The sequence below is a fragment of the Polypterus senegalus genome, chromosome 9 (assembly GCF_016835505.1).
Source record: "Polypterus senegalus isolate Bchr_013 chromosome 9, ASM1683550v1, whole genome shotgun sequence".
Taxonomy (NCBI): Eukaryota; Metazoa; Chordata; class Cladistia; order Polypteriformes; family Polypteridae; genus Polypterus; species Polypterus senegalus.
This window is the reverse complement of record NC_053162.1, coordinates 44662854-44807032: the sequence shown is the minus strand read 5'-3', so window position 1 is coordinate 44807032 and position 144179 is coordinate 44662854. Positions and strand designations below refer to the sequence as shown.

General features: G+C 39.5%; 1 protein-coding gene across 1 annotated transcript; it reads right to left on the bottom strand.

Annotated features, from left to right (window-relative positions):
• Positions 1–22849: 22849 nt before the first annotated feature.
• LOC120535298 (adhesion G-protein coupled receptor G2-like) lies at positions 22850–122364 on the bottom strand. The gene is made up of 15 exons (XM_039763047.1): positions 122302–122364; positions 120080–120215; positions 64876–65277; positions 64748–64786; positions 63655–63784; positions 58592–58739; positions 58216–58350; positions 56568–56684; positions 56254–56305; positions 54759–54856; positions 47732–47868; positions 36201–36472; positions 30987–31056; positions 28108–28394; positions 22850–24429 (listed from the first exon to the last, which is right to left on the bottom strand). The coding sequence occupies exons 2-15, from the start codon at positions 120132–120134 to the stop codon at positions 24320–24322; spliced, it is 2052 nt and encodes a 683-aa protein (XP_039618981.1). The 5' UTR covers positions 120135–120215; positions 122302–122364; the 3' UTR covers positions 22850–24319.
• Positions 122365–144179: the final 21815 nt, after the last annotated feature.

The window sequence follows — 144179 nt, the reverse complement described above, 5'->3', positions numbered from 1 at the left end:
TCAATAACCCAACCCAGAAAACATGCCAAGGAGACCAAAGTAGTAAAAAAAGTGTTGCATTTATTATACAATGAAGAGATAAACACAGAAAGCAACACAAATTACAAAATAAACACAGTAAGACAAATAACCTACAGCCCCTTGGCACCAATGTAAACAGTATTTTACACACCTGTCATACACGTGATATACCTTATGCAGTTACCCATCCTTTTTTTCCATCATTCAGTTAAAATATCACCTTTTCTCACTTTCCAACCTCCAGACACCTATTTAATGAGGCTACTCAGTCGCTGTTCTTTAACACCATAATTGTTGCAAGAACTGCATAAACACAACTGTTGAACATCAGAATTAGTTCTATTTCTTACATCTATTTCCAGGTAAACTCATTTGTGTTTTTTCTTAAATAAAATGAAGTAGTGTATTTTAGTGCATTATTATGTATCATTACCCTGGAGAGTGTTGAAGTATTTCATGTTGGTTGGACATGCAAATAAGAAGTTCACTGTACTTTGTGCTTATGTCACAGTACTATTACTACTACTGATTTTGGCAAGAACAGCTTTTAAACGTCAGCAGTCATCATTACATCTTGACTGAAGAGGGAGCCTGAGTTGCCTCGAAAGCTTGCATATTGTAATGTCTTTAGTTTAGCCAATTAAAGGTGTCATTTTGCTTGACTTCTTACTATATTCATAATGGCTAACACGGTACAACACCCTAGTACTACAAACTTCAGCAGAAACTCACATCCAGACATAACCTGGGAACTGGAAATTTTTGGGGTCCTGGAAGAAGTGAGGCTTTTCTCCTTGCACTCAACCTAGTGGTCCTTAGCAGCCCTATAGAATGCCACATACCCACTCAGTTGTAAAAGACCTGGGAACATTCAGTCACCTGCCCATTACAATGGGTAGCAGGAAAATATGGCACAGCATGTTGCTGTCTAGTTCCACTTGTTATATCTGAGGCCTCCTTTTTCATTAACTGAAGTTCCCATTGTCCTTCAATAAGTGAATCGTTTTCTACCTGATATTTTATTATGCTGATGCACAAAAGAGTATTTTGAGCACAATCTTTAATTGGGAAGTTCACTGCATAGTTGCTGTCTCGAACTGCCTGAAAGAATGTTGCAATCCCAGTTCTGACCAGGTCTCTCTCCACACTCCTGTACTACTTGTTATTCACTCAGTGTCTGTGGATAAGCACATTCAAACAAAAAACACTGAATACAGTCTGCCTTTTTACTCAGGCATTTGATACTTATTTGTAAAGCCATGGAACTCTTTTATAACTGTATACTGTAGGTGGAGTGTGTTCTGGATACTGTGTACTTTTCCTTTTTTGCAAATACAGAATTATTGTTTCCTTCTTTTTTCATCTGACTCTCCCTTCTTCTTGTCAGTTTAACTAATGTCTGATCTTTACTTTAAGCCTTGCAATAAAATTTATTTGCCAGAAATCAACAACTGAGTGCAGCATCTCTTCTCCACATGTATCTCAGTAACAAAAATACAGGGATTACAATTCAACATATCGCGATATATTGCAATGTTGTAAGCAAGGTAATATATTAAAAAAAAATTTAAATCCAATTTTAGGAAAATTATCATAGTATGAAGAACACACCACTATATGCATAAAAACATAAAAAACTTAAAAAGTTAAAAAAGTTAAGAGTTAAAAAAAAAACTTTACTTTTTTTTGCAGTCAGAACAATGGGATCTGCAACTGCATTTATCACAGTCCCTATAACTTCAGACATCATAGCAATACCTTTTGTGCAATCTGAGGAAAGGAATTAACATGTTCCTATATCACTAAAAAATCACTATACTTTTTGATCCTGCTTTAAAAGTTCACAGTATACCACACTCTGTTGCAAGCAGTTTAAAAGAAAATGCAAAACATCATAGCACTGTAATCTGAACAAAGGAATTAACATTTGTTTACAGTACATCAGTAAAAAAATAAAAGTGCTTGCAGGATTTGAGGCGGCATGGTGGTGCAGTGGTAGCGCTGCTGCCTCACAGTAAGGAGACCTGGGTTTGCTTCCTGGGTCCCCCCTGTGTGGAGTTTGCATATCTGTGTGGGGGTGCTCTGGTTTCCTTCCACAGTCCATAGACCTGCAGGTTAGGTACATTGGTTATCCTAAATTGTGCTGTGTGCCCTGTGGTGGACTGGTGCCCTGCCTGGGGATTTGTTCCTGCCTTGTTTTCTGTTGTGGTTGCTGAAAGTTGGGAATAGCAAAGAAAATAAAAAAAACTGTTTCTTTATTCTTGGTGAGTTAGAGAGACTGCAGCCCCCCATGCCTCTAAGAGACTGGAGCCAACCCACCAGCTCAGTGCCACTGGCTGGTCAGAACAGACATTTTGCTTAGGAGAAAAAATTCCTCTTTATATTACCTAGGTTATTCATTAGCCAAAGAGAAAAAAGTAATGACAGTTCATTTTGAGGTTATACATAAATTATAATAGCTTACTACTCCCTGAATTGGAATGTGTACATTGCATCTTTCAGATAAAGAGTTTATTAGAGCACTCACAGTTTTAAGAAATAGTCTCAAATAATTTTAAGCAGGAATTCAGAAACTGTCACATTGATTTATAATATCACAGGGAGATCTATTAGTATCAAGAGGTCAGCATTTTCTCATAAAATAATGCAAGCCAGTGTGACAGGTGTCTTGTCACACTTACAGGTAATCTAACTTAGACACCATTTAATTATCCGACTACGCCACCCAGGTTTATTAAGAGACTTGGAACTCCTGAAATTTACCAATAATAGCACACAGGTTTCTTTAAATTGGGCGGTGAGTATTACACTTGACAATAATAAGTACATTAAAAAGATAAATGAACATAAACAAAATCTAACAATATCAGGTTCGAAATTCCCTTTATCGAACGAAGGGAAGCACACAGTCCACACTCAAAAAGTCCGTTAAAAACAAGAATTGGAGGATACAACCTTTAGTGGTGCAGAGTCCAGTTTGCGCACTGTGTTACCCCAACACTTAGTCGTTCAACTGTCCACGGATGCACTCTTTTCACCGGACACTCATTTCCCAACAGAAGTTGTGTCAAATTGTTGAATCCCTGTCAGCGTCTCTTCGTTGTTCCCTTTTTTTCCACTCTGGGCTCCTTGTGTTGCTGTGACCTAGGCACGCCTTATTTCTCATCTGCCAGCTTTGCTTGGTCCTTTCATGCGGCTTCCCTCTCTCGCTGGACCCACAACCGGCGTCTTCCTTGTGGAGCTGTCTCTTCCTCCCTGGAAGTATTGCCGTCCTTGTGCCTCACGTCGTACCAGCCACGTACCCCAGTCTGCCAGTGAGCCCCTGTGCTCTTTGCGAGTCTTGGCAGCATTCACAGTGGACTGTTCCTCCCTTCCCTTCTCCTGCCCAGAAGCTTAAATCTCCTTCAGTCCCTGCCATTATCAGTTCTGGACAAACGGATTAAACAATGGCACATCTAAATTTCCTGGGTTTAACAATTAATGAAAATACAAGTTAACAAAAGATATTATTACCAATTATGAATAAGTACAGATATGCTGATTAGAAACCAATAGTGTCAGACATGTAATCTCCAAGTCAGGTAAATACACACATCCTCCAAGGAAGGAGCAGATCTGTTATCACAACTTGGTATTGTTTGTATACTCAACCAGCCAGACTTCAAAGTGGTGACTTCTTTGCCAGACAGCAATACCTACATCCTAAAGACAACCCTGACACAATCAGTAACTGGATTATCCAGGAAATCGAAAAACAAGGTCCCCTTCTGACACCAGTCTCATATTCTGCACATAAACTTAGTTCCTTTTCTACTTAAATGAAGATCAAATCATATAGAAGGAAAAAATCATATAACTCTCTGCAGCATGCAGCATGAATAATACGAAATACAGTCCTTGAGTTAAATACTTATAATCATTACAGTTAATAATGTTTTTTCTTCCTCAATTTCCCCCCTTTGCACATAAAATGTGCACATTAAATAATTAGACTTCTGCATCATCATAGTTGGGAAAGAGTCCGGGAAAGGGGTCGGGGATGGAAGAAAAGGTGTGTACTGGGAGTTAGGGTCTGCACTGACTGCATCCTGCATCCTCGGGTGACTCTTGTTCCTCCTTCTGTTATAGAAATAAAGAAGCTAGTGGTGAGGTGGGATCCCGGGCTGCTTTCTTTACCCACATGTCTGCTTGCGCATTTCCCGCACTCACTGAATTCGTTTTCCCCTTGTGAGCTTCACACTTCATTACCACAAGCGCAACTGTCAAATGAGATATTCTTGTCTGTACTAAAATGGGATGTACAGCATGTGGTACCTTAACAGTTAATAGACTCACGAGAACAACATCTGACCATGGTAATACGGCCTCTGTTGTTGCAGCAGCTGCTTTCAAACAGGCCAGGATTGTAGCGGCCACTGGATCCAGTTTTTTTTATTTATTTTTTTTAAATATGCAACCGGTCATTGTCTATTTCCTTGTTGTTGAGTTAATACTGCGGTCATACACCCCCCTTTCTCGTCCAAAAACAGAGTTAATTTGCAATTTTCTTAACAGATCTATCTGGGGTGGACCAAATATTAGGTCCCACATACTCCCAATCCACCCCTTCCTGACATGCTAATACCCATTGGCTCACATTATGCCACTGAAAGCGAGTGGATTTAGCAATGGGGATATGTGGGATAAGAACCACTCCAGAAGAAAAGCAGTTGCTGTGATAAGAGAAAGATACTGCTCCAGCCAATTCTGCTGGGATATACAGTGGACCCTTGACTTACGAACTCAATTTGTTCGCGAGGGCTGGTTGTAACTCAAGTTGGTTGTAAGTCAAGACTATTTTTCCCATAAGAAATAATGGAAATACCCATAATGCACTCTGAACCTCCCACAGCAACACTTACTTAACCTTTTCATAATAAAAAAGGGTTGTATAATGTGCATAATTTACCAAAACACCAATAATTTTTCTAATGTACTAACCAAAAAGTTATAAAAAGTGCCTAGCCTACCAGAAACAACAATTTCACACTGTACTAACCATTTAATTTGACATCTTTGGGCTGCAGGAAGGGATCAGTCACACAAACACCACTCTCATATTTCTGCACAATTTCCTTCTTCGTTTCAATTGTGATCGCTGTTTCTCAAGTTAATAATGACAGTAGTGAAGCATTCAGTTCAAAGCTGGTTGTGTTGTGAACTGCTGTAATAATACACTCCAAAGCAAGCCGGTGCTGACTCAGCCTGATGACATCATCATGTGCCACGCCCGCTCGCTAGCTAACATCCCTTAACAATCGCTTTCTTTACCTTCGTTACCGTCTCTTCCTTCCTTAGCAATTATGCATCTTGCTTGCCATGGTCTTAGTGAATTATATATGTATAGATAAATCACTGCACTGACCGAAATTACGTCCACAAACACATGTATCTGGGCTCCGACTTACGCTTACGAACGCCCTCGGCTGTTTGTTTACAATTGCACAAGCGGATACACATGACCGCATTCGGGTCGTAATGCAAGATGTTGGTTGTAAATCATAACAAAATTTTTGGTTGTAAATCAATTTGTTCGCATGTCAGGCCGGTCGTATATCAAGGGTCGACTGTAACAGTTTGTTATGCAAATAGTCTCTTTTTCTGACAGCAGCAACTAAAAGTCCAAGAGTCAGACTTCACCATAATACAGTCCAAAAATCATGCAATACAGTAAAAAGATTTTGAATACTTTAATCCAAGAGGAACCCAGGATAACAGAGATTTTTGCTGTTTTGAGAAAAACATGAACATTCAAGGCAGCATAACAGCATGTAATGGTGGTGGTCAGTGCAAGGGTGGTGTGTTGTTCTGATGTGACCTTCACTCCCTTTTCCGTAACTGAGATGCAAAGGCACAGGTGGGCCATCAAGCCTTGTCTAAACAAGTTCACTGGGCATTAGAGGGCTGATATATTTTGCATTTATTTGTGCTTGTAACTGTCCACTGAACATTAAACTGGCCACTATGAACCCCCTGCCATCCCAGAGTCTCATTCCATTGCCCTCTCACACCATTTCAGCTTGAAATTAGCTTTCTTCTAAGGACCTGAATCCATTCTGCAGCATTTGGCTTATTCATGTCATCTAACTGTTTCTCCGCCATCATGAACTGGGTCAGCAATTCCTGCAATATCTCTTTTAATTCGTGCAAGTCCCAGTTTCTTTGCACCATGAAGGTGGGACGGTTTTAATCTGAGTCCAGCTGTTGTACATTATATTACAGAATGGGCACTTGTATTAATGGTGCTTGAAATTCCATCCTTTCATATTCATGTTTTGACCCTGAGGTGTCAGAAACGGGGCTTATTAGGCATCCCTTTCCCCCTTCTTCATCCCGCTCTGGCTGAAACTGTTCATTTTTTAAAAATCATCGGGACCATCTTCTTCCTCTCCCTCATTAATTCCTCCAGCTGCCCCAAGGGGTGGTGATGGACTATTGTCCTCAAAGGGAGGGAAAACGCATGCTGACGCTAAATCAAGGTATAATCTGGTCTTCTTCTTTTTATTTATATTATTTTTATTTACTTATTCTTCTTTCTTTCATCCTTTTGCGATGGTTCTTGCATTATCAAGAACAACTTTTCTTTTTCTGCTATAAGCTTCATTTGGCTTTGCAGTCCCTCATTGCACTTCTGTATCACATTCAGGGCTCTATCTTTAATTATCAATTCCCATCTATCAAACATTTCCATTTCACTCTGTTTATTTGACCGTTTACATTATTTTTTAGACCAAACCCTGTTTTCTGTTCTATGTCACGTCTTGGATAACCGCTTTTTTTGTTTTTTCCTTGGTACGTTTTCCGAAAACAATCCTCTGAACAGAGGCTCCTCATTCACACCCTGTTTTTTCAATTTCTTTCTTTAGCAAATCCCTGACCGCGAGGTACTTTCTCTTTTTACTAAACTTCCACCTCTTTCTTTTAATTACGAGACTACTTAAGACCCCGTCTCAGTCCAAGAGGTGCTCTTATCGTTACGTCCCTAGTACCTCTCCCGGACGGTAAAGCAGTTGTGCTCACCGATCACCGATCATATTCCTGTCTGCAATTCGCACCTTCACTCGGGTTCTCCAACAGCAGGGGAAATGCTCGGGTGCTAAATAAACTGTGGAAGTAACACCCGAGGAAGACAGGAATAGTTCAATCAATTTGTCTTTATTCAGTCACAGATGAATACGTGGATTCATGTTTTTGTTTTCCCAAAGGAGTTTTAACCGGTTTACTATTAGTTTTCCCCATCACCAGTGAGTTTTCCGCACTCTTTTTGCTAAACCAGCCTCTCACTTGTCGCTTCACTCCTGCTCCCTCCTGTTCCCCGGTCCACCGGGACAATCAACCTGATTAGCAGACTGACAGTCCCACCTGAAGGCCGCTGGTTACCGCTGTTTAGGTGATCAGTTCCCTGAGTGACCCATTGAGTTCAGGATATAACCAGACTGTTAGAGCAAAGAGTCTTGCCCTCCCACAACAGTGCTTTTTCCCGATCAAGAAATGTTCGTTTATTTATCTGTTCTTCCTACTCCCTTCCTTTATTTTACTTTTAAGCCTCTAAGAGACTTCTTCTTCGTTTTCCTAGGGAGTGTACTAACTCACGTCCTTAAAATTTATAATCTTCACACTGTTTTATTTCCGAGAGCCTATCTATACATTCCGGTGCATTCACTGCCTGGTGTCTTTTCCCCGGTCTGACTCCCTCGGTCTACTCAGCAAGAATTTTTCCTCCCGTCTGGAAGTTCCCAGTTCACTCGACCTTCAGGAAAAAATCAGAGGAGGTCAAGGGCTCCCTATGCAGGATTCGCCCGAGGCAGGCCAGTCCTAACTTTTTCTGGGGCTGGTCCTTCCAAATCAGGGCGGATTCGGTCCTTTTACTGGTCCTCTGAATGATCCCACTCAAGGAGTCGCATGGCCATCTCTAATCCGGGTCAAGGCAGCAAAAAACTGTGATCGCTAAAAGTCGGGAACAGCAAAGAAATGGACACCAATATAAAATAGAAACTATTTCTTTATTCTTGGTGAGTTAGAGAGACTGTAGCCCCCCCATGCCTCTGAAGAGACTGGAGCCCCCCAGGCTCAGTGCCACTGGCTGGTCAGAACAGGCAATCTTGCTTAAAAGAAAAAAATCCTCTTTATATTACCTAGCTTATTCATTAGCCAAAGAGAAAAAACCATTACAGTTCATTTTGAGGTTATACACAAATTATAATATCTTACTACTCTCTGAATTGGAATGTGTACATTGCTTCTTTCAGATAAAAAGGTTATCAGAGCACTCACAGTTTTAAGGAATAGGCTCAAATAATTTTAAGTAGGAATTCAGAAACTGTTACATTGATTTATAATATCCCTGGGTGTTCTGTTAGTATCAAGAGTTCAGCATTTTCTCATAAAAGAATGCAAGCCAGTCTCATGTTCTGTGCATAAACTTAATTCCTTTTCTACCTAAAAAAAAATCATATAGCTCTCTGCAGCATGTTGAATTCAAAATACAATCCTTGAGTTAAATACTTATAATCATTACAGTTAATAATGTTTTTTCTTCCTCATTGTGCTGGCTGGGACTGGTCCAGCGGACCCCTGTGACCCTGTAGTTAGGATATAGCAGGTTGGACAATGACCGACTGACTGACTGCAGGATTCTTTAGGTAAACAAATTGAGTGAATAAAAAAATCATACAATATTACATATAAATTTAGACAGTATATACAGTGATCCCTCCTTTATCACCGGGGTTGCGTTCCAGAACCCCACGCAAAAGGTGAAAATCCACAAAGTAAAAACCATATATTCATATGGTTACTGTTAGATATTTTCAGCCCTTATAAACTCTCCCACACTCTTATAAACATTTCCCGCACAGTTATACAGTATAAACCCTTTGTATTCTCTTAGATATTAGGTAAGATTCGTTGAAATTATGTATGTAAACACACTGTTTATATACAGTAAAACCTAAATATTATTTTAAAGATATCGAGTGTCTCTGATATCACATATGTTACAGCCATTATGATAGACAGATCGTTTTGGAGCCATAACGAAGGGCTTGACTATGCACAAAGATAAACACAAAAGAGCACCAAAGTTAACTCTTTCCACAGCGAAACACGTTGATGCTGAATGAGAGAGATGAGACTTCCTTGTTAACGCAGAGCAATTGAATTCGGCGCTCCGTTGCTGAGCCAATCAGTACACAGGAACTTAACTGCATGCTCTGATTGGGTAGCTTCTCAGCCATCCGCCAATAGCGTCCCTTGTATGAAATCAACTGGGCAAACCAACTGAGGAAGCATGTACCAGAAGTAAAAAGACCCATTGTCCACAGAAACCCGCGAAGCATCAAAAAATCTGTGTTATATATTTAGATATGCTTACATATAAAAGCGCAATATAGTGAGGGATTACTGTACATTAAATTCTGCTTTAAAGGTTCACATTCTATTGTATGTATCCAACATCATAACACTATATTTTCTGAAATCTTTAAAAATTAACTACATCTGCCTATATCAGTGAAAATTAAAAGTGCTTGTAGGATTCCTAAAGAAAATACTACACAAATGTAAGAAAATATGTATATATTGATAATGAACATTTTCAGATATTAAAACTTGGATTGCACATGTTATTACAGTTTGTATGTATGTCAGTGCTTATTTTTTAATGTCAAGGTTTTTGTGGAGGAAGGTGAGCTGGTCAACATGCCCAGCTTTCAGAACACTTCTCTGTGGTAACAATCTCTTTCGGTGGAGCTGAGAGATTTCAGTACCTTAATTTTTACCTCCTCATACAACTTGGGCACAGTGATGTCAGCAATATGTTGTCGGGAGGGTATGTATGCCTTGAATCTTTGAATGTAAAGTAGTAATTAAAAATCAATACTATGTTTTTGAGAATCGATGCACTATCAAAAAACATAACATTGCAAAGCTGAAGTGTATCGATATTTTTTTACACCCCTAATAAAAAGTGATACTAGGAATGCCCTGATAGAGTTTACACTCTATTCCTGTTCTCTACTTGCCAACAAAATTGATAATTTTGGTGCTTTCGATGCACCAGTCAACTTGAAAGTGAAAGTGAAGCTTATTTTTTTTCAAAATAACTGTTTGCTTTACATGGGGAATTTTATCAAATTCAATTACATTTACTTTAATAGAACAAACTTCTCATTGACAAGCTCAATTTAATAACACTTTTTATTTTATTGTTATTTATTTCATTAGTTTAAATGTGCCTTTTTAATATACTTAAAAAGATGCAAATTTAAACTATTCTCTGTATTAGAGGTCTATAAGACTCTCAAATATGAGGCCAAAACCTTGAAGCCATCCAGTCAAATCCAAACATCCTCACTAAGCTGCAGCTCACCATTTAATGAAAGAAGACTTGCATGTAAATTTTGTTTAACATAAAAGTCTACTTCCAACTTTTTCAGTGTTGCCGGTATTTGAATAATGTGTACCTACACTCCTGCCCATCTCTTTAATTAACCGTTGTATATGTTATTCATACTATATTAGTTATGTGCTACTCCGTATAACAACATTTATTTCTACACAGGATGTACCTCAAAGTGCTTTTAAAGATGTGAAAGAAATGTTAAAAGAAAAGAAAAACATTAAAAACAGACAAGAATAAAAATAATTAAATAATATATAATAAGTAATTTAATATGCACTTACATGTAACAGATATATAATTGGAAGAAAAGAAGAGTCCTTATATACATTGTCAACGGCACCCGCGCACAGACAGGCAGACATCTTGTTTTTCACAACCACCACACGTTTATTTACACTATGTACAGTTCTTTGGTCACAAAGACCCCCAAATACTGGTCACAAAGACCCCCAAATAATGGTCACAAAGACCCAGTTCAGTGCACAAACCCCAAATCACACAAAGTCCTGGCCACAATGCCTTTCTTCGGGCCGCCTCCACTCTCCACTGCTTCGTCCTCCTTCCACCCGACTCCAGCCCCGAATGAATGGAGACGGCCCCTTTTATAGATGACCCGGATGAGCACCTGGTGTTCCCGGCATTCCTTCTCTGACCACGCCCCAGCGTGGCGGAAGTGTCGGCTGTCCTCCGGGCTGCTCTCCGGGCGGCGTTATAAATCTTCCCCCCAGCACTTCCTGGTGTGGCGGGAGTGTTGGGGAAACAAGTCCCCAAGGCATTGGGGCGCCTCCTGGCGGTGACCACGGGCTCCTACAGGGAAAGGCTTCCATGCCCTTGACCCGTGGTCCCCAAAGCAACCCGGAAGGCGAACCCCACGTGATCCAGGCAGGGCTCTGACCCTCTTCCGGTCCCTCCTGGCGTCCCGGCCGGGTCATGGCCCCTGGCATCCCTGACAGTGCCCCACAGCCAGCGAAGACCACTCGTGGGAAAGAGCGACCCGTCCCGCGAGGGCAGCAGAGTCCCGAAACGGGTCCTACCTGAGGATAGCCGGGGTCCGGCCCCGCACTCCTAGCAGGGACAGGGGCGGAGACACAATCTGAGCACCAACCCATGGTGCATCCCTGTACCTCGCACAGGTTGTGCTCCCCCCTTTTACCGGCACCCCGGGGCCTCCTCGATCGGCACCCCTCCGAGACCTCCGCGCCCCTTTGTTCCGAGCCACTCGTTCCCCCGTAGGCTCCTCCAGCTGTGAGCGCAGCTGCGCACCGGCAGAGAGATCATTCCGCTGACGGCCCGACATCAGAGGGCTGTTCCGCCACGAAGGGGTTCCTTCAGCCTGCCCGGGGTCCGTCCCTACAAAAGAGAACACAGGGCAGAACCGCTGCCAAAGCACCCAGCTCGTGCCATGCACGGGCAGCGTTCCCCTCCAATCACCCGCACTTGCCTGATCGGCACCCTCTCCGCGGCTTCCGTGTCCCTCTCGATGATGGAGTCGCCGGCACCGCCTGCTCTCTCTGCCTGCCTCAGGGATTCCCTCTGCGCCCCAGAGGGCAGCCAGCCATACGCTGCACCCAGCAACGCGTCTCACCATATTGGAGGAAGCAGCACCCAGCCGCTAATCCTCCCTTCACTTGGCGCCTTGACGGTACGCGACTTTGTATTAACAAACACAAGCCCCTTTCCCGTCTGCGTCCCTACAGTACAGCGCGAGGCCGCAGCCAACTCGGGGCGGAGGGCGCTAGGACCCGGGGCACTAAGCAGCCCGTGTCCATTCTGCGCCCTCTCGACTCCCCTCGCGCGATACAGCCATTAGCGCCGACTATTTGTCGGAGGGCTGCCTACTCAAACTGCTCATCGTTATCACAGCCATTTTCGGCAGACCCTCCCAGTTGCTGTACGGAGTCGGCTGTACTCACCAAATCCGCCGTACCTCTCCGGCTGGAGATTCCAGCGCCGCGCCGCCCGCTGTCAGTCGAAACTTCCGTAAGGTCGCGAGGGCCTTCTTCTCCAGATCCCGCACTGCAGCCCGGAGGGCACGTAGCAACTGTAACACACTCTGCTCTGCAGGCTGAAGGCACGCCCCCAGCTCCGTCAGAGCAGCCGGCAAGGACAGAAAGTCAACCGACGCGGAGCCTACCTGTACGCCAGCCTCCGACGCCGGCCACTTCCTGTGGGCCCTCTCCTCTGGCCCAATCGGGTCTCCCCGCCCGCGGATCTAACGTTCCTTGGTCCCGCTCTTCGGTCATTGGCGGGCACCCAAGACACACCGCCCAACCGCGTGCCTGTCAGGGGGAGGGACATCCGGTCCGCGGCCATCTTGCCTCCCTTTTCTCGGCGTCGATATGCCTGCCGGCAGCTCTGTTGTTGCCAGCACTCTTCGAGACGCAGCGTCTCCTTCTCCACAGCCTTCGCGGCTGCCGCCGTGCTGCCAGCGCCCTGCAGACCGGCATGCGCCCGCCACCGACGTGAATCCGGGAAGTCCCTGCCTGAGAAAGAAAACACGCCCGCCCTCCCGGCCGGGCTGCCACTAGGCAGGGGACTCACCTTCCCGGACCCGTCCAACCGAGGACACCTCCTCGGCGAGGCTTCTTCCGACGCCATGCCGTCTCGGCCTGCAGCAACGGCACGATCCCTGGAGACCGCTGCTCTCCTGCTAGGCATACCGCCCGCCCGTGTCAGGGAAGTATGTCCATCAAACGGACCCCTGGTGGTCCGTGGGGTTTCTTCTCTCCGCGGGGCTGTGTGCACGCAGCACCCGCGGAACGTGGGTGGTGTCCCCTGCTGCGCCCGGCCGTCCACAACAAATTTATTTGTTGCAGGTCTCCGCCTTGCAACAGGCGGAGCATCCTGCCGACTACGCCAGATGTCAACGGCACCCGCGCACAGACAGGCAGACATCTTGTTTTTCACAACCACCACACGTTTATTTACACTATGTACAGTTCTTTGGTCACAAAGACCCCCAAATACTGGTCACAAAGACCCCCAAATAATGGTCACAAAGACCCAGTTCAGTGCACAAACCCCAAATCACACAAAGTCCTGGCCACAATGCCTTTCTTCGGGCCGCCTCCACTCTCCACTGCTTCGTCCTCCTTCCACCCGACTCCAGCCCCGAATGAATGGAGACGGCCCCTTTTATAGATGACCCGGATGAGCACCTGGTGTTCCCGGCATTCCTTCTCTGACCACGCCCCAGCGTGGCGGAAGTGTCGGCTGTCCTCCCGGCTGCTCTCCGGGCGGCGTTATAAATCTTCCCCCCAGCACTTCCTGGTGTGGCGGGAGTGTTGGGGAAACAAGTCCCCAAGGCATTGGGGCACCTCCTGGTGGTGACCACGGGCTCCTACAGGGAAAGGCTTCCATGCCCTTGACCCGTGGTCCCCAAAGCAACCCGGAAGGCGAACCCCACGTGATCCAGGCAGGGCTCTGACCCTCTTCCGGTCCCTCCTGGCGTCCCGGCCGGGTCATGGCCCCTGGCATCCCTGACAACATATAGTAAAGTTTTTTTAAGTCTCTAAAGATGAGTCTGATGATAACGTCAGATGGAGAGAACAGAAAAAAAAAATTTTAAACACTTGAGAGATGAGAAGCTGGCATAAAGAAAAAATAATTAAAGCAGAAAAAATATTAAACCCTTCTGCGCTGTAACCATATTAATACTAGAATTACCAAAGCCTACAAAAAAAAACTTGTAGTCCCAGCCCACCTTAAATACCTTCGCACCTCTTTGTCAGCGTCTTTTGTCTTGTAAATGTGTCAATCAGCACAAGCAGCCTGCTATCCCATTCCCTCACCCACCACCACAGCTCAATTCACAAAGAAGGTTCTCAGTGCTTAGTGTTTTTCTTGAAGTGAAGTGATGGAGTTGTAGATGGTAAATAATATATCATTATTTGGAATACATACATTTCATGTGTGTTCTGTGTCTACAACAATTTATGTAAACACATGTTTTTCACGTTTTAGCAATAAATGACAAAATGTAGACATGAAATGTATAATGTGTGAAGCCTGAATTCCAAATATCAAATAAACACTTTCACAAAAGGCACAAGTGTAACAGCTTCCATTGTGCAGCAGTAAGAACTGCTAACTTGTAATAAAGAAGTCACCAAATCGATCCTGGCTACCTCCCAAATTTACTACTTTGAGTAGTGAGCTGCTCTTACTGTTAATATTATACAATAAAAACATGCATTTGATTTGCGTCTGTAACAGCCTGTGTAAATTTATAGTACTTGTAATTGCATTTTTTTTTTTTTTAACTTTTATTCTCTCAGTCACAATCACGGTACAAACCACCACCACCCCAGATCTGATGCTGTTAGTTTTTATTTGAAACTGGGAATAACTGTAGATGTGAGTGGTGTTTTGAGACAATGGAAAAGGAAAATCTCTGATCTGGAGGGATAAAAGCAGAAACACAAACACTGGTGAATCTGCCTTCTTCATATCTCACCATAACTTTAATTTTTTTTATTCAGTTTTATTGAGTACTTGCAAAATACCCGTGCTACGCAGCGGAGAAGTAGTGTGTTAAAGAAGTTATAAAAAAGAAAAGGAAACATTTTAAAAATAACATAACATGATTGTCAATGTAATTGTTTTGTGACTATTACAGTATGAGTGTTGCTGTCATGAAGGATTTGATTATCATTATTTCTTTCAATCAGGTTCATATTTGGAGGATGTGTTGTGTTCAAGTTATATTCCGTGTTTGTCAACCGTTGTAAAGATAACAGGTTTCATTCATCAAAGTGATCACTACCCAAATCGGTACTCGTGAATATAAGATGTTTAATAGGCATTCCCGGTATTAAGTTGTGGATTTGCCTGCGAATATTTAGCGGCAGCGTGTCTATGAACGTAATTTAAACTTAAGCTTTACACCTTGCTTTCCTATTGATATGTCAACAATGGCTTGTTCAGATTCAGAGGGTTGTTCCTTTCCGACTGCATCAATAAGCAGCTCGTCTTCCTCTTTATCTGAGACATCACACACTGCATGCATGCGTTTACCTTCCCCAGTCCTCCAAAGTCAGTTCATGTGAGCCGCTCAGAGTACACCTTCTCAATTGTTTAATGCGTTTTTAGAACAGGTTTCATTCATCGAAGTGATCACTACCCAAATAGGTACTCGTGAAGCTAAGATGTTTTAACAGGCATTCCCGGTATTAAGTTGTGGATTTACCAGCGAATATTTAGCGGCAGCGTGTCTATGAACATAATTTAAACTTAAGCTTTACACTTTGCTTTGCTATTGATATGTGTACAAAGGCATGTTCAGCGTCAGAGGGTTGTTCCTTTCCCACTGCATCAATAAGCAGCTCGTCTTCCTCTTTATCTGAGACATCACACACTGCATGCACGGGTTTACCTTTCCCAGTCCTGTAAAGTCAGTTCACGTGAGCCGCTCGGAGTACATGCATCGAAGGTTCTCAGCTGTGCTTGTGCTATCTTGTGCGATCTTGTGATGTCCACGGCTTTATTTAATGTTAGCTCAGACCCGGCATTTAAAAGTTTCTCTCTCACTTTTGCTGAGTTTGCGCCAAACACTATTCTATCTCTGACCATCTCATCTTCGTTTGCATAGGCACAGTCCTTCACCAGCAATTTTAAAACCATTACAGCAATTTTAACTCAGTTACAAAGTGATCAAAAGTCTCGTTTATACCCTGTGTCTTCTCATTAAACTTGTATCTCGCGAATATCGTATTCGTCATAGGCATGACAAATGCCAGCAACAGCGTGTCTATGAACTAAATTTAAACTTAAGGTTTACACCGCGCTTTGTTTCCGCAGAGGCTGCAATTATGAATAAGCTTGTAAAAGTCACTCGCATCATATTCTTTTGCTGCCTTCTCAATTGTGTAATGCGTTTTTTGTTCAGCGCTCTTTGGAGCTCTTGCTTGTTCTCTGCATACTGCGTTCACAGTCAGTTCACATGCATCGAAGGTTCTCACCTGTGCTTGTGCTATCTCATGCGATCTTGCGATGTCCACGGCTTTATTTAATGTTAGCTAAGACCCGGCACTTAATAGTTTCTCTCGCACTTTTGCTGAGTTTGTGCCAAACACTAGTCTATCTCTGACCATCTCATCTTTGTTTGCATAAGCACAGTCCTTCACCTGTGAATATTTTGCTGCTGACGGACGGCCTTATATGGACAGGCACTCAATTACGTGGGAGGCGTGACGACGAGGGACGCAACTCTGCCTCACACGGTGACCAAGCTGCAGGCTATGGCCATATATATGTACGTAAGTAGGTTCCAGTTATGACCATTACGTGTAGAATTTCAAAATGAAACCTGCCTAACTTTTGTAAGTAAGCTGTAAGGAATGAGCCTGCCAAATTTCAGCCTTCTGCCTACACGGGAAGTTTGAGAATTAGTGATGAGTCAGTCAGTCAGTCAGCCAGTGAGGGCTTTGCCTTTTATTAGTGTAGATTCCTGCTCATGCTGAATTAGAATGCACCTTATGGTCCATGATGTGAAAGCCGCGCTGACAAAGAAACAGAGACATAAGTGTATATGATATTTGGAATAATTCATTTTATGACCTGTATAGTACATTTCGGGAAACATTGTGGCACGGATGCAACATTATTCATATTATTTATATTCATTCGCATACCTTCTTGCACTTGTAATTATTGACCGTGTTTTTTCGATCTTGCCTAATCTCCACATTTTGATGCATGGTGGTGTTTCTTTTGTACTCCATGACATGCAAAGAAAAAAATAGTACAGAGAGGTCAGTTCCGCACTATATGCAATCATCAAATTCAAATGGTAACAGTTCCCACACACCCAAGGACCATCTCTCCTACATTTACGACATGTGTACCTCTTACAATGTACACACTTCTCTCTGTGCTGTGGTTCCTATTACATTGAAGGGACGCCTGATACTGACTGAGTTTGCTTTCCTGGGGGAAGCAGCAGTCTTGGAACAGAAGCTTGTCGATGTTGCATCCTCTTTTTTTTTTCCATTGACTTTTCTTGTAAGAAGCGACAACGAAGTTCCTCTGCAAGGTGAGCCAGGAACGCTCTTCTTTTCTTAGTGGACCCTATTCATGCCTTGAACAGTACATGTGTGTTGATGGCCGCCAGGTCAAGCATGTTGTAGCACACAGCAACCGGCCACCTGCGTGCTCCCGCTCGCACTGAATAAGTTCATGCCTTCTGGTCCATGATGTCAACACAGCACCGGGAAAAAAAAGAAAGAAACAAATACATGCGACATTTTGAAGACATCATTTTATGACCCGATTAGTACCAATCAGAAAACATCGTGTACTAATGCAATATTATTTGAAAACAGAGTCAGATCGGGTGCAAATTTATGCTGTTATGGTACTTGTAAAAGTTAGCTTTTTTCAGTTTTATTCTCTCAATCATGTTCACGTTCTTTCCTCACTTTTAGGCTATTTGAGTGCAGATGGAGGCCATTTTATGATTGACAAAATTTTGAAATTTGTAAAGTTGGTATAGTGAGTAGGGTACCTGCCCTTAAAGCAGTGGTAATGGGTTCAGCTCCCAGCCATGTAAATCCTGTTTCTGTTTATATTCATTATTGTCTATATTATCAGTGGATGGGGCCTAATCTATCAGCAGAAGCAGGTATGAGGTGTCAGTGTGAAAGTATCATTGTATTCCTTTGGAAACCAAGTAACTGGTAGATTTTTATTACTTGGATTTAAAATTGATTGGCTGTGGTCCTGGACTGTTCCCAAACTGCAAACTGTAAAATGGAATGTGTGCTCTCATTTGTGGTGTGCTTATATAGAAATTATATTAAATATATTTAATGGAGAAATAGTGAAAAACCATACATTGTCAAGTATTTTTAAAGTATTTTGACCATTAGGCTATGGCTACTGCTGCTTCAACCCCGCTATCACAACAGATTGTATCTTTGAAGTGTACAAGTATGGTATAAGGGGAAAAGGCACACAATGGATGAATTAGACACGCTTGTCAGATAGGGTTCAACCAATGAGTTTCCACATTGTTACTTCACGTGAGTAGTCAGCTTAATATAAAGGAAACTGAAGAGGCTTCAGTGACTACCTGCTACCCTATGAAGCTCCACGGAGACAAGTGGGGTGGGGTTCATACACCAAGCAAGAGGAAGGGCTCTTTAAAGGAGATAAACAGTGTGAAATGAGATTCAGGCAACACTAGTTGACCATGTCATCATTCATGACCTGAACATGAGAGAAGCAGGTCAATGTGTGTGGCCCCATGTGTCACATTTCACAGTGGCTGGTATAATGTAATGTTTTGAAAATTAAAACGGGTACAGTAACGGTAGAGCAAAACTTATGGTAAATGTAGATCGAGATATGGCACATTTCACAAGAAATACATTTAAGATGAGTAAATGTGTGTATTTTCAGAATTGCAAAAAGACCCTGAAAGAGGGAGTGGCAGCCTGCCTTTGCTCCTGACCAACAGATTGCAATAGTAAGTATGGTACTGGCCAACAATGCCACTGCACATTGAAATAGCAAAATGGATTGCAGTGTTTATCATTTATCCTATCAGTGTGTAGTTGACGTTTAGGACAAGCTATCTATGTGATGGTTTGCCTGTACAGTTCTGATGCAAAAATAACCTTTGTTTTAGAAGAAAATGGTTTTGAATGCAGTGTGTACTTGGTTGTCAGGTGTGTGACATGTTTTGGGTTGTGTGAGTGTTTGTGGCTATTGTGTATAGAGTTTGTATAAGATGAGCTGTAGTTTCAGAAAATATATGTAAAAAGTGAGAAAGAACTGTAAACGAATGTGAATGGAGCCACACTGCAGAATAATGCATAGAGCCACTGTACTGTATGTATTATTACACACATGCATTTCATCCTGGAAACTGTATCAATTCAAGTGCAAGTCTGAGCTTTTTAAATATTGAGAAAGCGTAATGACATGAATTTAATAGACTCTGTTTGGTGACTACTGTCTTCCATCTTCTATCGGCTCAGGAGGTTTCTAGTTTATAGAACTCTAGTGAGAGATGTTATAGAGAATGCGTTTGTTTAGCCTCTCACTTTGAATAGCAAGAGTTTAGATATAAATGTTGAATATTTAAGTCTTTAGTGAAATAATTAGAATCACTTTGTTGTTGACTCAAGTAAAGCATATGCAGCAAAGTGTGCATCATTGAAAACCTGACGAGCAGTAGTGACAACTATATGAAATATGGCAACTATATAAAATTGTTTTGTTTATTTGTCTTAGAGAAAATATTTAAGGTCATAAATGGGAATTGAACTCGGCCCTCTTGGTTGATGGGCATGTATACGATCTACTACACTACCTCCAAACCTGGTCAGTAGGTCTTTCTCAGTTGAAACTTTACACCATACTGTATGATTGGAACAAAGATCAAGAGACTGAGGTGGAAGATCAATGTAGAAGTGGGCCTCATGTGGAATAACTTCATAAACGGTGGTGTAGTGGTTAGGAAATCTGGCCATTAAATGAAAAGCAAAGGGTTCAATTCATGTCAAAGATAGTAAGGTTTTTTAAATATTTTTGAAATAATTTTCTTTATCTGTATTGTTTGCACCTATTGTACTAAAAAAGCAAGTGTAAGGTGGCAGAGGAAAACAATCTTTTTTGCACCCATCTTCTTTTTGAAGTGTAAGAGATGTTATTGAGACTAGCCTCTCACTTTGAATAGCAAGAGTTTAGATTTAAATGTTGAATATGTAAGTCTTAAGTTAAATAATCAGAATCACTTCTGAGTAAAGCATAGTGTCATCATTGAAAACCTGACAAGCAGCAGCATACAATAGTGACAAATATATAATTTTATTTTTCTTAGAGGAAACATCTACAGTAAGATCATAAATGGGAATTGAACTCAGGATTCTTGGCTGATGGGCATGTATGCGATCAACTATGCTACCACCAAATCTGGTCAGGAGGTCTTTTTTAGCTGATACTGCACATCATACTATATGATTTGAACAAGATCAAGGGATTGAGGTGGAAGATAAATGTAGAAGTGGACCTCATATGTGGAATAACTTTGCAAACTGTGGTATAATTTTATTTTGCCCAGTGTGTAACTCTGAAGAAACAGAAAGGCATGATATTTTTCCAAAGAAATAACAAGAAGTGGTGGTGTATTGGTTAGCATATCTGCCCTTAAAGGAGAAGTTGTGGGTTCGTTTCCTGGGCATGATGTATGTATATTCTATTTTGTTTCTGAAGTATCTATGAATTTCTATGGTAAATTTGTATTGTTCTTTGTTATCAGGAATTGCCTGTTACTCTGTTAGGGCAGCAGTAGCTCAGTTGGTAGAGCGGGTGGTCCAGCAATCGGAGGGTCGCAGGTTCCATCCTGGCTCCTGGCATGAGAATGCAGCTGTTGTGTCCTTGGGCAAGACACTTAACCTACCTTGCCTGCTGGTGGTGGTTGGAAGGATTGGTGGCGCCATTGTTCGGCAGCCTCACTTCTGTCAGTGTGCCCCAGGGCAGCTGTGGCTACATAGTAGCTTATCATCACCAGCGTGTGAATGACTGTTGTGTTGTAAAGTGCCTAGGGGGGTTCTTGAACTCTAGTTAGGCGCTATATCAAATACAGGCCATTTACCACTCTAGCGTGAGCATCTAAAAGGTGTTTGTTTGGAAAACATAGGAATGCCAAGAATCAAAGTAAAATATTGAGGTATATATTAACATTTGGAATGTAATCAGGTTTGGGTATGATCCTGGGTTATAAAAAAAGTGGAAATGTGTGAAATGGAATGTGTCCATTGATGTAGAGTGTACTTTTACTAAAATTTACAGTAAAGTACAGTGCGATCTGTAGAAAACCTGAAAAGTCAGTTGGGTTTGCAACACCAACACACATGGTGTAGAGGTAAGTGCAAGATGAGTCTCAATAAATCATGTTCTCACATTGTACAGGTTCAAATTCAGGAGGAGGAAGTTCCTGAAACATGGAAGAGAGGAGGACTTAGTTCCTGAGGAACAAGAAAGATGAGCAAGGAGGAGGTAACAATAATAAGAAGAAAGGAAAACAGCAAGAGTGGTGAGTGGTATGACCAAAAAGCCATTCCTCTGAGGTGCAAATAAAGCCAAGTGACCCACCTACACATGAAAACACAAGGACCAAGGTTAAAAAAATGGCTGCAGGTGCTGTGAATGGATTAGTCAAAATTTAAACTTTTGTACTATAACAGAAGTCAGTTTGTTTGCCAAAAGGCTGTAGAATGGTACATGGATGAACGTATGGTGGAGACTCCATGAGGGTTTCAAAATTGATGACCCCTTCACTACTGAGAAGTACAGGCAGGTTCTTATCCATCATGCAGAACCAATATAGAGGCATCAGATTGGTACCATCTTAAATATGTAGCATAGTAATGACCCCAAACATACAGCCAAAAATCATAAAAAAAAACATCCACAACAAAAAGAAGAACAAATGTTATGGCTCCCACGGAGCACTGATGTAAATGTCACTGAATCAGTTTGGAGTTACTTGTAGAGATGGTAGCCAAAGTCCACAGTGGAACTGTGCCAAGTTCTCCAAGATGCTTAGAACTGCATAAGTAGCATCAAGAGTGCATGCAAGTGTACCTACGAGATCAGTCTGTAATCAGTGATGAGGATAATACAAGACTAACCTACTACACTGACCTTCATGAGCAAAAATATGCAAACTGGGCATTACAGAGCTGGATCACAATGAGGCCCCTGTAGGACATACTGTATATAATGGCATTTGGGTAAAGGAAGCCACCTGTGTGTTTCTGTCTGTCTTGTTTCACTGTCGAATATTAATCAAGTGCTGTTTATCTCTCAGAATTTTATGAATATTTTTGCTGTAAATCTTTTCACCTAATGCCAGACGTATCTATGTGAAAGTCAATATGATATGAAACTGAGCAATTATTTGTAACTTCTTCATTTGAGTTTGCTATGACAAATACATTTGTTCAAACTATGCCTTACATAGTCGATGACTAGATTTGGGGAAAAAAAAAAATTAGATATTTCTCTTTGACCTCCATAACTTTCAAATCTTGGAACAAAGCTTTTATTACTGAAAATATGACAAAAGGAAAAGGGGTGTGGGTTTAAAAGAGAAATTTAGAAAGTCCAAAGCCAAAAATAAATGATTACATATGTTAAAGGTACTCAAGTTCTTACCTTTTTCAAAGAAAATGATGTTCAAGGACAAACATTGTAAAGTGCTTCTGCTTCACAGGCCACTAGTATTTCCTTCTTAAACAGCTCATTTAAATTCCAGCTGGGTGTATTAAGAACAAAGCCTTATTTTGTAATTCCTTTTGTGCTTCATATCTAGTCTTATATATTATCCAGGGATACAGGTCTCATTCTATAATGATATGTGACCGGGCATTAGCAAACTTAAAGTAAATTGTATAGGTTTGAAAATGCATTACAAAGTATACTGCATTTACTATGTTTTCTAAAGCCAAACAGCCCTCATTTAAAACATTATGCTGTAATTTTAAGTGTTAGTTAGAGGGATACTGATAGTTAAAATTTACTTAACTAATTTGCTTATATGGTAACTGATGAAAGCAAATTATAAAACAGCAGATAGAAAAACATTAATTACAAACCATCAGAGATCTCAGTGTTTTTGTCAAAGCCCAATCTTTAAATTTGTATAGATTGTTAGAAGAAAAACATAACACACAAATTCTTAATATTTGCAGATGGTACTTATTTAGGATGATTAAGAGATTTTGTAAAATCCCTACAGATACACATATCAAAGTTCATTGAATAATGTTAACTTTTTCATTTAATTGTATTGATAACTGCAGTGAGCTGTGCTGATCCATTACCTTAAAAGTATTACGTTGAATGTGCTTATATGACAGCAAAATAGTAATGCAGAAATGATCTTCTACGCAATGGAAACACTAAGCAGATATCTTGAATTAATGACTGCCTACACTACTTTCCAGTCCATGACTGGCAATCTTTCTTTGCTCTCACCACTTATGATTCTTTATCCATCACAAGATGTGTCTTCATGCACCTTTGATGAAAGTATTGCTTATATTTTTATTAGCCCAGTATATTGAAGGGGGAACAGGCACACTTTATTTGTTACTAAAAGATAACTCATTTCAGACTCATATTTTTTCCAACTTTGTTTATTCTGTTGCATTATAAATTTAATATCTAAGCACTATCAAAAGGTTTTAATTGCATACAGTAAATTAAATCGAAAGCTCAGAAATTGATAACACAGCACTGTGTAATCTACCACAATGTCTTTGTATAACAAGATGCTTAATTGGGATTAATATTTAGTGTAAAATATTTACAAGTTAATTTATATGACTGCAGTTTTCTCACTTCCCATTAGATTTTTCAGGCAAATGTCCTTATTTGGTATAGTTAACTATAAACCTTAACACACAATATAAACTATAACCTTAATAATATAAAGCACATTCACAACGACTGCAACTTCATAGTTTACATTTATAGCTTTATTATTTTAGCAAACAGTTAAGAATTGTGAAAATAATAAATGCTATTTTAACAAAACAGTAGGTTCCATAAAACCTTCCATTACATTTTATAACAGTAATTAATGGATAATAAAAGCTCCTGCTATGATTAAATTAAAAACAAAATATCATTGAAATCATTGAATTAAAAGTATCTTTTCATTTAAATTCTGCTAAGTAAAATTAAAACTAGTTAGGCTAGCTAAAAGCTTCTACTTTCTACACTTTCTCAGATATTTTAAGATCTTTGGTCATCCACTTTCTTTTTCACTTTCATTTCTTCTTATAAGTCACACCATTTGAATTTATTTTGTCCTTCCACTTTCAAGTTGTGCTGGTTTCAGAATTAGTTTTGCTCTTGAACTTCAGCAACTGCACTTTGTTCTTTTCTTTCTTCTAAGAAGAACTTGTTTCCCTTGTTTTTATGAATGCAAATCCAGATAAATAAGAAAAATCCTGAAAGAGCATCAGAGAAAAGGTAATAAAGATGTTGGACATAATCTATCACATTTGGAAATGTTTTGTATATATAGCATTTCACCTACTAGGATCCCAACAGGATCCCTCACATTTCTCATGGTGACTAAGTTGCTGCATTTCAGTGAGCCTGTCTGATTTATCTGGTCAAATAATTTTAAATTAATCAGATTTAATACAAAATATGACTTTTTATGATGTATATACAACCTATCACTGATATTTCAGCTAATTTAAAAGGAGTAAGAACCCTAACTCTTGACAGACACATTTATTTGAGGTAGAAACATTGCATTGTGCTTTTTAATACATACTGAAGCCAGGGATGGGAAACCTCAGGGATAGTGTTTTAAATTAATATACTTATATATCTAGCCTACTTGAAAAAAGTTTAAAGTTATTTTTTTTTCACAATGTCTGTTTTACCTGCACTATACATTAAATCAAGACATAAAGAGGAGACCTTGTCTTGCTATTAGCTTCTCAGTATTTACATTTACCCACCCTGTCAGGTGATCAACCAGGTTGAATAGGGACTGCATTGTATGTGGTGTGTAGGGAGTGCAAGGAGAGTTAGACATTTCAAGAAAGAGGTAGGGAAAGGTTGTGTAAAGAGCCAAATGGAAGAGTGAAGGATGAGGATGGAGTAATTAGGAGTGAATGGGTGGACAGCAAAGAAAGAAAAAACATCTGAAGCTGAAGGAAACAGGTCATCATAAAGTGCAACTAAGTCAATGATGTGGTGCATCTGAAAAACGAATGGTGCCATGCGGTACTTATTGGTGTGTTAAAGGCATCCATGTAGTGCATGTTGTCAAGTACACACACATGCGGATAACAAAAGAAAGCCTTGTGGCGATGGAATGTTAAGTATATCATTTACTTAGTGAATAAACTTACCTGATATCCTAGGAAGTCGGACTGTGAATTTGTGGCAAAGTCATTTCTGTTTCAAATTGTTTGGAAGGACTTACATTGCTGCAGACTGGAGTTACAGTATGTGTGGATAGAATGGATATCAGCTTATACTGGAGTAGCTGAAAAACTAATCCAAAGGCATTTGTTATTCTTCATTTATTTTATTTTATTTTTCTTGTAATATAAAAGTGAAGGAGTCAATTGCTGTTTTGTTTGTGTGGCCATAATGTACTCAAGCCGTGACACAGGCCTGTAACACTAATCATTTCATGTTAAAAAGTACACACACGCTGAGAGTTCATGCATTTTTTTGACAAGACTCATTATATTGTCGTGTATGTAAATATCTTTCTAAAGCCAAATTTTACTAAATCTTACGTATATATATCTCGATGCATGCTCAATAATCTAGGTAAGGAAATTCTAGAAAGTTGATTCTGTTCATCCGGATATAGTTTTTTTCTGATACGTTTAAACACTTATCCAAGTGAATTCCTCAGTCTCAGTTGACTATAGGTTTTTCCAACCTTATAAACAGCACCTTGGCCTAATGACTGAACTAGCACCATATATATATACATTGATCATGAATTAATTAAAACTAAATCATTTATGGTGCTCTTATATACAGTATATGTTTAGCTGATGGAATAAAAAGAAAATCTGGCTTACCACCTGCAACATTACCCAACTTCTGCTTGGTGTGTGCGTCAGCCATGACAACTAGAGGTGCTGTTCTTGCTGCCAAAGCATTTCAATTTAATGACTATCAGTTGTTTGGCATGTTAAATTACGTAACTGCATAATGACTTTCCAAAATAGTTTCACATTTCCAAAGTATCTTGTGATACTCTAGCTGTCTGTGATTGTCCAAATAATGCATCTAATAGCAGGCACTGTATCTGTAACCATAAGTCACATTTGATGCCATCACCAGAGGTTATGCCTTACTTTAAAACTAAGTGAATGAATATCTTCCATCTCTTTGAAGAAGGAAATCACCCACTCCACAGAGCAAAAAAACTCATAAATGTTCTTAAGTAAGAATGAGAATTTCCACAAGTAGAAGTCCTGGCTCAAACTAAATAAATACACAAATAAGCAAAAGGTCTGTGAAATGTAATAATAAATAAAGAAAAAGAGCATGAAATGTGAGTGTAAATAAGTACAGTAAATATATTATAGAATATGTTTTTTGTTGCTTATCTATTTAATTTTGCCCGTAATATTCCTCCAAACACAATATGAAATGAGACTTGAATTTAAAATTGTTACTTTCATTCATCAGAGCAAAAAGGGTGGGCTCTAGTGAGTACTGTTTTTTGATTGGTGAATCATCTTCAGCGTGGATGCATGTGCTTTATTTCACTTGGGAATCTTGCGGCTCATGTGCCTGCTCAAAGTGACTGTGCACATTGAGAAAAAGTTACCTAGAATTATTATGCGAATTGTCTACCTTAATTCTATAAACTGTGAATTCATCATTATGAGCCTGCATCTGAAGTGTCTGCTGTAAATGTAACATTTGATCATCAAAGATTTAAGTCCAGCGTAATGACGATTCACCAATTAAAACACAGCATTCACTAGAGCCCGCCCACTCAGCTTTGATGAGTAAAAGTCAGAGTTTTAAATTCAAGCTGTATTTTGAAGGAATGCAAAATAAGCAATAAATAAGCAGCAAAAAACATAGTCCACAACGTATTCATTTATTTACACTCGCATTTCATGATTTTTCTTTATTTACAGTATTGTCACATTTCAATTTCTTTTATTTATTTATTTATTTATTTATTCATTTTACTTTATCTGAAATACTTCTCCATACTAGACAAGATCCAATATCCACACTTCCAATCCAAGCTCTGTACCAGAACCCAGTCCAGAAGACCGAGAAACAGCATTACTTCAAGAGTGCAGCTTTAGCACCGAAATTGTGCCAGGAAGGGTAACACTTTTCCTAAGAATTTTCAGAGGACAAAGTACAGTGAATAACAGCAGGTCGAGGAATGCAACACCACACCATGAACAAAGAAACACTTAGCAAAGGTAAGGTGTGAATTCCAATGCAAGCATCCACTTAAACTTTGACCAACGACATACAAGTCCACGCAGCATCAGACTGTAATTGTAAAAGGGTTTATCTGTGGCAAGATAAATCTGAACTCTAAACATCTACTATACTACCCAGCTAAAGACCTCCTTCCCATGTTTGATTAATGCCATGAAAAATCTCATGACTGCTGCTGTGTCAAATCAAAAGGCTCAAATGATCTGATTTGGAGTATGACTAGGTAAATAATTGTTGCACCTTCCAAAATGTGAAAGTCCCGTATATAAAGATATTCTTGCAAATATGGCCTTAGCTCCTCATTTATGGGGAAGGCTTTAGTTTTGGGCAGGGCAGGAAATTTCTTGATAATTCAGCCCAAGGGTGTCCTGTTTGACAACATCAGAGCGAAGGAACTTAAATTAAACATCACTAAGTGCAGAAAATGAGATATTTCAGATTGAACACAAATATCGAGCATTATGTCATTTTCAAAACATATCTCCAACAATAAATATAAACCAAACATGAAAAATTATTTTTTTTAAATATTCAGAGTTTATTGTAGTGTAGTGACAGGATGTGTCCAACCTTTCCACCTCTTCATCAATCAGCAAAAATATTTTAAGAAAAGGAGAAAACAAAACACATCTTCAGCAAGAAACACATCTGGTATCTGGTAGACTCACCTTGAAATGAGTTTAGTATAGTGAATAAGTATTCAACTGTCACATTTTGCGATCCAATGAGGAAGAAGCCCAGTCCCCAAGTGGTCCCTAGCAGGCAGACAAGTCCCAGAAATGTGCTTGCGTACTCACAGCTACTTCTCTTCTCTTTCATAGCCTGCTTGCTTGCCAGCCATATTTTGGTTAGTTTACAGAGAACAGCAGCCAACACTCCAGTAGTAAAGATGAACACTAGTCCAAAGTATCCAATTACAGATACGTAGGTCACAATATTATTTGTGACCCAACACCTAGAAGAAATAAAGTGACCACACATATTTAAAGTGACTCCATACACAAATGCAAATCAGGATGTTTGTGCTCCCATTTAACTTGGCAGACCTTGACTATGTCTTTCTTGAGTCTGTTTGCCAGCCAGGGTTTAATATGAACTAATGACAGGAGTCGGTTTTCAGGCTGAATAATAATGTTACGTACTGTACTGTATCTTTTTCTAATGAGAAATTCCAGCACATCACAATAAATTATACCCCTAAAGATATTTTAAAGTGTTTCTTAAACTCATTATACAACAACCCACCCACTCCCACCCAAAAGTGCTTCAGCTAAGTACTTGTGTCAATGTGATAATTCAGCATTTTATTTTTAATACATCTGCATGCATTTCTAAAATCTTATTTTTGCTTGTCACTCTGGGGTATTGAGTGTTACTTGATGTGGGAAAATGAAGCTTAATTATTTTAGCACAAGGCTGAAACACAGCAAAAGTTAGAAAAGTGAAGTAGTCTGAAAACTTTCTAAATCACAGGAGTTCTTTAAATTGAGCCACTAGCCTTCTGCTTTTTACATCTTCAGGAAATGACTTACATTACAGTTGTTCGGCTTCTATCTGCCTGTATGACTCAGCTTCTCGCTCCATTTTTCTTTTGATTCTCTGTTTTTTGTTTACTGAGGCTTCCAGTAATCCTTGTCCTGTTTTATTACAGGCACACTACAAACAATCACTTGGTCTGCCATCTTGATCTAAAGCTGTACACTAACTCTTCACTTGCATCTGTACATCTCACAGTCTGTCTATTGAAGACCCACAATTGGACACTTATTTCCTCCCAATTGGTTCATCTTGGATATGTGACAAATTTATTCTGTCCTATTTGCTCTTAATTTGCTCTCCTCTTGTTAGTAAATCACTCAGTCGTCATGTTGTCCAGCTTTTAACAGCAGCCCTAAATTTGCATTCTCTAACATATGGATAATTTCCATTGACTAAAAAGTTTAGATTATATTGTAAAGCATTCAGATGACATGTTTATCTTAATTTTTGTAAGTCTACATGGATGAAAAGGTATAAAAGGTATTATTAATATCTCTCTATTATAAAAGGAAATCCTGAGATGATACTTTCTCAGAGATCGTTTGAACTCCCGCGAGAGATAATTTCAGGTGCCGAGAGATTTTGACAAGTCCCGCCCTCCTCTCAGACATTTACAATCACGCCCACAGTCCACTCACTTCTCACTCATGTGAATGCTATTGTCAGACACAGTTCCTGCACTCTCAGCTCCAATTGGGGTCAGAAATAAAAGACAAAGAGTAGAAAACAAAGTAAAGGTTCAAAAATGTTGGTGCGAAATTATTTCTCGGTGAAATAATGGAACAGCGAAAAGAGATGGACTATATGGACATAGGTGATATGACAGAAGTATATAGATAATGTTCATTTTTAAACTTTAAGCTGGAGACTTTGATCATCTAATTCGTGTTGCCATCAGGGAAAATTAGTGTTTCTTCCCAATGAAGAGGCGTATCCACGAGAATTAAATGATTTGCTGTTTGGTGAAAGTGAAATACATATACACGAGCGACAGAGACGCAAAGTGGCTGGTGCATAGCGCCCACCAGAGGGTTGGTGAGCGAAGCAAACAGGGGGCAGAGCCCTCTAGTTAATAATAATAATATTTTAGACTAAAAGGCATGATTATCATTTAAGCTACTTAAGCTCACTTTGAAAAGTACTAAAATCAGACCTCCAGAATGCCTGCTCACATGACTTAATTCATATGAATCTGCGAGAAATTAAATGTTTTGAAACCAACTTTCTGAAGTCTCAATATTCTGCTTCAGAACATGTCTGTAACATTAAGACTGAGGTTTCTATTTTAGTTTACGCTTTAATGAATTTAAAAAAAACTGACATGGTAACACTTTTGTTTTTTTAATTTTTGATTGTCAAGGTCCTGCTTATTTCACTAGTGACACCTAATTCATTATAGAATGTACATAACACATCATGGTTTCCATTATACTTTATGTGCATTGAGGTATCAAAAATAAGGAAGAGTATTAGGGCCATAGGAAAAAAAATTAGGAACACATTGAGGTAAAAAAAGGTCTATTTTGTAATTGAAAGTGGTCCTAATACTCATCCATACAAAGGAGTAATCTTCAAAAAATTATTTTTTTATATGTTACTTACTCCATATACTGTGGTTGGTAGTTATGGCAGAGAAAAAAATTAATCTCATGTTTTCATGCAGAAAGGAGATAAAAAGTTTCTTGCAACCAACTATATCAAAAATATCAATGAATAAAATTTCATGTTGCTTGTGTCATCCATAGTTTTATTTCCTCAAAGTCCCAAACATAAGTATTTTTACTAAAATATTGTTAAACAAGCCTTTCAGAGAACAGATTTGGCCACCATAGATGAATATTCACTACAACCTTTGGTATCACCAGTTTACATGAAAACACTATAAAATACATAGGGTAAGATATTGGGTAAAATATGATATTTACAGTATGTGGAGTATTCTTTTAAAATATTTTTAATATTTTACAATTTCTGTAGAAAGGGGCTAAATTAGATATCAAATACTTACATATCTCCATTGACACCATAAGAATCTCTTTTAATTGTAACAATAGAGAGCACAATCAGGGCAGGCACACCTGGGAATCAGAAAGATCCAAACAAAACACAATTATCATTGTCTTTCTGAATAATTTGATGAAGAGTACCTTGCTATAAATGTGTCAGCATTTGTCTAAAGTGAAAGTAAAAGGTACAATTTACAAAAAAATAAAGGGATAATTTTTTGAGGATAAATGCATTGCTAAGTATTAATTATCAGAGTAAAAAGACTGTGAATAATCAAAACAGGGAGGCCAATGGCCACTGAGGAGGCTTAGCTGATTAAAGCTGTATTTGATTAAATTTATAACAAAGGATGTCTTCATGAATATATCTTACAGTTTTCACCAAAGGGGCAGCAGTCCAAATGTGAAACAAAAAATGCAAATTATTTATCCATTTCTAAGAGAATGGCCCTGTTTATTGGGTCATGTTTTGAGATTTTTCACATATTTAAATATGTATCCATTTTTTAAATCTGATTTTGTAACACTCAACCATTATTTTAAAAAATGACCTGGTGTCATCATCACTTCTTTTCTGTGATTAGTTTTCAGGAAGTTAACTACCATTAACCACAATCCTGGAGCTGAAATGTAAACTTATAAATCTAAACTGGTTCTACTTTTTATCACTTATTTTTTAAAATGATTCTAAGCATTTAGACAAACAAGCTGCTATTTATACTATTAATATGGCTGAGTATAAACTGGAAATTGATGAAATGTTTAGACTTGTTGAGCTTTAGCTATGAGCCAGATGACTCTGATAAAGAATACTGGCAACAGACAGAGAACAAAAAGGATAAAGACTAGAGAGGAAGTCAGGTGAAACTTAACAGCCTGTAATTGCCGTGTGGCTCAACATGACTTGAATGAAATGCCTAATAATGCTTATGATGTAAGAAATGGAGTTGCTATTACTGCCATTGGAAAAATTAGATATACTGTATTTGACAATAAAACCATTCTTTTATATTCTATGTAATAATTTGTTGTACTGAAAGGGAAAGCGCCTCTAGCCATCATCAAGCATGCAGTCCTAGAGAATTGTTCCATTTACTTAAAACAAATTGGAAGCAGAGAAGTATCAACAGGGCCAAATCAAGACCTTAGAGGCCTTAAGCACTTAAAAGATTTTGGTACCCCATGTATATCTAATTCAAATTATATGCAATGAAACAAACCATAAAGTAAGATGGAAAATAATATTTATTTTGGTATACAGTGGAACCTCGGTTCACGACCATAATTCGTTCCAAAACTCTGGTCGTAAACCGATTTGGTTGTGAACCAAAGCAATTTCCACCATAGGATTGTATGTAAATACAATTAATCCGTTCCAGACTCTACGAACTGTATGTAAATATATATTTTTTTAGTTTTTAAACACAAATATAGTTAATTATACCATAGAATGCACAGCATAATAGTAAACTAAATGAAAAAACATTGAATAACACTGAGAAAACGTTGAACAACAAAGAAAATTAGCACTGCGATAGTTTTTTTTTTTATGAGTTTTAAGCAAAGGGAAAAAAATGAACACTTGAAAAATCTGTAGTTTAATAAACCACCAAGAAAAGTAACATTGCCACAATGCACGCTATGAACCGATCTCTGTAAACAGAACTGAAAACAAAAACAAGCCTTTTCTACCTTATGCGTCCAGCCTTCCCCCTCTCGCTTTCTCGCTTGCTCACTCACTCACGGTCTCTCTCTTTTGTGTGTGCGTGTGTCTCTTTTGCGAGCCTGGAGCACCTGTGTGTGTGCCTCTGTTTCACGCACCTGTGTGTGTGTGCCTCTGTCTCGCTCGCCTGTGTGTATGTGTGCCTCTGTCTGGTGCGCCTCTGTGTGTGTGTCTCTCGTGCTCCTCTGTGTGTGTGTGTGTGTGTGTCTCTCGCGCGCGCCTGTGTGTGTTTGTGTGTTGTGTTCTCTCTCTCTTGCTCGCTCGCTCGCTGCACAGGAAATGCACAGGAAGAGACTGAACATGTACAAACCTAAAGGGAAACTGGCTTGTTCGTATACCGAGTGTGTGGTCGTGAACCGAGGTAAAAGTTTGGCGAACTTTTTGGTCGTAAACCGAGTTGTACGTGTACCGAGACATTCGTGAACCGAGGTTCTACTGTATACTTCCACATTACATTCGAAAACTTTTCTTGTTTTTTCTTACTTTTTCTAATTGCAAAGTCTTTGATCAGATATTCAAAACTAATTCTATGTAACACATCTACTTCTATACTTAGTAGAGATAATTTTGCTGTATTCCTAACATTAATATATATATGATTATAATTTTCATTTAATGTGGGGCCCCCTTTTTGTGGAACTGGTTCAGGTACACTATTTGCAATGGAAAATTTCTGTGGCACCCCCATTCCCTTGATTTGATTTCGCCTAACAGTTAACACATCCCCGAGTATCAAACGGACACCTTTCATTAGAGAGATTTCTGTTACTAACTTTGTTTAGCTTCAGTCTGATTATTCGGCCAAGTCAGATTTTTTTTTTCTTCGATGAAAAATATGGATTTTCATCAATACTATTAGGTTGTGAGTAGTTGTAATTTAGGACAATGAAAAATAAAATTAGTAATGAATATAATCCTGTATGGAGCTCCATAAGGGACACATATGAGAAAGAAATTAATTGGAATTTTTCTTTTCTTGGTGATAGGAAAAACAAAATTGACAAGAGGTGAAACTTTTTGATGGAAAAAAAAAATAGGATGGGAACAAAGAAATTCTGATGTCAAGAGACTGAAAGTCAGAAGATATGAGAAGATATGCAAGCAATCCAAATGACAAGCTGACTGAAGCACGGCACACACACATGCTGTGAGATTGACTTCATAAAGCTAACACCTGATCGTCCAATTGTACCTACTGGCTGTCCACAGGTCGGAGGAACTGGGTGCTGGTTACACGTACTCTCACTCTCTCTCACAGCACATGCAGTGTATCAGTCAAGTTGAGGCTGTGCTTACATGCTTCTGGTTCAGTCTACATGTTATCTGATTGTGTTACCTGCTGTAAGAATGGCTGAGCTTGTATTTGCGAGTCATCACAAAAGCTCCAGACTGCTGGAAGTTCTACTAGGAATGACTGTGGAAACGATCAAGTATCAGCGTTACTGTTAGTGAAGCTGGGTATTTGAATTTGGGCAGGGTCATATTCGGAAATATTTTAACCAGTAAGGTGACGCAAATTAACGGTATTTACAGACTTTATCAAATACTGTCAAAGTGCTCACTACTACGCTACACCACCTTCGGCAACACTAGGAAAGAGATCTCTCTATCAATATCTCAGACACAAAAAGTTCATAATTCACAAAAAATTCTTTCCTCAATTCATGCAAAACAAGATTAATTCAACTGAAATCATATAACCGGAGACGTATCTTCAAATTGAAATTCTCTCTGATTTATCAGTGATTAGACCTTAATTCTTAATGATCCCAGATTAGGACCTGAGTGCAGACATGCAATGGGTGACACCTTAGCACCATACTAGTTCAGATGGAATGGAACCAATGTGAGGTGTTTTATGGTGGTTAGAGTGCCAATTCTGCCACCAACCCCCAGGTTTTCCCTGCAGGTTGGACAGCCTACATGTAGATTAACGTTCTACCCAGGACGGAGCAATTGCAGGTTAAGGGCCTTACTCAAGGGCCAAACAAAGAAGAGTCACTTTTGGCATTTACGGGAACCGGCAACTGTCCGATCACAGGTGCAAATTCCACTCCGCCTATTGTTAATTAACACGGCGACTAATTCTGCTTGATTGGAAGAATCTGAATGTACCCTCTATAACTCAATGGCAAAATGGTACATTATGTTATCTAACTATAAAATATATAATATTAATTATATAGATATTAGATATATTAGATTTTGCCAAGATATTATCAATATTGTTCTAAAAAAACTGTTGACCCTCGGCTAAACTTCTGTGATTTTAAATAATAAAAGGTTGTATAAAAACGTGGATCTTTATGTTGGGGGGTTGGCATCAAGTTTTAGCACAGTTTCAGTGATACATGGGATCTATCTATCTATCTATCTATCTATCTATCTATCTATCTATCTATCTATCTATCTATCTATCTATCTATCTATCTACTAGCCACTTTTTAAAGTGACCACACAAACATTAAATGTCACTACTTCCTCACACAATGTACTCTGAAACACTCTGATGGGCTGCCAGTTGGGTGTTGAGGTACCAACATCAAATCTAAGAGCTAGTAGCCATACTTTCAAAACAACAGCATTACTGAAAGGAGGTCAATCTGAAATGTAAGTACTTATTTTTTATATTTCGATTTTATATCCTGGCTATCATTTAGAGCTAAACTTTTTTTTCTAAATATCTGTAGACACATGTTATTACTAGACTATTTGTGAATTTCTTCTGCAAAGCACTTCCAACTCTTTCAGTTTTTCCAGCTTTGTGTTTTTATCATAAGCAAAATTCTCAGCTGCAGATGGCATATTTTGAGGCAGTGACAGCCTTGTTAATTTATAATGGATGTACAGTATAATCAAAGCTTTAAAGCTTTAATTTCATGGCTGGACTGCTGCCTCTTAGACAAAAATTGTAATCCATTTAATTGGACACTGTTTTTTAATAGAAAATTACTTAGAGTTTCAGTAAGCAAAGCAAATGTCTGGGGCAAAAGACAGCATGACACTATTGTTAAAAATACAGTAACTTATCCTTTAACAATAGCTTGGAATTTCAGCCAGGGCTAGTTCTTATATGCTCTGGCTCTGTGCAACATTGAAAACAAAAATATGAATTTAAAAAGTAATGGTAAAATAAATGGATGAACAAATTAATCTTTCTTTATATAAATTATCATGCCCCATTTCACACATGTAGGAGCAAGCTGGGTTCTAATAAACACAATTTTCTATGTCTGTACAGATGTGGCAATGACAGATTGTGTGTTCACAATACATCAGCTGTGTACACTGAACTGGAGGATTTGATGCTGTTTGGTGACTCTTTCTACCCATACATGATCATAATCCAAAATACTAACAATTCATATAGAAGTAATGTTATGTCCAGCTAAAGTGTGTGACCCCAGTGCTGTGACAGTACTGCATATACCAAAGTCACCATATTCCAGTCTGAATATTTATGTATGATACAATACCAATTTTACTCACATACCCCAGCCAACAAAGCAGACTTTCAGACCGTAGGCCTTCAAACTGGTATGATTTCGTCTACACATAAGCATGAACATCTGATAGGCTTCAAGAGCCATCCAGGTGAAGGTGCAGATAAGGAAGAAGTGAAGGAACAGGCCTGTGGTGGTGCAAAGCCAGCTGATGCTCCGAATAGCAGGTATAGCTGCACTGCAGAGGAAACCAATGTTGAGAAGGAGAAGAGCTCCTGCCAAGCTGAGATGGATGAACCAGGACTGGTCAATTGACGTTTGTCTGTTGGACATAGAAGTTGCTTTATTTTTGAAGAATTTGTAACAATTTATGTGCAGTAATATTGAAATTGATAAAATCTGTTTTCATCCTACTGTTTTACTTTATACAATACTATATATAGTATACTTACATTTTACTAGAAGGCAGTATAAAGCCCAGCGTTGGCACAATGCATAAGGGGTGATCCAAAGGTTTAATGACTGACTCTGAACATTTAAAATGCCATGTCCATTATTAAACTTTGTTTGGTCACATACAGAATTTGATTTTCTCTCTTTTTATTTTTTTAAAATAATATTCTGATTATTGTTTTTATTGTTATGAGGCGACACTAGCAAACTACCATTGTTTGAGTAGTTTCTTGTTTGAGCTCTGTCTATCTAACCTGGTGGCACACATTAGCTTGTTATCCACTCTTAGGATTGAAGATAAGCAAATTAAGATCTCTAATACTTGTTGGAGAAAACACAAGAGGTTAATGTGAGGACCATACCCAACGAATGTTTTCACTACAACTCAGGTTTTGTGCTTTGTCATCAATGCTTAGATTTATTTGTTAATTTTATTTTTTAATTAAACCTTGTCCTCTTTTCCGGACCATGATTCTACCTGCCCCTTTGTCTCTCTCCATATCATGTTATTTCCTGCTATTTTGTGAGATATTAATATCTATGATCACTTTCGATTTCTCGATTATACATTTACATGAAACTCAAGGTGCTTTCCACAGATTAATCAAACAAAACAATAAAGATATACCATAGTTACTTGGATATTATCATTAATTAATATTATGATAATTTCTAATAAATGTAAGTATACCAAATTGAAAATCAATCTTGGCATTATTAAATAAAATTTAAATGCTAAAGTGCAAACCAAACCTTCAGTCTCATCAGAAACAGGTCAAAATCATTCTAATTGAAAGCCTTATACATAAAGATGGCAAGGGAACAATCAGATGTTGTTTACATATATACAGTATATTTATATTGTGATAGGCGGCCATGGCCATTACCTGGCCAGGATGCCAGTTAGATAGAAGGACTGGGGGAGAGTGCATCTGGAAGGCACTACCCCCACCTCCAGGACACTAGAAGGCAGCCCTCCTGAGTGACTGTGGCAGCATGGATTCCCACAGGGCACACTGGGAGTTGGAGTTTGGCACAGCCCTGTTGGATTCCGTGGGGGCCGATAGGGAAGCTACACAGCCCCACATTGGGTTTTCTCCACACCTGGGAGTGATTCCAGTTCTGATTAACAAGCCACCTGGAACACTTCCAGGATCAATATAAAAGAAGCTGCCTCACTTCACTCAAGGAGGAACAGGAGTGAAGCTTGTCAGGGACGTGGAGGCAAAAATGAGAGAGAAGAGAAAGGGACTGTATATTTTGTGCTTTATGTACTGTGCTGTTGTGGGGAGCGAGGGAGATGTGCTTTCTCTTCATAAATAAATGTGTGCTGTGCTGAACTCATGTTGCAGCCTGCCTGTGTCGGGGCTGGGGCAGCTGGAGCGCCCCTGGGTTTCTACAATTATATATATTTACTCCATGTATATCTATCGATTATATAAAAAAATTTGAGACTTCTTCCACGTCACACCCTACGAGTGAAGTGAGTAGGGGGCAATGCCCCCTAGTATATATATATATTAGCTGATTACCCAGTGGCTTCACTCACTGAGTGCAAGGGAAAAAAATAAAACGTAATATATAAATTATTAAACAGTAAAACATTAACATGTAAGAAGTAAAGATACATTGAACAGTACTGGAGTGCTTTCAGGTAAAGTACATTTTAAAGGTGCTATAACACAACAGGTAAGTAGCACTAACAGCAGTTTAAATCTATTTGGATCATTTCTTGGTAGCAGATCCCTTGCGAAAGGCGCTACACGACCGCTGTGGTATATAAATTACATTTTCTATGTGATCCTGCAAATTTCTGCCTACGTGCCTGTGATTTAAGAGAAAAATTATTCTGAGAACTGTGGACGTTGCCCTTCCGTGCTTAAGAAAGTCCAAACAATTCCCAAGTCCAAAACTTAACATGAAGAGGTCGGTACATCTTCTTAGATGTAAACCCTCCATCTCCTTAAAAGAATTTATCACAAAAGCAACCTTGAATGTTGTGGAGTTTTAGTGACCTGAACTCATCTTAAAGGAGAGTAAGTACTCGTGAAGCGCAATTTACAAAGAGAGTTTTGCTTTGATGGCACCAATCACACTCATTCGCAATGATTTCCACTCTCTCAGGAGCCAACGGGGCACTCGAAGTGTCACAAACAGTGCGAGAAGAGAGAAGAAACTGCAAAACCCTCGACCCGGCAGAGCAGCCTGACATTCCGCGCCTCCGAGCATCCACTTTGTTCTCACGACCCCTCGCCGCTGAAGTAGGTGTCATCTTTGTATTGTTTACAGCTTGGTGCAGTTAAAAAGTAGAAAGACGCAAAGCTGTTTTCCTCATGTCTTCTACTATCAAGTACTGGCAATTAAAAAAAAGTTATAATGTGGCAGTTTCCACGACAGTCATGTGGACGAATAAATAAAACTTCTCTGGTGGCGAACAGCTCAGCGCTGGAGTGCAGAGAGGAGGGCTGGGAGAGGGCGACGCAGGGCGCACTTCTATGGGATAGATCGGCGTGTTTGTGTTTACTTCTTTTCAATATCAGTAAGGTAAATCTCACACAAATAATAACAATTTATAAAGACGATATAAAAATGGCGTCCACAAACAAAAGTGACTAGTTCCTGTATTATAATATGTTCTGTGGTCATACGTAATTTCCTTTTCAAATGCGAAAATAATTTATATATATATATATATATATATATATACAGTATATATATATATAGTCACACACCTGCGACTAGGAGTGAGCTGAATGGATCAAGTGGAGGTGATTACCCACTGGGCCAGGGAGTGGCGGGTGCTCTAAACCTATTTCTGTTATTTCTGCAGATCAAATACGGGAAAACCTGCCTAATCTTGAATACATTGTGCACTTATGCAATAGATTTGCAAAAATTAGACCTATCCTACATTCTCACATGGAGAAGACGCAAGCAGCCCAGGCTTGTTGTTATAACCGTGGCACATCCCTTCGGGAGTTCCGCCCGGGGGGATCAAGTCATGGTATTGGTTCCTACCTCACATATCAAATTACTGGCCCATTGGCAAGGCCCATATGAAGTTAAGGAAAGGAAGGGTCTGGTCAATTATTTAATTATCCAACCTAATTGTCGACCTAAAGAGCGGATTTATCATGTCAGTTTACCGAAACCGTGGAAGGATCCCTACTCTGGACAGCCCTGCTCACTCTTTGCTCATAAATTACACCTTAACTTCTGTGATGATTTGACTCGCCAACAGCGACAGGAGCTCGAAGCAGTTATCCTGTCTGTCCCAGAGGTAGTGAGCGAAAATCCCGGATGAACCTCCCTGGTTGCACCTGACCTAGTTACAAAACCAGGGGTTATAGTCAGAGAACGCCCATATCGAATTCCCAAAGCAAAAAAGGCAGAAGTGAAGTTGGAGATCAAACGAATGCTGGATCTAGGTGTGATAGAGGAAAGTTTTAGTCCCTGGTCCAGTCCTATCATGTTGGTCAAAAAGCCAGACAGAAGTTGGAGGTTTTGCAATGACTTCTGTCGGCTTAACCAAGTCTCCCAATTCGATGCATATCCGATGCTGCGAGTGGATGACCTTCTCGAGCGGCTAGGACATGCCAAATTTTTGACTACTGTTGATATGACGAAGGGGTACTGGCAGGTTCTTTTAACGGACTCCGCAAAGGAAAAGACTGCGTTTAGCACTCCTAGCAGGCATTGGCAGTATTGTGTACTTCCATTCGGATTACATGGGGCACCCGCTACCTTCCAACGTCTGGTGGACAAAGTGCTTTGACCCCATAATTCGTACAGTGCTGCCTACTTGGATGACATTGTCGTCTATTCCAGCACCTGGAAGGAACACCTACTGCAGGCTCTTACTATATTACAGACACTAGCGAATGCCGGACTTCGTATTAATCCAAAGAAATGCTATTTTGGATTGGTCGAAGCTAAATAGGTTATCTAGTGGGCCGGGGTATGGTCAAACCACAATGCTCCAAAATAGATGCCATAGTGAATTGGCCCAGTCCAATAATCAAGCAGCAGGTACAAGCATTTCTTGGCTTAACGAGTTACTATCGTTGTTTTGTACCCCGTTTTTTCCGAGAGAGCAACGCCCTTGACAAACCTGACAAAGAAGGGGAAACCTAACCACGTGGTTTGGCGTGATGATACAGATGCTGCATTTAGTGACCTTAAGCAGGCCTTTGTGTCAGCTACTATTTTGAAAGCACCTGATTTTACTTTGCCTTTCATTCTCCAGATGGATGCTTCGGACACAGGTCTTGGTGCCGTGCTGAGCCAAAGCATCAATGGAGTGGAACACCCCGTTATGTACATGAGTCGAAAACTGTTGGACCGAGAGACCAGGTATGCGGCAGTGGAGCAGGAGTCTTTGCCAATTAAATGGCTGATTACGCAGCTAAAGTACAACCTCCTGGGTCGGGAATACACCCTGGTGACTGACCATGCACAATTGCAGTGGATGGAGTTAGACAGGGATTCAAATCCACGAGTCACAAAGTGGTTTTTGGACCTACAGCCTTATAAGTTTTTGGTCATTTATCATCGAGGTCTGCTTCAGGCCAATGTTGATACCCTTTCCTGGTGCCACAACCTCACGAATAGGTACACCCAACCCGATGGGTCTAGGCTGAGGTGGGGCTGTGTCACACACAGGCAACTAGGAGCGAGCTGAATGGACCAAGAGGAGGTGATTACCTGCCGGGCCAGGAGGTGGTGGGGTGCTCTAAACCTATTTCTGTTATTTCTAAAGATCAAATACGGGAAAACCTGCCTGATCTGACGTCACTTCCTGGTCCAGCAACCAGACTGACTTCATTTTCAGTTCTGAAAGTCACTGAAATCACTTCCGGGTTACAGACTATAAAATCCTCCATCTTGCCAAACTAAGGCAGTTCATTCTGGGAACTCAAATGAGCAACATCATTGTGTTCAATTTAAATCTTTTACAGCTAGGAACAATATACGGGTGGCTGCCCCAAACCTTTTTCAGTGTGTTGAGACTCGTTCTTTCACAATATATATATATTGTGGTCCCCGGCCGGGACGCCCAGGAGGACCACAGGAGGGCTTGTGCCTCCTCCAGACCGCAAGGGGGCGATCGCCCTGGTTGTATTGGGGGCCACGGGTAAAGGGCTTGTCCGCCACACCAGGAAGTGCTGGGGGTCAGACGACATGGAACACCCGGATGGCTTCTGGGTGCGCAGCCGGCACTTCCGCCACACTGGGGTGTGGCTAGGACTGATTGCCGGGAAGCAGCTGGAGCCCATCCGGGTTCCCATTTAAGGGGCCGCCTCCCTTCAGTCGGTGGTGGATGTCGGGTGGAAGAGGACAGAGCTGGAGAGAGGACGGGAGGCGGCCAAGAGAAAGGCACTGTGTCCGGGACCCAGTCCACAATATATATATATATATATATATATATATATATATATATATATATATATATATATATATATATATATATATATATATATATATATATAGTGGAATATGGCCTGCCTTTCACATAGAGGTGCCCCGAGTTCCAGCAGGGCATCATGGACAATGGAGTTTTTTATCACAGCCCTGCTGGATACCATGGGGACCTTCAGATTTTGGTTTCACCTATAAATCTATACTAATAAAAGGCAAAGCCCTCACTCACTCACTCACTCACTCATCACTAATTCTCCAACTTCCCGTGTGGGTGGAAGGCTGAAATTTGGCAGGGTTATTCCTTACAGCTTCCTTACAAAAGTTGGGCAGGTTTTATATCGAAATTCTACGCGTAATGGTCATAACTGGAAGCAGTTTTTCTCCATTTACTGTAATGGAGATGAGCTTCAACGCCGTGGGGCGGAGTTTCGTGTGACATCATCACGCCTCCCACGTAATCACGCAGTACATAGAAAACCAGGAAGACCTCAAAAAAGCGCTTAAGAAAACATGCATTATATAATTGAGAAGGCAGCGAAACAATAAGAAGCGAGCGAGTGACATATACAACCATATTCATGAGTTCTGCTACTTCGGAAACAAAGCACGATGTAAACCTACACTTTAAATTAAGTTCATAGACAGGCTGCCGCTGGCGTTTGTAATTTAGTGCCCACCCATATAAGGCCGTCCGTCAGCGGCAATCCAATAGCAAACTGCCACGGGTAAATATTCACGGGTGAAGGACTGTGCTTATGGAGAGGAAGATGAGATGGTCAGGGTGGTGTTTGACACAAACTCAGCGAAACTGCGAGAGAAAGTTTTAAGTGCCAGGACTAAGGTAACATTAAATACAGCCATGGACATAGCACGAGATGGCACCAGCACAGCTGGGAACCTTCGATGCATGTACACCGAGTGGCTCACATGAACTGACGCAGTGCACAGATAAAAAGCAACAGTTCCAAAGAGCTGAACAAAACCGAATTACACAATTGAAAAGGCAGCAAAAAATATGAAGCTTCTGATAAGCATATTCATAAATCCAGCTACTGCGGAAACAAAGCACATGGTGGAAAAAGTCAATGTCCCGCTAAAGGAAGACAGTGTAAAAAAAACCCGTGCATGCAGTGTGTGAGGGCTCAGATAAAGAAGAAGACGAGCTGTTTATTGATGCAGTAAGAAACGAATCGATGAATGAAACCTGTCATCTTTACAACGATTGACAAACACGGAATGTAACTTGAACACAACACATCCTACAAATACGAACCTGATTGAAAGAAATAATGATAATCAAATCCTTGATGACAGCAACACTCAGTAACACTCACAAAACAAATACTGTATATTGACAGTCATGTTACGTTATTTTTAAAATGTTCCCTTTTCTTTTTCTACCTTTTTAACACACTACTTCTCCGCTGCGATCTGGCGGGTATATATATATGTATATATATATACCGATCTACATACTCGAATAATGGATACTTTATTAGCCATCAATGATTGTTTTGGTAAAGCCATACTCAGTGTATTCATTAGATGAGCGGTAAAAAGTAAGAGCGAGGGAGGATGACTCATTGAGGCATGCAGGCTGTAGTCTTGCGACAACTCTATCTGAATTTGCGATCACATTTGAAAAAATATATCTTTTCAAGTTCTATTTAGTCCATATGTGTCAAACTCAAGGGCCGCGGGCCACATCCGGCCCAGCGTGTAATTATAGCGATATAGCGAGATCATTTTATATACTGTATTATTGTTATTAATGGCCCGGGTATATGAACCGCTGGTAACACAATAAACTACAGATCCCATAATGCAGCGCTTCAGCTGCCTTGCCGAACACTTACCGCGTTAATCAAGTCTACCTTATGATGCTGCAAGTTATTGCGAAGCTAGAGTTATTGCGCACTGAGTTTGCACGGCGCTTTGGTGACTTTGAAGAACAAAAAAAGTCCGTCTACATGCGGCTCGAACCTTGTGCATGTTTGGTACCACATATCTGTGTGAGAAGCTCTTCTCAGTGATAAAGACTAACAAAACAGCACACAGGAGTCGCCTCACTGATGAGCACCTGCAATCCATCCTGAGAATCTCCACAACACAGAACCTCACACCAAACAGAAACGAACTTGTGGCCAAAAAGATGCCAGGCGTCCAGCTCTAAAATGACATATGAGCAAAGACAACTGAATGATTTGATTTGTTATTGCGTAAGAGCGGAGTCAACCGTTTTAACAAACAGCGTATTGCACTGATCTGAAATAGCTGTGTGTGTATATATGTAGATATGTATGTATAAGTATATATATGTTTATATATGTGTGTGTGTATGTATGTATATATATATATGTATTTGTGTGTATATATGTGTGTGTATATATGTAGATATATATATATGTATGTATATATGTGTATATGTATAGATATGTATATATATATATGTTTATGTGTGTGTGTGTAAATATATATATATATATATATATATATATATATATATAAATATGACAACAACACTCATCACTCACAACAGTGACAAAACAATTACATTGACAATCAGGTTACGTTATTTTCAAAATGTTTCCTTTTCTTTTCATTGCTTCTTTAACACACTACTTCTCCTGCGAAGCTGGTATTTTGCTAGTGTATATATATATATATAGTAGATATATGCTGCGTATATATATATATATAGTAGATATATGCTGCGTATATATATATATATATATATGCATATTCTATATCTACATTTGAGTTAGGCATGTGTACATGGCAACACATTAAGTAGAAACAGTTTGATATTATTAAATTCAGTGACATGATATAAATAAAATAAAACAGTCTATAGCAGTTTTGGTTGATTAAGGATGTAGAGTTCTTGATTCCCAAAAGTGATTAGCTGACCAGCTGACATATAGGAAATGAAAACAAAAACTCCTAAGATTGGGGCAATAGGAGAAAAATAAACCTCTGGTGGGCCACAGTCAGAAGACAGACGTGAGACAATCAAATAGTTAAATATGATAATCAGTCTCTGCATCACAGGTGTCAGAATGACCTAAGTCGGATGATCCCCCACCCTTCACTCCTTATTATTAAATTAAGTTACCCATTGTTGGAATTAACTGCTATTCAGCATTTTTCAGTGAATAAACTTGTTTTAGACTCCAACATTTTCAATAACTTATTTCTGTTTAAATACTGCATATCATTATTATATCTGGCCCTGGGGCTGGCAGTTCGCTTAGCTTATCTTTATTATTAGGTTTAGGGTCATCTGCAGCTGGAAGACATGGACAGGAAGGACAAAGAGAATCAGACTGTTGAACTCATCAGGGTCCTAGATTCACCTGAAAGGGTACACTCCATTGAATTGATGTATCTCGCCTTCTAGTAATCACAAGCATAAAAGTTATTTAAATTAACTGATGTTTTATTCAGATGTTACCCAAAGGAGAATCATTATCCAAATTATCACCATTATTTAATTCAAAGAACTGCTGTGCTCATGATTAATGGAGTGAGCTAGAACTCATTGGCTACTTATTAAAAATGGGAGACTAATATACTCAATTCATTATATAATTATTCATCTCTACAACTCTCTTGAGAGACTGTGGTGTACATTCTGCAAACACATGCTAAATATTTTTTTCTTACAAACATGTGGTTAGTTCATGAAAGTCCCATAGGAAAAGTGTCCCTTTAGAAACCATACTTACAAAACTTTAATGTTGTAGTTGCAAATGTAAATAGTTCAACAGTTTATTGTCAGTTACGCCTGGTCCTTGGATTTAAATATGAATTTTATCTTTAGTACTGTGCCAATTGCTTGGTGCTTGTCTCTGGGTGCTGTTTTGCTATTATACTAGCAAATATATGCAAATTTCAAGTATTATTGTGCTCACTTATTTCTGTTTTCTAAAGTTACATAAGCCTGTTTATGGCTGGCTTTGTGCAAGTCTGATAAGGGAGCCCTTTGTGTATAGAGGTTCCTACACTTCAAGGAGGTTGCGGTGGCTTGTCCTATGCCAGTGTTAGCGATTAATCATTAAGCATATCAACTCATGAATCATCTGTGATCTACAATGATCCTGAAATAGTGTCATGCTGAACGCAAAACATTTTATGTCAATCTAATACTGTTGTTGTGTGGAATAATGCATCCAAGACTGCCTAAATATTTGTCAGGAACATTGCTTTGGGGACCTCCAGGTTTAATTTTATACATTCTTGCTTGTTATTATTTAGTTTTCATCATTTATCACTGATAAATTTCACAGATCCATTTTATTGTGGATTTCTATTTTGTGCAGCCATTTCTGTAGCATTTTCATTGTATTGTAATATTGTTTATGGTAATTGTTTTTCCATTATAAAAGATAATGGCACAGTTCCAAACTTTTGTATAAAAGCTACAAAAAATAAAACATTTTAAGCTTTTAAATTATTTGATTTAGTTAGAGTGTCTGGTTTAGGAACTTTGCCTTCATTTTGATTTAAAATTCTATCTATTGTTTAATGTTTTTTGTTTTTGGAATTTGCCCTTTAAGTTTTCTCCATCTGTAATTGCTTTTTCAGTCTTTTTGAGTGTGTTTTCACCCTTTGTGCTTATAATGCCATTTGTTTTTAATTCTCAATTGTTTTTTAATAGACTGGGGGTCACAGTGTTTAGGACAATTTGCATAAACCACAAGCTCTTATCTCTGCTTTATTGTGCAATCTTGAGCAAATAACTTATTTATAACTTTATTGAGCCTTAAAAAATTCTAATGTGTCTTGATTCTGATCTTGTATATCACCCAGGGTAAGTGCATCTACACAATAAAAAATGATATTAGTACATTTTATTTATTTATTTATTTTTATTTTATTTTATTTATTTTTTTAATTTTTATTTTATATTAGTACATTTTAAATGAACTATTTTACTGTGCTTCAAATCAAGTACCATTTGTATTATAACAACAACCTTCCACACTTGGCCCTTCTTACTTGCAAAGCTTTCTACCATACCAACTTCATTTGATCATGTACAGACTTTTTTCTTTAAAATCTTTAATTTAAACACTATAACTGAAAAAAAATAAATAATCTGTGACTGTAGATCAATGACTAATGTTTTCATTTCAGTCTAGACATGTTTAATTGTGCTGTTGTTAACATGAATACCTAATATTGATAATTCAGTGTATTTACACCAACAAATGTCCTTCCATTTAGGGCTTAAAATAGCATCATCTTGGGCTCTCATTTGAAGAAACCTGATGTGGAGATGACCGGGAGAAATTAAACCAGCTCAGGATAGAAAAAACCTACTCCCTCCAAGCTTAAATGCTGAGATGTGATTGTTTCATCAAGAGATGGAGTTTACTAGACTACTTACATTATCTTCAAACAGACAATATGACTCATTTAAATTAATAAATTAATCATCCTGTATATTTCATTTACAATTTTGAAATATGAAACTGCAGTCCAGATGGATATCACTACAGGCTATTGTATTATCCCTTAACATTTCCATGAACACGAAAGTAACCTACCGTCGTCATTCTGTGTCCATAGTTTAAAAAAGCAAGTTATTTAAGATATATAAATATGAATCACAAGTAAGTGAAGTATAGATTGCAAATGACTAGTAGGTAAATGATACTTTGAAAAGGCAAGCACCTAATACCAGTTCAATGTGGAAACTTACTGTGACATAGCAGAGGAAATGGGCTGATCTAAAATGACAACGGTCATAAAAAAAGCTGATAGCCCACAGCCAATGTATGAGATGTAGGTTAGGGTGTCACTTTCCTTTTCTTGCTGGTCTGTTAGATCATAAGGTTTCTGAAAGGAAGACAGACAATATGTACAAGATACCTTATTACATACATCCCAAATTACTAAAACTTTGTGCATACACAGCAGTGTTTATGTTACTTTCTTTTATGAAACATAATGTTAGCTGATAATAAACCAACTACTTCACCTGAAATGTTTTTCTCTATAGGCTGGACCCATTTAGCCTACTGCTTGCACAGAATACTGTCCCATATTTTATTTGCATTTGGGCTTTTTCTAATTAGTTGAAGCACAATCCTGAACCAGCATTTACCATATCAGAAAGACAAGTAGTACAGAAAAGTGCCACTATTACAGGCAACCAAACTGCTAACCCATTTACCAAGAGATGCATTGTGATTGCTGTTACAGCTTAAGTCATTGTAGTGCTAGTAACAGGAAAAACTTCACATTAGTTTGGGCAGCATATATCTGTTCTAACATGACACATATAAAAAGGAAGTATGCAGTGGTCAGACAAACTCCATGGCAGATGTTAAGCTGATTTTCCACTTCATGACTTACAAAATAATTATATGTTGTTATATGCAGAACTTTTAGAAGTTTGGCTTTGCTTACAACTTTAAAGGCTGTTAAACAAGGCTATCCATCCTGGGTCTCCAAGTCTCTCTTATGTGTTCTGCTTGCTCTATTCTCATACAATGTTTAGAAAAATCTCACCAATTTCACTTGCACTGCCATATCTAAAATATTTGTAACACATTTAGATACTTCCTCAAACTATACATTGGTGAACAGTGTTCTTAAACATAAATGTTGGGACTAATTTTAGTCTTAGTTTTGAACAGCAAGCTGCATTGCCTCTAACTCATTTAGTGATCTTCTGACTCCACATGGCAAAGCAAATGGAAGAAAGAAAAGGATCATAAAATGGATGAACTAACTAACAGGTCTAAATGCCAAAATTGAATTTTAACAGGAGATTCACTTAATAGGTATGGATCAGTTTCAGATGAGAAGAGAGTGGGTTGACCAAATTTTTCACTACAGCTAGACAGATTCACTACAAAATGACAGATTATTTCATATCTTTCTCACAAAAAAAAATCAAAACCGAGAAGTATCTCACTAATCAGTGAAAGTACCAGATTAGATTTAGTATGCCTCCAAATAAGGCACTTTAAAAGAAAATACAGGATTTGCTATCAGAATTTAACCTCTTGACAACTAAAGAAATAGAACAGCTCCTCCTTAAATTACCAACACAGAGAGAGATAAAATCATTGACCATTTGGAAAATACTATAAGTCCTCATATTCTACTCAGTTTGAAGAAAATAAGATATAATATACTGGGTTTTTTTATTAATTACAGATACAACAGCTAGATACTGTTAGTGCAATGGAACTGCATAAATCTCTGACACTCTCAGATGCTATAAACTCACTTCAAAGTGGGAAAGCAACAGACCCTGATGGCTACCCAGTGTAATTTTATAAAACAAAAATTTAAATACGTTAGCTTCACTACCTATTAGCAACATTTATAGAAGCTAAAGACAACAACATTCTACCTCACACTTTTTGGTAGGCATTCATTTATCTCTTTCCTAAGAAAAATAAGGACTTACTACAATGTGCATCATACAGACCAATCTCATTCCTAAATAATGATGTGTGGCAGATGACCATGGCTCTTGCCCCACCGGGACACCTGGAAGAAAGGCAGACCAGGAGAGGGGCACTATCTTTCCCTGGGCGCAAGAGAGAAACCCCCCTGGGTGTTATTGGGGCCACAATCATGGAACACCAGAGCTCATGCCTTTTGGGCTCCGTGGCCACCACCAGGGGGAGCAGAACAACTTAACAAGTACGTTTGGGCTATGATGCAGCCACACCCGGAAGTGCAGCCGGGTGGGCTATAAGAGGAGCCTGCAGCCTCCTCTCAAGAAGCCAGAGTCGGGTGGAAGAGAACGGAGCTTACAAGGAGGAGTGGATGTGGCCTGAAGTGAAGGACTAAGGACTGAGTATAGCATGGTGATTTGTGCACTGTGTGTTGTTGTGTGTGTCACACAATACAGGGTGTGTGTTTTGAAGACATCTGGAGTCCGTGTCTGTCTGTGCCAAGGCTGATCTCTTACATACGTTAAGATACTCTCTAAAGTTCTAGCCAGAAGGATTGAGGAAGTGCTTCCTTCTGAAATTTCACAAGACCAAACCAGATTTATTTAAGGCAGACAGATAAATTCTAACTTTCGGTGTTTGTTTAATGCAATATATTGACCCATTAAATTTAAAACCCCAGAGATCTTATTATCTTTGGATTCAGAAAAAGCATTTGATATGGTCGAATGGGACTACCTGTTCACCACATTGCACAAATTTGGTTTCAGCCTAAACATATGTCTATGGATCTATACTAGTCTAAGCCTCAGTTTGTATTAACAACATTATTTCAGACTACTTTGACCTAGAATGTGGAGCTCAACAAGGATGCCCCCTATCACCAGTACTTTTGCAATCGCCATTGAACCATTGGCGTTTTACTTTCGGAATGCATCAGAGATAAAGGGGATTATCAGAGAACAACTTGAATAGAAAATATCACTATATGCATCTGATATGGTACTGTATATATCCAACCCAGAAAATTCTGTGTTACCTAAAACCACTAGCAGATTGCCACCTAAAAGCAATAGCAAATTTTCAAAAGATATCTGCGCTCAGAATCAATTTGAATAATAGCGTGCTCTTTCATGTGAACTCTCTAGCCCCCAATATTAGACAGGATACCTTCCCATTAATCTTAGCAGATCAGTTTAAATACCTAGGGATAAATATCACAAATACATATATAAAGGTCTTTTTCAACAAAAGTTTGCTGTCTGCATGGTTAAAATTAAACAAGATGTGAATAGATGGTTTACCCTCAATCTCACAGTAGCAGGGAAAATCAAAACTGTCAAGATGAACATCCTTCCCAAAATCCTTTGTGTATTTCAAAGCATCCACATATACATTAACAAATCTTTTTTTAAGAAATTAGATTTAAGCATAATTTCATTTATCTGGAATTTGAAGCATTCACACATTCAAAGGGTGACTCTAAAACGACTTAAAGCTGAAGGGGGCATGGCACTACCTACCTTTAAATTTTATTAGTGGATGGCAGATATATAGGCCATAAAGACCTGGACATCAACACAAATCAATGAATGTGTACAAGCCTTCTCTGCAATAGAATTCAAATCTTGCAGTATTTCTTTACATTCACTGCTCTGTGCCCCAGTAAATTCAAATTATCATCAATACACTAATAATTCAAATGCCAGTCATTCACTCATAATATAGAACCAATGTAGGAAGCACTTTAAGACAGTAAAACTTTTATCAGTTGCACCTAGGGATTCCCGGACGTTTCCCATTCCGAATGGGAATGGGAATGAAACTGCTGGAATTCCCAGCTGAACGGGAACGGCCAAGCTTACATATATAGCATGTAAAAGTGTAAAAATTGATCAAGAAATAACAGAGTTATAGTTGAAAATAACTAAGTTGCACATTTTTTTGGCAGTGTGCAGTGTGTTGCTCATTAATTCAGTCAACAACAGACCAGCAGCAGTCAGTCTCCCGGCACCCACTAAGACTGAGCACAGTGGACTGGGAGGTGTCTGCACTCTGCAGCTCACGAATGCCGGGATGGGGCAGACTTCATTGACGTTTGTCAGACAACAGCTTTGAACAGCAACTTGAAATTGCAATGCGTCAGTCTGTTGCATCCGTATTATCTGTGCCAAGAAACTTGCCATCACAGAATGATGACAAGAAACTGGATGCATCAGGAAAAGCTGAAATGGCAGTGTTTCAGAGCGACGGCAAGTGTGGGCATTGTTTAGAACAAGTGTATCAGTATCTGATGACTGTGCTGCCTACTTCAGTGGAGGCAAAGCGTGCTTTCTCAGCAGCTGGCGTACTCTGCACAAAGGTGCTCGCTCGTCTGGACGATCACACGCTCAACACATTGTGCTTTCTACGCTCTTATTACCGCAACTAACTAGATACATGTACTTATATGACAGCATTAACTGCTTGTAGTTAAGGTTAGTCTTTAATTGGTGTCAACATATTGCAGTAGTTTTAATAAAAATAATTGTCGCTTGTTCTAAAACCGTTCACATGTGAGATGCCCATGCACTGTGTCATTCCCGGCAGCCTGGGTTTCCCGGGAATGACATGCAGGATTCCTGAATTCCGGGGAATGGATTCCCTAGTTGCACCTCTACATAACAACAACCTTTTCCTACCTTCTTAAACATACACAGTATTCAATGTTTGGAAAATGTATGGGATTAAAACACTTATAGATTTGTAAAAAAAATAATGTCTTTGCATCCTACAATTAATTAAGCTTTAAATTTAACTTCTCATCAACAATTTTTCCACTACTTTCAAATTAGAAACTTTGATATATGGAACCTGCCCAATTTTCCTCAACTCCCACCTATTTCTACTCCAGAAGAAATATTGATCAATCTTGAAGACTCAGATAGCATCTCTACAATACATAAAAGCATTTTAAAGTCCTTTCCTTTCAAAGATCCCACAATACCATGAGGAAAAGACTTTTCACTTAACATTTCAGAAAAAGAACAGAAGGCAGTCATGCATAGAATACACTATAGCTCATTATGCATAAAGGACTAAATCATTCAACTTAATTTTTTTTATTCAGCGCATTTATATCATTTAAAGCTGTCCAAAATGTTTTCAGGGCAAGATTCAATCTAGCTCTAGCTTCACTTGGCCACATGTTTTGGGCATGCACCAAATCTACATCATTTTGGACAAAAATCTTTGAATGCCTATCAGACAGTCTTGGTGTCACAATCACTCCTAACCAATTAAAAGCTGTATTTAGTGTACTCCCAGATGGCCTTAAAGTGGAGAAGGACAAACAAACTGCTTTTGCAAAATTGCCTTTACCTCACTACTAGCATGTAGACTTATCTTGCTTAGTTGGAAGAATCCCACCCCACCTCTTTTAAATCAGTGGGTAACTGATGTCCTATACTATTTGAAGTTTGGAAAAAATCAAATTCTCACTTAGAGGATCTAATCAATAACATTTTAGAATAAGCTTCTATATCAGGGAAAGGATACTCTTCCTTCTTTGCTGATTTTAAAGATTTGGTCTGGTTGTTGGCTGTCCTCTCTTTTGGATGGGAGTTGAATTTTGGTTTGTTAAGTTTGACTTGATTATATGGAATGTTAGTTGCTTCAAAACCTTTAATGTATTAAATTATTTGCAGGCATTGTCATTATAATAAAAGAAACAAAGGCATTTGTTTGCTTACCGATTTGTTCTCCGGGTGCACAGGTGGAGAGATCATGTGTTGTTGGGCTAGGAATGAATGAGTTGGAGGGTGTTTCTACTTGAAGGGCCTTCGGGAGGAGATTCATACCTGCTACCTGTTGTGTGTTGTCCTTTTGTACTTCTGGTGCAACTGTCATGTTTGGTAGTTACAGTGGTACAAAATAAGTAATGACGTATGATGGATGCCAGTCGTGGGTATACAAAACAAACATGATACAGGGTGCTGTGGAGTGTCCGCAATGTAGGAGCATGGGCAGCGCAATGAGCAGAGATATAATTTAGGCTAGGCGTGTGACCAGGGAGAGAGGGGGGTGTTAGACCCTGGTCAGGTGATGGTTGACCTGGAATTAAAGCCACGGAGTTAGTTTAGTTCAGACCAGGAGAAGATTAGTACACGAAGAGGCACCTGCAGGGTGATTTACACGCAGGGGAATAGACCATTATCCCAGTATGCCAAGGCAAGCCCACTTTTGTTAGAAAGGGATTGATTTTTAAAAAAAAGCTTTTTTTAAAGTGTGTGCCAAGTGGTGAATGTATTTTTTTTTTTTTTTTTTTGTTTATTTTTCATCTTAATTAATTATTGCAATGTTTGTGTGCATTTTTTAAAAATATTTTCTATACAGAACTATTTTTCAATAAATACACCATTTACTTATTATAAAAACTGTGTCTGTCTCCAGTATTGTCCCACTGACTCTCAGGCCTGATATTTCATGCACCTGAGTTCTCTCTAGAGCCTAAGGTAGGGACACTGGGATATGACAGTGCCTAAAGCAAGGGCATTATGCTGTGTTACCGATTGTCCATCAACATCAACAGTGAAGGAACTGGAATTGGGTGGATGCAGTAACATTTATATTTTATAAACCAGCATACTCCAGTTAGATTCAGACAAAAAAATGTCAAGGGTATAACGCTGCCACTCTGATTGATCAAACACCAGAGCAACCAATCCTGTTTCTCTTAATATTCTGTTTATGTTCTTAATATTATGCTGGTATTTAGTGGAAGAGGATTACCATCTCTTAATCACTCATCTGTGTTTCCTTTGTAATATTTATTTAGTGGAAACTCATATGAAGGTTTCCTTTCAGCTGTTTTGTACCTTGTTATTTGCTTCTCATTGATAGATACATGTTAGTACAAAAAAAATGAAAAAGTAACACTCTCGACAAAAAGTGAAGTAAAGCAAAATGAAAGTCTAACTCTCACTATGTCTTATGAATAGAGAGATCTCTGATTCAGTGAGAATTTTAATTAGCAACAAGAACTGATATCAAATTAAAATGGTTGAAAGCATGCATCCCCTGTAGCCCTAAGAGATCAGAAGTGGACAACTATGCACTGAGCTCTTCAGATCATTATTAATTTGAAACTTTATATATAAAGAAAAATGACCATATATAAGTTGTATTACTGTATATACACAGAATTCTTTAGAATTTGGCTCTTTCAGCATGGGACAGGTGTTATATAAATAGAATGTATTATTATTATTATTATTGATTGGGACATGCACTTTGTGATTAAAACATTTAAAATAATGAAATCAATGCAAATACCATCAGAACAGCAAAATTGGAGAGATGATGACAACCGCAGGTAACAACATTGTCCTCAACTAAGGTGGTACAGCCCAAAGTACTCCAGTTGCCTGCATCTACGTATGAAAACATAAATATTAAAAGTTAGAGAGCTATTGAGCACTTGCCCCATCACAAACTTAAAGTATCCCAAAAGTGGCCAGAAGCTCACAGAGGCGCACTCTTAATACATAACAAAAATAAGTAAGTCATCAAACACTTGCCCCTATTCTTCATTCTGCCATGCTCAGTCAAAATCAATAATTTACTTCATTCCATCCCCTTAAAGAAGAGTGTTAAAATGTAGCTGCTGATAAGGAGTAATGGTACAACTACTGGTATGGCCTGTCATGTTGTTGAAAGGAAAGAAAAAAATTGTGGGCAGTGTGATCACATCGCTCAAGTTCATTATGTTGATTTCAATCATGTCTCTCATGCAACGTCTGGCCTTTAATTTTCATATACAGGAAATACCTTGAATAAGTGTTTTTGTTAGTTGTCTCAAATTCACTCAGATTTCTACAGAAGCTTTGGTTTGAAGAACCCAGCCAGCCAGAAAGGCTAAGAACCAGGAAATTAATGGCTGGCTGTATCTTTAGGAATCTCTAGGGATTATTAGGAAATATATTGTACAGTGATAAATTTGCACCTGGAGTAAGTCAATGAAGAGCAAACTACAAACATACATTTGAAAAAATCAAAACATGCTTCATGTTGACTGACCTGCGAGATCCAGGAGTCAAGTCACAAAGGTTTTTAACAAACATAGGTTTACTCATTTTACAGCTTTAAAGAAACTCACATCACACCTTCTCACCTTGATTTTTCTTGGCAAAAAGTAACATGGAGAGCTAAAACTAAATGGAAGAAAAAGTTAAGGAAAGAGAAACATGATGCACACAAGAGAGAAAAGAACTCTAAGAACATGGTCTCAAGCTCTTTGCTTTTGAGGGTGCCAGTAATGTAAAGTTTAACACAAGTTGATTCAAAACTGTATCTCCAAAGATACAAATATGTGACATTATACTCCTTGATAAATTTAGTTTTATAGGTTACATGCAATGGACACAAGCTTTTTTTCATTAAACCTTATATTCTCAAGCAGAAATTAAGAGGCAGTAGATTCAAGATAGAAACCAGGAAATGGTACTTCATTTGGAAAAAACTAGTGAGCTATGCTAATGAATGGTAATCCTGCTGACTTTACAAAATGTCCAAATGCATTACACGGATATTTTAGCTGCTGGCTAAGGCAAGTAGTCTCTTCGCCATATACAAATTTTAATATTTCCTTATGACATCAAACTCCAGTAAGATATTCATGGATGATCAGATATTTCTCCCTGAAGCTGCAGGGAATATTGCTCCAATTTGTCTCCTTAATCTGGTTTAAGCACCAATAGCAACTTGTAAACACAAAAAAAAAAATTGAATATTCAAAGCAGAAACCCAAGAAACAAGAATTCTGGTTTACCATTTAGCCCTGGCAGCCAATAAACACACTCCAATATCTTTTTGGTATTCATCTAAAAGAGAAAGACATATATTTGCATTATTTCAGAGATAAAAATGTGATGCCCACACTGCTGTGTACACTACAAATATTCACATCACTATTGATTCTCTCAAGCAGAGTTCATGCCTTACTGGACACTATTTTGTTTAAAAATCTGAATTAGTTACTCAGGTGCCTTAGGGAAACTGTGAAGGGAAGCAGAGGGGATTGTTATAAAATAGAAAATTACAGAGCTAGTGGAAAAGATCCATTAGACCACATAATCTACTCACTAAGGAGGTTGGGATGAAGATCTTGATGAGCACAGGATTGCTGAGATTAGAGATGGTGATATTCTCCACCACAACCCAGATCACCAGATTATTCACCAAGGGGAACATGTTCTTATCCTAAAAGAGCAAAATGTCACCACTTAACCAAATGATCTAGCGAGCTTGCAAATGGCAAACACAAGGTATTATGTTTTAAAGAAAATTTAAAAATTATAATTATAATTATGAAAATCGTTAGAAGAATAAACAGACATTAACATTATCTGAGGTTGATTTTCCCTGGCAGGCAGATTGTAGAAGAAAGGCTGACTTATCCTGATCTGTCAGAAGATGAGCTTTTCCAATTACAAGCTACTCTAAACTTTAAATGAGTATTGCAACCAATAAGAAAAACTTTTCCAAACTGTGAGTGCATTGGCAAATCGGGACTTATATCATAAAGCCAATTACAGGCAACTGTGTTAAACACATTTTAAGAAGCTTGATGCCTAACATCTTTTAAAAAGCATGGATTGCTTTCTGTTGTGTTTGCAGGAGCCTCCAGAACAACTGAGAAGTGAAGGTAATAATGAACCTAAATCATCTGACAACTTTAAGATGTTTTAGTGCCAAAATAAAGAGAATCCTCTGCAATTTTGCATTATTTTGTTGTCAAAATTGATTTGGTCTTACAATGTCTTTGATTTGGTCTTATAATCGAAGAGTGGTGCAGCATTTATAGTGGTGGTGTCTCATAGCCGAGTCATTTCAAATCTTTTTCTGGTTGTTTTTCAGGGTTTGCTAATTATTGGCACAGTTTTATATCTAGATACTTTGGCTTTCATTCATATCCCAAAAATGTGGGTGTTTTCAGATGATTGTTCCTTTTAAGGTAGTATGACTTTAGTGAAGATGTGTATGTAAGTAAATGTGTCCTACAAAGTGCTGGGACAGTCAGGGATATGTTAACGCATGGGCACACTGGGCAGTTGCCTGGGGGCCCCACGAGCATAGGGGCCACATGCTAATTTATGTATGTTGTGACTTGCTGAGTGGTTGTGTAGGTAGGGGCCCCAGTGCACTGCTTTATCCGGGGGCCTATAATGCTGTTAAGACAGCCCAGGGCGCAGCCTGTCCAGAATTCATTACTTCCCTTGCACTTGATGATGCCAAGATCGGTTGCAGCTCTGTGTGACTCTGAACTGGTTGTGCCAATTCCATGAACAGATGGATTTGGTCCTATGAGATACTGTAAATTTCCATGTGCACAGATTGTTTTAAACAGTTCACACAGAAAAATCATCACTGTTAAATGATCTCCTTAAGTGATAATTTAACACTGGTGATTTTTGTCTTTGTACACTGACAGCATTATAAATACAGTCCGGGTTTACGGTGTCCTTAAGCATTCATTCAGCCTTTCCCTTCAGCCTTTTTTATATACAGAACTGTTGGATATTGTCTTTTAAAAGGAATTGGAATCCTAACATTCTCGATCCCCTTTCATCATGAGACTGTAATCAATTACATTTTGAATTAAGTAAGGTGCACATTAAAGTGTTACTACTGAATACTACTCATCGCAAAGTTGTAGTACTGAGTTACAAAATGCCGCCACAGCCTCCCTTCCCTTCAACCACATCCTGGGAAATACTTCATAATATTTTACCTGAAACAAACTTGCGTTCCAGATTGCTGCAAATAAAATTTTTAAATCATTTGCTTCCTTGAAGTTTTTGAAGATGTCTGGAGGAAGTGTTACTACTGTTGTTAAATTTCCAATATTTGTGTTGTTGTAAAATGCCTGAAATGAGACATACTAATTAGTCTTTGTTCATTATAATGTCTTGCACATATTGAAATTTGCCTATTAAAGCAGAAAAGCTGTGTTACAGAAAGTAAATCAATGATAATCTTTATTAAACCCCCATACTAGTAGACCAGTATGCTGAAACCTACTAGTTCAGTTAGCCACCCTGACAACTCATCATTCAAATATATGGCTACAAATCCACGCATGAACATCATTTCAGGGAAATACTCACACTCTGTAAATCTGTTCCAAATGAAAGCCCAGTGAAGTTATTGACTGAAATTTTTATAACTGAAGCAATCATATTTAGCATTTGAATTGTGGCCTCTTGTCCAGTGAATTGCCACTGAAATAGATGGTCTTCCATCTCTTGTAGGAATCTGAGGTATTTAGAAACAGATAACTGGGTTACCCACTGACAGTTAAAAAGTCAATAATTGTTAACATTGCATTATAATGCATGTTAAAATACATTAGAACGGTGTCAATCAAATGTTTATAAAAGAGAAAGGAACTCTCTCAATATGAATAAGGAAAACATCTTGCTGGAGAAACTGAAATTGAAAAACAAGCCTGGATATTCAGGTAGGAACCATTGTCACTTTGGGACATTCTTGCTGTTCATCAAGGGGTCAGAGCTGTTTAAACTATTTTTAATGATTTTTTTTTCCCTTTTAAGTACAAGGGACTCAGTCTCTTAACACTAGAATTACCAAAGTCTACGAACAAACTCGTAAATCTGGCCCACATTAAATCCCTTCGCACCTCTCTGTCAGCGTCTTTTGCCATGTAAATGTGCCGATTAAGACAAGCAGCAAGCATCCAACTATGCCATCCCCCCACCGCCACAGAACGGGCAAAGTTCTCCCAGTTCCAGCCTTGATTATCTGGGAGTGAAGTGTTGGAGCTTTAGAATGGAAGTAATAGATTGTTATTTGGAACACATGCATTTCATGCATGTTCCATTTCTACAATAATCTGTGTAAACACATCGTTGAACCAGAAACGTTTTTCATACTTTAGTAATAAATGGTGAAATGTGGACATAAACCATATAATGTGTAAAGACTGAAGTCCAAAGATTAAATAAACACTTTCACAGAAGGTTCAAGGATGATGCAACAGTTTCAGTGGCGCCCCTGGTTCGATCCTGACTGTCTCATATATTTACCGTTTTGAGTAGTGAGTTGCTCTTATTGTTAATATTATACAATTAAAACATACATTTGATTTGCATCTGTAACAGCCTCTGTAAATTTACAGTACTTGTAAAAGGTTTTTTTTTTTCAATTTTATTCTCTCAGTCACAATTACGATACATACTACCTCAATCCTCCCCCCCGCCCCCAAAGAGACCTGATGTGGTTACTTTTTATCTGAAACTGGGAATAATTGTAGATGTGAGTGGTGTTTTGAGACAATGGTACTGGAAATTCTCTGATCTGGATGGATATAAGCTGACACACAAAAGCTGGTGAATCTGCCTTCTTCATATCTCATTGTCACTTTTTTATTCAGTTTTATTTAGTGTTCCTGCTCACGTGAATTAGTATGCGCCTTATGCTCCATGATGTCAAAGCCACACTGACAAAAAACAGAGACATAGGTATATATGATATTTGGAATTATTCATTTTATCATCTGTATAGTATATTTCGGAAAACATTGTGGCACTGATGCAACATTATTCATATTATCCATATTCATTTGTATACCATCTTGCGGTTTTAATCGGTGACCGCATTTTTTTTTTCAATCTTGCCCAGTCTCCACATTTTGGTACATGGTGGTGTTTCTTGATAATTGATTATAATTAGCAATTCTTACTGCTGCACCACGGAAACTGTTGCAACATCTTCTAACCTTTTGTGAATGTGTTTATTTGATATTTGAACTTCTGGCTTTACACATTATATACTTTATGTCTACAATTTGCCATTTATTACTAAAATATGAAAAATGTTTCTGTTTTAACAGTGTGTTTACATAGATTATTTTAGAAACGGAACACGCATGAAATGCATGTGTTCCAAATAACAATCTATTATTTCCATTCGAAATCTACAGCACTTCACTCCCAGATAATCAAGGCTGGAACTGGGAGAACTTTGTGCCTGTTCTGATGCGGTAAGGGGGGTGGCATCGTAGGCTGCTTGCCTCGTCACATTTACAAGACAAAAGACATTGACGGAGAGGTGCGAAGGGATTTAAGGTGGGCCGGATTTAAAAGTTTTTTTGTAGGATTTGGTAATTCTAGTGTTAATAACATACTGGGCATTGACTTATACTGAAGTGCTGTATCAGAGTTGCTATAGATCAGTATAGTTTCTTTAAGCACTTTAAGTTTGTAACATAAATCCACAGTTTAGGTCTACTGGTCACCCTAAGTCAGCACGGTATAAGTAAGTGTTAGAGACTTTCATCATCTGGTGTCGAATCCAGAAATTCTTCTGACTGTTGTCTTATTTGTCTGCAATAAACTTCAATTCTGCATCAGTCTAAATGTTTTCTGAAAATAAATTAATGGAAAATGTTACTACTGTTAATCCAGTATTTTGCTGTCACTGAAGTATCACCAGGAGACAAATTCTGAAGTGCTCCATTTTGGATTTAGAAGCTTTAGTTGCACAAGATGTGTTTTGGTTCTGATCTTCCAACTTTTGTTGTTTCCACAGTTTTTTTTTTTTTTTGTTAGGGAATGCAAAAATTTCCATGATGGTTGTAAGAGCCAATCTTAGAAAGTTATTTGAGTTAAACTCATATTAATGTTTTCTTAATTTGAATAGAATATAAATTTCTTCCATAGTCATAGACAATGGTATAGTCTTTCCCCCTATAAGTTAGTAAGAGATAGAACCTTCTTGCTATAACTGAGAAATAGTATGATAATTGAGTCAGTTGTGTTTAGAACAGATCCCTGTAAACGGGGACTTGAAAGACCCATTTTCAACTCAGAAATGGGATAGGCATACAGTTTTCTGACCGTCGTCGTTTACAAAGTGGTTCAGAAACGTTAAGTGATTAGTAACAATTTGAAATGCAACAAGATTTAAGCTTTGAACAGAACTTTTCTTAACAAGAATTTTCCCCTTTATTTGCTATTTTAATTTTCTTTATTGTGTGAACTGTTTTACCATTGATTTTAATTAAAACTTTTAAAAACAAAGATATTTTGTCTTTGGAATCATTTTGGCTCGTCAGGCTTTTGCTGAATCCCATTTTTAAGTTAGAGCTGCTGAACTTTGACAATTTTGGAAAAATGCAGCTACAATGGTTAAACTCAAAATCTCAGACTCAGAAGGCTACAGATGCTGCTAAAATTTTCTTAACTTGAAGCAATTCTTATTACTAACTGAACTTGACATATTATTATAAAGCTAACCTAGCTTCCTTTATTCTCTCTGAAAAAAGTGCTGGATGGATTTTAATTTTCTGTGGAATTCAGAAGTTCATTTCATAACTTTAATTACAGAGGAATCTTTTTATTTCTGTATTTACCTTGATTTTTCTAAACTCAGCCGCACATTATCCATACACTGCAATAATAAGATGGTGTAGCAAATAACAAGAAAATCTCTCTAGTTACTTTAGCAGTTTTATATACACTGCTCAAAAAATGAAGGGAACACTTAATCATCACAGTCTTGCTTTGGTGCAAACGAAAGCAACAACAGGTGCACTGGAGAGGCAACAGCAAGACAACATGAAAATAGAGAATGGTTTTACAGGTGGTGGCCACAGACAATTGCTCTTTCCTTATACTTCTTGACTGATTCTTCTCTAATTTTGAATTTTGATTTTATCCTTCCTACTACTAGTAGCATGAGGTGGTACCTGCAGATGACTCAGGTTGCACATGTAGTCCAGCTCCTCCAGGATGGCACATCCATACATGCCATCACAAGAAACTTTGCTGTGTCTTCCAGCACAGTCTCAAGAGGATGGAGGAGATACCAGGAGATGGGCTGTTACATGAGGAGAGCTGGACATGGCCATAGAAGGACATCAGCCCATCAGCAGGTCTGGTATGTGCTCCTTGGTGTGAGGAGAAACAGGAGGAGTACGGCCAGAGCCCTACAACATGACCTCCAGCTGGCTACTGGTGTGCATGTTTCTGACCAAACTGTCAGAAACATACTTTATGAGGGTGATAAGAGGGCCTAATGTCCTCCTGTGGGAGCTGTGCTCACAGCACATTACTGTGCAGCTCGATTGGCATTCGCCAGAGAATACCACAATTGGCAGCTCAGCCATTGGTGTCCTGTTTTCTTCACAGATGAGAGCAGGTTCACACTGAGCACATGTGATAGATGTGAAAGAGCCTGGAGACCCCGTGGTGAATGTTAGGAAGTCTGCAACATCATCCTGCATGACTGGTTTGGTGGTGGGTCAGTGATGGTCTGGGGAGGCATATTCTTGGAGGGCTGCACAGTTCTCCACATGCTAGGCAACAGTACCTTGACTACTGTTAGATATCAGTATGAAATCCTCAGAACCATTGTCAGACCTTATGCTGGTGCAGTGGGCACTGGATTCCTTCTGGTGCAGGACAATGCCTGGTCTCATGTGGCCAGAGTGTATAGGCAGTTCCTGGATGATGAAGGCATTGATGGCATTTAACGGCCTGCACATTTCCCAGACTGAATTCAATTGAGAACCTCTGAGACGTTATATATCATTGCATCCAATACAGCCAAGTAGCACCATAGACTGTTCAGGAGCTTACAGATGCCCAGATCCAGGTCTGGGAGAAGATCCCAGGACACCATATACCATCTCATCAGGAGCATGTCCATATGTTTTTGGGAGTGCTTACAGGCATGTGGAGGCAATACACAATACTTAGTGACATTATTAGTTGCCATGATGAAATTCACACCAATTGGGTTAGCCTGTGATTTCAATTTTTGACTTTGATTTTTGGAGTGATGTTTAATCCAACCCTCAATGGATTGGTGATTTTGGTATCCATTAACAGTTACATCATTTTGTTCTTAACAAATTACAAAGTATTATTCAGTAAAGATTTTCCACTTGAATATTTTGTTCATTGATATCTGATGTGTGATTTAAGTGTTCCCTTAATTTTTTTGAGCAGTATATAATACTAAACCATTTATATATACAAACCAAAGTGAACAAGCACAATTGGATCTTGTGAGCACATGATTAGAAATATCTAGAAAGTTACAGTATATCCAGGAGACCTTTAAAATTGGATTTGGAAGCAAAGCTGTTGAGAAAAATCAGGCAGGAACTTTTACACGCAACACAATAGTGTGTCTCTTTTCATACCTGAATGTTATTAATTGAGATGTAGAACATGAACAATTTATTAGGTAGTTGATGGGAGCTTCAAGGTACATTGAAGAACTGCTTTGTGTCTGTGAGAAGACAGCCCAAATTTCCAGGCAGTTTAGCATCTCTACAAAAAATAAATAGGTTGATAAAACATAAGTAAATAAAAAAACTACATATTATGCATCTGACAGAATTGCTATGTCAAAGATGAAGGTTTTATTTATGTAACACAAATGGGAAATATGATCAAAAGCAGTGAAAATCTACTCATTCAAGCATTTTATGAGCTCATTTTTTTCATTCACACTGCAGGTACCTGGTTTGTGAATCAAACTTATTATTCTTCAAGACAGCAACCTACACTCCCTTAGATATGCCAAGAGTGAAAAGAAAGTTTTAAACGAAAGAACAAATCTTGTAGCCTTGTGGGTTTTCTTAAAGAAAATCCATGTTTCTATATGGTGGCTCACCCAGTTTAAAGCACTAACCCACATCATATCTTTGTTGATTGTGTGCATGTCTGTCTCTTTCTCTCTGTTTGCTCTGTTTACAAGTGAGGCAAGCTGGCTTCAGAACCATTTACACTCAAAAAGCAGCCTTTTTACCAATTCCTTTATCACTTCCTGAATTATTTTTGAGGTCATGGAAACACGAACAAGGAAAAATGGACTTTGATTGGAGAGAAGGCTAGAAGGACATGACTGCTTATTTGCATGTAATAGGACCTAATTTACTCATGATGTTACCTTGTTTCACCTTTTAAAGGATTAATTATAATTATTCTTTGAGTACATCTGGTCTTTATTTCATTTATATGCTTTGGCAATGATATGTCCAAGAATTTTAAAGTTCTCATCATTTCAACATATCCACTCACTGTTTCAGTTTTGAGATATGCTCTGTTCAGGTATTATCAAAAAGTCTTTACTTTTTGATGTGATACTTTCAAGTAAACCACAAAAGAGCCATCCTTTCCATTTCAAAGCCTCACATTAATACCCTCAACCCTCAATAAATGTGTGAAACGCTAATAGTTAAATACATTTTGACTTCATTACAGAAATTAAAAGAATAGGCCAACACAGACCTATAGATGTACAGCTGTTGGTTGTATTCACTGGAGCGTCTGAAAATGAAAAATAATAATAATTTTAAAAGATGAGAAATGTAAGTGAACAGAAATACATATGTAACATGTGATATTTAATAACTTACTGCAGTTCTGATTAGTCCCACTTATGTTGAATGACTGATACTGCCTACTGGAGATGCCAGTCCCGTTCACTACAGACACGGTCATCAGCTGGCCAGTTGTTCCATTCACAATGGTGTAATCTGCACAGCACTCATTGTTTAATGGAGAGCAAGGATGTTGCAGAGAAAAATCTCCATGTTTAAAGTAGAAGGTGTGATTAGTTTCACTCCATGCCATACAGAATATGTCTCCTAATCCACCTGAAGTTTGTTGAAGGACTGATGAGCACGGAATACCAGCATTGACTGCGACCCACCCACCTTGATTAGATATTATCCAGGTACAGTATCCGGGTTGAACTCCCAAGTAAACACTGCTGACTGTGGTTTCAACACAGAACTCAAACCCCAGCTCAGAGAGACCTGAAAATCATAAAAAAGATGTGGAGTGTCTACAACCTCGTTCAGTTCTGAATGGCACTTTGTCATTGCACAATAATAAGGGACAGCAAAAAAAAAGGCTGCTCTACATGGTCCAGGATGTAGTAGATATTTAATTTCTGAACAGATTTACCTTCAACATGTGAATCTGTAATGTGAGGCTCAACTCAAATGGCTTTTTAATTTATTTTGGCACATGGTTTTGAAATGTTTTATGCAGGATTTATTTCATAATATGACTATAAAAACAATATTCTGTTCTCTTTGATAACTTTAAAAAATATGTCTGTGTTTTAAAGGTTTGTTTGATTGTTCTCTTTTATGATGACAAATCAATACTGCAATATATTGTTAGACTGAAATTGGGCATTCATTTACAGAAGTTCTTGGTTTGCTTACAACTGGAGGTGTCTTACTACAAAATGAAACCAAAGGCTAAAGAGTCTGATAACGACAGCGCAGAGCATCAGTGGATGCTGACCTAATTGTTTTTCAAGGTCAGTTTTCTCTACCTGTTTGTCTCTCTAAAGGCATTCATTTGTCACCAGACTCAAGAGGCAGATGGGTAGCCAGAGCTGTAGTTGCCAATGTCTGTGAAAACCGGTTTAGATTTGTTCATATTAGTTTAGTTTTGAGCAGTTCCACCCTGACCTGGAATAAATTGGTTTAGAAAATAAGTGACTGAATAGGCAGAATTTCATACTGCAGCACATTCAAGTTTTTGGGAAAGAAAGATCACAGGATTTCAAGTTTAAATGATGGCAGACAAAAAAAAAACATTTGCGTTAAACTAGATATCAGGGATGTGCTGGAATTCTGCAGCCACAAACGTAGGATTTTGAATAGCATGCCCTGCTGGTACAAGTTCTCTAGCAGGAAAGAGTGGTCTTGAGAAAATATGTGCTACACTCTATTCTGTTTTATATAGCAGATATGAGTAAACCTTACAAAAGGTACACATTAAGGAATAAACAAAAATGGTTTACTTAAACAGGTCCAAAATCAAACAAGCAAATCCAAAACAGGCAAGTAGCAAAAACATAGAAGTGGTGACCCAAACAAAAGGCATATTCAAGAACAGAATCCAAAAGAAAGCAGAAGTTCAACAAAAAATGAAAGAGAAACAGATAATAAAACAGTTGACAAAACTCTTAAATCCAAGTTAAAAAAAATAATGAAGTGAAAAGTCCAGAAATATTAAATTCTACAAAATAAAATAATAGTTAAACCTGGGGAGCTTTATTAAAAGCAAGAAAGCAGATTCTTGATTGAAGACTCCAGCTGAGACTGTACTTTTTTCTACCCAACCCCTACATCACATGACCGCAGAAGTATGCAAAGGGATATCTCCTGGAACAAAAAGCTGATAAAGGGAACACCAGAGGTGTATGAAAATGTAATCCACAATACAGTAGGTACAGACACCTAAGACTGGCAAGAGTATGCAACTCACTCATTCATATGTATACATATTCAAATACAAAATTCTAAAAGAAAAACAGTTTATACAAACATGGTGTACTTATGATACCAATGAATGGCAGTCCTCCTTGAAGCTTGAATTAAAAATCCTTCATCAAGAAATACTATATCTGAGGAAAATGTCACCTTCTGTAACAAAAAAGTGGATGAACCTTAAGAGAGGATAATTGACCTGTGTTGGCATAGATAATCAGAGGAATTTACATCATGTCATTTAGGGGGGTAATGTTAATCCTAGGAGTTATGTGAGAAGAAATATTAATAAAAGGTCAACACTGCCCATAGATTCAATTCCAGAGAAATATGTACCATTAGTCAACTGAATGAAGCACAACATTATATTAAGGAACATTTTCATTAGTTGACATATATGTCTGTACAACCAGTAGGGTCTCTTGTGTGATGTATTTCCTGGTGCACAGGCTGGAGACCTCCCTAGTCATATGAAAAAGTTCCTGGAGAGAGCTGGTTAAGATCTAATTATCATTATGTTTGAGTTTTATGTATACTCTAGGTAAGCTGACAGTGCCTGAAAAGAAATGTAAAGATCAGATAAAATGTGCAAGCCCCAAACTGACAAGTTGGTCCTTCCTGCAGGTCTGCCTCTACTATTACTTTTGGTAATGTTGAAGAGCTCAAACTGATAAACAGAATGGTGGAATGATTCATATTTCTAACTCACTGACCAAGTGTTGTGGGTTTGTATCCCATAAATAGACTTTGTTTATGTGGAGTCTGCATGCTCTCCCTGTATCTCTCTTGGTTTTTCCCAGACACTTCATTTATCCTCCCATTCACACAATATATAAATATTAAGCAAAGAGAACAGTAAAGAGCAAAGAAAAATCTGTATCAACAAAATATTAAAATAATGACTGAAAATAAAATAAAGAACAAACTGGCCAGAAGGGAAACAATACTAAAATACTAATACTAAATACTAATACTAAAATAAAAGTAGAACTGAGAACTGAATAAAATAAACAAACAAAGATGTTCAGTGTAAAGAGAGCCTTTGTGAAGCTGAGTAGAGTGCATCCTGGGATTTGGAAGACCACCTGCATAGGGCTCATGGAAGTTCTAAGACATCAGTAGTATGTGAAAACACTATGACAGGGTAATGGGAGTCAGACAGTTTTATTGAGTCAGAGAGTTCATAAGTGTGGGTTGGTATTGTTTCAAAAAATGCTGCCCTCCAGATTTTGCCTCCCTATGCAACTGTTTAGTTCATCAAAATGATAAAGCCAGCCTTGCCACTAATGTGGCAGTGTGTTTGTGCCTGCATGTATGACTAGTGGTCTTCATTAACTTTAATTGGGGATCTATTTTGCTGTCAGGAGCAGCGGCAAAACTATTAAAGTTTAGAAAATACTAAATATACAAATTCAAATAAGCTCTCTTGAGGTAAATTTGAAACAGCAAATTTAGGAACAATTGAAGTCACTGTCACACAGAATATTTCTCTGTTTAAAAGGATAATTTAAAAAATTTAACAATGCTTATAACCTTCTTAGCATCATGGTTACACCCAGAAAACCAAGTCAAAAGTGTGTAACAGAGGCATGTAAATACCAGATCATCAACATAAATACAGTAGGAAAGATATGTCTAGTGTTCACTACTGTACTAGTGCAAATTTAGTACGCGTGCTTCGCATGATATTTGTTGGAACAGTCACCAATGCACATAGGCACTGTTGCAGCAGATGTCAAAAAAGTTTTTTGCAATATTTTCTCTGTTGCTTGAGCATGACAGAGTACATTATATGTGCCTGATGTGCATGATCAGCACCACCTATTGTGTTATTGTAGCCTCCCATAGTGAAAGGCATCGTGACTTCCACATTTGCCCTGACATGAACAGTTGTTGTGTTGTGAGCAGTGCTTAGGAGGCAGATGTTTTTCTTGTCCTACTTTAATCAATCATTTCCCTTTTTGCCACACAGCTACTTACACCATGTTATAGCCTGATGCATTCACACAATCAGAGTCACCAGGCATATCAGAGTGGTTTGTATGTACAACGCCATGTGCATCAGTTTTCCTTTGAAGTAAAAACTCAAGCAGTTCAGGTCAGGTATAGAAACTGCCCATCATTATACAGTAACCTTGGTCAAGCAAAGGGTTTGATAGTAACAGCACAGATGATGCAGCAGTTCCACACTGACTGTACTTGCTGTCCTTCTTGGTTTCTCTACCAGTGTAATGTATCATGTTCCAGATGTGCCAAGAGCTTGCTTCATACAGCAAGTAGAACTTGATACCAAATCATTTGGATGAAATGTATATATCTATCTCTTGTAACCCATAAGACTTTCGTCAGTCAGCTTATGCCATGATCGGGAATTTACACCTTCTGCATATTTTAATGATTGCCTGATGCACATAACCTCAGTTTGTACAGTTTTAGGTGACAGGACTATTTCTTTTTTAATGGGACTAGCAAGCAATCAGTCAAATCACAGTGTAGTTTTTTTAGTGCTGATAAGTACACTTTTGGAACATTTTAAGTTTCTCACGTAGGTGTTCTAAATACTAAAAGCCTGGAAGGACCATCTTTTACAAAGGAAATGAAAATGCAGAGAAAGAAACAATGCAGTCTAAAATTATTTTCTCTCTTTCCCTTCAGCGAATGAACTAATCAAAACTGTAATTAAAATATTTTCTTACCTTTACTTAAACCCATGCAAAAAGGGATGAATGACACGTAGATGAACTGCAGTAGACACATCGTAAAGATGGCATCACCACCTTCTCCATGTTTGCCATTTTGTTTACCCTGATACTTCATTATACAGTGGTGTGAAAAACTATTTGCCCCCTTCCTGATTTCTTATTCTTTTGCATGTTTGTCACACAAAATGTTTCTGATCATCAAACACATTTAACTATTAGTCAAATATAACACAAGTAAACACAAAATGCAGTTTTTAAATGATGGTTTTTATTATTTAGGGAGAAAAAAAGTCCTGTGTGAAAAAGTAATTGCCCCCTGTGACGATGTGGGTTCTGGCTCCACGCTCCCTTTGATGTTTGAAGCACTTGAACCCAACACCGTCGATAATGTAACCGAGTGAGCTAGTCAATGGAGGCAAATTACTGAGCAAGGGGAAGGTAGAAAGTGCAAAAGTGCTTTTATTTAAAAAACAGTCAACAAAAACAGTGTTCCATAAATAGTGCAGTTTCAATGTTCATTAAATAAATAATCCATAAAAAGAATGTGGAGGTTAAAACACTAGACAAAAAACAATCCTTTAAAAACCAGAGGTTAAAATCTTCTCTAGGAAGCAGTCTTAAAACAACAAACAAATCCGGTGCATCGTCTATTAGCGTTTCACCTGCTTATCCCAAATGGGCCAAGCAGCAGGCAAGACGCTGTCTGCAGCTGCCTTCCACAACATTTTCACGAGACTGGAGACCTCCCGATCCCTGGCTCCGGTATGGCACTCATCCCAGCCTCGGAGAACTTGGTTTCCACCAACGGCCAGGTCGCCACGTTGGGGACTCCACCACCAAGCCTCCCGACTTCCGCTGCCTTGCCGCGGCTTCTCTGCGGCCCGTCGCTTTCACCTGATCACTCCCGCTACATGGTCGCTCAGCGGGAGCAACCTCAACTCAAACGCCTGGGTGTCGGCCTAACACCCAGCTTCCTCGCAGCTGCCCTCGAGCGCTCGATCGCGCGCTCACCACACTCACGCACCGCCTGCTTCCTCGCTCCCTGTAACCTCCGTCCTCTTTCCTCATCTCCTTTTTTTTACACCCCCCCACAACCGACTCGCGCTTCTTTTTAAAACGTGAGGGGCCATCACAGCTGTAGCATTAGCCACGGGAGCAATCACGAATGTGGGCAGTTCCTCACCTGTGCACACGGTGAGAAACGCCCACATCGACGACTGCCCCGCTGCTCGCTAACAACAACCCCTCACGAAGCCGCCTCGGTGCGGTGATTATTTATTTAAAATGAATGGCCTTTTCTCAACGAGCTGTGGACCCATAACACCACACCCCCTTGTTAAAAAATAACCTAACTGTGGTGTATCACACCTGAGTTCAATTTCCGTAGCCACCCCCAGGCCTGATTACTGCCACACCTGTTTCAATCAAGAAATCACTTAAATAGGAGCTGCCTGACACAGAGAAATAGACCAAAAGCACCTCAAAAGCTAGACATTATGCCAAGATCCAAAGAAATTCAGGAACAAATGAGAACAGAAGTAATTGAGATCTATCAGTCTGGTAAAGGTTATAAAGCCATTTCTAAAGCTTTGTGACTGCAGCGAACCACAGTGAGAGCCATTATCCACAAATGGCAAAAACATGGAACAGTGGTGAACCTTCCCAGGAGTGGCCGGCCGACCAAAATTACCCCAAGAGCGCAGAGACGACTCATCCGAGAGGTCACAAATGACCCCAGGACAATGTCTAAAGAACTGCAGGCCTCACTTGCCTCAATTAAGGTCAGTGTTCACGACTCCACCGTAAGAAAGAGACTGGGTAAAAACGGCCTGCATGGCAGATTTCCAAGACGCAAACCACTGTTAAGCAAAAAGAACATTAGGGCTTGTCTCAATTTTGCTAAGAAACATCTCAATGATTGCCAAGACTTTTGGGAAAATACCTTGTGGACTGATGAGACAAAAGTTGAACTTTTTGGAAGGCAAATGTCCCGTTACATCTGGCGTAAAAGGAACACAGCATTTCAGAAAAAGAACATCATACCAACAGTAAAATATGGTGGTGGTAGTGTGATGGTCTGGGGTTGTTTTGCTGCTTCAGGACCTCGAAGGCTTGCTGTGATAGATGGAACCATGAATTCTACTGTCTACCAAAAAATCCTGAAGGAGAATGTCCGGCCATCTGTTCGTCAACTCAAGCTGAAGCAATCTTGGGTGCTGCAACAGGACAATGACCCAAAACACACCAGCAAATCCACCTCTGAATGGCTGAAGAAAACAAAATGAAGACTTTGGAGTGGCCTAGTCAAAGTCCTGACCTGAATCCAATTGAGATGCTATGGCATGACCTTAAAAAGGCGGTTCATGCTAGAAAACCCTCAAATAAAGCTGAATTACAACAATTCTGCAAAGATGAGTGGGCCAAAATTCCTCCAGAGCGCTGTAAAAGACTCATTGCAAGTTATCGCAAACGCTTGATTGCAGTTATTGCTGCTAAGGGTGGCCCAACCAGTTATTAGGTTCAAGTGTTTACTTGTGTTATATTTGACTAATGGTTAAATGTGTTTGATGATCAGAAACATTTTGTGTGACAAACATGCAAAAGAATAAGAAATCAGGAAGGGGGCAAATAGTTTTTCACACCACTGTACTTCCAGCGATACAAAAATGTATTTGTTACATACATAACATTTAAAGAAATGCCATGTCCACTTTTTCACAGATGACTTGTGTTGTTTACTTATTATACAACTAGCAGAATGCCCGCGTTTCGCAGTGGAGAAGTAGTGTGTTAAAGAAGTAATGAAAAAGAAAAGGAAAAATTTTAAAAATAACGTAACATGATTTAATGTAATTGCTTTGTCATTGATATGAGTGTTGTTGTCATATCTATCTATCTATCTATATATATATATATATATATATATATATATATATATATATATATATACATATATACTGCTCAAAAGAATTAAAGGAACACTTTTTAATCAGAGTTTAGCATAAAGTCAATGAAACTTATGGGATATTAATCTGGTCAGTTTATTCAGCAGAGGAGGTTGTTAATCAGTTTCAGCTGCTGTGGTGTTAATGAAATTAACAACAGATGCACTAGATGGGCAACAATGAGATGACCCCCAAAACAGGAGTGGTTTAACAGGTGGAGGCCACTGACATTTTTCCCTCCTCATCTTTTCTGACTGTTTCTTCACTAGTTTTGCATTTGGCTACAGTCAGTGTCACTACTGGTAGCATGAGGCGATACCTGGACCCTACAGAGGTTGTACAGGTAGTCCAACTTCTCCAGGATGGCACATCAATACGTGTCATTGCCAGAAGGTTTGCTGTGTCTCCCTGCACAGTCTCAAGGGCATGGAGGAGATTCTAGGAGACAAGCAGTTACTCTAGGAGAGCTGGAGAGGGCCATAGAAGGTCCATAACTCATCAGCAGGACCAGTATCTGCTCCTTTGGGCAAGGAGGAACAGGATGAGCACTGCCAGAGCCCTACAAAATGACCTCCAGCAGGCCACTGGTGTGAATGTCTCTGACCAAACAACCAGAAAGACTTCATGAGGGTGACCCAAGGGCCGCATGTCCTCTAATGGGCCCTGAGCTCACTGCCCAGCAGCATGCAGCTCGATTGGCATTCGCCATAGAATACCAGAATTGGCAGATGCACCACTGGTGCCCTGTGCTTTTTACAGATGAGAGCAGGTTCACCCTGAGCACATGACAGAAGTGAAAGGGTCTGGAGAAGCCATGGAGAACATTATGCTGCCTGTAACATCATTCAGCATGAGCAGTTTGGTGGTGGGTTAATGATTGTCTGGGGAGGCATATCCATGGAGGGTCACACAGACCGCTACAGTCTTGACAAAGGCACCTTGGCTGCCATTAGGTATCAGGATGAAATCCTTGGACCCATTGTCAGACCCTATGCTGGTACAGTGGCTCCTGGTGCACGACAATTCCTGGCCTCATGTGGTGAGAGTATGCAGGCAGTTCCTGGAGGATGAAGGAATTGATACCATTGACTGGCCACCACACTTTCCTGACCTAAATCCAATAGAACACCTCTGGGACATTATGTTTTGGTCCATCCAATGCCACCAGGTTGCACCTCAGACTGTCCAGGAGCTCAGTGATGCCCTGGTCCAGATCTGGGAGGAGATCCCCACAACACCATCTGTCATCTCATTAGAAGCATGCACCGATGTTGTCAGGCATGTATACAAGAACACAGGGGCCATACAAAGTGCTGCGTACAATTTTGAGTTGCTGCAATTAAATTTTGGCAAAATGGACTAGCTTGGCACATAATTTTTTCACTCTGATTTTTGGGGCGTCTTTGAATTCAGGGCTCTGTAGGTTAATCATTTTCATTTCCATCAAACGATGTGGCATCCTTTCGTTCCTAACACATTACCCAGTCTACCCTTTTCCCATTGAGATCTGATGTGTCTTCAAAGTGTTCCTTTAATTTTTTTGAGCAGTTTATATATATATATATATATATATATATATTGTCACGCACGCTTGAGTAGGAGGCGCGGATTGATTCGACAGCACCTGGGAAACCACTCGCCAGGGAATGGTGGGGTATTAACTTTCTCCCTCTGCTTCCTCATAGAAAGAAAGACCGTCCTGCACCATAGGCCTGGATTGACCGCAGTCGCGATACTTCCGCCCTTCCTCCGCCATCTTGCCCTGGCGTCATCCTTCCCATCCTCCCTTGCGGTCCTTCCCGACATTCCTCCACTCCGGCTCCTCCCCAATAAAATGGCCGCGACGCCAGGAGTCGGCGTCGCGCATTATGAACTGTTTGGTTTATAATTTTGACCTGTTTTTTTGTGTGTACAATATACGGGGCCGGAAAAACCCCAACCCTTGCTACTGTCTCTCTCGGTCCTTTACAAGTGGCGTAGTCGGCAGGATACAGAGATCCCGGAATGCGGAGGGACAGGACCTGAACACCGTGCTGCAGGGAATGAGCGCCCAGCTCCAGGCCCTGCAGCAAGCGCAAGCCGCTACCAACCGGGAGCTGGAGGCCACGAGGCCAGGTTAGTGGAAGCCCAACGGGCGAGACCAGACCCACCCAGGCAGCCGCCTCATCCTATGGTACCGATGGGCCCCTCGGAGGGCGTCGATGCCTACCTGGGCATGTTTGAGAGGGCGGCCACCCGGAGCGAGTGGCAGCGGTCAGTGGGCGTCCATCTTGGCGCCATACCTGAAGGGACCAGCGCTGCGGGCCTATTATGACCTCCCTGAGGAGGAGGCCGCTAATTACGACCTCCTCAAGCCCGAAATATTGGCCCGCTACGGCATTAGCCGGGCCAGCAGGCGGCGAATGGCGGAACTGGGTCTTTGACCCGAAAAGCCGCTTCGCGCCCAGGCGTTGAGTTCTGGGGCAAGATGGGCGCTGGCTACGGCCAGAGAGCCCGGCAGGCGGAAAGTGGTCGGCGGGTGGCCTGTGAAGGCCTGGTCAATGCAATGCCCAGTTCCCTCGCCCAGCAGGTCCGGGGGCACGCCTATCAGAACATGTCGGGCCTCCTCGACGTCCTGGAGCGTCAGTTGGCGGTCCTCCGACTTGGGGGGTCAGAAAAGCCTGCTCGCGGGAACCGGCAGGGACGGGCGGCCACCCGAGCCCCTCGGCGCGCTGCAGAAGCGCCAGCCAGAGCCAAAAGAGGCGGGTCCGCCGCGCTGTTTCAAGTGTGGCGAGACCGGCCACCTGCTGCCAAACTGCCCCCATCACATCGCCCGCGAGCCCATGGACTGCAGCTGGACATCATCGGAGAGGTATTGTACCCGCCGCATCCCTTGGCGAGTCGAATCGGGAGTGGTGTTGCTAAATGGGCACGCCGTGGTGGCTTTGTTTGATTCCGGCAGCAACATTACCATTGTTGCTCGCCGTTTGTCTTACGCAACAGTGGTTAAAGCAGCATTTGTTGGTTACCTGTGTGCATGGGGGACTAGGTCATATCGTTCGCTCACTGCTATCTTACCTGGAAGGGGAACCAATCAAATGGCGGTCGCTGTGTTACCTGACCCCCTTCCCAGTGATCCTGGGACAAGACTGGTCTAAAAGAATCAGCGGTAAGCCATTAGCGCCCCGGGGCCTCGTTGGATCTTGTCATGAGGGGAAAAGGCACCCCTCCGCGGCCTCCACGCCGTGCACAAGGGCAGGCCCTATGGGGCTGGTGTCTCGGGGACCTTTCGTGGCTACGGACCTTGACCGGAAGATTCCGCCGGAGAAGGGACTAGCCAGGGAACTCTTCCCGGGCCCAGGCCCCAAGACCCTCTCGGCGGCCTGGACCATCAATTTCGGTCCACGCCGGCCTCCTTTAAGAGGAGCAGTGGAATGATGACTCCCTGCGCTTTGCCCGGAATGCGATTGTTCTGCCTAACAGCTCGACAGCGGACGGATCCACACCGCGGGAACCCTTCTTTGTCCTTGAGAATGATCTGTTGTACCGGTGGCTACCCATGAGGCGAGGTCGGAAGTTGTTGCTAATTCAGCGTACCTTCCGGCGGGAGATATGCGAGTTGGCACATGCTCACCTCCTAGGCCCACCTCGGGGCGAAAAACACTGGAGAGGATTAAGCTCCGCTTTTACTGGCCTGGGATCAATGAGGAGGTCCGGCGGTTCTGTCAATCCTGTCGGAGTGCCAGACCCGCCAGATTCCTAGGAGGGACCGTGCTCCTCTAGTCCCTATTCCCCTCGTGGACATCCCCTTTGAAAGGATAGGGGTCGATTTGGTGGGACCCCTGGAGCCCTCAACCCGTGGCCACAAGTATATCCTAGTCATGGTGGACTATGCCACCCGGTACCCAGAGGCGGTTCCCCTGCGCTCGCTAATACTAAAAGCATCGCACGGGAACTGGTTAACTTGTTTTCACGCGTGGGCATACCCAAGGAGGTCCTCACGGACCAGGGTGCGCCCTTCACTTGGATACGTTCAAGGAGGTGGCCAAATTACTGCAGATAAAGCACCTGAAAGCGTCAGTCTATCACCCGCAAACTGGCGGGTTGGTGAGCGATTTAATCAGGCGCTTAAGCAGATGCTCCGCAAGGTAGTCAGCGGGCGGCAGGAACTGGGACCAGCTCCTCCCGCTCGTGCTTTTGCCTACGGGAGGTACCCCAGGCCTCTACGGGCTTCTCCCCTTTTGAATTACTATACGGGCGACAACCCGGGGAATCCTCGACATCCTAAAGAAGGCTGGGAGGCGAGGCTCTTCCCTCCTCTAATATTTTGAGTGCGTGGCGCAACTGCGCGACCGACTCACAAAGATCAGGCCCCTCCTAAAGAGCACGTGACTCGTGCGCAAGCAGCGCAGGCCGGTGTTACAACCGCAACTCCGTCCTCAGGGAGTTCCGCCCGGGGACGAGTTATGGTGCTCGTCCCGACCTCCCACTTTCGAAGCTGCTCGCTCACTGGCAAGGGCCTTACGAGGTTAAGGAGAGAAAGGACTGCGTCGACTATTTGGTGAAACAGCCCAATGCGTCGACCGGTGAGAGGATCTATCATGTCAACCTGTTAAAGCCCTGGAGATAGAGAGGAGCTCCCAGCTCCGTAGGTCACTCTCCCTTTCGCAAGCACAACTGCCCTTAACCTCGGCGAAGAGCTGACCCCAAGCAGCGGCAGGAGTTAGCCCAAACACTCCGAGCCATCCCGAGGTAGTGGCGAGTCACCCGGCGGACCGCTGATTGAGCGCGATATAGTCACGGGCCGGGGTAATCGTCCGGGAGAGGCCCTACCGACTCCGGAGGCAAAGCAGCGCAGAGGTCGAACTGGAGGTGAAGCGTATGTTGGACATGGACATAATTGAAGAGAGCCATAGTCCCTGGTCCAGCCCTATTGTCCTCGTCTCCAAGCCAGGCGGCTCCTGGAGGTTCTGTAATGACTTTAGGCGTCTGAATCAGATCTCCAAGTTCGATGCCTACCCCATGCCCGCATTGGCGACCTCCTTGGCGGCTGGAGTGCGGCTCGATATCTGACTACCCTTGACATGACAAAGGGTATTGGCAAATTCCTTTAACGGCATCCGCAAAGGAGAAAAGCGGCCTTTAGCACCCCTAGCGGGCACTGGCAGTACAAGGTCCTCCCATTTGGGCTGCACGGGGCCCGGCGACCTTCAGCGTCTGGTAGATAGAGTGCTGAAGCCCCACCAGTCCTATAGCGCCGCCTACCTGGATGGCGTTGTCATCTATTCCGGCACCTGGGAGGAGCATCTACTGCAGGTCGCAGCTGTCCTCCGAACACTGGCTAAAGCCGGCCTCCGCATAAACCCCGGAAGTGTTTTTGGATTAAAGGAGGCCAAATATTTAGGCTACCTCGTGGGACAAGGACAGGTGCGGCCACAGAGCTCCAAAGTTAAAGACATCTTAGAATGGCCCGTCCAGTACCAAGAAACAGGTGCAGGCTTTCTTGGGGCTTGCGAGTTACTACCGCCGGTTTGTTCCCGTTTCTCGAAGAGCAGCACCCTTGACTGACCTGACAAAAGGCGCTCCCTATACGTGGTGTGGACCGACAAAGCAGAACAGCGTTCAGTGACCTAAAGAAGGCCCTAACGTCGGCACCTGTGTTACGGACGCCCGATTTTGGGCTCCGTTTATTCTCCAGACCGGCGCGGACACAGGCCTGGGTGCCGTGCTGAGCCAAAGCGTCGATGGTGTCGAGCACCCTGTGATGTACCTTAGCGGAAACTGATGGACCGGGGACCGGTGCGCGGCAGTGGAGAGGGAGGCCTTGGCCATTAAGTGGGCAGTGACCCACCTCCGTACTACCTGCTGGGTCGCGAATTCGCTCTGGTGACTGATCACGCTGCACTTCAGTGGATGTCCCTACACAAAGAGTGAATCCGCGGGTCACCAGGTGGTTCCTGGACTTACAGCCGTATAAGTTCACTGTCACTTATCGGCGGGGCACCCTTCAGGCCAATGCCGATGCCCTCTCTCGTATTCACGACCTCTCGGTTAGGTCCGCCCGACCTGGCGGTCCTGGGCTAAGGGGGATCGTGTCACGCACTTTGCAGTAGGAGGCAGCGGATTGATTCGACAGCACCTGGGAAACCACTCGCCGCCAGGGAATGGTGGGGTATTAACTTTCTCCCTCTGCTTCCTCATAGAAAGAAAGACCTTCCTGCACCATAGGCCTGGATTGACCGCAGTGCGATACTTCCGCCCTTCCTCCGCCATCTTGCCCTGGCGTCATCCTTCCCATCCTCCCTTGCGGTCCTTCCCGACATTCCTCCACTTCGGCTCCTCCCCAATAAAATGGCGCGGCGCCAGGAGTCGGCGCGCGATATGAACTGTTTGTTTATAATTTTGACCTGTTTTTTGTGTGTACAATATACGGGGCGGAAAACCCCAACCCTTGCTACTGTCTCTCTCGGTCCTTTACAATATATATATATATATATATATATATATATATATATATATATATATATTGTGAACGCTGGCCCGGACACAGACAGACGGACAACATATTTTCAACCCACACACTGTTTATTTACACTATTTACAGTTTTTATGCTCACGTGCACCCCCAGTGCCTTCTTGCACCGAATCCCCCCAATGTCCAGGTCCACAGTCTCTATGCCTTCCTGGCCGCCTCCTTTCTCTCCAGCTCAGTCCTTCTGCCTTCTGACTTCCACCACTGACTGGAGGGAGGCGGCCCCTTAAATAACGCTCCCGGATGAGCCCCAGGTGTTCCCGGCAATCCCTCCTTAGCCACGCCCCAGCGTGGCGGAAGTGTCGGCTGTCTTCCTGGCAGCTCTCCGGGCGCCACATAAAGTCTTCCCCCCGGCACTTCCTGGTGTGGCGGAAGTGCCGGACTCCCGGGATAATTAGGCACTGGGGCGCTGCCTGGCAGTGGCCACGGGTCCCTACAGGGCTGGGCTTCCAAGCCCTCGACCCGTGGCTCCCAACAGAACCAGGACGGACGCCCCCTCGCGGTCTGGAGGAGGCACAAGCCCTCCTCACGTCAATATATAGCAAAATACCTGCACTTCGCAGCGATGAAGTAAAAAGAAAAGGAAACATTTTAATAATAACGTAACATGATTGACATGTTATTGATGCAGCAGTTCCACACTGACTGTACTTGTTGTCCTTCTTGGTTTCTCTACCAGTGTAATGTATCATGTTCCAGATGTGCCAAGAGCTTGCTTCATACAGCAAGTAGAACTTGATACAAAATCATTTGGATGAAATGTATATATCTAACTCTTGTAACCCATAAGACTTTCGTCAGTCAGCTTATGCCATGATCGGGAATTTACACCTTCTGCATATTTTAATGATTGCCTGATGCACATAACCTCAGTTTGTACAGTTTCAGTGCTGAGTGATTGGCTTAATCATAGTCATTGTTATTTATGAAATACATAATGAGTGAAAAATTTCACTCACAACTTCACTGAAAATGGGTGTCTGCAAGGGGGAAAATGTAATGGAGAAATTTGTAGCAAACATTAGAAAACTGTTACTGGTTTATTGACAGGAGAGAAAGAGCATGCAGGAGGCAAATGAGGATGAATACATAGGTCTTGAAATCAGAAAAATCAATCATAAATATCACACCTCGGCATATTTGCCCATTCAAAAATTAACAACTACACTCTGCAGTATCAGAAGACTGAGAAACACTCATATGTTGTCAACCAAGAGGGGCTGCCAGCAACTGCGACAAAAAAATAGTTTGCTGAGACTTTTCTGATACTGCTTAGCAAAGCAGTTAGTTTAAACATCCATTTACTCTACCAGACTATCCTTGACAGATCATAAATCGTCCAAATAATCATGATCAACCAACATCTTTAGAGCAAGGTTATCTGTAAATGGGTAATGAGAAGTTGTAGGATTGTCAGCAGTAGTATGAAGCTGACACTAAAGACAAACTTCACTGAAACCTGGAATGTCGGAATCTATTGAACAGGTATTAGTCTGATTGAGCAGAATAAACATCTGATGTCCAATTCAGATCGCTAGTTTGTTTGTTCTGAAACTGGCTTTATGGCTTTTCATTTGCCATTGTGTTTTTGGTTGAAGGCTCCGTCCCTCTCATAAATATTTATAGCTACCATAGAGTAACAACAAAGTAGAAAAATGCATAGAAATATACACAATGTTTCGCAGCATGATGTTATTTGATTCACTGGATGGCAGCAGAATACTGTCCCAAAATTTATTCAGGCTTAATACTGTAAAGTGGATCATTACACATCACCCAGAATTGGACTGGGGGTTAAACTATATTTATGTTGAATTTCTCAAAGGTTAACTGCAGCAAGGATAAATAGACATTGTTGAAATTGCAAAAATTTGTACAGTGCTCTCTAGTCAAGATATCTAGTGATGAGAGAAACAGTTAATGTGAAATTATATTTGCAGCAAAGCTTAGAATTTCAGTTTGTAATACAATTACAAAACAAAACTGTTTCACAACCAGTGAATTTTATGCCATTGACCTTATCTGCAACCTTTCACCTGGGGAAATGTATTCTGGTGCAGTGCAGTGGAACTGCTAAAAGCTATTGTGGAGCCGGTAATGAGTATCAGCAAAGATCCTGGCTTGGTTCAGCTTACGGAGTTGGGGAAAGTGAACACAAACAGTGTTACCATTTTCCTAAAACAAGCAGTGGGAAGCAGAACTGTTGGGATTAATGTGCACATAGACAGTGCATGAAGCAGAGGACAGCATATGAAGTCATATGGAAGGAGTCATGGAAGATTGGGGGGAGACAGCCAAATTGTAGGACAGCCAGAGAAGGAAAAGAAGGTTGTGGCCAAGTAATAAATTAAATAGAGTAACATTACTTACAGTTCATCTAGACAACATTCAAATCCCCTCCAAAAATAATTTTAGCAAGCTGAGGATTTAGAGGGTTGAACTGAGAAATTGTCTGCAAAACACAATTGTATTGTTTTGCTTATTATTAAAGATATATGACAAATGACAAATTTCATTGAAGAATTTGTTTCACTGATAATTGTCTAACAGGAACTGGGTTGTGTCATGCAGACAGACATGGCAATGACAATAGGTGATTTTTCATTAGATGTGACTGAACCTAAAAAGGATAAAACCAAATTACTTTTTAGGCTAATTAAAGATCTATGAGTGCAGCCCAATTTCATTTTTCTTTGGACTCCAACAGTCAATGAGACCCACTGCATTGAATCTACGTAGGACAAATCATAAAAGCAATAGGAACTACTTAAGCACATTTATATTAGGTAGAATGCCCAGTGGAGGGCTGGTGGTCTTTTGGCATTGGAACCCCTGCTGAGTTTTTTCTTTTCTCCAGCATCTTGCCAGCTGGGTTTTATTTTATTTTATTTTTCTTTTCTGGCAAACTGACTATAGCGTCAGACTTATATTATTATAATCATGACAGACTTAAAAACAAACACACAATTAAGGGCTCTATTTTGTCTATTACTTGTATATCAGTATTATTTGATGAGTATTGACTAATTTTTATTTATTATTTTCTTCATTAATTCATTCATAAACTTAATTTATAATTTGTTGTTTTTGCCTTTTCTTGTACTTCTTGTAAACTATTTTCAGCTACATGCATTTTATGCAAATGTTCTATAGATAAATGTCAATGTTGTTATTGAGATCTCTATTCACAAATTCCAGGTGACAGGACTATTTCTTTTTTAATGGGACTAGCAAGCAATCAGGCAAATCTCAGTGTAGTTTTTTTATTGCTGATACGTACACTTTCTCACATAGGTGTTCTAAATACTAAAAGCCTGGAAGGACCATCTTTTTACAAAGGAAATGAAAATGCAGAGTAAGAAACAAAGCCGTCTAAAATTATTTTCTCTCTTTCCCTTCAGCGAATGAACTAATCAAAACTGTAATTAAAATATTTTCTTACCTTTACTTGAACCCATGCAAAAAGGGTAAATGACACGTAGATGAACTGCAGTAGACACATCCTAAAGATGGCATCACCACTTTCTCCATGTCTGCCATTTTGTTTACCCTGATACTTCATTATACTTCCAGTGATACAAAAATGTATTTGTTACATACATAACATTTAAAGAAATGCCATGTCCACTTTTTCACAGATGACTTGTGTTGTTTACTTATTATACAACTAGCAGAATACCCGCGCTTCGCAGCAGAGAAGTAGTGTGTTAAAGAAGTAATGAAAAAGAAAAGGAAAAATTTTAAAAATAATGTAACATGATTTAATGTAATTGCTTTGTCATTGATATGAGTGTTGTTGTCATATATATATATATATATATATATATATATAGCAAAATACCTGCGCTTTGCAGTGGAGAAGTAAAAAGAAAAGGAAACATTTTAATAATAACGTAACATGATTGACAACCTAATTGTTTTGTCATTGTCATGAGAGTTGCTGGCATTTTATATATATATATATATATATATATATATATATATATATATATATATATATACACATACATGTGTACATATATACACACACACATATACTATGGGGTGCCAAACAAGCAAATACATTGATTTTCTGAATATATAAAGTCGGCGTCAGAATATATGAAGTCAAAACTTTAATATATAAAGTCATTCCCGAATATATAAAGTCAAAACTTGAATATATAAAGTCAGCGTCGGTATATATAAAGTCAAAACTTTTTTCTGAATATATAAAGTCAAAACTTGAATATATAAACTCATCGTCGGTATATATCAAGTCAAACTTGTTTCTGAATATATAAAGTCAAAAGTTGAATATATAAAGTCATCGTTGGAATATATAAAGTCAAAACATGAATATATAAAGTCAAAGTCAAAATATATTGATTGAAATGACTCTGAACTGAACTAAGTTAACAAAAACGTATTCAGAAAAATAAATTAAAAAAACACTGTTCGGTTAATGTTTTGAAAATGATGCATGTGCCCTGCCCAGGATTGGTTCCTGCCTTGCGCCCAGTGTTGGCTGGGACTGGCTCCAGCAGACCCTCGTGACTCTGTGGTCAGATTTAACGGGTTAGGAAATGGATGGATATTCCAGCGCTGACTTTGTATATTCCGACACTGACTTACTATATATTCAAGTTTTAACTTAACTTTAAATATTCCAACGCCGTCTTTATATACCCAGGTTTTGACTTTATATATTTGGGAATGACTTTATATATTCAAGTTTTGACTTTATATATTCCAGCACTGACTTTATATATTCAAGTTTTGACTTTATATATTCGCGAATGACTTTATATATACAAGTTTTGACTTTATATAGTTAAATTTAGTCATCATTGCATAATTTTTTCTTCACCATAGAAATTTAAAGACTAAATTCAACTTCCATTCCTACCAAAGATATTTCTGCCGACTAAATAGAACCTTCTTATATCCAAATTCGAGTTATTGAGCTGTCACCTGCCTGTCTGAATAAGTCACCTTTGCTTTGCTCTTACTTTTTTATCGTTCATTTAATCATGGCTAGTGGCGGAAAAATTATAAAATGGAAGGAGGATTACACTGAGTATGGCTTTACCAAAACAATTATTGATGGCGAATAAAGTATCGATTATTCATAAAGCTTCAATTGATGATCTGTTTTTCTGTGTTAACCTCATATTTTTTCATACTTCTTCTCAAACCAAGGGGGTGCGAGGGTATAATGAATCAGGAAGCGCTGATCAATGTAATCGATGTACCAGGAAATCATGCATTGACAGAAGTTCCCATTTGCTTGGAATGCAAAGTGTGATTAAATGCATTATTTTTTAACGCGTTATGGAGCATTTGCATCGAAGCTTCTCAGCTGTGCTTGTGCTAAGAAAAGGAGACATTTTAAAAATAACGTAACACGATTGTCAATGTAACCTTTTGTAAGTAGTGCCTAGGGGATTTTGTGTGGAGAAACTCTAGAGACAGCGTGTGTATTAACTTGTGGATTTTTCTGTGAGTATTTGGTGGCAGTGTCACAAAGTCGCTTCTGTAAGACTGTGTTAGCTGCGGAGCTCAGCTCAGAGCGAAATGAGGTGAATGGGAGGGGAGATGATGACGTGACTCCCCCACCCTTAACTGTCAATCCCCCACAAACACAGTCTCTCGGAATTTGCATAAGCACAGTCCTTCACCTGCAATTTTAACTTAGTTACAAAGTGATTAAAATTCTCGTTTATATCCTGCGTCCTCTCATTAAACTTGTATCCCGCATTACCCGTGGGCATGACAAACGCTAGCAGCAGCCTGTCTATGAACTTAATTTAAACTTTAAGTTTACACCGTGCTTTGTTTCCGAAGTAGCAGCACTCATGAATATGGTTGTATATGTCAGTCGCTCGCTTCTTATTGTTTCGCTGCCTTCTCAATTATATAATGCATGTTTTCTTCAGCACTTTTTGGAGCTCTTCCATGTTTTCTACATACTGCGTTGACAGTCAGTGCACGTGATTATGTGGGAGGTGTGATGATGTCACACGAAACTCTGCCCCCATGGCTTTCGAGCTCAACTCCATTACAGTATATGGAGAAAAATAGCTTCCAGTTATGACCATTACGTGTAGAATTTCCAAATGAAACCTGCCCAACTTTTGTAAGGAAGCTGTAAGGAATGAGCCTGCCAAATTTCAGCCTTCCACCCACACGGGAAGTTGGAGAATTAGTGATGAGTGAGTGAGTGAGTGAGTGAGTGAGTGAGTGAGTCAATGAGGGGTTTGCCTTTTATTAGTATAGCTATATGCTACAATTAAACATAATTCCATTATGTCAATGTCAATATCAATGTATTTATATAGCACATTTAAAACAACATAAGAATGCTGTGGCCAAAATGCTTTACAATAATAGAATAAAAGAAAACAAACAAATAACATAAATAGAAATAAAATATATGAACATAAAAAATAAATAGAAGTAATGCTATATAATCACAATGAGGAAACCGTCAAGGTCACGGAATGCAAGTGAATAGAAGTGAGTTTTTAATCTTGTTTTGAACAGTTCAATTGTAGACGACTCCTTTATATGATGATGTAAAGAGTTCCACAGGCGAGGAGCAGCAGCTGCAAAAGCCCTGTCCCCCTTGGTTTTACGCTTGGTACGAGGGACAACAAGAAACAACTGACCAGAAGATCTAAGCACTCTGGATGGCTGGTGTAAAACACACAATTAGGATAAATAGGCAGGAGCAAGCCCATGTGAAGATATAAAAACTAGCAACAAGATTTTAAAATCAATTCGAAAACCAACAGGCAGCCAGTGTAAAGAAGCTAAAATTGGAGAAACAGAATCAGACTTTCTTGTCCCAACCAGAAAGCATGCGACAGCATTCTGGACCAACTGTAACCTGTGTATCAGGGATTTGCTAATCCCAAAATACAGTGAGTTGCAGTAATCAAGGCGAGAAAAAATAAAAGTATGAGTAGCTTTCTCGGGATTCCTAGAAGATAAAAAAGGCTTGATCTTACCTAATAGACAAAGCTGGAAAAAATAACTCTTGACTATACAATTTACTTGTTTCTCAAAAGAGATTTCTGTAAAAGATAACACCTAGATTGCAGACTTGAGGTTTGCAAAAGACAGAGAAAGAGCCGAGAAGTCCAAGACCAATTTGGGCTTTAGCTGATGGACCCACTATAAGCACCTCCATTTTATTTTGATTCAGATCAAGAAAATTATTAGCCATCTTTAGTTCAGAAAGACAGATGTGGAGTTGATTTGTTGCAGAATTGCAGACAGGAATATAAACCTGTGTATCATCAGCATAGCAGTGTAAAGAAATGTTAAATTTCCTAAAAAATAGGTCCAATAGGATGAAGGTATATAGAGAATAAAATAGGACCCAAAATGGGTCCCCGAGGAACACCATATTTAACACTAGAATTACCAGAGCCTACGAAAAAACTCGTAAATCCATCCCACCTTAAATTGCTTCTTAAATCCCTTCACACCTCTCCGCCAGCGTCCTTTATCCTCTAAATGTGCTGATAAAGAGAAGCTAGAAGCAGCTGGCTATTCCATTCCCCCACCAATTTACAACGTGCCCGAAATTCTATCAGCTCATGCCTTGATTGAGTATCTGGGAGTGAAGTGGAGTTTTAGAGTGGAAATAATAGATCGTTATTTGGAACACACGCATTTCATGTCTGTTCCGTTTCTACAGTAATCTGTGTAAACACATTGTTAAAACAGAAACGTTTTTTATATTCTAGTAGTAGATGACAAAATGTAGGCATAAACTATATAATGTATAAAGCCTGAAGTCCAAATATCAAAGAAACATTTTCACAAAAGGTACAAATATAACACAACAATTGCGCTTTTATGAAAAAGAAATCCAGATTATTTGAGGTAATAAAGTCTTGCAGAGTAAAAGTTTCATTAGACACTGATCTCACGTTCAAGAGAGCAGCCTCGGTAGAAGTGGAAGAGCTTGTTGCGGGATGAGCACGGGTGAGCGTGCGGAGATTAGCAACGTTTACTGCCTGAGAGCTCACCCAGGAGAAGTGATGCCACCTTGAAGTGAAAAACTTAAATCTGGTGTCCAGCGCCCATGAACCAGGGATTGAGTCCTGTGCAGGAGAAGATGGGTCATAGACGACTCGCAGGCATTGGGAATCCAAGCTCTGAAAATTTTGCTTTTAATACTGGTTGGAACATGAACTGTACATACTCTGTTTCTATTTTGTAGCCACACTGACAGTCAGACAGTGAACTCTGTCACACGTTACGTTTAAATATTTGAAGGGCACAGTGGTACCATGGAGCTTGGGTTCCTATTTGCATCCAATGCTTTTTTTCCTTCTCTATTTCATGTTTGCCTGAAAGAGAGCATTATCTCTCTTATCTATAAACATCATTTTGGTTTTGTTTTTTGTTACGCACGGGTTTATTATTAAAAGTAAAAACTTGAACTATAAAACACACAGGTTCTACATACCATAAGTCTAATTTTTGACAAATAATTTCAATGGGGGCAGCTTAGGCTGGAAATGAGTTACCTAAAATAATACAGTGTGAATGATTAACAGGAAAAAACAGTGCCATGCAGTCTGTGATGCTATATGGTATATTGATGCAGTGGTGGGGAGTGCTCTATGAACCTGCAATTGTCAGGTTTCTGTTGTGAAGCATTACATCTCTCCTTTACCATGTCAGAAGACAGCTTTAAAGCTGACCAACTGAAGGAAAATGGCAGTCCGACTGGGTTGGCTCAGGGGAAGAACAAGTGGCCATAGTCTAAAAAAGATGTGATAAAGGAGAGCCAATATTTATGCCACAAATTCCCTTTAAATTCCCTTCACATTTCAAATGGCTGCATTCTCCCTTTGGTTTATGTACTGTACTGTAGCCAAGCATCTCCAGTCAAACTACTCATAATCAACTTTATGTCACATACTCAGATGAATATAAAGTGAAATTTACAGCAACATTCTGATATACAACCCTAGCAAGTCCAGGAAACCCAGCCACTGCATAAAAAAATCTACAGTTTGTTGTTAAATTCAAGACCTTGATGTAGTTTTTATTATTTTATGTTGAATTATAAAGAAAAGGTGGCAAAGGATATCTTGCCAGTATACAATTTAGTACTATATGATACTGTATTATTTACTGGACTATGCACCTGCAAATCTTTGGAAAAATGATTTGCTTGCATTTCTGAATTTACTTAATATTTGATGTGCTAACTTAACAATGGCTTAGTTAAGTGTTATGGGGCAGTGATGTTGAACTGGTCACAAGATTCCTGCTGTCCTTAGGTGAGTAGGCAGAGAAAAAGGGTACAAAACATTTAAGTTTTTAAGGCAAACCTTTGCAAAGCAAATTCCTCTTGTTATCTTTCAATAAATAACAACTGTACATATTGTACTTTCATCGTACACACTGTATGTTATTTGTTGTTGTTCCTATGCTGTTCATTCATGTTACCCTTGACATTTAAGGAGTATGTGTTTAAAACCCAACTGAAATGTTTTTTTTTCTGTTTCAAAGTTACAAAGTTACAACATAGCCATAATATTTTAACTTTCAGTACTTCTGGTTTACTTACCATAAGTTTCATTCAGAAATCATTATAATCATAAGTAAAATAATTTAAAAACACTTGCACATTTTCACTGTATCACACACACTTTTCCGTATCACTAAATCAAGAAACATGATCATCTTCAAACTATTTTGAGTAGAAGTCTATAATATAGATTTTAATGATGCGGGAGATTAGTGAAAATCTTCTTTCAAAAAAGATTTTAGTGAATTTTCTTCTGTAATTGGTCAATGTGCATATTTGTTAATTGCAAATGGACCATGCAAAGTACGTAGTTTTTACATTGGGGGTTTTTTTTTTTTGTGATTATCTGGACTGATGCCCATCATTTACTTTGATAATATTTTGCTCTTTGCCTGTAATTGTAAAAAAAAAATTGTACAAAGGGATGGGTTCAGGAAAAGATGTGAGAAAAACAATGATATTTTTTCAGTGTCTTATTTATTTGGTAACTCATTTTTCCTTTTATGATGTTTACCTATTGTTCTTCAACGTGTTAGTGTTGATTATGTTACCAGCTTCTTTGTCAAAACCATTTCTGGGAACACTGGATTTTGTTGCTAAAAATATGTGTGTGTGCATGTTGGCGTGTAAAGAAATGGTGAATATTAGAATATTAGAATAATCTAGACGAAAACAGGCCATTCATCCCAACAAAACATCTTATTTAAAAATAAGTCACACATTAGTAGTTTACCTGAACTTTGTTCAAATCTAAATGAAGCAAATCTTACTCATGGATTTCCACCATCCATGGTATAGTATGCAACATCCATCCATCCATTTTCCAACCCACTGAATCTGAACACAGGGTCACGGGGGTCTGCTGGAGCCAATCCCAACCAACACAGGAACCTATCGCGGGCAGGGTGCCAACCCACCGCAGGACACACACAAACACACCCACACACCAAGCACACACTAGGCCAATTTAGAATCGCCAGTCCACCTAGCCTACATGTCTTTGGACTGTGGAAGGAAACCGGAGCGCCCGGAGGAAACCCATGCAGACACGGGGAGAACATGCAAACTCCACACAGGGAGGACCCGGGAAGCAAACCCGAGTCTCCTAACTGCAAGGCAGCAGTGCTACCACTGTGCCACCATGCCGCCCAAGTATGCAACAGAGAGTCCCAATGTATGTCTTCGTTTTATAAAGCTTCTTCTTCTGCTGCTGGCATTTTAAATAATTTTATAAATAGGTATCACTTTGAGTGAATCGGGAAATTGAAACAGTTAATCAGGATCTAGAACAATAATGTCATCTATACTAATACAGTGGAACCCCGGGTTACGAGTTTAATCCATTCCAGAACCGAGCTCGTAACCCGATCTGCTCGTAACCCAAACGAATTTCCCCCATTTAAAATAATGGAAATGAGATTAATCCGTTCCAGCCCTCCCAAAAAGTCCCCAAAATATCATAAATAATGGAAAAAAACAAGTTTTTAAATAAGAAACAAACATCAAAATACTGTATTAGTAAATATAGTTAAATAAAAGATAAACCAACTTAAGAAAATGTAATCTTACCTTGGCGGCAGACGATTGCAGTTAACGAAGAGCAGCTGAGGAAGGAGGGTCGGACTAGAGGACTGGCTGCATTTTCAGCACCTTCACATCAAAAAAAACTAAAATTGCACTTTCTTAACTGTACGTACATACATGAATTGTAAAAAAATAAACTTTCTTAACTTTAAACTTAGCCTAACACTTAATATTACATACGTATGATTTTTTTTTACGCTAATCATCTGTTTTTGCCTTTTTGGCTGCACTTTCGACACCTTCACTTATAGCAGTTTCAGTTTTAGTATAAAGATACCTATGCAACGACGTTTGCTTTTGCCTGCTTTTTAAAAGCTTGCGGAAGTGAGCCAAGCAGGTGTCATCATAATTTGCTGCAGAACGACTAGTTGCAACTTTTTCTGGATGTTTCTTTTCAATGAAACTTGTAACCTTCTCCCACATTCCCAGCACTTCTTTAATTTCACTTGTCGAAATTTCCTCTGTCTCGACCTTCTCCTCACTACCGCTGATCTCTTGCAGAGCCTCCGTACGTTGCATGTCCTGCAGCTCAAGCAACTCCTGTGTTGAGAGTTCCTCCTCATGTTCCTTGACAAGCTCGTTGATATCACCCTTGTCAACCTGCAGACCCATCGACTTGCCGAGGGACACGATTTCATGCACTGGATCTAAGTCGGGCACATTGGTCTCGGTCTCGGTCTCGATCTCGGTATCAAGACCAAATCCTTCAAAGTCCCTCGCTGCAGCCGCATCAGGCCATAACTTCTTCCATGCAGAATTCAGTGTTCTTCTGGTCACTTCTTTCCACGCCAGGTCAATCATGCGTAGGCATTGCACGATGTTGAAATGTTCTTTCCAGAACTCTCGGAGTGTTAGCTCCGTATTTTCTGTCACATCGAAGCATCATTTGAACAGATGCTTCGTGTAGAGCTTTTTGAAATTGGAAATGACCTGCTGATCCATCAGTTGTAGGATTGAAGTCGTGTTGGGTGGGAGGTAGAGGACTTTTATGAATTGATATTCGTCCCGGATGTTGTCTTGGAGACCGGGCGGGTGGGCTGGAGCATTGTCGAGAACGAGTAACGCTTGCAGAGGCAGTTTGTTTTCTTGAAGATACTTCTTCACTGCAGGTCTAAAGCAGAGATTTACCCAGTCGATGAAGAACCTGAAGAACTGTAATCTCTGCTTTTCTATAATTTCCTGCTTCAACTCGACTGACAGCATCCTTTTCTTCTTGCTGCTGTCCTTTCCACTTCCTACCTTCTTTGAAGACATGGTTAATGCCCAATATGTATGATATGGCTCTGGGTAGAAGGGGTAGAGAATTCCGGGTAAGAAAGGCGAAGCGGAAACTAGCGGTGACGTATCAGAGCTCGGCTCGTAAAATGGGCAGGCCTCGTAAACCGGGCAGAAATTTTGCTCAGATCGCGGCTCGTAAACCGAATTACTCGTATACCGAGCTGCTCGTAAACTGGAGTTCCACTGTAAAAGGCAAAGCCCTCACTGACTAACTCACTCACTGACTGACTCACTGACTCATCACTAATTCTCCAACTTCCCGTGTAGGTAGAAGGCTGAAATTTGGCAGGCTCATTCCTTACAGCTTACTTACAAAAGTTGGGCAGGTTTCATTTCGAAATTCTACGTGTAATGGTCATAACTGGAACCTATTTTTTCGTCCATATACTATAATAGATTTCTGCTTGATGCCCGTGGGAGGTGTAATTTAGTGTCTGCTCATATAAGGCCGTCCGTCAGCGGCAATCCAATAGGACTGTGCTTATGCAGAGGAAGATGAGATGGTCAGGGTGGTGTTTGGCACAAACTCAGCGAAACTGCGAGAGAAACTTTTAAGTGCCGGGTCTTAGCTAACATTAAATACAGCCATGGACATTGCACGAGATGGCACCAGCACAGCTGGGAACCTTCGATGCATGTACACCGAGTGGCTCACATGAAATGACACAGTGCACAGACAAAAAACAACAGTTCCAAAGAGTGCTGAACAAAAACCGAATTACACAATTGAGAAGGCAGCAAAAAAATATGAAGCGTGTGATATATACAAGCATATTCATAAGTGCAGCTACTGCGGAAACAAAGCACACGGTGGAAAAAGTCAATGTCCCGCTAAAGGAAGACAGTGTAAAAAAAAACCCGTGCATGCAGTGTGTCACGTCTCAGATAAAGAGGAAGACGAGCTGTTTATTGATGCAGTAAGAAACGAATCGATGAATGAAACCTGTTATCTTTACAATGATTGACAAACACGGAATGTAACTTAAACTCAACACATCCTACAAATACGAACCTGATTGAAAGAAATAATGATAATCATATCCTTGATGACAGCAACACTCAATAACACTCACAAAACAAATACTGTATATTGACAGTCATGTTACGTTATTTTTAAAATGTTTCCTTTTCTTTTTCATAACTTCTTTAACACACTACTTCTCCGCTGCGAAGCGCAGGTATATATATAAATATATGTATATATATCCTGATCTACATACTCTTAAATAGGCAAACTATATCCCGTGGCACAATGGTAGAGGCTTCGTCTCTAGTGTCGACATCCGAGGTTCGATTCCCGAGAGGGGGTGCACTGAGTATGTACGCGTGCTTCCAATTCATTTTACCCTCGCATCCCCTTGGTTTGAGACGTATGAAAAAATATGCGGTTAATGCAGAAAGAGAGATCACCAATTGAAGCTTTATGAATAATGGATACAAAGCACGTTCCTAAGACTGATCGGAGGCAAATTTCATTTCAAAAGACTACCAGACGGAAGCCTTGATAAAAGCATAGTTTTGTGCACACTGAAAAGCGAGCAAAATTAGATGCATTACAGAAAGCGGACTTTGTGGCTCTTACTGGGGATCATTGGACTTCCGTGACTGTTAGTAATTCTAATTACATCTAATTACAAAATGTTCAATGATCACACTGTTTTAGCCTAATGTACAAAATAATTTTGGCTAAGGTTACTCAGAGTTTAAAGATGAAGCTGATCAAATTACCTTTTATGTTTCCGCCTTATTTTTTTAAGAAGAAAAACTGCACTTTATTTAAAAATGTTTGTTATTATTATTTAAAGACAATACCATTCTGAAAATGTACTTAAAGTACTTAAAATACCACTTTATTTTTAAGTCTGCCCAATTTTAGCCAGGGATGATATTTGTGTTTCTGTTTGAATTGAAATGCAGTTTAAAAGCATTTTTTTTTCAGAAATTAAAAGAGCTTGAGTTTACAATATTCATGTCCATGTCTATTATTTGATTTTGTCACCCACTAAAACCCTTTTAAATTAAAAAAAAACATTTGCGATTTGGGGCAAATTTTCATGTGTGATTACATACGATTAATCAAGATTAATTATTACACAGCCTCTAATTAATTAGATTAATTTTTTTAATCGAGTCCAACCCCTAATGTATATATGTAGATATATATATATGTAGATTTGTATATATATATATGTGTATACAGTATACTGTATATGTATATATGTATATATATGTTTATATGTGTGTGTGTGTGTATATATATATATATATATATATATTGTAATGACCCGGCAGCAAGCGCTGACGGAGTGACGCCTTATGGGTAAATTATGTAAATAGTTTGTGGATAATTCATGGGTAATTTATGTAAAAGTTTATTGTGCGTTAAAATAACCGAGTAACTCAATTGTCTTCCTTGTTGTAAGTATTTGTATGTGTTTGTGTTCAACCGGTGGGGTGGGTTGGGGTATCGCCGCCCGGGGTTGTAAAAATGTAAATAGATACCGTCGTTAAGAAATGTGGTTTTGCTATTGACCTTGGCCGTGGCTAAGCGGATGAAATTAAGCTTTGTTTTACTGGCTATCTGTTAATAAAAAGATACAACAGGACAGAGCTGTATCATTGCTAAGATTCTATCTAAGCAATTATTGCCGAGACACTCGGAGTCGTGCAGTGTATGGGACACGAGTGCTCGTTATCTAAAGAGCTGGGTGCAGCTGTGTGCATAACGCTGGCAATCCGCTAGCCGACAGCTTGGGAGAGGTGCACGGCAGAGGTCGGCTCTAAAATCTTTAAAGACTCCACCACGGGTCGCTACAATATATATATATATATATATATGCCAGCAACACTTATGACAATGACAACACAATTACATTGTCAATCATGTTACGTTATTAACATGTTTCCCTTTCTTTTTAATTACTTCTTTAACACACATGATGTTTGTAGTTTCCTTGAAAATCATGATGTCACTTTTTAGTTTTCTGTTATTAACACTATGGCTTCACCACACTAATAAAATTACTAATCATCATCATCATTAAAGATAAAGAAGGAAAACCTGAAAAGGTAGGATATTACACTAAGCTGAACGTAATTGTTGCCACTTTGCGACAACATAAAAAATAATACTATAATGAGTACAAAGATGGGAAGACTAAGATACAGAATCTGAATGAGAGAATAATGGACATGTTTATTTAACAATGAATGATCTGGGGATTGTTCCTGCCTTGTGCTCAACACTTGCTGAGATAGGCTCCAGCTTCCTCGCAACCCTGCTCAGAATAAAGTAGGTTTTAAAAATGAATGATCCATAGCCATACTTTCAGATGAATGACCATCCCACTGTTATAACAACAGTAAACACCTTGTGTTCTACTGGCAAGTCTCCTGATCATCTTCCACAGTCACAGGCCATGTCTCTCCCCCTTTATTTTCTCAGAGACTCTGTTTATCTAACACCCCAGGAAGCTCTGCTTGCCATTTTGAACCTTGTAAGGGGTGATATGAATGTTCCAGGGGTTCATGGAATGCAGAGCTCAGCATACCTGTGTGACATTCCACCAGCAATCACCCATCCTGCTATTCTAGCTACTATAGGACAGTATGGAACCATGACCACCTGTATATTCATACTGTGATCTCTCTTGTGATCCATCTCTTGTGATTGTGATGTGCGTGCTAATCCACACTTGGGACAATAATCTTTATTTGTATGAAGCTTACCTTGCCATTACCTCATGTAGAGTGCTGTGGAAATATATAAACCTGTATATTACCACCCCAGCTGTAAGGACATTTAAAGTTTGGTGCAAAATCCAGGGAATGGTTGGTTCTGACAAACCCAAATTATCACTATTGCAAAGCTGCATTTTCCTCCATGATAAAAAATGTAACGTTACTGATGCTATAATTTCAGCTAACAGTGCATGGCTTCTTCATGTAGAAGAAGTGATCCCATGGCTTGTAAGATTTATTAGGCATGTTGTTCCATCTCAGTCAAATTCATATCTTTTTTGAGTTTGTTGTTATCCAAGGTTTAAAAAGCAGTCAGCATTACGCAGAATGTGTGTTCTAATCCCTTCCTAAACATAATTTTCTGGCAGCTTCTGGTGAGTTAGGACAGTTCACGAGCTCTCCTAAACCCTGGTGATGGTAGAAGTGGTTTCCTAAACTAAGAAAACTGATAAAATGGTTTTTCTTCTACACTTAAGAGTACGACTAATTTTGCATCACTCTAAGATTTTAGAACAAGTAAGGGCCATTTTCCTACTCTATGATGTTTGAGAAATACAGGCCCAGGATCTCACTGAATGTGCCTTCAAAAACAAGGACCTCAGCTGGCAAGCTTTCAGTCCTGCCCAGGCCCAAAATTAGGTAGTGCCTTTAAAAGTTCAAAAATACTTTAAATATTCAAAATACTCAAAAATGCCCTTCAAGGCAGAGGGTTACCTCTGGCTTGATTGATAAAACCAACAAAGACTTTTTTGTAAATAGAGAATTTATTTGATTAACAAATGGAACACAAACGCTTGCAAAAAACAAAAAAGTAAAAATAATACCAGAAAGGGTATATCTTGAAAGGCAACCTACCATAAATAAGTCTGCTCTGCAAACTAAAGAATCAGAGTCCAAAAACTAACCAAATGAATCCACAAACCAGTAATTCAGAACAGAACTCAATCAATGCTATCCCCACAGCTCTTAGTAATGCACTGCTCAGATCATATTTTCCACCAGAATATAAAGACTGAGGGCGGCCCAGCATAGTTGTTATAGGACTGGACCAGCTTTTTGTTGTACCCACAGAACAAAAGAATATATCTACAGTCACGTCCAGAAATAATTGGACAGTGACATAATTTTCATAATTTTGGCTCTGTAAGCCACCACAATGGATTTGAAAAAAGCAATCATTGTGTGATTGAAGTGTAGAGTTTCAGCTTTAATTTAAGGGGTTTACCAAAAATATCTTATAAGCCATTTAGGAATGACAGATATTTTCTGCATAGTCCTTTCCTTTCCAGGGGCTTAGAAGTACTTCAACACCATCCAACCTCTGTGCCTTCAACACCATCCAACCTCTGCTCAATAGAGACAAGCTGACTAAGATGGGAGTTGACTCACACCGGGTGGCATGGATTGTGGACTATCTTACAGACAGACCTCAATATGTGCGTCTTGGGAACTGCAGGTCTGACATTGTGTTCAGCAATACAGGGGCGCCGCAGGGGACTGTACTTTCTCCGGTCCTGTTCAATCTATATACATCAGACTTCCAATATGACTCGGAGTCCTGCCACGTGCAAAAGTTCGCTGATGACACTGCTATTGTGGGCTGCATCAGGAGTGGGCAGGAGGAGGAGTACAGGAAGCTAATCAAAGACTTTGTTAAATGGTGCGATTCAAACCACTTACACCTTAACAACAGCAAGACCAAGGAGCTGGTGGTGGATTTTAGGAGGCCCAGGCCCCTCATGGACCCTGTGATCATCAGAGGTGACTGTGTGCAGAGGGTGCAGACCTTTAAATATCTGGGAGTGCAGCTGCATGACAAATTGAACTGGACTGCCAATACTGATGCTCTATGTAAGAAAGGTCAGAGCAGACTATACTTTCTGAGAAGGTTGGCATCCTTCAACATCTGCAGTAAGATGCTGCAGATGTTCTACCAGACGGTTGTGGCGAGTGCCCTCTTCTACGCGGTGGTGTGCTGGGGTGGCAGCATAAAGATGAAAGACGCCTCACGCCTGGACAAACTTGTTAAGAAGGCAGGCTCTATTGTAGGAGTAAAGTTGGACAGTTTAACATCTGTGGCAGAGCGACGGGCATTAAGCAAACTCCTGTCAATCATGAATAATCCACTGCATCCACTGAACAGTGTCATCTCCAGGCAGAGGAGTAGCTTCAGTGACAGACTTTTGTCACTGTCTTGCAACACTGACAGACTGAGGAGATCGTTCCTCCCCCACACTATGCGACTCTTCAATTCCACCCGGGGGAGTAAATGCTAACATTACTCAAAGTTATTGTCTGCTTTTTTTATATTTATTTTTTTCATTTTTTTAATTTCATTTTTTCATTTTTATTACTATTTAATTTAATATTGTTTCTTTGTATCAGTATACTGCTGCTGGATTATGTGAATTTCCCCTTGGGATTAATAAAGTATCTATCTATCTATCTATCTATCTATCTATCTATCTATCTATCTATCTATCTATCTATCTATCTATCTATCTATCTATCTATCTATCTATCTATCTGTTTGGACATTTGACTGACAAGCTGTTCCATAGCCAGGTGGGAGTAAATCCCTCATTGTTTCATAAACTATTAAGCAAACATGTTTACAATTTTTTTATCTTATTTTTTCCTGGACATTAAATGGGATATCTCTTGGAAACCCAAATGTTTATCTTTGCTCTTTGCATTTCTTTGCTATATATTGTGAGACATGCCCGAACACCATCAGACAGAGACCACATCTTTATAAACAGCCCTTTTATTTTCTCCTCCATCAACACAAAAGTCAGTCCCGCACAATACACTGTGCCTCTTGCCCCAGTCACCTTTCTCCTGGGCCTTTCTCATTCTGTACCTTGGACAGAGCCTTTCCTCTCTTCACGGGCGCCTCGTCCTGCTCCCACTCCCGACTCTAGCTTGCAGACTGTTAAAAGGCAGGCCCTTTTATTCTCAACCGGATGTGCTCCCGGTGCTCCCTTGACGTCACTTCCTGGTGTGGCGGAAGAGCACTCGGAAGCACTCCAGGCGTCCCTGGAGGGATCCGCCTCCATCTTCCCGGGTGTGGCGGAAGTAAATCAGTCCCGGGCCCTCTGAGGCTAAGGGCGCCCCCTGGCGGTGGCCACGGGTCCCAATAGGCGTAAGCTTCCTTGTTCTTATCCCGTGGTCCTCCTGTGATCCAGGGTGGTTACCCCCTCGTGGCCCGGAGGACGTACATGCCACCTCCTGGTCCTTCCAGGCGTCCTGGCCGGGTCGCAGCCCCAGCAACTCGCAACAATATATTTAGAGTACATATAATATATGCTGCCTGAGAACTGCAAATAGTATTGATATGAACTGCAGCCATACTAAACAATCACTTATCTTCATCATCTGTTCTGAACAAATAATTTGGAGCTATTAGCACTCGTACCAGTAGAATCTGTGACAGTTTTTACCATCAGGCCATAAGGCCACTCAACAAGAACTCATGCTGATAACTGTATGAGCAGACCCGATATGCGTCCTGCTAAATATAATGTACGGTATCACATTCATGGTAGGTTATTTGTGTTACATCACTGTCATTATTCTGTAGGAGACTTGCAAGTAAGTTCTCATTGTACTCTCTGCACATGACAATAAACTTAAACTTCAAGAGCATCTCAGCCTGAAATCAAGCTGTGAACCAAATATTCTGAGGCAATCCCTTAAGAATAACTCATCTCACCATCTATCTACTCATTCATATTCTGAACTTCATTTCTTCAATGTAGGGTGTTGGGAGCAGTGCCCTAATTCCGACATCATCAAGAGCAACACGGGACTGGTGCCATAGATGGGGCACCAGTTCATTAAACTTGTTTAACCTTATTCAGTCCCAAGAGTCATTAGACAAACTAACACTCATGTTTAAGATTCAAGAGGAAAACTGGAGTAATGCCTAGAAAGTGTAATGGACAGCTGGGTCCCATGCCCGGTTGGGACGACCCTGCTGTATATGGTCCGGAGGAGCAGCCATGGACTTCTCAGTACCTCCCCCGGGACGCTTGGTGGCAGCCTCCCTGGTTGATGATGCCTCAGTTTCCCGCAGGGTTTCATGGGAAATGGAGTTCTCCCCAACCCTGTGGGGACCCAGGATGGCCACCAGGGAACGAGACAGATAATTAAGCCCAGCAGGTTTAATCATCAGGCCCACACGGGAGTACAATTGGGAACAGGTGAACAAGCAACAGGAGCACTCCCAGGAGGGCCATAAAGGAGCCAGCAACCACCACTCTGGGCCAGAATCGGGAGGAAGAGGACGAGGTTGCCCGAGAGGAGTGGTGATGCCAGCGGAAGGATTGCTGTGTGTAAAGTAAGGTGCTTTGGGACTGTGTTATACCTGTGGGGTTCACGGGGAAGACGTGCCCCACAGGGGAAGAGTGTTTGAACTGTTTAAGTGTTTTGGACTGTGTTGGGCCTGTGGGACACGGGGAAGACGTGCGCCTACGGATGAAGAGAAAATAAAAAAAAAAGTTCTGTTTAATTTACATGTGCCTCAGTGTGAATCTGTGCCGGGTCGGGCGCTTTATATAGCGCCTTATTCACAAAAGATACAAGAAGAAAATGCAAAAGTATCCAGATTGAAATGCCAATGTCTTTTTGGAGCTGTGTGGCATTAGCATTGAGCACTGTGCAGTCAAGCTACGATTAAAATTATTCTGAATACTAAAAGCACAAATTCTTCTAAAACAACACAAGACAGGTGAGAGTGAAAATCCAAACAGAACTTCAGTGTTTTGTAAAAGAAAGGAAGAAAGAAAAAGTCTATCTGTTCTTGTAGCAGTGCTGCTTTCAGTTGTTATTGCTGGAGAGACTGGAACTGTTAAATAAAATATCAAGAAAGGAAAATGAAAATGCATGTGCAATATTGTTAAATTAATAAACAAATGTATATTAGTGATATGTGATAACTTATGCAGTTTTGCTTAGTTGCAGTTATACTTATGAGAATGAATGACACCACAATTTTACAACAGCCCGAGCCATCAAGTGGTACTCACGATGATGTTTGTAGTTTCCTTGAAAATCATGATGTCACTTTTTAGTTTTCTGTTATTAACACTATGGCTTCACCACACTAATAAAAATACTAATTATAATCATCATATTCATTAAAAATAAAGACATGTTTATTTAACAATGAATGGTCTGGTGATTGTTCCTGCCTTGTGCTCAACACTTGCTGAGATAGGCTCCAGTTTCCTCACAAACCCTGCTCAGAATAAAGTAGGTTTAAAAAATGAATGATCCATAGCAATACTTTCAGATGAATGACCTTCCTACTGTTATGACAGCAGTAAACACCTCTTGTTCTACTAGCAAGTCTCCTGATCATCTTCCACAATCACAGGCCATGTCTCTACCCTTTATTTTCTCAGAGACACTGTTTATCTAACAACCCAGAAAACTCTGCTTGCCATTTTGAACCTTGTAAGGTGTGATATGAATGTTCCAGTAGTTCATGGAATGCAGAGCTCGTCATACCTCTGTGACATTCCACCAGCAATCACACATCCTGCTATTCTAGCTACTATAGGACAGTATGGAACCATGACCACCTGTATATTCATACTGTGATCTCTTTGTGATTTATCTCTTGTGATTGTGATGTGCGTGCTAATCCACACTTGGGGCAATGATCTTCATTTGTATGAAGCTTGCCTTACCATTACCTCATGTGGAATATATAAACCTGTATATTACCACCCCAGATCTAAGGACATTTAAAGTTTGGTGCAAAATCCAGGGAATGGCTGGTTCTGACAAACCCAAATTATCACTATTGCAAAGCTGCATTTTCCTCCATGATAAAAAATGTAACGTTACTGATGCTATAATTTCAGCTAACAGTGCATGGCTACTTCATGTAAAAGAAGTGATCCCATGGCTTGTAAGATTTATTATGCATGTTATTCCGTCTCAGTCAAATTCATATCTTTTATGAGTTAGTTGTTATCCAAGGTTTCAAAAGCATTCAGCATTACAAAAAAGGTGTGTGCCGATCCATTCTTGAACATAATTTTCTGGCAGCTTCTGGTCTGTTAGGACAGTTCACGAGCTCTCCTAAACCCTGGTGATGATAGAAGTGGTTTCCTAAACTAAGAAAACTGATAAAATGGTTTTTCTTCTACATTTAAGAGTAGGACTAATTTTGCATCAATCTGAGATTTTACAGCAAGTAAGGACCATTTTCCTAGTCTACGATGTTTGAGAAATACACGCCCAGGACCTCACTGAATGTGCCTTCAAAAACAAGGACATCAGCTGGCAAGGTTTCAGTCCTGCCCAGGCCCAAAATTGGGTACTGGCTTTGAAAGTTCAAAAATACTTTAAGTATTCTAAACGAGCCAACCCATGGCGTACCATACACCGCATAATCAGAACAGTTTTTTAATGATTTTTAAGCACTGGGAGCAAAATAACATTTGAAAAATTGGTAATGTAATAAATCAGCAAGAAAAGCAACATTGTAACAATGCACAATGAACGAACCAACATACAATTGTCCGTGACTGAAAAGTGGCGGACCGCCCTCACGCCTTCTCCTGCCAGACGGAGGGATGGGGGTGCACGGCGCGTAGTGTGGAACAGGAGGAGAGGAGGAGGACATCCATTCAGCTCCGTCCGTCATGCTAGTCTGCTGATTTCTCGTTCAGTATGCACTTCCTGCTCATGTGCCCACCTCCAACTCGTCACTTGAGTCGTCGTCTTTAGACAGTCCAGATGCACCTGTGACTGACGTAGACGTTTCATTGCTCTGTGTGGTTTTGGCTGCTTTTCTATATATAATCCACCAAGGCACCCGACCACAGTAGTAGCGAGGTGGGAGGGGGGTGTGTACAAAGGGTAGGGACGCAACCAGTGGGAGCATACGAGTCGCACTTAGTGGGAATTCCAAGGTTTGCAGCATGAATGGGATTCAATGGCTTACCCACGCCTCTCTGCGCCAGGTAGACACATGCTCAATGTCATGCATAATTATTTATTGAATGCTAAACACTTCTGGAAAGACACGGTTGTCTAAAACGCGTTAGTGTGAGAATACAACAGTAAGCGAATGAAAAGATGGAACTCTGGAGAGAGCAAACTACAACACAACCGTGAATCCACGGCATAACAAACGCACATAATTATTTATTGATGGCTGAAAACTTCTGGAAAGACACAGTTGTCTAAAAAGGGAGGGTTTAAGGATACAACAGAAAGTGAATGAAAAGATGGAACTCTAGACTTTTCATTGCTCTGTGCGGTTTTGGCTGCCTTTCTATGTATAATCCACCAAGACACCCAACCACGGTAGTAGCGAGTTGGGAGGTGGGTGTGAACAAAATGATGAGAATAAGCAAGCACCATCTCCCCTGATATTTACTACGCGGTGAGGCATTTGTACTCCATCAACATGAATTATTTCCAAAGACATAATTTTGTCTATTTTTCCAGCGCATCACGCACAAAAGCAAAGGAACGATGGGAGCACCAGAACTCTGCTCACATCGCGTCACTTCGTACCTTAAGGCGCAAGTAGTAAGTCTGTAATAAGCGGAATATCGCTACTCTTTGCACTCACGGGATGGAAGGACAATCCCGAACGCTTTTATATAGTAGATTATTGTACTGTACATTTAATTGCACACAACCACTAACCTATGAAGGCACGACCCCAGTAGGAGAGTCTTCAGAGGTGGTGCAGTATCTTCAGCAGGTGCGTTGTTGTCTTCAGTGAAGAAGTACTAGGAGTAGGCAGTGGGTATCTGGGTGCGCGGCTGAAGAACATCTTGATAGGCAGTTGTTGGCGCTGTCTTTTCATATGCGTAAGGAGGCTTTTGTAGGGTATTGCCATCTTTAATCATATCCAAGAGTTTCACCTTCTCCTGGATAGTAAGCATCTTCCTCCGGCGCTTAGTTTTATTGTCAGAAGGCTTAGAAAAAGCAGCATGTTTAGGAGCCATCGTAGGGCTTAGATAAAAGTTCTCAGAAAGCGCATTCGTACTGACGTAAGCATATATGAGAAAAAAATCGCGATAGAGTGAAGCCGCGAAGGTCGAAGTCGAGTCCAAAAACAAACCAAATGAATCCACAAACCAGTAATTCAGAACAGTACTCAATCAATGCTATCCCCACAGCTCTTAGTAATGCACTGCTCAGATCATCTTTTCCACCAGACTATAAAGACTGAGGGCGGCCCAGCAGCATTGACATTGAGTGGACCAGCTTTTTGTTGTACCCACAGAACAAAACGAATACATCTACATAATATTTCCATAATTTTGGCTCTGTATGACACCACAATGAATTTGAAAAAAGGCAATCATTGTGTGACTGAAGTGTAGAGTTTCAGCTTTAATTTAAGGGGTTTACCAAAAATATCTTATGAGCCATTTAGGAATGAAAGCCATTTTTCTGCATAGTCCTTCCATTTCTAGGGCCTCAGAAGTATTTGGACATTTGACTGACAAACTGTTCCATAGTCAGGTGGGAGCATTTCCCTCTTTATTCCATTAACTATTAAGCATGTAAAAGGTCTGGAATCGATTCTAAGTGTGGAATTTGCACTTGGAAGCTGTCACTGTGAACTCTCAATATGAGGTCCAAAGAGTTGTCCATGCAATTAAAAACAGTCCATCATTAGGCTAAGAAAACAAAACAAACCCTTTAGGAAGACAGCAGAAACAGGAGGAGTGGTCAAATCAACCATTTAGTATATTCTTAAAAAGAAACAACACGGTAGTGAACTGAACAACACCAGAAGGTATGGAAAACCAGAGAAAACAACTGTGCTGAATGACTGCAGACTACTGTCCTTGGTGAAGAATCCCTTCAGGACATTTAAGCAAAATGAGAAAACTCTTCAGGAGGTAGACCTATCATTGCCAAAGTCTACAATCAAGAGAAGACTTCATGGAAGTAAAGACAGAGGGTTTACCACAGGCTGCAATCCACTGGTAAACCTCAAGTGTAGAAAGGATAGTTTAGACTTTGCCAGGAAACATTTTTTAAAAGCCTGTCCAGTTCTAAAACAATTTTCTTTGGAAAATGGAAACTAAGATCAATATATACCAGAATATTAGAAAGAGTGTATGGAGAAGAGAATAAATGTCTCAGGATCTGATGAATACCACATCATCTGTGACACATAGTGGAGGCAGTGTTATGGCATGATAATGCATGGCTGCGAATGGAAGTCAGTCACTAATGTTTATTGTTGATATGACTGTTGGCATTGACTGTAAATGATTTTCAAGAAAATACTGAAAATGATCATTTAATCATGATTAGGTTAGTTTTTCCAAATACTTTTGAGCCCCTAAATATATTGAGGACATAAAAATGTTTATTTTTTTTAAACAATATAATATTTTTGCTAAACCCTTTGAAATAAACTGAAAGTCTATACTTCAATATAGAAGTTGTTTGTTGTTTCAAATCCATTGTGGTGGTTGTGGACGCTGGCCCGGACACACACAGATGGACATCATATTTCACCCAACACACGTTTATTTACAAATATGTACAAGTTTTTGTGCTCTCACAAACCCCAGTGCCTCCAGCACCGATTGCCCCAATGTCCAGGCCACACACTTCCAGTGCCCTTCTCCTGGCCACCTCTAGTCCTCCCTCCAGCTCCGTCCTCTTCCACCCGACTTCTGCCGATGACTGGAGGGAGGCGGCCCCTTAAATAGGAACCCAGATAGGCTCCAGCTGCTTCCCGGCATTGCTCTGTAGCCACGCCCCAGTGTGGAGGAAGTGCCGGCTGCGCACCCAGAAGCCGTCCGGGTGTCCCCTGTCGTCTTCCCTCCAGCACTTCCTGGTGTGGTGGAAGTGCTGGGCTCCCGGGATATTCAGGCACTGGGGTGCCGCCTGGCAGTGGCCACGGGTCCCTAAAGGGCTGGGCTTCCAAGCCCTTTACCCGAGGCCCCCAACATAACCAGGGCGGACGCCCCCCTCGCGGTCTGGAGGAGACACACGCCCTCCTCCGGTCCTCCTGGGCGTCCCGGCCGGGTACCACACGGGATATTCCGGCACCGGGGCGCCGCCTGGCGGTGGCTACGGGTCCCTACAGGGCTGGGCTTCCAAGCCCTTCACCCGAGGCCCCCAACTTAACCAGGACGGATGCCCCCTCGCGGTCCGGAGGGGCATCCCGGCCGGTGTACAGAGCCAAAATTATGAAAATTGTGTCACTGTCCAAATACTTATGGACCCGACTATAAACATCTTCAATATACTATACATAAACAATAATTAAACTAATACATATAAAAAAACACAGGGAAAACAATACTTAAAAACAAAAAAAAACTTAAAAGCTTGTTAATAAGCCTACACATAAAGCAGGTCATACGTTAGACTTAGTGATTGCTAAAGGACTTAAAGTTGATTTAAAGCAGGTCATTGATATTGGTCTATCAGACCAATTCCTTCTACTATTTAATATAGAAATAACGATAGAAAACACTCATGAGAAGCATTTTGTTAAAAAACGCTTCTTTGACTCATCAGCAGCTTTAAAGCTTACAACTATTCTAAGCAATCAGTCCGTTTATAATGCCAACTATAATAGTGAGGATAATGTAAATAGTAAAGTGGAGAACTTTAATTCTAAAGTAAGAACTGCTGTTGACATAGTTGCACCTGAAAAGACAGTGTCACAGATGACCGGGGACACTGCCCGGCCGGGATGCCTGGATAGTCCCCGAGTTGGACAATACGTTTCCTCGGCCACTAGAGGGCAGCCGCCCGGGGCTATTTGGGGGCCACAGGGACACAGCTGGGGCGATCTTTATGAGAGGACGTGGTCACCACCAGGGAGTGCCCGGACAGTGAGAGAAGCTTGGATGACAGCACTTCCGCCACACCAGGAAGTGCTGTCGGAAGTAATTCCAAGGTCACCCGGAGGGCTTCCAGGTGCTTTCCTGAGACTTCCGCCACACCAGGAAATGACGTCAAGGGGAGCACCTGGGGGTCATCCGGGTCATGATAAGAGGGGCCGCCTCCTTCCAGTAGATGAGCCAGAGTTGGGAGGAAGAAGACGAAGCTTGTGAGAAGGAGGAAGGAGGTTGAGAGAGAAAAGAAAGAAGAGAAAGAAAGAAGAAGAAAGGAAAAGAGAGTTGGTGAGAGAAAACATTGTGGTGCATTGAAAGAATAAAATAAAGTAGTGTGCTTTAGACATCCTGGTGTCAGTCTGTCTGTGTTTGGGGGTGCGTTTTCCACAACAGTTAAAAAATCTTCTAGTATTGTTATTCCATGGAAGACCCAAAGAGTGTCTGATTTAAAAAGAACATGTCGTAGAGCTGAGCGTAAATGCAGGAAAACTAAACTAACTATCCATTATGAGATATTGAAGGCTAAAATAACAGAATACAATAACACAGTCCGCCTTGAGAGGCGCTGCTATTTCTCTAATTTTATAAATAACAATGCTAGTAATCCCAGAATCTTATTCTCTACAATTGATCGTCTGTTAAACCCAGGTAACACAAAGGAATGCCCCCTGAATACTTCCAGTGAAAACTGTGAGAACATTGCTGTATTTTCAATCAAAAAATTAATGATATTAGAGATAACATAGTATATCTCCCCAACACTGCAGAACCTCCAAAGTCCCGGTACTCCATTATAAACAAATTAAATGCTTTCACCAGGATAGATTTACCTGAATTACATAATATAATCTCTCAACTGAAACCCTCCACCTGCGTCCTTGACTCAATACCAACAAGGTTTTTCAAAGAAATATCAGGCGTGCTAATTGACAATATTCTGGACATAGTAAATTCGTCATTAGATACGGGGGTCTTCCCAGACTGTCTTAAGACTGCTGTAGTTAAACCCCTGCTCAAGAAAAATAATCTTGACCCCTCTGCCTTTGAAAATTTTAGACCCATCTCCAACCTGCCCTTCTTAAGTAAAATTCTAGAGAAGGCAGTCATTATGCAGTTAAATGACCACCTCAATAAACATGCTATTCTTGATAAATTTCAGTCAGACTTCAGAACAAATCACAGCACAGAAACTGCACTCGTTAAAGTAGTAAATGACTTGCAGGTAAATGCAGACAGAGGCCATTTATCTGTTCTCATCCTCTTAGATCTGAGTGCTGCATTTGACACCATTGATCATAATATTCTTAGAAATCGCCTTAGTCAATGGGTGGGCCTCTCTGGCAGTGTCTTAAATTGGTTTGAATCCTACCTGGCAGGGAGAAAATTCTTTGTGAGTTGTGGTAATCAAATCTCAAAGACACATGATATCCGATATGGTGTTCCACAAGGCTCTATCCTGGGTCCGCTGCTCTTCTCAATCTACATGCTTAGGTCAGATTATCTCAGGTTACAACGTGAGTTACCACAGCTATGCTGATGACACACAGCTGTACTTATCAATAGCACCTGATGACTCCGACTCTCTCGATTCTCTAACACAACGTCTTACTGGTATTTCTGAATGGATGAATAGTAATTTTCTCAAACTAAATAAAGAGAAAACTGAAATTTTAGTAATTGGCAATAATGGATTCAATAAGGTTATCAGAAATAAACTTGATACATTAGGATTAAAAGTTAAGACGGAAGTAAAAAATTTAGGGGTAACTGTTGACTGTAACCTGAATTTTAAATCGCATATTCATCAGACCAATAGGACAGCATTTTTTCACTTAAGAAACATAGCAAAAGTTAGACCTCTTGTATCATTGAAAGATGCTGAGAAATTAATTCACGCTTTTGTTTTCAGTAGACTGGATTACTGTAACGCACTCCTCTCAGGACTACCCAAAAAAGATATCAATCACTTACGAGTGCAGAATGCAGCTGCTAGAATCCTAACTAGGAAAAGAAAATCTGAACACATTTCTCCAGTTTTGATGTCACTACACTGGTTGCCTGTGTCATTCGGGATTGACTTTAAAATACTGCTTATGGTTTATAAAGCCTTAAATAAGCCAGCGCCACCACCACCTACTAAAAGCATCATGATGCACCAACATTGATGGACTGAAAGCCAGAAGTCTACGGGACCATCATCATCAGGTCCTTCCATGAAACCCTAAATACAAAGAGGACTGTTTGATTTATGTTAGGTAGAGGGGACTGGGCGGTCTGGTGGTTTGGAACCCTTACAGATTTTATTTTTTTTTTCTCCAGCTTTTGGAGTTTTTTTTTTTTGTTTTTTCTGTCCACCCTGGCCATTGGACCTTACTTATTCTATGTTAATTAATGTTGACTTATGTTTATATTTTATTGTGTCTTCTATTTTTCTATTCATTTTGTAAAGCACTTTGAGCTACATTTTTTTGTATGAAAATGTGCTATATAAATAAATGTTGATTGATTGATTGAACAACAGTAATAGCTTTAAAATGGAAAATAAAATTAAGCAAGGAAACAAACCCTAGCTGCACAAACATGAACAAAATAATTATTTGCACTGGGAGTGACATAGGGGCACAGCACTTAACATTGCAACCTCATGGCTCTAGGACACTGATTATTCTCTAATTTTAGTCTACACATCCTCCTCATATATGCACTGAACTTTTTAGTTTCTAGCAGTTTGGCTTACTTCTGACATGCCAAAGGTTAGTGAGTCAGGTTGACTGGAAATTTCTAAATTGCCCCAGTGTGTGTGTGTGTGTGTGTGTGTGTGTGCGTGCACCTTTCATTAGATTGGCATCCCATCCCAGGTTGGTTCCTGACTTGCACCCAGTGCAGCTGAAATAGATTTTATACCCAGAGAACAATGAACTGGGATTCCTGTGTTCAGAAAATAGATGTATGCTATTATTATTGATGAAGGAAAAAAAACACAATCACTGATTTCCCACAAAGAGAGAGCAACAGTTTCAATTAATTACATTCATATTCAGTGGTTTCAGAAAGTATTCATACCCATTCAGATTCTGTGCTTTCTGTGTTGTAGATTTAATTTTCAATGGATACATTTGCCATTTTTGCCTATCAATTTAAACTCAATGCAAAATCTCTCATTCATGAAACTATTAAGACTCTTCTTTTAGTACTTTGTAGAAGCCCCTTTGGTAGCAATTACTGCTTTCAGTCTTCTTGGGTAAGTCTCTAGAAGCTTTGCACACCTGGAATTGGGCATTTTATCTCATTCTCCCTGTGAGATCATCTGATACTCCATTATATTGGATGATAAGCATCTGTAAGTTGCCATCTTCAGGACTTTGAACAGATGTTCAATGGGTTTTCAGTTTGGACTTTGGCTGGGCCACTCAAGGAAAGATCTTGTTTAAAAGGCACTCCAGCGTTGTCTTGGCTGTATGCTTCATGTCATTGTTGTGCTGAAAGATGAACTGTCACCGCAGTCAGAGGTTGCATGCACTCTAGAGTAGGCTTTCTTCAAGCACTTCTGTGTATTTGGCTGCATTCATACTTTCCTCAAGCCTGATCAGTCTCCCTCTCCCTACCGCTGAAAAGCACCCCACAGTATGATGCTGTCATCACCATGCTTATCGTAGGGATGGTATTAGACAGGTGATAAGCAGTGCCTAATTCTTGCCAGATATAGCATTTGGTTTTCAGCCCAAAGAGTTCAATTTCATCAGACTAAAAGGAATCATTTTCTTTATTTCACCAAGTCCTTTAAATGCTGTTTGGAAAGAGTGGCTGCCATCTAGCATGAATGATTCTGTGCTTCTGAGATGGGTGTCCTTTTAGAAGGCCTTCCCATCTCAACAGAGGACTTCTGAAGCTCTGCTAGAGTGACCAAGGCCCTGCTCTCCTGATTTCTCAGTTTGGCTGAATGGCAGACTCACAGAAGAGACCTAATGGTTCCTGACTTCTTCAATTACACAATTACTGAGACCTCTGTGTTCCTGTGAAAACTAAGACCTTTAGAAATGGTTTTATACCCTTATCCTTATCAATGCTTGACCATAATATGATCGTAAAGGTCTAAAAAGAGTTCCTTGGACTTTGTGGCTTACTTTTTGTAAGTAATTTCAGTTTTTAAGTTTTAATAAATTTGCAATCCTTTCTGGAAACATGTTTTCACTTTGTCATTATGGGTTAATGGGTGTGGATTGATGGACAAAAAGGGGCAAATAAAGTGCACAAAAAAATTTAATGGAACACTTTGAAAATTCATCAGATCTCAATGGGGAAAAAATCCTGCTGAATATCTATACTGATACGCATCTCATCCAGGGTTTGCTCCTGACTTTTATTCAAAGCTGATTGTTTAGTTTCTACGCCCTAAAACCAATGAACTTGGAATGCTGCGTTTATAAAATAGACAAGTGCTCTTACTAGAGAAGAATGGGCAAAACTCTACTCTGGGACAACAACAGTGGTTTTAGGTTTCCATTAAAATACATCTATTATACAGAGATAATTTTATATTTAAATTTCTTAATAAAGGAACATTATTTTCATTATCTGTGGAGTCAGAGTGCTGCACTAACAAAAAGAATAATGTTTATTTTTCACAGTTTTTTATCCTATAATTATTATTTTTGTTGTTGTTAGTTTACCATTTTAGAGGATAATAAGTTTATGGAGGATTTGCATATTGAATCTCATTGTATCATACAATAACAATAGAGGATTCAATTCAACTGAGAGCGCGTATTTACAGATGATGACGACTGGCTTCTAAGTCAATTTAGTTTTCAAGGCGCTATCTTCTTGGAGCTCTTGATATCGTTTATAAGATGAATGCAGTAAAGTATATATATATTACATTATACAGATACATTTTTAACTTAATTTACATAATGTATATTGTTAATGATTAAATATGTAACGACTCTGTGGGCTTTGGTAGTGATGAGCTGGCGTCCCGTTCAGGGATTGTTCCTGCCTCGTGCTGTAGTTACTATCTTGCTGGGACTGGCATGACCTGGATGGATAGATGGATAGAATAATTAAACATGTGCTATTAAGATATTTCAATGTTTCTTAAATGTTTTGAAGAGTCAGTGTTCTAAGCTTACAGATGACTTGACATATATTACAGCGTTGATTGTGTGGCAATTGGCTATTTTGAGAAAGAAAAGGAAAGACAGGAATCGAGTGTTAGTATGTTTGAAAGAGACAGTACTGCTGTAATGAATTATTTTATTGAGGGTCATGCACGACACAGCAAGCATCTTGAGGGAGGCAAGAACAATCTCTGGAAGGGGCACCAGCTCGCCACTACCACTGCATCAACGTGCCTCAATATTTCATACATGCTTTAATTTCTAGCATCATGAAAATAATATCAAGTATACATCTTAGTATTTAAATTGTTGAGAGAGCTGTAACATCATTAAAGTAATGTATTCTGTGTCCTGTTGGCGTAAGAGAAAGCCCGTTAGTAGTATAAAGCAGGGTGTATCTGTCAAAACTGTTAATCAAAATGATTTATGACCTTAAGGCCTGCCCCTCTTCTCTGATTGGTGGATTAGAATGATGACCCAGCCCCTCCCCCTGATTGGTGAATTTAAAGGATAATCCCGCCCCCTGGTAGTGGATTGGTGAATGAGAACCCAGCCCCACCCAGACTCCCGCCCTTCCACCTGTTTGCCCGAGGTAGGTGTCAAGAGCATTTTAATGGATGTCTGCCCGCCTCCTTAATCCCACCCCCACCCACCTACTTGGCCGAGGTAAGTGTCAAAAGCAGATTTGTACGATAAAGTACGAGATAACTAGGTTGATGTAAGCCTTGTAAAAATCACACTGATTTAAATAATATGCAGCAGTGCCCTTTTAAATTACATTTGATACATATAAAAAATCTATCCTTGGCTGTATAATTTGCAATTATAATAATTAATATACAGTAATCCCTCGCTATATCGCGCTTCGACTTTCGCAGCTTCACTCTATCGCGGATTTTAAATGTAAGCACATCTAAATATATATCACGGATTTTTGCTGGTTTGCGCTTTCTGGACAATGGGTCTTTTAATTTAGGTTACATGCTTCCTCAGTTTGATTGCCCAGTTGATTTCATACAAGGGACGCATGGCGGTTGGCTTAGAAGCTACCCAATCAGAGCATGTATTACATATTAACTAAAACTCCTCAATGATATAAGATATGCTTCCCGCGCGGTGCTTGTTTGCTTCTCTCTATCTTTCTCGCTCTCTCTGCTTGACGGAGGGGGTATGAGCAGAGGGGCTGTTTGCACAGAGGACACGGACGCTCCTCTACAAAATGCCGCTTTATCGCAGGGCTTCTGTATACTTAAAAGCACGTATTGATTTTTTGATTGTTTGCTTTTCTTAGCGAGCGCTCTCTCTGACATTCTCTGCTCCAGACGGCGCTCCTTTGAAGATAAGATATGTTTGCATTCTTTTAATTGTGAGAAAGAACTGTCATCTGTCTTGTAATGGAACACAGTTTAAACGTTTGACTAAAGGGTGTTATTTCATGTCTAGAGGGCTCTAATAATGTTAACAGGGTGGGAGAGTTTATAAGGGTTTAAAATATATAAAAATAACCATACAAACATATGGTTTCTACTTCGCGGATTTTCACCTATTGCGGGGGGGGTCTGAAACGCAACCCCCGCGATCGAGGATGGATTACTGTAATTATAATTTGTATAAAAATCGATCTAAAACAATCCTATTTCTATCAAACACCTCCCATTTTAAATAATCAAATACATGTATTTTCAGCTGGCCCTAAGGAACCACATTGCGGAAGCAATGCATTTAACTTTCTAAAAGTTTGAATTTTACTTAGGCACACACAGAGTAAACCGAGCACGCTTGAATAACCTTGCCTTCACCTGTCCAATGCTTAAACAGCTCGGCCATTCTGGTGATAGAAAAAGCCGTTTAAAACACTCTTTGCCACTCCATGAAAACTGGGATCATTCTTACAGCTCCTTCAAAAACAGTTGGAGATTCCTCTTCCGACAAGGCAGGCCAGAAGGGCAACCCCTATTTCAACTGGGGGCCCCTGCTCAAGCCTTTTGCTGACACAAGAAACAGGTTCACACATATAGGCGTTTAACATAAGTTCATATATTCCTGTTGTCAATGTAAAGCGGTCTTAAAATGGAGCTTTGGTTACACATTTGCTGAAAGAAAATCACTGTCCAAATTAAAAAAAAAATTGTGTTCTTATTTCGGTATATAAATAAGCATTCAGACCGATCCATTACCCTGCTTGAATGAAGAGGACTCCGAATTTCAGCGAAAACGATGCGGCTTCATGATCTTCTTAGAACAGTGATTTCTATTTTTTTATGGATAGGACTAAATGAAATATAATTATTGTTATTTTATTGTTAAAAAAGCCTAAGGTCTCAGGAGTATGGTCATTGTGAATGGTTAATACAGAAAAGAGAATACAGAACGCACGCCGCACTTGTCCTGTCTCTTCTGAAAAATCATAGGTGAATTTTGAACATAATGTACTATGATTGGTTAACACTGTGGACCCCTGCGCTATATCTTCACCATATTCAGTTTTAATATGTAGTATTTTAGTATGTCTTGTGCAAGTTTTCTTTAAAAATTAACTCTTTAAGACATGTTCAGACTATTCCATAATGCACATGTCAAAAAAGCTTATTATTTATTTCAAAAGATTTCTTTTCATGCTGGTTTTGTCACCTATAAATCTTTTTTATACTTCATGGCACATTTTTCAAATTGTAATAACTCCTTTATAACTCCACTTTTTCACGTGGTTATTTACTTTATAATTAACATTATTTATTGAATTATTTTGGCCCAAATGTGTTTACCGTCAAGACTGCCAGTCTAGTTAATATTCTAAACTCTAATATTTAATGTTCTTCCAAATTCAGGAGGAACACAAACCTCACTTTTAGGGCCGGATAAGATTCTGACAATAGCAGACTAATGTTAATTAGCATAATACTAGCAGATGTTAAGTAATGTTTTCCCCAACTCATTGCAGCCCCGTGGAACTAGTTAAATAGATCACAGCTTAGCTAATAATATACCGCAGAACACATTGGTTCAGTCGCAGTATGATGTGAGCTTGGGGTGATCCCTTGTTGATCCGAACTTAATATGTTTTTAATCTCCTCTGTGACTTAGTATTTGTAAATTTAGTTTTTTTACTGTCTTATATTTGTGATACTTCCTTGATATGAATATGGGCAAGTCAATGTTTCATTTTGGAATAATAATGTCTAGCTTAATTCTACCCTTGACCGTGATCACCGCACAAACCCAGGTCCTTTGACTCGTATTCAAGAAGATTGCAGACACTTGTTGACTCTTGGAATCACAGTTTAAACTTACATCTTCACCCTGAATGCTATGAAAACAAAGGGTGCTTTTTCACAAACAGACGGGAAAAGCAGTTTTCAATGATAGCTGTCATATGTAACCTGGAATACCTAAAAGAAAGAATAAACCTCACAGTTTTAGTAAAATTTTAATCATTGTGCTAATACATATAATAGATATTATGTAACTATTCACTAAAACATTTTCCTTCCTGATTTGCCTAACGTGTCCATAATAAACCTAATCATTAGCCCTGTAGTGTACAGGCTCATATAACATACTATAACCATTCTTATTTTCAGGGGTTCATAACTGATGTAAAATGGAATGCTATTACCAAGCATTAACAGAATTTCTAAAACTTTGTATAAAAAAAAGGACCCTGAGTACCAAAGTATTTATAGCATGTTGATGAAAATGCTGTTTTAAATTAAAGTCTTAACAAGATAACTGTTTTCTATTTAATATATAAAATGTTTAGTAAATAAAGATAGACTAAATACAATTTATAACAAAAATGGAACACAGACGGACAGCTGAATAACAAAGGAAATCTAATTTAGCTTGAAGTGACACAGAGTGTTTTACAAATAAACCCCTACAACAGTTGTTCTCAAACTGTGGGCCGGGCCCCCCTATGGGGGAGCAAAGATGTGAAAAAAAGAAAACAAGAATGGAAAATATGAAAAATACATCTATTGAACCAAAAACAAATGAACTTAATCTACATTCTGATACTAGAAAAATAAATATAGAATTACATAAATGTCGATAAAAGTTAAGTAGGTATAATAAAATATGCAACTATGATATATCATTAACTAAAAAAGGACATATTGGTATTAGTGGGCTACTTTCAAAAAAACGTTAGGGGACATGATTAAAACTATTAGGAAAACTTGGTTCGCAAATACGTAAAGGTTGAGAAACACTGCCATACAACCTAAATCTACAAAGACGAAGGGCCTGTTGCAGTGGTGAGACGGATCTAAAGCTGACATATTGGTTGCATTGGTAAATTCAGAGCAGAGCTCTTAAAAGTGAGTAGTCTGGATTTTTACACCATATGATTAAGTTACTACTTACTACTCTCACAGAAACTTACAAAATGTAGGTATAACAGTTAAAAACCTAAAGAGAATAATGAGTGGAGTGTAAGCAAAATGTTCTGATCCACCAAAAAAAATAAGGTTTACTGAACAGTGCACAAGATGGAAAAAGATGATACCAGATTTAAAAAGAAAGTGAAATCCTGATCCTCAATAGACCCTGACTAGTACCGTGTTAATATATCGGATACTCTGTGCCTGGCGAAGTGGCTTAAAACATACCCCTGTAACACACAAACTCAAACCTCTGCTGAAGAAGCCTCGTTGCACTGTTTAAAAACTCAGTGATAAAAAATTACCATTAAAAAGAAAATAAAACCCTTTTAAATCAGAAAGGAGGGCCTGTCGGAGTCTTAATAAGCACGACCATTCCTTTCATTACTAGTTTAATAAGTTCCAGGGTATAAATATGAATACACACGCAAGATGGGCCAAGTACCTCGAAAACAAACGGCTCAATTACTACAGAAACACTTGTCTTTCAGCGACGTTTTAAACGCTACAGAAAGTGAACTGGATAAACAAATGAAATTCATACTTGAACACGGTGACTTGAGCGTCGATGCAAAATGAATACTTTATACATCCATCTTGCAAAGATACCTTATCTTTGTGAAAAAAAATTGATAAAGAAACAGGTACCACAGAAAAATGTATAGATACAAACGTTTTAAAATCAAAAGACATAAATAAAAACAGAGCCTGATCTCAGGTTCCCTGTGTATTAAGATATAATCTCATAAATACAGGAACATATTATAATCTTCATTTACCCAATTATTCAACAATACACTTGATACGTCTAAAAATCATCCGGAATTTAACTAGGATCCATCCATCCAATTATTTGTTTTTACCATCAGATTGCCTTTCAGGAACATTTTCTGAATTGTATCTTTATTTCTATTACAAAGTTATCTGATGAAATGGCTGTCCTTGGTCTGTCTGTTTGATACAGATCTAGGAGATAGAGAGGTTTGTTCTGTGGTGTGTGAACTATTTCTTTATTGTCAATGCTAGAAAAACTGAGGAAATAGTGTAGGATTTGACCGTTGGTCTGCTGGTGATCATTTACTGGTAGTGTATGAACATAGTGTAGCACAGATAAAATCATAAAAATACTTAGTACGACCATACAGGTAGGTAACGTAAATGCCAAGGTACAAGAAAGTCTGCATTTCCTGCACTGCCGGAAATAGTTTGGTGGAAACACAAAAAAATGCTTCTCTGTTTCCATGCTGTAACAGATAGCATATTATGTTATAGAATCTCAGATTGTTTAGGAATTCTCTCATTTCACCTTAAGTGAAAAATTACTAGACTTCCACGGCTAGTCATGAAGCTCAGTGGAGGATATCAGACCTAATCTCTACAATCAGTTTACGAACAAGCCATCTTTAGACAAGCCTGGAAAATCATCTTAGATCCCACACTTGTCTTGCATTTTGAGTATCAGCTTCTTTCTTCAGGCAAGCGTGTTTGGGTCCCCCACTGTAGGCTAAACAGATGCATGCGTTTAAATATAGATAAAAATTCTTAAACTGCAGAAGTCCCGAGAATTGGAGGAAGGGTTATGGTCCTCTAAATCTAAGTACAATGATAAGATAACCATTATTATGTATTTGATTTTAATGTAGTGTATTGGGGTGGTATCAGTGTCTTATCTTATTGCAAGATGCTGATGTCATAAAATAGATATTATACAAAACTCTTTTTATTATGATTTGTGTTTATCATGACCAAAGTTTAACAACACACTTGCCACTTGTGACAGTGCATGAAGTTTCAGTCCATGCACACTGCAGAGGTGACTAACATATGTAAAACATACAGAAAAAACTTTAAAATCAAATCACCACAAAAATATAAATAAAAGAGAAATTTAAAGTGATTTTTAGGAGAATAAACCAAGAATGCAGAGGTCCCATAGCCAGAATGTTTCTGTGCACAGATGTGGAAGTTTTATACAATTTAATATGCTGTTCTTTATATTTGGAATGAAAAAGTCCAATGACTCCAAACATTCATTTTGGTCTGACACTTTAATTTCTGATCCTCAACAATATAAAATCATAGTAACACCACAAATTCAATGCAATTTATCACAAAGGCATGATTAAAATGACAGACCAATGAGAGAGTAATTAGAAATAATAATAAGATTTGGATGACCTAAAAATATTACTTCACCAGCAAAATTCCAAAATAAATGTCTGATCAATTCAAACACACTGCTCGTCTTGATAAATGAAATCAAAGGACCCGTCTATGCACATCTCTGCACTCCCCATCATGGAATTCACTGCTGCATCGTATGGGATGTCTCTTATGCATCCTTCCTTTCATTTTCAAAGCATCACTGCAGCTCTTGTGCCCCCAAAAGGAGTAGAAGAGCACAGTCTGCACACAGCGGCATTCTGCTTATAAATCTTGTCTAAATAAGTCTTGCTGAAACTGCAAACTTAATACTTTCAACCATAAAACAGCAGACTCCAGAATAACCTTGATTTTACATTAATTACTATATTATCTAGAAAACCACAATTTTTATGATAAATCTAATAATTTCCTGTGTAATTATCTTTCACAAAATTATTATTTAGGACACATAATGGGATTATTGTCACAGTGTCACAGATTCAGATTATGGTATATACAGAATTTGCATGTTCTTTTAGTGTCCAAGCCGTTAGCTGTTGGCTTTGTGTGAATATGTGTGGGTGTGACTGAGTGTGCTTTGCAAAGTCACAATGTCCTGATACCTGCTTTACATGAAGCGCTTCCTGGATTCTTGGACCCAGCATTGGAGTTCAAGGGTTAAGATAATTGATAGATTATTGTAAGTTTTATTGTCACATTGCTGCTGTGGGTAGTGCTAAAGCCCCAGAGTAATTTTCCTCACGTACCACAAACCCAAAAAGATTCATGTCTGATCAGTGGAAGGACTCTAAACTGGCCCCAGATGAGTGGATGTAAGTATAAAAATGCCAGTTCAGATGATGGATGAATGAATAAAGAACACAAACTCAAACTACACAAAGGTTTTCTGAGCTCCTATAAATCATTCCTCGAATTTATCCTTTTGGTCTGTTTAGTGAATCGAATATTGTGACTGCTTTTGGAATTTAAACTTTAGTAATTCTAAACATATGGTACAATATACAATATATTATTATATGTGTAATTAATTTAGGTGTCAACATACAATCCTACATTGGGTCTTTTGGGTCTCACAACATCAGACACCCTCACCCAATCGAACCCAGTCAGTGAAGATCAGTCCCCAACTTCTGTCCCAGTAGCTATGGTCCATGGATCACTCCTCTTTAACCAGAGCCATCTTGAGACTCTTTCTGGAGTTTCTGTGATGGCTCTGATTGCTCTTCTTTTTTCAACCCAATCATGCCTAGCAGAGTGTAGGCTCTACAGTGCGAGTGACTGGCAAAATCCCTACAACCCACTTCCACTGGTAGGGAACAAACTCGCCATCCTTGTCTCCGGTACTGCTCCAGAAGGTCCTTATACTTTGCATGCTTCCTCTCATATTATTCCTTCATATGATCCGCCCAGGGAACAGTGAGTTTATGATTACTAATTGTTTTGTGGCTTCTGACAGTATAACTACTGTATATACTTGCATATAAGTCGGGTCCTGAAACCTGAAAAATCATTCATAAAATCAGACCCCGACTTATACGCCCGTTCAAAAATACAACACTTCATTTTTTTTTTTCATCTTATTACTTCCTCCAATCTCGCACCAGTTTCTCAGACACACTGAATTTTGTTGCAGCAGAGCAATTACCAATTTCTCTCGCCATTTCAATGATTTTAATATAAAACCAGCTTCATAATTTCTTCTGATTGAACGCTCCATCATAGATAAGGGATACTGTTACAATAAAGGTGTATGAGGGTGTGAGATATAAAAAATACAAATTAGTGCAAACGTCGCTTTGGAGTATTTCGGGTATTACCGTGTGGTCCCGTAGACACAACACAGAAAAAAAGGCATTGTGCTCCGTGGTCACTCTCTCAGGTAGACATTAGCATATCATAATCTCTTAGACCAATAGTTTGAGTTTTCTGCATTTGACTTATGCGACCGACATTATAAAATACTGGAAATTATACGGTAAAATCAAGCCCTGACTTATTCACGGGAGAACTTAAACATGAGTATATACGGTATGTCTGGTCATTGCAATGTTCATCGGAAACATAAGTTATTTACTTAGGTCTACCATTAGCTGCCTGTTTTGAAGCACACCACTTTTCTGAGGTCTATGTCCACTTTGATATTAATGTAGTTTCCTTTTGATTACTGTCAAAAAAACTAATTAAATTCATTATTATTCAATGTTACTGTATATAATAGTAAAATGTGTAAACTTTGATAGTGAGTACGTTTTATAGGCACTGTATCCTTATAATGTGTGAGCTCAGAAGTTGTTTCTTTGTATTCATTTATAATAAAATGACATTTAAGGCAAATGATGATGAGTTCAATCAGTGATTCCATATCTTGTCTGAGCACAAAACTATTGTGGTGTGAAAATTATTTAACATGTTGACTATTTTTCTGGTTACCTCAGATATTAAAAACCAAAATATATTTCACTATATACTGTAGAAAAGACTTATAATATCAGATTAATATTTAACTTCTTACCCATAATGGGCACCAAAATGTGGGCAAATATGAAAATCAACTTTAGAGATGTCATCCTTAAGTTTCCAAATCCTCTACCTCTTCGACTTCAGAATTAAATTAAGAACAAAAGAGTAATGTTTTAGAGGAACCAATTCTGCAATCAAAACAAAAGATTAGCAATTTAATGCTTTCACCCAGTAAAATGTATATTCAGTGCATTAACAAAAGTCCCAAATAAATTGAGTGATTAAAGAACTGAAATAAAAGACACTAAGCAAAAGTAAGAAAGCCATATGGTAAAAATGGCAAATTCAGATCATCACAGATGACAAACTATATTAAAGAATATCTTTGTTCTTTTATTTGTTATAATCTGCCACTGGATCAATTTTGTCAGAATTGTCTTGAAAAGAGGCACAATTAATTACTGTGCACAAAAAATATCTTTGAAAAGCATATATTTTGTAGGGTTTGAACTGTATACAATTCAACAAATCAAAGAAACAACTCTCTGACAGCAAGAGAAAATAAAAGTGTGCTCAACAATCCACACATTGAAGGGGTTCTGACCAGCAGAGCACACTGCAGTGTTCAACCTATTTTAAAACAACCATCAATCTATTAAATAATCCATCTTTTCATCCATATTCAGAAGGCACTTTTCAGTTAAATCTTCATGGTGAGCTTGAGTTAATCCCTAATTTTAATCAACTTAAAAAACCAGGTTTTCTCAAGGAAAACAATGAGATTAAATAACTAGAGAGAGAAAAGGTTTGAGAGCAGGCAGAGACTGGAATGAATCAAAAATACTAGAAAAAACAAAATGGACAAAAAAAAAAAAAATTGAAAAATTGGAATTACTATTTTACTGAAGAAATCAAGAGTGTCAGTATTAATCATAAAGCTAGGATAACATCATTGCACAGAATTTCTCTCATTCTAGACCTACGAATTACAAACATTCTGAAAGTAACAGTTTCAAGGGAGGAATCATCTCTGGGGAGGATACAAGTCCATCATAGGGCATAAACACACACACACTGTCATTATTGAGAAACAAGCCATTAAACTACAATCAAACAATGCCCTAAGATGGACTATTATACTGTTTAGGGTTAATTCCTTCAAGCCTTCCAACATGAAATTGCTTTAACTCTTTGAGGGCAGAATATTTTTTCCAAAATACTCAGGACACAATGCAATGGTTTCACACATCTATTGCTATATGCTATGGCTGCTGTAGGCGCCTGTTTAACATCTCTGGTCTCTGGCAGCAGTGGCTGCATAGGGGCGGCTCGATGACCACAGCAGAAATGCACAGCAGGCCGGCTACCTCTCTGTCTTCGCATAGCAGGTGGGCAATGGTGGCAGTCGCAGTGTGATGCAATATGGTTTGTACCTCTTGTCATCATAAGTGGTGGTCCTCCTAGGCAAACGCTGCTGTAGACGTATCACCTACATGAATATGTTCAGCACCATGATCAGCTGGGGACCAATCAGAAGATGCTGGTCCCTCACTTTTGTTTTCGATATCCCTCTCCAGAACTCTTGCATCAAACTCACAGTCCAAAAAGTCAGAGTCTGATTCAGCAATAAAACGTAAAATGTCCACAGAGTATTTTGCTTTAGTCTCTCGCCAGATGCTGATGCCATTTTAGAGGCTGTTTACTCTTCCCTACTCATGCATGCGCAGGGATTCGAGGTCAAATCAGCAAAACTACATAACTTTCCTTTAAGCAAAGAGAGTCAAACTAAAATGTAAGGATGAGTTTTATCGCAGTTTACAGCCGATTACTGTCCTCTACCCCTGAATTTCGACAAAAGTCAACATCAGCCCTGAAAGAGTTAAGTTACTTTACACAATGGATGCATGGTTAATAAATTTAATTTAAGTCTAGTTTTAACACCTGCACTTATCAGCCTATTACTCAAATTAGTCTTTTATTCATTTCCCTTAGTTTGCTAAAGTTTTAAACTCCTTTCATTATAGACCATAGAATTGCACATTCTGTCCATACATCTCCAAATCTTATTGACGTGATGGTCATGTCCAGTTCAGACTACACCTCTTTAGACAGGAGTAGTAACTCCAAGTAAAAGAAGAAGAAAATTGCAGGAGTAATTACAGCTAAAGCCTGAAATTCCACTTATATATGCAAGAAAAGAGACTGAAGAAGAGTAGAAACTGTCAAATTGTCATTCATTTATATAATCACATAAACAGATAATGAAAAACTTACCTGCCACTGTCCAGCTCACTTAGCGGCAACTGGAGGTGAGTGAAGGAACAGCTGTAAGATATGATGCATGGTGAAGATAGGTGAGGGCTAAATTTGAAGGAAATATAATGAGTATTCTTTTGTTTAAATTTGCATCGAGGACACATTTCCTGCTAGTGATGTAGTACTTACCAATAAATATTGCAGGGTAGAAAAATGTCTTTGTTGTTTTATTAAAATATCAAGAATACCCAATGCTGCTGGCTATGTTTATATTCAAATAATCTGGCCTACTCATTTCATTTAAGCTAGTACTGTGCTCATTCACTTTTTGTGATTCCACAATGAATTATCTTAATCTATATATTTTTCAATTCATTACGGTAAAAAAAGTGTTTTTGTTTTCCTTTTCCTTATTTTAATTTTAAAAAGTGAAATGTGTCATTAGCATTAAATTCAGCTACTGTATATTAAATAAGAAACTGTTGGTGGTGACCTACTGTAAGTGGGCATGTGGGAGAGAGTAGAGAGATGATAGATGGAGTACATGGAGGATGGGGAGTAGGGGAGAGAACTAAGGAAGGGGAGAGGATAGTAGATTTTGCTCTGGCATCTGATTTGGTTAAAATGAACACATTTTTGAAAATAAAGTAAATGAGCTTGCAACTTACAGTACTGGAGGAAGGGAAAGACAAATAGATTCCTAATGTGCAGAAGATCTCATTTGAAAGACATACTGTAAGTTAATAAATGGGGAAATTGTGACCATGCAGCATAAAGTGGTGCTGATGGACTGGGAAATCAGAATCAGCAGGAGTATAAAACCAGAGCAAGCAGCATCAAGGATAAAATAATGTAGGTTATGGATGTGTTAAGTCTTGGGATGAAAGACCAATCTCCTAGTGAATGCTTTTTCTGATCACACTGTGTCATCAGAAAGTGGGAAGTTGGAAGAATACAGAAGGACTTTGGAAATTAGTGGGTTGAATAAAAATAGGAAGAAGAGAGAACATATGGGGTTTAAGGATGATCAGGATTCAGAAATTAGCCTGAACTATAAAAAAGAGTGAATAAATTTAAATATCTACAATCAGTGGTTGCCCAAGATGGGAAAATTTGATGGAAAGATAACCCATAGAGCGTATTGTTGATGGAGCAATTGGAAGAAGGTATCAGGAGTATTTTGTGATTAAACAATTATGGTGAAGGACTTAAAGACAGTGGTAAGACCAGCAATAATGAGTGGAGCTGAGACATGGGCAGTAAAGGGAGATATAGAAGGTGAAGAAACCATTACGGCTACTAAGTTCCTCCTTCTAAGATCATCACTGTTTCTTTAAAATTACAAAACCAAATCTAAAATCTTTACCTTACATCAGTTATACTTTACACTTACTTATATTAAATTTCACCTGACACAAATCTGCCCAAGTTGAAATTCTGTCTGTGGTGTTTGCAAAGGATATTTTGCAATAGGATGACTAACACTAATGGATTACTGGTCTAACACAAGGGCTGCTACTCCCAGCCACTGTCCTCTCCAAGAAGAAGCCCTTCCCAAAGGAATTCCCTTGATATTTGTAATATATAGACTATTCCTAATACATTGAAGCACATCGCCTACTAATTAAGCCCATTATTACTTAACTGTATTGACTTTAACCTCACCACATAAGTTAGAGAATATCAGATAAGATCCCAGAAACATTATTTCACAAATTCAGTCTTTGAGTTTTTATCACCACTAGACTATTCCCATAACGTTTCCAATAAAGGCACGAACAGATATGATGAGGTAAGATAAAGCGCTGGAGTCCATAGAGGATGTCCTGTTTAATGATGTCTTGTCAAATGTTAAAGTTAAACTGAGGATCTCATTGATAAATGATTAGCTGAGCTGCTTGTCATTTTTAAGAGCTTCTGAAGATCAGAGACCTTCTCCTTCAGTTGCAGGTCCTTTAATGAATAACAACTTCCGGTTTGTAGATTTCTTAAACAGTCAATAGAGAGGAAGAGATGGTAATTTGGGGATAGAGAAGGAAATGATGTCAAATGTCAACTTTGAATTTTTAGTTGGTTCTGAGGGGAGACAAGGAAATAAACATGTCAATGACTGCATCATGTGTGCTTTATATATAAGTCAGAACTGTTTGTTGTCTTGAACATACTATAAGTATCAAGCCAATGTAACTATTTTTATAAACACACATATAATTTGAGATTCATTGAGAGAATGCTCCCAACCAAGGGAACCCTTGGATGTAGACCTTTCTCATTATTTTTTATCCCTGATATCAGTTATTAAAATTTTCAGTTGTGTTTAGCCAGTTTCTCAGCATATTTTTGTTCTCCCTGGGATAGTCGCTCAGCAAGGTGAATCTGTTTGGTCACTAAACATGCAGCACAGTCATCTGTCTTTAAAGATACAAATAAAATAAAAGCAGAGAGATACCAAAGACTGGTAAACAGGGTTACATTTGCCCAAGAATAAAGATCATGAGGAAATGAGCGGGACTGCATGATGAAGCATTTGAATATGGCATCCTGATAGATATCAATTTCCAGATTTTTGTCCAATATGTTACAATATGATAGAAGCAATTAATCATAATCAAATGATGAGATCAGATGACAAAAGCTCACAGTGTCAACTACTTGTATTACTATTCAAAGATCTCAGAGTTTCGTGCCTCACTTCTGCTCAAACTGCTTTCATGCCTACAGATCAGAGTATTTCAAAGGCTAAAGTTCGTCCAACTACTAGGGGAATACTGTAAATGCACATAAATATATCAGACCACCATGATAGCTTCTTTGAAATCAACTTATTGTGTCGCTAACATCAGAAAAAACTGGGTCACTGGTTAACAACTCATTGCAGCAAAGGCTCCTACCTGTTGCCCCAAATTTGAGGGGTTTGATATGCAATCATGCGCTTAGCTGAATCTTTGATTAAATTACAATAATTACAGTGGGCGTCAAGATTTTCCTCGTGAGGGTGGAAATTGTATTTTATTTGCATAAATGTCCATGTGGATCTCCTATACAAATGTCCACTCAGACTGGAACCCTGCCTCTTATCGATCTACTTAAAATGCAATAGAAGAGAAATAAAATTCTTCCTTTTCTCTGGTGGCTTGGGTATTCTTGTGTGAATCTATGTGGTTGATGTTATGATTACGATACTTGCAAATGAGAAAATGCAGCCCCCTCCTTACTTAAAAAATGATATTGGTTAAAGAACACTATACAGCATAAGAAAATAAAAATAGTTCATGAAGGAAAGTAACCAGTCAGGAAAGTAGTAATGCACAGAATTCACTCAACTCAAAATTATATATCGAGCACCGCTGTCTCTTTTAAAATTGTCCAAAACGTTTCCAGGGCAAGATCCAACATGTGAACGTTTCAATCAAGTTCCAGCCTCACTGGGTCACATGTTTTGGGCCTGCACCAAATTAACATCATTCTGGACCAAAATCTTTAAATGCCTTTCAGACAGCCTGTGTGTCACAATCCCTCCTAACTGTGTTTGGTGTTCTTCCAGATGGGCTTAAAGTGGAGAAGGACAAACAAACTGTAATTGCCTTTGCTACACTACTGGCACGTAGATTTATCTTGCTCAACTGGAAGAATCCTAACTCTCCTATTCTAAGTCAGCGGTTAACTTATATTTTATATTATTTGAAACTGGAAAAAATCTAATTCACACTTGGAGGATCTGTGCAGAACTTTTCCAAAACCTGTCAGGATCTAATCAATAACATTTTGAAATAAGCATTTAAATTGAGGAAGAAGGTTCTCTCCCCTCTTTTACTCCATTTATCTTTATTCATTTATTAATTTATCTATTTACTTATTTTTACTAGCTTTAAGTTTTACACTGCTGGTCTAGCTGTCTTTCTCAGTGGTGGGGGTCGATTTTTTTAAACCTTTTTTTTGTAAAACTTGAGTTATTTCTATGGAATATTATTTGATTTTAATGAAATAAAAAAAACAGTTCATGAAAACTGTGCCCTGCGGTGGGCTGGCACCCTGCCTGGGGTTTGTTTCCTGCCTTGTGCCCTGTGCTGGCTGGGAATGGCTCCAGCCAGGCCCCCATGACCCTGTCTAAGGATATAGCAGGTTTTGACTGACTAACTGACTAGTTCATGAAAACAGCCCACTTAGCCTGGCAGAGCTCATTGAATTTTATTTAGCTAATGTTTACAATATATTGTCAGGTTCCTTCAAAAATTGTTCACAATGAGAACCGAAGGCTGCAAGAGGCTGGATCCTCCTGGCAGGAACCAGCTCTGGGTGGGAATTGAGTGCAATGCAGGGTACTATCAGAGACAACAGCGTACTTAGGGCCAGCAATTAACTTAACTCACATGCATTAGTCACGTAGAAGGAAAACCTGAGTGCCTGGAAAAAATTCCAAACAGGACATGGCAAAAAATAGATAGATAGATAGATAGATATGCAAACTCAAGTCTCCTGGAGCTATAAAACAATACTGAAAACCATTGTCCCACTGTGCCACCTTTTCCTAGATAATATTCATTACAATCTATATATATAATTCACTAAGGCAAGACACCCATGGAAAGGCAAGACAACCATGGAAAGCACGCTGAAAGGGGCGTGGATTAACTAAGCCGCTGACAAGTGAGACACCTATGGCGCATGCAGGAAGGAGCCACGCCCACCAACTCCAAGACAATTGGAAACGACGACAACTCACAGAGCCACGACCACCAACTCGGACGCGATGACAAAGAAAAACCGGCGTCATTTATATTCGTCTGTTGTAGAGGTCACATGCAGCTCTGACCGATGTTGACTGTTAATAGAGGCATGTTTCCCGCGGAGGTGAATCGCCATATGCAGCGTGTAAAACTGTTTGCGAGGGATATCCCATGGGATCCTTAAAACATTCCTTTACAACTTAGGTTAAAACACAATGAAGTGAGCAGTCTTTAAAAAACAAGTTTTTGATTACGATGCACAACCGCATGCACCAAAGCAAACTGTTTTACACGCTACATACAGCAATTAGCATCCGCGACAAACATGCGTCTTCTTAGATGCTCCTGCACTTTGTACACACCCCCCTCCCACCTCGCTACCACCGTGGTCGGGTGTCTTGGTGGATTATATATAGAAAGGCAGCCAAAACCGTACAGAGCAATGAAAAGTCTACGTGAGTCACAGCTGCATCTGGACTGTACAAAGACGACAACGACTTGAGTGACGAGTTGGAGGTGGGCACATGAGCAGGCAGTGTATACTGAACGAGAAATCAGCAGACTAGCATGACGGAGGGAGCGGAGTGGATGTCCTTCTCCTCTCCTCCTGTTCCACCCTCCGTGCCTGAGCGCCGCACAGACGATTGTGTGTTGGTTTGTTCCGTGCATTGGTTAAAACCCAATGAAGGAAGCAGTCTTTAAAAACCAATAAGCCCTGTGCCTGTTTCATTACCGTCTCACCTGCTTCACCAATGCAGGCCCTGCAACAGTCGAGATGCTTTCTCGGCAGCTGACCTTCTCTGTGCCTGACCAGTTCACACAGAGGCACCACATGACCAGGCAGTGTGTATGCTTCGAGAACGAGGGTGGACACGACAGGACTATCTAAGAAGAGGCATGTTTGTCACGGATGTCGCTGTATGCAGCATGTAAAACAATTTGTCGCTAATATGAATCGCTGTATGCAGCGTGTAAAACACTGTATTGTATGTTGCCCTCTCTAGAGTTGCATCTTTTCATTCACCTACAGTCGTATACACAATGAACAGAGCAGTCTTTACAAACCGAGTTTTCGGTTACAACGCACGACCGCGTGCACCATAGCAAACTGTTTTACACGCTACATACAGCAATTCGCATCCGCGACAAACATGCGTCTACTTAGATGCTCCTGCACTTTGTACACAACCCCCTCCCACCTCGCTGCTACCATGGTCGCGTGTCTTGGTGGATTATATATAGAAAGGCAGCCAAAACCGCACAGAGCAATGAAAAGTCTACGTGAGTCACAGCTGCATCTGGACTGTACAAAGACAACAACGACTTGAGTGACGAGTTGGAGGTGGGCACATGAGCAGGCAGTGCATACTGGACGAGAAATCAGCAGACTAGCATGACGGAGGGAGTGAGTGGATGTCCTTCTCCTCTCCTCCCGTTTCACCCTCCGCACCTGAGCGCTGCACGGACGATTGTGTGTTGGTTCATTCTGTGCATTGTTACAATGTTGCTTTTCTTGTTGATTTATTACATTACCGATTTTTCAAATGTTAATTTTCTCCCTGTGCTTAAAAATTATTAAAAAACTGACCTGATTATGCGGTGTATGGTACGTCGCGGGTTGGCTAGTTAAGTATACAGCTGTTATGATACAGCCAGAGTCGCTCAAGTCTATGCCTTGTTTATTTAATATCTTTGTTGTTAATATAACATCTCAAAACAGGGCACTAAAAAATGTTAGTGAAAAATTATCAAGCAATTTAGTCCAGACCAAAAGGATAAGGGGTGGGGGCAATGTTTGAAATGCTATGGGGACTTGGTGTAATAAGTCCTAAAAATACAACATGGAACAGCATACCCAAGAACAGGGCTGACACCTTAAATCATACGAGTGTGAAGCCATCAGCAGCAACAGAAAAGGAGGTGAGCACAACAATCACAAATTTTTCATAATGCTAATGCAAAATGCATTTTTGCTGCTTGTTCACCCCAAACTTCCATAGATAGATAGATAGATAGATAGATAGATAGATAGATAGATAGATAGATAGATAGACTATGCATTATTTGCCCCCAAGCAGGAATCAGAATTTCACAGGAGCGCCTAACTGTCCCTATTAAACATGAGATGATACACTTAATTCGCATTCTGCACATTTTGCTGTCCAGGCTTCACGAAACTATGTATTCTCTACACATCAGACAAAAATATATTTACTGGTATATATGTATTTTTGGAAAAATATCAAATGATAAAAATAATTACCTTTAAAACAATAAAACACACAAAATTTGTATTAAAAGCTATAAAATGTATAATATGAAATTGAATGTGTAATGAAACTGATGTTTTCTCCTCCTTTGTGCTTCTTTAAATCCTTTGGTTGCTTTAAAGGATAAGTTTGAAGTTGAAGTTCTTTTTTAAAAACCTTGTATATATGCATTTGCCACAGTAAATTGTGCTGTAAGGTTAAGTGTTTTCTATAAATTTAAAAAATATAGTTTACCCACTTGGCATTTTACAATGGTGGGTATGGGGCATTGAAGAAAACCTTAAAAACTTATCAAATGTGTCAATTTTTAAATCCAACAGTTGTCGCACCTTCCATGTTTCTGCCGCATGTTTGTGACAGTAAAAGAGATCTGGAAATAATCATTTTATTACATATTCCTGGTACTTTTTCTCTCATGGTAAGGATACGCTTTCTGTTTGTGTGTGGGATTTATTGCGTATAGGTGGAAGGATATCAAAACAAAACCGGCCATATGACACAAAAAGTTTACTGTGATTCGCTCTGTTGAGAGGACACCATCCATCGGGGGTGTGAAAGGCTGTTGCACAGGTAGACTAAGTGCCGAGTTGCCACATATCGGTGGTCTTCTTTTAATCTGGCTGAATCTCATAACATTCGTGTTATTTTTGTGCAAAGATGATTTGTATAAACTATTATATATTGTATATGTAATTTCAAGACAGAGATCAATACTCTGCAACTGTTTTGGCTTTAAAAATGGACATATACGGTAAATTTTTAAGATTTTTTTTCCTCCATGTCCCATAGAGTGCAATGTAAAGCGACAGTGCGAGCAAAGTATTTTCTGAATTTATAGAAAGTGATTAACCTTAGAACATTTTATGTAACAAAATACATATATAGCATGTTTGTGAAGAAATAACTAAGCCTTGAAAAATACCACACTTACCCTTCAAGCTGAACTGCAAGTTAAAAGGCACCTCCTGTTAAAATAAACACACACACTGAGAACTCAAGAGACTTTTTAAACAGACATAGAGACTGACAACATAAACAGATTCCAGAAATTAACAAACTTGTACAAAAGGACATAATCCGTATGTATACTGTAACTCCTCTGGGTCCAGACCTAAGGAGCGCATCCCTTCGGTTTGTTTCAATACATTGCGCTGTGCATGGGCACTGACCTATCATTAATATTCAGTGGAAGGGGCTTAAAAGTATGGATTACAGCAAATAATAATCCAGGAACAACAGCAGCAACAACAACAATAATAATAATAACAATAATAATTCATTCTCACACTGACATATAGGAGACATTGACTTGGCAAAGATAAATTAAATGATTAACACAGCAACATAACTCCAAATAAGCATTGGTCAAATGGGCTTAATTTAAAACTGTCATTAAAGCTCCACAAATCCTATTCACTGTCGTATCACCAAAGATTTGATACTTATACTCTTACCTGCATTTGTACTGTCACAACTTTTCTCTAACACCACTCCATTATTTTTCACAATTTTTAAATGGTAGTATATAAATAAGTCAGTCGTGTGCCTTTAATTCTTAGGCTTCACATTTAACTTTTTGTTTCACTATTAAGAAATTAAAAAAAGTTTCATAACAATGTCGCCCTGGTCCAGACAACACGGGGAGGGATGTTTCTGGGCATGGGGGATTTAGACTGGTTAAATGAACCTCTGGAGCTGGGTCTGAGGTGAGGAGATGATCAAGAAAACAGGCAAGAGTCCAATCCAGATACGACAGCTGACTGGTCGTCAACTTTAAAATGCTAAGGAAAAAAAGCAAAAATTTTAACCATAAACATCTTTTAAGATATCTCTATCTTTTAACCCTAAAGCGCCGCTGCATTGGGGCTTGTTTTGCTTTGGACGTGCTCTGTCTCTGGGTATGTCAGAGGACTGGGACTGTGTGAAGTGGGTTTTAGCCTCACTTGGGGAGGCAAAAAGGGAGGGTGGGGGTTAAGGGGGGGAGAGAAAGAGAGCAGACTTGATCTATACCTAACCTATCCTCTCAATTTTCATAATTATAACTACCAATGTAATAATAAGCTGCATGACAACAACTCTAGGGGAAATAGGAAATTAAGACCGAAGCTGTCTCACTTCCAGTTAAGACTATAAAATGACATCAAAAACTCAGAATTAGTGTCTCCATGATGGGACAGTTAACTTTGTAAGCTGGAATGTTAAAGGCCTGAATCACGAATTAAAGAGAAAGAAAGTACTCTCTCACCTAACAGGTCTAAATGCTAAAATAATATTTTTACAGGAAACCCACTTAATAAGCAAGAATCAGTTCCGGCTGCAAAAGACTGGACTGGCCAAATGTTCCATTCTAGTTTTACAAAGAAAACTAGAGGTGTGGGAATTCTCATACATAGAACAGTACCATTTGTAGCATCAGATGTAGTATTGGATCCTGAAGGGAGATATGTAATGGTCATGGGAGACTTATCTAACTTGTAAAATGATTTTGATAAATGTTTATGCACCTAATGTTGATGATAAGGAATTTATACAAAATTTATTTGCATCCATTCCCAATCTGAACACTCATAAAGTTATAATGGCTGGGGACTTTAATTGTGTTCTAAATCCACTTTTAGATAGGACTTCCTCCACAAGGGGAACGCATCTAACACCGCAAAGATAATTACAAAGTTTATAACTGATCACAACTTATCAGATCCCTGGAGGTTTTTAAACCCAAATTCAAGAACATATTCTTTCTACTCACCAGTACATCATTGCTACTCAAGGATTGATTACTTCTTTATAGACAATAACTTCTTGCCTAAGATTAAATCTTGCAAATACGATGCTATTGTTATTTCTGACCATGCACCTATGATCTTGGAGCTAAAATTACTAAGCCCCATACACTCACCCCAGATGGCCTCAACCGCTTCTATTAGCTGACGAGAATTGTACTGAATTTATATCCAAACAAATCAAATTCTTTCTAGAGACAAATACATCCCCTGAGATCTCTGCAGGAATACTCTGGGAAACTCTTAAGGCCTTCTTAAGAGGACAGATTATCTCATATCTTTCCCACAGAAATAAATCCGAGCCAAGAAAGTAGCAGAGATAAAAAGCAAATTACTAAAATAGATGAAGAACATGCCAGACTACCAAGCGAGACTCTACATAGAGAGGCAGGCTCTACATTCAGAATTAAACCTCTTGACAACTAAAGAAACTGAACAACTAATTTACAAATCCAGACATCATTACTATGAACATGGAGAGAAAGCTAATAAGCTTTTAGCTCAACAAATTCACAAGCAAGAAGTGCAACGCAATCTCGTAATCACTAACAAACGGAGATAAAATCATCGAACACAAAAATATAATGCACACTTTCAGAGACTACTATAAATCCCTATATACTACTGAGTTTAAAGAAGACAATACACAATCTAATGCATTTCTGGATACATTACAGATACCACAAATAGACGCTTTAAGTCCGGAGGAACTTGATAAACCTCTGCATTATCAGAATTACTAGATGCTATAAAGTCACTCCAAGGTGGAAAGCAGCAGGCCCTGATGGCTACCCTGCAGAATTTTACAAGAAATTCTCCGCTCAGCTAGCTCCCCTCCTATTAGCAACATTTACAGAAGCCAGAGATAACCAATCTCTTCCACAAACCTTTCGCCAAGCACTAATCACTGTCTTTCCAAAACAAAATAAGGACTTATTACAATGTGCATCATACAGACCAATTTCACTTCTGAATAACGACGTTAAAATACTCTCTAAAATCATAGCTAGAAGGATGGAGAAAGTGCTCCCTCGTAATATCACAAGACCAAACTGGATTTATTAGGGGCCGCACTTATCTTCAAATCTTCGACGCCTGTTTAATGTAATATACTCACCAACTAAATCAAACACCCCAGAAATATTATTATCATTGGATGCAGAAAAGCATTGACATGATTGAATGGAAATACCTTTTACTACATTGGAGAAGTTTGGGTTTGGCCCAACATTTGTGCATGGATTAAATTACTGTATACTAACCCAGAAGCTTCAGTTTGCATCAACAACATTTGCTCAGACTACTTTAAACTAGAACGTGGCACTAGACAAGGATGCCCCTTGTCACCGCTGCTGTTTGCGATTGCCATTGAACCACTGGCAATACATTGTCGAAATACTGATCAGATAAAGGGGATTAGCAGAGAAGGACTGGAACAGAAAATCTCATTATATGCAGATGACATGGTACTGTATATATCGGACCCAGAAAATTCTGTGCCTGCAGTCTTAGCAGCACTCACAGAATTTCACAAGATCTCGGTCTCAGAATTAATCTGAAATAAAGTGTACTCTTTCCAATGAACTCTCAAGCATATAATATTAGATTAGATACCCTACCTTTTATCATTGCAGAACAGTTTAAATACCTAGGGTAAACATTACAAGTAAACATAAAGCTCTATCAACAAAATTTCGCCGTCTGCATGGAAAAAATTAAACAAGACTTGCATAGATGGTCAACCCTTCATCTCACACTAGCTGGAAGAATTAACACTGGTAAGATGAATATTCTTCCTAAACTCCTTTTTTATTTCAAAACATCCCAATATACATTAATAAATCATTCTTTAGGCCATTTGATTCAACAATAACCTCATTTATTTGGAATTCAAAACATCCACGCATTCAAAGAGGTTGGGAATGATCCAACCTGCGAACGTTGCAACCAAGTCCCGGCCTCACTAGGTCTCATGTTCTGGGCCTGCACCAAATTAACATTATTCTGGACAAACATTTTTAATTATCTTACAGATAGCCTTGGTCTCACAATCCCTCCTAACCCATTAACAGCTGTGTTTGGGGTTCTTCCAGAGAGGCTTAAAGTGGAGAAAGACAAACAAATTGTGATTGCATTCACTACACTTTTGGCACGCAGACTTATTCTGATAAACTGGAATAACCCAAACTCTCCTCTTTTAAGTCAGTGGGATGTGTTATATTATTTGAAGTTGGAAAAAATCAAATACTCAGTTAGAGGATCCGTACAGACATTTTTTCAAAGCATGGCAGGATCTAATCAGTAATATTTTAAAATAAGTTCATAAAGCACAGAGAATTTATTAATTTAGGTATGTTTACAAGCCTTAAATTTAACGCCTTTTGGCTTGCTCTCTCTCTCAGGGGTGGGGATCAATCTGTTCTTAACTCAATATTTCTTTTTGTAAAAACTTCTTTGCTTTGTATGGATTGTAATAAAATTCATAATAAAAAAAAAAAAAGATTTTAACCATATAAATGTTAGTTCATAAACAGGAATAGACAAATCAATATAACGCAAGGCACACCAACATGAGAATCCAAATATTAAACATCAAAGTCGTATGCTCTCAAGTGATTGTGGGAAAAAACCACCAGAGCAATGATCAACACAGTGAGATAAACAATATGGCATTGTAAAAAGACATTATCAAAATTTAAATTTGTAAATATTGCATAACGTAACAAATAAATACAAAAATTATAATTCTTGGGGCCCAAAATTCCATATTTCATGTACAGCATGTACTCAGAAATCGAGGAAAGTACCAAAAATTAAAGAAAATAGCATGTTAATAGCATTGCTGACTTTGACTCTTGAATTTTGATTTATGATCTTTGATTTATGAATGTCCTGACTTTAATGACTGCTATGTTCAAAAGGTATTTTTCATATGAGATTTATTATATTGGTTCATTTAGCTCCTTTTTGTTCCTTACTTCTTTTTCCTGCTTAATTTTTGCATTTTTAAGAATAAATCTTGTTTTTTGTATTCAGATCAGAGATTTTACAGTTATCCTCTTCATTTTGTGGACATATGGTTATTGAAAAGCCCTGAAGCCTGCATGTTGAGTTAGGGTAAGGCCTGCAATGTTGAATCAGTTGTGTGTAAAGTGCAGGTCTGTTTTTAGGAGGCCTACACCGATTTTGAGATTTGTGTGTGACAGGATCACAACAAAAGACATAAATAAGTCGAAATAAGACTTGGAAATTTTTGTGTTTGATGTGAATCTGTAATACATTAATACATCTGACAAAAATCATAACAATAAGAATTGCAATTTCAATCAAACAGTCGTATCTTAACATTACCCTGGACAGGACACATCATGGCACAAACATACTGTACAGTGATCCCTTGCTATATCGCGCTTCGACTTTCGTGCCTTCACTCCATCACAGATTTTAAATGTAAACATATCTAAATATATATGATGGATTTTTCGCTGGTTCGCGGATTTCTGCGGACAATGGGTCTTTTAATTTATGGTACATGCTTCCTCAGTTGGTTTGCCCAGTTGATTTCATACAAGGGACGCTATTGGCGGATGGCTGACAAGTTACCTAATCAGAGCACGTATTACGTATTAAATAAAACTCCTCAATGATATACAATATGCTTCCCGCATGGTGCTTTGCATACTTGAAAGGCCGAACAGCACGTATTGATTTTTGATTGTTTGCTTTTCTCTGTCTCTCTCTCTCTATGACATTCTCTGCTCCTGATGGAGGGGTTGTGAGCAGAGGGGCGCTTCTTTAAAAAAATGCTGAAAGACTGCCTTCACATTGCTCCCTTCCTTGCAGCTGCTTTGTCCGGTGGTGCTTCGCATACTTAAAAGCCCGAACAGCCCTTTTGATTTTTGGCATTTCTCTTTCTGTCTCTTTCTCTCTCTCTAACATTCTCTGCTCCTGACGCGCACTCCTTTGAAGAGGAAAATATGTTTGCATTCTTTTAATTGTGAGACGGAACTCTCATCTCTGTCTTGTCATGGAGCACAGTATAAACTTTTGACTAAAGGGTGTTATTTCATGTCTAGAGGGCTCTAATTATGTTAAAAAACGTATTTAGAAGGTTGCAAACAGGTTTCCAATGCTCTAACTGTGAAAATATTCGATTTATAAATAAAGAATCCTACTTCGCGGAAATTCATTTATCGCAGTAGAGTCTGAAACGGATTAACCGCAATAAATGAGGGTTTACTGTATACTTCAATCCAAAGTGGGAGTTACCTGGATTAGTCTCTGAGACAATCACATAAACTCAGAAAAAATGTGTGCCGGATAAACTGGCTTGGGTTGGGAGGAGAAAATTGTAACCAAGCTGCCATTAAGATTACAATAGTGTTTGAAATTGCCAAGAGAAAAATACAATTAAAAGTTTACAGAACAATCAGAATGAAGAATAAAGGAATGATAGGAGATGAAAACTGGCATGCAACATAATTCAGCACAATAAACCTTGGTGGAGTCAATTTCAGAAAACTAATGAATAGAACAGTAACAGTTAAGGGATTCTTTCTTTGTTTCAAATGTTAATGGAGCTCCACAAACAGCACTAAGAAGGAACATGTGGACAGCAGAAGACACATAAAAATGGTCAAGTGTCAACATTTGACGTCTAGCATACTTCTGATTATGATGTCAGAGTTCATTTGCAAACAAGTACAACTAAATTGTAATAAGTCTTTCAACTGTGTTGTCATCTGTCCAACTCAATATGCATGTGCTGCTTGTCCAAATAATCAGCCTTTGTCTCAATTTAAACAATAAAAAGTTGTGATTGCATTCAACAATTTGGAGTACTGAGACTGCTCATTTCTCTTAGCACCTAAGAGCATTAGTGGATTTTATACTGTCGGCAGTATGAGAGAGCCTGTCACCTTGTGCTGAGCCTTTGCTATACGCATGTTCTATCTCCCAGCACAATGAAATGGAATGGTAACTGGACACCATCTACTGAAGGTTTGAATTAGATTCCACAGTTCAGAGCGGGCCTAATAAAGAGGTTAATGCTGCTCCAGTGGCAGCTTCATTGAGCAGGATGGGCATTAAATGCAGGCACATTTACCAACAAGAAATGATCTCACTGGAGCAAAGCAGACACCTGTGGCTGGCATTCAGAATGTGCTGGATAGATATTATAAGTCTGTGAAAAATGTCATAAGTGAATGCCACATATAAGCTAGCTGTTAAGAGAAGGAGGGAGTGTAGATGTCCTTTGACTGCTTTGTCACATAATTATAGGAAAAGTCCATAAATGACCAGTGTGGAGTACAGAACCTTCAAAGTCTCGTACAGGGACTGACTTGTGGGTGTAACAGGTGTGGGAAAAAGGAAAGATATTACACAGTTTTTAACATAATTTCCATTTCTCCCCTTAAAGTTGATGGACTCTGACTTGTCCTTTCCTAATTCTGGACTTTACAAGGAGACAATGACAGGATATGATCATCATTTCATGGGTCTGGATCACAGATTACACACAGGTGTCACCTGAGAACTTTGCTGTAACAGCTTTGTTGATTTTTTCATACTTGCCAGTACCAGCTAAGGCAATTTCAAAAGGGCTGTCCTGCTTGATCCTCATATCTTTCCAAGATTTTTTGTTTGATTTTTTTTAAAGGTTGGTCTTGGGATAGGGGGAACATACACACAATTTTTAGGAGACCTGCCACATAATTGACAAGAATAAAGTCACTGGATCTAAAAGTAACTTATCTGAACTATATCAGGTCAATTGTCCATCTCTTCTGTAAGTGTCATTGAAAGGTTTCAGAGATGCAGCAAGTAAACAAATAAGATGCAATGATTGTGTTTTTTTTTTGGGTTGCCATTGTTGTGGTTTGGAACGCTGCCCAGCCTTTCAAAAGGCACGCAATGCTTGCATCACAGCCAACTGTTTACACAGAGTGTGTTCAAACAATAAATGTAGGCATGCAAAAGAGAAGCATCTCGTCATAAATCATTCCAGACCAAACCAGATAAACAACTGTGCTCTTCATAACCAAGAGGCCATATTTGGACTGAAAACTAACCTGCATGCTGTCTGAGACGGATTGTATTGTGTCACAGCTATAAACCCAGACTTCATTTTGAAACTACAGAGGTTGGTGAAGAATCTTGTGAAAGATGGTGAGAGAACTGCCAGCAACAGAGACTCACTCAGTGAAGGGCTACAGTAAAAAGGCTGCCCCCTTCACTGAGGACACTATTCAAAACGCTAGGTGGGCGGAGCTTTGCAGCGGTGCAGAAAGAGGAGAGAGACCGTGGTGAGAGAGTATTACAACGAAGTATTTTTATGTTTCTGACAGTTTCCCCATATGACACGAGTCCACAGAAGTCTCGTTACAACGAAGTACATTCAGCAGCAGATACTTTCATTACAACGAAGTGACCTTGAAAAGCTTGAATGAATCATCCACAGAGCAGTTAGTTCTGTTGTCACAGCTCAGTTGTGGACATTTGCATGAAAGCTACCAAAACCCCACATCGCTCAAGACTTACTGTCGAGCACCTTTCATCCCTCATAAAAGTTGCAGCTGCACAAGATTTCAAGCCTGATATTGACAAACTGGTTACTAACAAGAGATGCCAAGTGTCGGGGAAAAAAGAAATAAATCTCACACTGTAAGACTCCTATATTAGCAATGAATATAATATAATGAATATAATCTATACTAATAAAAGGCAAAGCCCTCACTGACTGACTTACTCACTCACTGACTGTCTGACTCATCACTAATTCTCCAACTTCCCACGTAGGTAGAAGGCTGAAATTTGGCAGGCTCATTCCTTACAGCTTACTTAACAAAAGTTAAGCAGGTTTCATTTCGAAATTCTACGAGTAACAGTCATAACTGGAACCTTCTTACATCCATATATACGGCCATAGCCTGCAGCTCGGTTTCCGTGTGAGGCAGAGTTGCGTCGACCCATCATCACGCCTCCCACGTAATTGAGTGCCTGCCCATATAAGGCCGTCCGTCAGCAGTAATCCAATAGACATGCTGCTGCTAAATATTTGCGGGTGAAGGACTGTGCTTATGCAAACGAAGATGAGATGGTCAGGGATAGACTAGTGTTTGGCACAAACTCAGCAAAAGTGTGAGAGAAACTTTTAAGTGGCGGGTCTGAGCTAACATTAAATAAAGCCGTAGACATCACAAGATTGCACGAGATAGCACAAGCACAGCTGAGAACCTTTGATGCATGTACTCCGAGCGGCTCACTTAAACTGACTGTGAATGAAGTACACAGGAAAAAAGCAAGAGCTGCAAAGAGCGCTGAACAAAAACCGCATTACACAATTGAGACGGCAGAAATAGAATATGAAGTGACTGACACATACACGCATATTCATAAGTTCACCTACTGCGGAAACAAACCACACGGTGGAAAAAGTCAATGTCCAGCAAAAGGAAGACAGTGTAAAGAATGTGGTAAATTGAAGCAATTCGCTAAAGTTTGCAGGACTGGGAAAGGTAAACCCATGCATGCAGTGTGTGATGTCTCAGATAAAGAGGAAGACGAGCTGTTTATTGATGCAGTAGGACAGGAACAACCCTCTGATGCTGAACAAGCCTTTGTAGACATATCAATAGGAAAGCAAGGTGTAAAGCTTAAGTTTAAATTACGTTCATAGACACGTAGGAGTAGGTTTTTTCTTTCCTGAGCTGGTTTAATTTCTCCCGGTCATCTCCATATCAGGTTTCTTCAAATGAGAGCCCAAGATGATGCTATTGTAAGCCCTAAATGGAAGGACATTTGTTGGTGTAAATAAACTGAATTATCAATATTAGGAATTCATGTTCACAACAGCACAATTAAACATATGTAGACTGAAATGAAACATTAGTCATTGATCTACATTCACAGATTATTTCATTTTTTTCAGTTATATTGTTTTAATTAAAGTTTTAAAGAAAAAAAGCCTGTACATGATCAAATGAAGTGGGTATGGTAGAACGTTTTGCAAGTAAGAAGGGCCAAGTGTGGAAGGTGTTGTTATAATATAAATGGTACTTGATTTGAAGCACAGTAAAATAGTTCATTTAAAAATGTGCTAATATCATTTTTTATTGTGTTGATGCACTTACCCTGGGTGATTTACAAGATCAGAATCAAGACACATTAGAATTTTTTAAAGCTCAATAAAGTTATAAATAAGTTATTTTCTCAAGATTGCACAATAAACCAGAGATAATAGCTTGTGGTTTATGCAAATTGCCCTAAACACTGTGATCCGCAGTCTATTAAAAAAAAACATGGAGAATTAAAAAAAAATGGCATTATAAGCACAAAGGGTGAAAACACACTCAAAAAGAGTGAAAAAGCAATTACAGATGGAGAAAACATAAAGGGCAAATTCCAAAAACAAAAAACATTAAACAATAGATATAATTTTAAATCAAAATGAAGGCAAAGTTCCTAAACCAGACACTCTAACTAAATCAAATAATTTAAAAGCCTAAAATGTTTTATTTTTTGTAGCTTTTATACAAAAGTTTAGAACTGTGCCATCATCTATACTAATTAAAGGCAAAGCCCTCACTCACTCACTCACTTACTCACTCACTCACTCACTGACTGACTCCTCACTAATTCTCCAACTTCCCGTGTAGGTAGAAGGCTGAAATTTGGCAGGCTCATTCCTTACAGCTTACTTACAAAAGTTAGGCAGGTTTCATTTTGAAATTCTAAGCATAACAGTCATAACTGGACACCTACTTTCGTCCATATATACGGCTATAGCCTGCAGCTCGGTCGCCATGTGAGGCGGAGTTGCGTCCCGCATCATCACGCTTCCCACGTAATTGAGTGCCTACCCATATAAAGCCGTCCATCAGCAGCTATCCAATAGACACGCTGCCGTGAAATATTTGCGGGTGAAGGGCTGTGAGTATGCAAACGAAGATGATTTTAAGTGCCGGGTCTTAGCTAACATTAAATAAAGCCGTGGACATCGCAAGATCGCACGACATAGCAGAAGCACAGCTGAGAACCTTCGATGCATGTACTCTGAGCGGCTCACGTGAACTGACTTTGCATGACTGGGAAAGGTAAACCCGTGCATGCAGTGTGTGATGTAACAACCCTTTGATGCTGAACAAGTCTTTTGTACACATATCAATAGAAAAGCAAAGTGTAATGCTTTAATTTAAATTACGTTCATAGAAACGCTGCCGCTAAATTTCCTCAGGCAAATCTACAACTTAATAACGGGAATGCCTGTTAAACATCTTAGATTCACGAGTACCGATTTGGGTGGTGATCACTTCGATGAATGAAACCTGTTATCTTTACAACGGTTGACAATGAAATTAGATGGTCAGGGATAGACTAGACAAACACGGAATGTAACTTGAACACAACACATCCTCCAAATACGAACCTGATTGAAAGAAATAATGATAATCAAATCCTTGATGACGGCAACACTCATAACACAAAACAATTACATTGACAATCATGTTACGCTATTTTTAAAATGTTTCCTTTTCTTTTTCATAACTTCTTTAACACACTACTTCTCCGCTGCGAAGTGCGGGTATTTTGCTAGTATAATAATATAAGGACCTAGCTAAGAGGCTAAAACTGTAATTGTACGCTGTTGTACAGAGATTGTATGGAAATAAATTGCTTTAATTTAAACTTTAAGTCTAACATTTTTTAAAGTTTTCAGCATTATAAAGAAAGCTACAGTAACTTTGTATAATAGTATAATAGTATTTGTTACAGTGTGGCCCGCTGACACACATATGGCAGTCGAAGCGGCCAATCAATGGTAATGAGTTTGACATGCCTGCTTTAGAGCATAATGAACATTACACATATTTTTTTCTTTTTAAATTTGATAATATAAGTAAATTCATAACCATGTTCTGGCTGACAGAAGAGATACTTGAGGATTTCCTCTCAGTGCAAACAGAATGATTTTTGAGAAATCATCTTGCAAACGTACGTGCAGACAGCTTACTGGCAAACTCATTGTTGGATGTGTGAAGGCCCATAAGAAGTCAAACAAAATTACACCTTTTATTGGCACACTGAATATCTATACTAATAAAAGGCAAAGCCCTGACTGACTCATCACTAATTCTCCAACTTCCCGTGTGGGTGGAAGGCTGAAATTTGGCAGGTTCATTCCTTACAGCTTCCTGACAAATGTTGGGCAGGTTTCATTTTGAAATTCTACGCGTAATGGTCATAACTGGAAGCTGTTTTTCTCCATTTACTGTAATGGAGTTGAGCTCGAAAGCCGTCGGGGACGGAGTTTCGTGTGACATCATCACGCCTCCCACGTAATCACACAGTACGTAGAAAACCAGGAAGAGTTTCAAAAAGTGCTGAAGAAAACATGCATTATATAATTGAGAAGGCAACGAAACAATAATAAGCGAGCGAGTGACATATACAACCATATTCATGAGTGCTGCTACTTCGGAAATCAAGCACGGTGTAAACCTAAAGTTTAAATTAAGTTCATAGACAGGCTGCCGCTGGTGTTTGTAATTTAGTGCCTGCCCATATAAGGCCGTTCATCAGCGGCAATCCAATAGAAATGCTGCCGCTAAATATTCACGGGTGAAGGACTGTGTTTATGCAAACAAAGATGAGATGGTCAGGTATACAGTAGTGTTTGGCACAAACTCAGCGAAAGTGCGAGAAAAAGGTTTAAGTGCCGGGTCGCGGAAGACACGCACAGGAGCGGAGGAGCGACAGTGCCATCCTGGCCGGTTAATGGCAGGGCTGTCTCTCCAGTCTACACGAGACCCGCCGTGGACGCTCCCCAAAAGGCACTCATATCGTCAGCGAAGATGTCTCTCTACACTTTGTAAAAGAAAAAGGCAAGTTTCCTTTCATTACACCTTTTTTACTTTTATCCCAAAATACAGCCTTTCTCTCTTAACACTGCAGAGGACACAAAACTAATTTTCTTTAATTGCTGGTAATGCCGGTAAGGCACATTACCACAGGCAGAAATTTGGACGTTCACATAGAAAATATAATTTCTATACCACAGCCATCGCGTAGCGTCTTTCAAAAGGGATCTACTACCGACAGATGATCCATATACATTTTAGCTGCTGTTAGTACTACTTACCTGTTGTGGTATACCATCTTTAAAATGTAGTTTACCCGAAACCACTTCAGTAGTGCTCAATGTATTTTTACTTCTCAAAACGTTAATGTTTTACTGTTTAATAACTTATAGACTACATTTCCAGACAACTGCAAACACGGGATCCCTTTTCTAGACCGCGGCAAGCTAATATTATTACCACAGGCAGAAATTTGGACTTTCACATAGAAAATGTAATTTCTATACCACAGCCGTCGTGTAGCGCCTTTCAACAGGGATCTATTACCGAGAGATGATCCATATACATTTTAGCTGCTGTTAGTACTACTTACCTGTTGTGGTATACCGTCTTTAAAATGTAGTTTAGCCGGCACGCGCGCGTGGCTGTGCCGGCATTTGCGATGCTGTCTGCGCTTCTGCCTTAAATGAAAGTAAGCACTTTTAATTTTTTACTCATTCCCCTGAGCTATAGCCCAGACAACTGCAAACACGGGATGCCTTTTCTAGACCGAGGCAAACTAATATTATTACTATAGGCAGAAATTTGGACGTTCACATAGAAAATATAATTTCTATACCACAGCCGTCATGTAGCGCCTTTCAAAAGGGATCTACTATCGAGAGATGATCCATATATATTTTAGCTGCTGCTAGTACTACTTACCTGTTGTGTTATACCGTCTTTAAAATGTAGTTTAGCCGAAACCACTCCAGTAGTGCTCAATGTATCTTTACTTCTTAAAATGTTAATGTTTTACTGTTTAATAACTTATAGACTACATTTTATTTTTTCCCTTGCATTTAGTAATTGAAGCCAATCGGTAATCAGATATATATATATATATATATATATATATATATATATATATATATATATATATATACTGTACATATATAGATATATACATATATAGATATATTATGAGGGGCCGTTCAGGAAAAAAAGATTGGTTTGTAAATATATACATTGGTTCAGATATATATATATATCGAT

Excerpts from the sequence above, each read along its gene's own strand:
- LOC120535298 (XM_039763047.1), bottom strand. The coding sequence starts at position 120,134 with ATGACATCTCTAAAGTTGATTTTCATATTTGCCCACATTTTGGTGCCC. Across the intron at positions 31,057-36,200 it reads AGTCTGCTTTGTTGGCTGGG|GTGTGCCTGCCCTGATTGTG; the intron begins GTATGTGAGTAA and ends TCTGATTCCCAG. Across the intron at positions 24,430-28,107 it reads TATACTAAACTCATTTCAAG|GATTTTTCTTATTTATCTGG; the intron begins GTGAGTCTACCA and ends ATGCTCTTTCAG.